Genomic DNA, 139573 nt, shown 5'->3' with positions numbered 1-139573 from the left:
CATACTGGCCTCTGAGGGCCCCAAAGGTGTCCAAGGACCCTTGACAGCCCCTCGGGGCCAATTTCGACTTTGATGACCATCCTTACCGCAGGTCTATGTATGCCGGCCTACACGGATCTTTGGACACGGATCTTCAAAGATTTTTGAAAACCTTTGCTGACCTCAACAACCCAGCCGGGCTCTTGAGTCTTGAGTGTTCTTGAGTGTTCTCTTGAGGGCTCTTGAGGCAACGCAGGGTTCTTGCAGACCCAAAACCGGCATCTGAGGGGCCACGTGTGCCTCTGGGCAGGTCTGTGGGGTCGGGGTCGGAGTCGGTCGGAGTGGACAGCTCTGACCGGAGCCGGACTCGGTTTGGGAAGCCGGGGTCGAAGTCGAGTCGAAGACACCACAAAAATCCATCACAGAAACTTTGTATGCAACCTACGGATTTTCAAAAGGGCGAGCCGATTGCCTGGATCCTTTTTAACTTCTTCTGGATGAGGATGGGGAGCATGGCTATCGAGGGCTTAGCGTAGGCTTCTAAAAAGCCCCACTGAACTCCAAGAAGGGTTCCCACACTAGCTTCCGAGGAATCGGGTACAAGCCGACTTCTGAGGGTCCTCAGGCCGGCACTTGTGAACACCACTCTGGTCCCACATTGTGATTCTGAATGCTCAGGCGCAGGTCTGCATCTGCACAGTACCTACACAGACAGGGGCCCATCTGAGAGAGGGGATCCGGGTTCTTTCCAGCTGTATCCTCCGCATTAAAATAGTCTGCCCTGCTAAAACTGACGTAACGGGCAATGGGTAAAGCATTGATTTTACCGAAGTCGTCCTCTCTAAAAAAAACCTTATGCATATCATAGCTAGAAAAAAGGCATTGTAACCACTACATTTCTCGCGCTAGGGCGCGTCGAATGACAAATAAAACGTGAGAGTAATGCATGTAGAAAGGCATGATTAGGGAAACACCAAATTGGAAATTAGGTACCTCTCTGACCGACCATTTTCCGAATCAATTTCGTTTTATCGGACGACCGAAAGTTCAGTCTCAAGTAGAAATCATTGCAAAAGCATTTCACAAAAACGCATTTTATCAAGATCGTCTCTCCCGTCCTCAGCTCTCAGTTCGGCCGTCCTTACACCGTCAGGTAGCGCCGTTGTACGGCCAGTTTTCAGCGCCATCTGTACCGGCTGACTCCGGACTGGACGAGGAGTGAGCTCTGAGTTCTCACACAAGCTAGCCTGGACAACCTACATGTATTTTACTGAGTCGTTTCGTCACGTAACCTTAGAAGAAAAACTAGAAATTAGCTAGTGTCTTTATCATCAGTGACTAGGTATCTTAGGATACGCTAAACCAAAATGGGGAAGTAGAATAAGCCAGATAAAGATAAAGCGTGGGTTAACATTAATAATTTAAGTATGGCCGTCTATGTGTGCATCATTGCTAACATTTCTTGAGCAAACAGCTTCTTCCGTCAGATACCTAGGAACTGAATGATCCGTACCCATACCACGAACTCACATGGTCCGTCTCTCTTCCAGCTCCCATATTCTCCGTCCAGCAGAGGGCGCCACCTCTGCCGGTCCGGCGCCGCCGCCCCCGGCCGGAGCGGCTGCCCCGCCCTACACCACTCGCCCGCCAGACCCGGACCGAGCCAGACCTCCGCTGTTCGCCGCGCGACCGCCACCCACCGTCCGTCGCCATGTCCAACAACCGTGCCACCAAGTCCGGCTTCGCCGCCGAGGCCCAGAAGAAGGTGAGTGACCTGCGGTGGTGGAGGGAGGGTGGGGTAGTGGGCAATCAAACTCGGGAGGGGTGCGTTGGGTTACGGCGCATAACACCACATGAAATGCCGTGATGAATGTAGAGCATTGATGCTGATTCTAATGGAGGAATGTAGCCGAGTGTCCGCGATGTCTGGTCGTTCACACGGCTGACTGTGTGGGTTACGGCCGTGCCATCGGTGTCGGTTCCGGTGGGTGGGGAGACCACGGTGGTCCGGTCCGATCAGAGGCCGGACCATACCGGTTAGGTCCCTATCAGCCACAGCCGCCATGCTGCAAGTGCACACAGTTGAATCCGCATGAATGACTTGGCAAACATTGCACAGGACGGCAGAGCGTGATGGCTCAGCACGGCACGGCACTTTGCCAATCGGTAACCCAGAGATAGGAGGTGAAGACTGGTGAAGGATCGTCGGAAAGTTTGCCGACCGTTTATCTGATACGTTCTCTAGGTCTAGGGTCGCGCGTACTCGTGCGCTCAAGCCTGTTCGCCCCAGTAACTTTCTAGCTTCCAGAGTTCAATGAGAGTGCATTTCAGATGAACTATATAAAAAGAAATATAATATCAAAAAGAAATTTAAAAAGCAACGCGTACTTATTCCACATTCAACCTACGTGCTGAAACTTAGTTAACTCGTTCAAAAGGCTTTTCTGTCCCGTCATAGCCGACCTAAACTCCGCTGCGCGATGACACGTCCACGGTAGACGGCGAAAATGTCAAAGCTATCACGTTATTTTATCGCCATCTATCCTATTCGGCTCCAAGCGCTACCGCCTCTGAAAGCTTCACGATAACTAAGAACACGTATTTGATTGGTGACGGCACGCTAAGCCCGGGATAGAGCGGGATTAGCCCGAGGGTGTTAGCGTTGTGAGAAAATGATATCGCGGTAAGTTCGCCTCTCGAGATTGAGCTCACCGGTAGCCAAAAGATAGACGCCGTTCAGATAGCAGTGCTACTGTCTAAAGTCATGGTGGTACGGCGAGTGTCACTCCGCTCTCACACCGCCGCGCCGGTGACAGGGCTGACATATGACAGGCGACACGCGGCTGATGGACTGACGGACCCCTATACGGGACCGATGCCGGCACAAAAAGCCAGCCCGAGCGACTCGCATGTGTTACCACCATCCGGCACGGACGGCTGTGCAGTGTGCAGCGCTGGCGAGCCACTTGGGACGGACTGACACAGGGCTGCCACTTGTGCACCCGGCGGCTGTGAGCCGAGCGGGTTCGGCCTTGCAGGCTGCCGCAGCCACGAGACGCCGCTGAAGGGGAGAGGTCAGACGAGTCTGATAACGGCTGGTAATCCCTGGCCGGCGGCGACCACCTTCCTCTCCGCATGTAGTGCCAGGGCCTGTAAACTTCATTATAATTAAATATGTTCATTGTTCTGTCAGCATTTTCTTGATCATAGTCTTCTTTCTCCTTTTTCTTTTAAATATAAATCTCAACTCACGAACCACGCTCCTCATTTGCTCGAGAAATATGATCGTGACATGGAAAGGGTTTCCCTGGAAGCGTTGGACGAGCTGAGAATTTACCGGAGAACAGCCGTGTCTGGCCCGTCCACTCTGTCACACATCTGTGACTGTGACCGACTCATCTGTGACTGTCTCCGCGGGACTCACTCCGCCCCGGTGCGGCCGGCAGATGGGTGATGGCACCGTCCAGCCGTTCCCAGACTACACCGCAGACGTTTGTCTCCCGGTGTGACTGTCGTGGCGGTCTGAGACCGCGGACCGTCACCGTTTGACTCGGCTGGAGACCGCGGCTGTCTCAGACCACGGACCAATGTCCAGGACCGACCAGGGACCGCTCTGAGGGTCGGTGGTGGCGCCGTCAGTGGCAGTTTCTGTGAACGGACCGCGACGCCGCCACCGGTCACTGCCACTCGACTATTCACTAGCTCCCGACCAATCCCCGGTGTCAGCTCGTTGACCGTCCCATCCAGCTGCCGTCGCTCGGAGCGGTCCAGCGCGGCCCTAATCTGGTGTAAAGCCGGCCTATTAGTGGCCAGTGGGCGGTCGGCGGCGCTTTCAGACGCCGTCAGCCGCTCGGGTCGGCCCGTGACACGCCCCAGACAGCGGCATCTGGCTGCGGAATGTGCCCGGGCAGATATCCGGCCGCGCGCGCCCCGATAGACAGGCTCGGCTCCGCGGTGGGCCGCCGGCTAATCGGCACGCGTGAATGGAATTGCGTGACGCGCCACCGCCACGCGCTACCCACTAATTATCGCCGTGGTCAGTCCACGCGACACGGCCGTTCCCGCGGTAACTGGGGTGAATTTACCGGCGGTAGCCAATTAGTTTCCAGTTTTAGCAGATGTAAAGGGCCGTTTGACGTGGAAGGGCTCCGCCCGGACAGTGGGGCCGCCGTCGTGATATCACAATCATGGACCTCAGTTTTGTCTGGCTCCAGTCGCTCCGGGCCGACGCTCCGGACTGCGGTTCCGGCTGGCTGGCGCAGCCCTCAGCTCCGACAGCCTCCTCCATCTGCCGCCGGCGGGCCCGCGCGGCCTTGGCCGGCCGGCGCACCCAGCGGGTGCCGCTCGGGGTGCCGGCGGGTGCGGCGGACGCACCCAGCGCCCACCGCCCGCCGACCCAGCACCCAGCGCCAGCCCGCCGCTCGCTGCCCGTCGCTGCTATCGCCATATAAGGCGTCCGTCCGTCCGTTCGAACAGCCAAGGCCGCTCAGGCGCCGTCGAGCTGACTGGGAGCTCGGCTGACGAGCGCGCCGGCGCGAGCGGCATGGCTGGGAGCTGAGCTCAGAGTGGAGCTAAGAGCTGAGCTAAGAACTGAGCTGTAGGCTATAGGCGGTCAGCTGCACTGGAAGCTGAGTTTGGGGCTGGTCTAGTATGGCAAAAAAAGGATATCCACAAATTCGATCATGCGTAAATATATGGAAGTTGGACAGCTCGTCGATGGGAGGTGTCCGAGGGGCGGAGGCAGCCCCACCTCTCAGTTGGTCCCATAACAAAAGGCCAACCAATCCATAAATCCAACGGCGGCAGACTACCACGAGCTGTCGACACCGAGTATTCAGTATTTACATCCTAAGGGCCGAGATCAGTGGCGCCGGCCGGTCAGCCGGGCACCCCATCCATACATCCTTCCCCTGCGACATTAATCAGACAGAGAGGCAGCAATGTTTGTAAACCACACCGTCATTGGCGCCATCCACGGAATGCACAAGCGCACCAAAGAGGTGAAGTCAGTGCTAGAGTCGAGGCTCTTCGGGCCGGGTCCGGAAAGGTCCACAAGCCGCCATGGTCACTGGGCAACCATTTCCCTATACGCCCTACAGCGCACTCGTTTGGCGCTTCACTCGTCTTTCCACGCTCGGGTAATTCTCCCCACACTCCAACTATCGCCTCCCTCCCTCCAGTTATCGCTCTGTGGTTCGGCACTGCATCCCTTTCCTCTTGCAGTAAAAACAATACCAACGTCCCCGCCTCCACTTCCGTCTTTCTTTCCTCCTTTATCTCCACCTCTGCACACTCCTTCCGACACAGGCCTCCCGCCGCCCACACCGTCCACCGTCCACCATCCGCCGTCTGCCGCCAAACCTCCGCCGTCTGCCGTCTACACTTTGCTCTTCCGCCACCCACCGCGGTTCCACCGCCCGCCGTGGGACAAACCCACCGGTGGGGTGCGCTGACCGCTCTCGGCGTATGCAAATGTCCACCGGTCGGCGCACCTTCGACCGACAGATGGTCCCAGGTCCGGCCACGGGCCGCTCGAGGGTCATACTCAGCCAGCAGTCATGAGTTCGAACGCCTCACACAGCCGGCGCGGCGGTCGGTTATACGGGTGGAACAGGCCCGGTGAGCAGCTGAGCTGAGCTGACAGTGTGAGCGGATGTCAGCCGTCAGCAGCCGTTCGTCAGCGATCAGCGGGCAGTGATCGGTCTAGGCGTGCCTGATATGTTACAATGTGCAATGTCAGCAGTTCCATGGCTGCTGAAGCGCTGAATCGCCAACCGTCTCATCTGCCGCTACATGAACCGCTGCACTGGCCCTCCTCTGGCCAGACTGAGGCCAGTAGGGTGGAGCCGTCTCGCACCCGGGGCTAACCGCCTGGGGAGCAGACACAAGGGACAAAGACGGCTACGCCTCGCCTCAGCTGCATGTCCTTGCACAGGCGCGCTCATTTACGTGTTGTGGCAATTTCGAACGCCTGGGTGCGCTCAGTCGGTGACTGTTGTTCCGGCGGTTTCGGTGACTCATCTCCAGCCTCAGGCGGCAACGGCGGCACCAGAGCTGAGGCGTCGGCAGTGAGGGCGAGGGCGAGCGGAGAGGGTGCGCCGGCGCGCGCGCTCACTCCTCCAACCGACCCTCCAACGGCCGCCGCCGTCCCGCCGGCCGCCCGAAAGGTGTGCCGCGTTTGAATGTTTGGCGCGGCAGCGCTGTCAGCCGCAGGAGATCCGGTCTCGCTCGCGCAGAGCCCACCTGGCGGGCCCGCAGCAGCGGAGCTGGTCCGCGCGGAACCCGCTGTTGCTGGGAGGGGTCACACGGGACGCTGAGGGCGACGAGGTACCGCTTGGTGACAAAGTGCCCTGCCGGCTGTCCTGTGACACTTGTCAGGCGCGTTGGTCGTCCGGCGCCGCGGTAAGCCAATGATGGACGGTCGTGCCGCGGCGTAACTCGTACACAGATGACGTCAGTCTGCGGTGACTGGGACGTCAGTGACGTGGGTGCGGTGCGCGGAACCGCCGGTGGTCCAGCGCCGTCAGCCCGGCCCGGCTGCCATTTAGGGTGCGGGGAGCCGACAGCTCTGCCCGAATACCATTCAGGGTGTGGGACACCGACAGCCGGACTGGCGGCTGAATCACTAGTCAGGCGACCACTTCGCCGGTGTGAAGGCCCGACTTGAAATGAGCGAGGCAGTGCCCGGCCGCGGTCCTCACACGCGGAACGGGCGTGAAACGATCACGGAGCGGGACCACCTGTCTTGGTGATTGGGCTGCGATCCTGTCCTGCTGCAGCCAGCCGGCCTATAGTACCGCCAGGTGCAGATGACATTAGACAAGTTTGTGGAGGGCTGCGGGAGCCCGGGAGGCCTATTCATGAGACTGCCTACCAATGTAGGTAAAGATATGTCAACGCCGCACAGCTGTTGTGTAGTGATTTATAACAGGATAGCGCTGGGGTTATTTGACTTGCCAGTAGTTAGCTGCGGGCCCCAGCGATGCATTTAATTGCTTGATTTCTGGACACAGCGATTTGGAAACCGACTGCTCCTAGCAGGCATCCCGTTCAGAAAAACTGTCGAAAAGCGTTGGCATGACACATTTAGTTTTCAGCTTCCCAAGTAGCCTTCCCTGATTTCCGTTGCAAGATATCATGATCATCATTCACTGAGCCCGCGGCCACGTCTATCGGTTGTATATTTTCGCTCAGCGGCGCACGGAGTCGTACACGCCCGGGGAATGCGAGGAGCACTGGCGGCGGAGCGGCGCCACAGCTCGAGCAGGACGACAGACACGGTCTGGACCTGTGCACCGAGAGCGTATTTACAAATTGCAACCGAGCTCCGCCGTGGGGTAAGGTGGGCAGGGGTTTTCGCACTACGGCTGCGGTTGAACTACCGTCTGTGGTAGAAACTTCAGTACGATGGCGCGTTTCATACGAAATGTGGCGCAATGTTTGTTTGCTTGTGAACTTGTACTGTTATTGCTGTGAATTCTTGAAGTGGGAGTGTTTCAATAACAATTTGTGGATTATTTGAGTTTCTTTATATAAACATAGAATGGTATTATGAAACATTGTGTGGAAACTGCAAATACTGATATGATCAATTACTTAGTTTGGGAATTGGTACACATTTTGTAGAGGTTTGTCTGGCAAATGGTGTAACAAACCTCAAGCCTATCATGATCTGAAGCTGTTGTAACAATTCAAAATTGCTTTGATGTTACATAGTACCTTGTTGGAAAGACTGGAGCATGGTTCAAGATGATGTGTAAAATTTCAAGATTTGTGGGAAAGCTTGTGACTGAAGAACGAAAACATTTCTATATGATGGCTCAATCAAACATGGAAATGGACAACAAAAGTAGAGTTTCAACATTCCAGCATGTGAGAATAACTTCAGAAATTCATAATTCTTGTAGTATTGCATTCTTCTTATGTACAGTTATAGGTTTTGTTAGGGTATTTGAAATTCATTGTGTCAGTTGGGATATAGATGGATTGCGGACAAATTTTAGAATTATTGCATGGTAGCTAGGTATAAGGTACTTGTTTGGTTAAAAGGTATGTGATGAATGCCATGAGAAGGTTTTTTATGATTTAATATATGGTCGTTGTTGTACCTACAAAAATGCAAGCTTACTAGCAACTAGTTTCTGAATCAAATTGAAAGTATTTGCCATGAATGTAAATATGTACCTGCAAAGTATGTCAATAAATTTGTGTGATGTTACCAGGGAGCTTTATCATCTGGGCATTTATGTCGCTTCTTACATTAGGTGTTCAGCATAGTAATTACAGATGAACTTTGTGCCAATATCTTCAATGAACAATGTATGTAGCATGTCTACGACCCTCACTGATCCTACTATAGCTATAGGCATTTGGCACCAGCAAGACCAAGGGCATGAACTTCACAGTTGCTCAACCTTTTGTCATGTACCACCAGTCACTTTTTTACTTAAGGTGCACATAGCAGTGCACACAACAATGTGCAGAGGGCCTACACAAAAACAACATGATTAGTGTGCACTATGCACATGATTGTACCCTGATTATTTGAATATTTTTATCACTCAACAGTCAACAGTCAGGAGATAATTATTAAATATCACATTTATTTATTATACATCACTTGTCAAACAAGATGAAGAGCATGATGACACACATTTTGACAAGCAATCATGCAGGGCTGCGCCTGCGGAGTCGATGGATTTTCGGCGACTCCGACTCCGACTCCGACTCCGGCTTTCAAAAACCAGCTCCGACTCCGACTCCGACTGCGGGCAGAATTGTCGACTCCGACCGACTCCAACTCCCGACTCCGACTCCGCAGACCTAGCAGGGCTGCGGAGTCGACAGATTTTCGGTGACTCCTACTCCGACTCCGGCTCGGGTTTCTAAAATCGACTCCGACTCCGACTCCGGTCACAACTGTCGACTCCGACCGACTCCGACTCCGACTCCGACTCCGCAGCCCTGATCATGGTAGTATTCCAATAAGTTGGACAGTCATCTCCCTGGGCGTCATTTTTCCAGGAAGGTACCTCTGCAGGTGTTGTGGTAGGCTAGGTTGAATTGGGTCAAGTTAGGCGAAGTAAGCTGGTTAGGACCCGGTCAGACCGTAAGGCCTGGTCAGGTTGATTTTAATCTTTCATTCTAATTTGACATAGATACCTATTACCTATGTTTTTGCTCCAGCCTGAATTTCATTAGGTAATGAGTTAATTTTGCTTTGTTTTTATCTGTCTTGTTTTGTGTTTTTGTCCCTTATTCTTGTCCCTTATGTTTTGCCCCATAGGCAAGGGTGGAGCTTTTCCAAGGAAGGTGGTGGAGCATGATTGGAGGCGCTCAACCACACGGCATAGGAGGGCACGGTTTCTGAACGCGCACTGATGCCTGATTCAAGCCACGCTGTCTTCATGCGTGGCGGCGCGCTACTTAAAAGTCCCTAAAAGAACGGGAAGTGATGCCGATAGAACCTTCAATCATTCTGGGCTAACGCTTATGACTTGGAAAAAGTCGCGATCCCAATTCAATCGAAAACCTGTGGGCTCTTACTTTAGCAGGAGGTGTATGAAGAGCCACCCGCCATAAGCACTGCTCAACCGCAGGCACAGGTTTAGACGGCGTTGGTCCGCATCAAAGCCAGTGTGCTGGAGAATCCATTGGCTGAAATGCTCCAGAACATTCGCCACTGTGTGGGTTCCTCATTTCCTCTCTGACTGTCCTTTGAAACCACTCCAAAGATATGCAGAAACCAACGAGGTGAGTATACGAGGTGAGTAAACTGTGTTTTTTATGAAAGGTGGCTACAAGCTCAGTTAAAAGAAAAAGTACCAAATTGTTTTGCTTTTACAGCGGGAACAAAGGTGTCCGGATAAGTTTGTTACACCCCCTGTGATGTTCGAATGGTTGCTAAATTCGAAATCAGCTCCAAAAACTAGCCTAGAAACATGTAAAACTCGAAAAAGTGAACCGAGGTCATCAAAGGTCATTGAGCTGACCTGACCTTCAGGTGACCTTGACACCCACCCTAATGCATGGGACCAGCATCATATGACATGTTTCAACGCTTGAAACCACGTGAAGACTGCAACCGCGCGGCTAATGCGAGTCGACATACGCCGAATCGCGATTCGGGCCAAACATGGTCTCGAGTAATAGGTCACAGGTCAAAGGTCATTTGGGTCAGGGTCATGAAATTTTCAGGGTAGGTGTAAAATTGATAAAATCGGGGGTATTGAAAGTTTCGTCGCGATCGGACGGATTTTACGCGAGTTACTCACGAAAAACCGATAAAGCGCACCCAAAAAGGCAGAAATATGCACATGCGATATCCTATACTGCGAAAAAAGGTGCATCATTTTTGAACGTCGCCGACAAATTGTAATTACCCTAAGCTCAGGCAGATGTATGGTAGAAAATCCCCCAAGTGAAATACACTACGGCGGAAATAAAATACCCTACGGCGGAGCTCGGTTGCAATTTGTAAATACGCGCACCGAGACGGCAGCTGCGATACACATCTAAACACACACGTTGCGCTCCACGGGGGCTTGTCGACATCGCTCACCGCTCACGATTAATCCATTTTTGAAAAGCAAGGATTAGCTGTGTTGACGGGATTCCGGGATAGCTGATCCAGACTTGGGCTGATAAAAACTATCTTCGGCTGTCCGCCTTTGCTGAATTCATTCATGCAATCCAGTTTTTGAAGACTGTCGTTAGGTAGTTGGACTACTTGTCAGCACTGAAACCTAGCCTAAGCATTGTACGTGTGTACGTACTTTCTTGTGCGCCCGTTTCGTACATTTTGACACCAAGTGGCCGACTGAAACGCTGAGGTCTCACCCCGTCTCAATTGAAAGCCTCGTTTATAGCCCCGCCGTTCTTGCGGTGTGGGCCTCGGCTCCCTCTCCCTCTGTCCGCTGCTCGAGGGTGCGGAGAGAGGGAGAGAGGGGGAGAGGCGGCTTCGAAAGTGCAGCGCCGGTCGGTCAAGGCCTCTCTCCCCTCCCCGTGGCCCTGGGCGGCGGTAAACAGCGTGCCCCCGGCCCCGGCCGGCCGACTGTCGCCGACACCGACCCAGTCGGTACACGGTTACACAGTCGGTACGCACCTGAAGGGTCGTCGGGGTGGCGACAGATGTCACCCTACCCCTTCCTCCCACCCCTGAACACACCTGTATGAGTGGCGTGTGCCGCGTGATATACCGACTTGCGCTCATTGGGTCGGGCGACAACGGTGCATAACGATAAAACATGCGGCGTATGTCGCTCAGGGAAGCGCTTATGCAACATGCATTCACTGAGACCATTGTCTTGGCTCTCACGCCACTTGTTAATCTAAACGACGACACTCAAGTATGCCACTTAATATTCCTGTATCTCTGCCCCCGCTCGAGCTCCGCCCCCGGCGGCGGGCCCCAGAGCACCCGGTGCGCCCCGCCCACGCGGGTCGCTGTGGCGGGTGACGGTACGTCAGAGCTATGTGCTGCGGTCACTGAGGCCGTCTGTGGCGGCTCGGATCGACTGAGTCGGACGGACCGGTCGCCGGGTCATCTCGGGCGCCACGTCTCGCCGCCTTGCGCCATATATGGTCAAAGCTGACCGGGCCGCCCCGCGGCGGACGCGTCTCGGCCAAACTGGGACAAGGCGGCGGCGGCGGCGCGGCGGCTGAAAAACCGACCGCCCCGCCCCTCCCGACCGGACGCCGGGCCGCGCATGATAAACGCCGCCATAGCATGACAGTGTGTTGCATTCGGACGTGCAGGCTGGGGCTGAAAAGCAACACACAACTTATCAGGGCTTTGAACAATAAATAACCGCTTTGTTTTGTAAACCGTAGCGATTGGCGACTCTCGTGAATTTTAAGGTGTTGTTTAGAGACATTTTAACGCCGCTGTTTTGGCGAATCGGAGATAAGTTTTTCGCAGACCAGCGGCTCAGACGTATTTCCATTATAAGCTGTAGCTTAATTTATATCTAGTCACTAGCACCTAGCCTTTTATCATTTTATGTATCAGGAATGAATCAAAAAAAGGTTGCAAGGTCACAATCCTAGAGCATTTGTGTAATGGACTTAATAGCGTAGGTACTCCACGATCCGCTTATTAAAAATCGTACTTGGGGACGTTTAGAGCACAGTTCTTGAACGATAAACCTGGGATAATGCTGCACGAGTTGAGATTACGAGCTGATGCGACCCGAGTACAAAAATACGAGCATTCCAGCCGAAACACGTGATAGAAAGGAGGCTTAGAACTATTTGTGCACAGTCATGTAGTACAATGCGCAGCTACGAATTCCGATATCAGTGCATGCAGTATTCACCCTCGAAATTTTTACATATCGATCTCACTCCTTGAAAAGATATTGGCCGAGCCCGTCTTTCTTTTAGTTAATTTGTTGCAAAACTAACAGATTGGATGGCTGCAAAGTTAAAATGTGGAAATAATATCGGTTGCCACTTGCCAGTGCATTTACAACCGACGACAGTGAGCAGTGTTTTCCCATCGGGTAGACAGAGAGGAGTTTTTGAGTCGCGGCAGCCTAATGGCACTTTGTCGTCCGTGGGAACCGCTATCCGAGCGCGTCCGACCTCGATTTTGGCCGATTAAACGGGCCCGTCATCCATCTGTTGTGCTCGCGTGTGACGACGTTCGGATCGGACCATCAGTCACCGGACTGGAACGGGTGTAAAATCCGGCCCGGCAGGTGGACCGGGCCGGCGGACGGGTTAAAATTCCTACAGACAGTTGAACTTTCTACATTCCTTGATCCACCGAGTATCCTGCCTACCTAATCACTGCACGTTCAGCAGAATTACATCAATTTGCATGCACCTGGCATTCGCATTCGCCAGGCACGGGCAGCAGACATGCCTGCGAGATTGGCTGCGCTTCCCGCCGGTACCGCGGGCGGTGCAAGCCGGCTCGCCAGTAGACCGGCCGGTCGCCGCTGCTGCCATGGCGCTGCGTCCGCCTCCAGCCCGTGGCCACCGCGAGCGGCCGAGTCCACCGCCCTCCACCGGCCGCTGGCCACATCCGGGACCGGTGATATCAGCCGCCCGGATGACGTCACACTCGGATGACATCATCACTGCCCTCGGGTGAACGGCGATCACGCGCCACCGAACCACCGCGAGATGATAGTTAGTCTGACCGCGGCCCGAAAATGCTGACTGGATAGTGGATAGCGCGCCCGGTACAAAGTCTGAGATGCCGCCTGGCAGCGTGAGACAGGGTCTGTCATTGGGTTCACGCTTTTCGATATGTTGATCTTTGATACCAATCGAATGTTGAAAGACAGGCATCTAGTGACAATCCTTTCGCTAATCTCTGATGATAGTTTCAAGGAGATGAGTCACACAGTAGCGTCTAAGCCGAGCTTGCTCCTATCAAACATCGCTATGCTGTGCCATATTGCGCCTGATGCTTGATATCCGTCTCTTTGGTCCCTTGGGTTCAGCTGTTGCCACTGTTTCTGCTGCTGCTTTCACTGCTGCTTCTGGTACACACTTCTCCATCTCTGGCACCGCTCTCCTGGGGCTGCTACCCGTCTCTCTCGCTCCCCTGGGGCCGGTACTACCCAGCCGCTGCAGCTCGTGCACTCGGCAGCGCTGTCCGCGGCCCGCAGCTGCAGCACTGGTCTGTCGACAGGCGTGCTCCCCTTCTCAGACGGTATGCAGACCGTCAGTCGCCTCTGCGGACTGTCGGACCAGACGATGCACACACACACACACACACACACACGAAGTTTATTGTTCTAGTACATCAGGTACATCAGATTTGCATCACGGAGAGTTGGCGCAAAAGCCATAGGCTTATTTCTTGGCGCCAAATCTCAATTGCTCTACATAGCAACATTCAACATTCACATGTCTGCAATAACATGTGACCAGAATGCCGTCAGAATGAGTCTGCCGTCGCGCCGCCGGCGCCGCTCGGTCCGTGGAGAGACGGCCTTCCATCAGCCCGCCGAGGAGGCCGCCTCCTCTATTGGCGGTGGCTCTGCAGCCGCCTGTTTACGGCACCGCGGCTGGGAACTGAGTCAGCGAATTAGGCCGAGGGTGTGCGAGCGGTGCACGATGACGTCAGCCCCTCGACTAGTCTCCGGGCCGGCTGAGGTCACCCTTTGACCCGAGGTCTTCACGCAGGTCGTCAGAGTTCTGCCAAAGGTGATTTGTGCCACATAGTTCGCACTTCGCAGTGCACTATTCTCAGCTTGGAGATCTAGTCTGCGCTGATCTCGTGATAGCCACGATTAAAAAGCATCACCAAGAATCAGATGTCGAGTACCGTGACAAGTCACGGTGAACCTTCAGTGGCCGCGGCCTGACATCATGAGTCCATGACCCTCTGCTTCACCCGCGATAGGCGGCCTGGTGCGCGGCGTCCGTGTGTATCCTGTATCCCTGGCCCGTTTCCGGACTGGTATCCGATACGGTGATGTCATCGCTGAGACTGCCATCACCGCCGGAAACCGCGGTCTGGCCTGCGGCGTGGCCCGGGGCGTATAGAGCCCAAAACGTGGCCGCGGAACCCGGGGCAGAGTGCTCAGACGTGGTGGCGGTCTCGTCCTCAGATAGTCCGGGGTCGGCCGGAGCGGCAACTCGCGAGAAAAACTCGCCGGGTCAGGCGAAGTGCAAGGTTGACGGCTGTGCGCCAGGCCGGCTTGACGGGTCGCGGATGTGGCACAAGGCCATGGAGTATGACACACTGACTTTGAACGGTTTTTGTTGCCAGTGCAGATGCCACGATACGAATTCATTAGACACACCGTATACTGGCGTATACAGTGCTATCACAGCTCGGTCTATTCATAGGCTGACTCACCGTATGCGCCGAGGACACACATCACATTGCATTGCAAATGACGCATTTTCGAGAAGTGGTGGAAGGATCGTACAACCATATTTGGGAGGGCTGGTTGAGTAATACTCCGAATTGGGTCTTTATCACCGAATCGGCTCGAATCAACGCTGACCGGCTTACGCAATCCGAAACACCGTACGGCCGATTTCGGACTTTTGAGACAACAGCCAGTCTACACCGGATTAAGTGATTCATTTTATCTAAGGAATCTCTTGAGACTTTGCGATGAACGAGTAGCAGGCCATGTTTGCCATAGAAATATTTGTGGGTGCCCCGTGCCTTTTCTGCAACCATTTCTATATTTCTAATTCAACTTGAAATATGCATTGAAAATTTATTATCAGCCTTTCTATGGGGCGGATTGTTTCACGCAGATAAGCAGCGACATTTTTAGCGAATACATTTTGTCCAGGGAGCAGGTATGCAAAGTTCCGCTCTCTAAACAGTCTCCCGGCATCGTCACTTCCCAGGCGTTTGCCTGGATGTCGTAACACACAGACACGTTGTGGCCGCGCCATCGCTGCCGAGCGGTTAGGGTCGGAGGCTAGCCGGCCTCAGGTCCAGAGGCCGCATGAAGGTCGGCTGTGGTGCGCCGGAGATGTCGGGACGGGCCTGCACTCGCCCACCCAGGCACCTTTCACCGGGCCGGCGCGGGGCGGGCCGTCTCAGCGACGGAGGGTGCTGCTCCACGGTGGAGGGAGAGGGCGCCGGAAGACCGAAGGGAAGGGATCAGAGTAGAAGTTCGTGACTGAAAGATTTGGAGCTGAGCCATGACGTGATGACTGAAAGAGAATCCAAATGGGATTACGAAAGGCGCGAACTGAATGGAGTCAATTAGAGCTTCGGCGAAAACCGAGGGGAATCATAGAGCATTTTCGTTAGAAGTAAAGCTCTGGGCAGTAAAAAAGCAAAAGTACAACACCGGAACGCATTGCTCGAACTTGACTTACCAAAAGGAGAAGATAAACACCCTGGCAAGTGGACCGGAAGAGGATTCAGACAGAAGTCCCGAAGGGTCGAAGGTGACTGATGACGCCTGACGGGAAGACGACACACAATCGGCTGACGATGGGCCGAGAAAGCAGGAGGTCACGACTCGTCCGTGACCTGACCTCGGGCGGAGCGCCACTTATTGGTTAACGTGCAGCTAATGGGACCGCTAAACCAGAGTCTTCACTTAGCGTCGGACAGAAATGAATGACCGTTTGCTGCGGAGACAGATGCAAGGTTTTAGACGGAAACCTGACACAAATAGACTGTAGACATGAGTTTGGTAGACATCTCGCAGGGGAGGTGTAGTGCATAACCTTTTACCTTAGCTATCAAAAAGTTGACAAGATAGGTTACATTCCATTTTACTTGGGAAAAATAAAACATCTGACGTCTGATACGACCTCATCATAGGATTAACAGTAGTAATCAACCAGTACCTAACCATGAGGCTATTGGCTGACTATCGTTTCACTTTCTTTTCCCAACGTCAAGGTGAACAGCTTAGTCAAGCCACAAATTAAATGTCTATCATTGTGTTCAAACTACAAATGAAACGACTCCATTCACTCTCAGCAGGTATAATGAACATTTTGTTTGTCGGATCCAGTAACAGCCTCACAGCTAAGCCGTCGACATGAACGCGTCGTTCGTGAGGCCGATGTTTAGGCTTGATATCTCGCTTGCTGTTGTGGATAAGAACTAATTGTGGGTGGAACACGGCTAAGAATTGGTTGTAGACGGTCAAATTGATCAAAGTATTTATCTCGAAACCATCAAACCAAACCATGGCTGTCTTAACAACAGTCAAAACTCCAAGAAGGCTTTGAGAATTGAACTGCTACTTAGCAGGCTCATTTTTTTTTCTTTAGCCACTGTGGAACCAGCTGCATTACCGAACCTCCGCCAATAACGTTGGCCTTCCTCCACGCGGGGTTTGTTTTCCGTCCCACCCCGAGACGCCCCATATGGGGAGCGGCGGCTCCTCGGCGAGTGTGTCACCTCCGTGTCTGAGACCACTGTCAGTCGAGAGCGGCGCCACAAGAAACAAAGGCCCTCGGCTGAATGGCTGATGAACGTGCCGCGGCCGGGACGGCGGCGGCGGCGCGCGCGCGCTCTCCAAATAAGGCCTTCATCCCCGCGCGGTTGGGCAATCGCGGTCAGAGCCGATGGCGTCCGGTGTCGACCAAAGGTGTGAGCAGACAGACTATCGGGTGGCATCGGCCCCAGCCCGGCCCGGCTCGGGACGATGGAGTGGCCGTCGCTCCCCCGGGCTATCCGACAGACGGCTCGGAGAGCCGGACGTGGCAACAGTGAGGCTGGGGGGATCCATGTGATCGCAAGGCACCTCGCAGTTGCGATCAAACGTAAGTTGAATCGGAACAGATATTGGAGGGATCCATCACATCGTAGGCTAAGTAGATACGCAAGTTGTATCGCAAATGGTGAAGATACGAACTAACTTTACGAATCTTCTCGGTCGATCGGAAGGCCGATCGTAGCGAAGCTTTACTTCTTTCTCAAGAGAAAAATATAAGAAATTTTCAAAATTTTCACAAAACCGAAATATATGTTAAACAAATATGGTTGATGAACACGTGTGCAAAATTTGAAGTCGATTTCTTCAAAAATGGCTGCGCTAGAGCGTTTTAAATTTACACGTTGAAAACGGTCACTTTCACGTCCTTTTTGTAATTATTTTTTTTTCCAATTTTGAAATTTAAAAAGTGTTTTGGGCAATTTTTCGCGTTAATTGCGAAAATCTGACCAAAACATGTATCGCACCATCAATGATCCTATACGCCATCAGAGGCCGCGCCGCGGACAGGTGGGCGCGGCGATACCTAGGCCGCGTGGGGGTTACACTGGTGTTCGGGAAGGGCTATGTCAACGCGAGGCAGGCCGCGGGGGAGCCGGTTGCGGCGCCGGTCCGTATTTGTCGGCGCCTAGCAGAGCAGCGGTGCGTTTATGGCGGAGGGAGGGAAGCGGTGTAGTGTCGGCAAGGCCGCACACAGGAGAGGGCACACGGGCCTCGCCCCATTCGAGTTGGGGCCCCTAATCTTTAGACCGCCGAAGACCATGTAAAATGAACTGAAATGATGATTAAAAAGACCGGGAGGGCCCATCTCGTTCCCCAGCAGGCCCATACGAGTCCATAAATGCCCAGTAGCGCAGCCAGGGGTATTGTGGTGAAATTTCAATGGCCCTCAAAAGACCTCAAAGGGCCCACAGATGGGGTCACCGGGTCCTCAGATGGTCTCGAAGGGCCCTCGGTTAGCGTCAAATGGCCCTCATCTGGTGTCAAAGGGCCCTCAGATGGCCAAATAAAGGGCCACAAGATGGCCTCAAAGGGCCCTCAGATGGGTTCAAAGGGCTCTCAGCCAACGTTAAACCTACCTCAGAAGACCTTAAAGGGCGTCAAAGGGCCCTAAACCTGCGTCAGAGGGCCCTGAGCTCGCGTCAAACGACCCTCCGAAGGCCTTAAAGAGTCCTTAGCTTGTGTCAGAGGGCCCCCAGCTGGTGTCAGTGAGCCCTCCTCAGCTGGCGCCAAAAGTCCATCTGAAGGTCTCAAACGGTCGTCAGCTGGAGTACAACGGTCTTCAGATGCCGTCACGCGGCCCTCAAAAGCCTCAAGGAGCCCTTATAAGGTCTCAAAGGGCCCTCATTTGGCCTCAAAAGGCCCTCCGCTAGCGTTAACCGGACTTCAGAAGGCCTTAAAGGGCCCTTATCTGGTGTCAGAGGGCCCCCAGCTAGTGTCAGAGGGCCCCCCGGCCCTCAGTTGGCGCAAAATGGCCATCAGAAGGCCTCAAACGGTCCGTAACTGGAGTCAAACCGCAACGGTCCTCAGGTGGCGTCAAGCGGCCCTCAAAAAGCCTCAAAGGCCGCTTAAAAGGCAGCAAAGGGCCCTAATATGACCCCAAAGGGTCCTCTGCTGGCGTCAAACGGACCTCAGAAGGTCTCAAAGGGCGTCAAAGGGCCCTGAGCTCGTGTCAAATATAAAAGCGCCCTTAGCTGGTGTCAGGAGGCCCCCAGTTGGTGTCAGCGTGCCCTCAGCTGGTGTCAGAGAGCCCTCAGTTGGCATCTACTGGCCATCAGAAGGCCCCAAACGGTCCTCAGATGGCGTCCAACGGTCCTCAGCTGACGTTAAGAGGCCCTCAAAAAAGCCTCAAAGACCCCTCGGCTGCTGAAGAGGCCCTTAGCCTCAAAGGAAACTCAAGAGACGTTAAACGGCCCTAAAAAAGGCTTGAAAGGGCCTTCTGCTGGTGGCAAAGGGCTCGCATATGACATCAATAACAGCTTTGTCAAAAACGGACCTGAGAGACCTTGCCGGTCCCTGGTTATAAGGGACTCCTGTCTCTTGCAGTAACCTGAGTGGCCCACGTTTACTGAGGGGCCCCTGGTTATTGAAGGAGTCCATGGTTACTGGAAGGAACCCTGGTTATCAGAGGGTTCCCTGGTCACCTGGTGGGTCCCTGATCAATTGAAACCTCCCGATCATCTGAGCGCCCCCTGATTGCCTTGGTCTTGGCGTTGGCGTACAATTTAAAGTCGTCGGCACACTGCGGCCTCCTCTTTCTCAACAAGTCCCTCTATTTCTTCTGCAGCGAGGGCGATTTCGTCAAAATACTCCTACATCGCGAAGCCTCGTGCGCAGACGCAGTCTTCGGGGCGCTCGCTGCGCCAACTCTTGACGCCAACTGACGGGCTCCAAATGGAACAGATGGACTCCGAAACGAACGTGGGAATGCCGACACATCATCCCTCCAAATTTACAGAGGAGGAGATGTCCCTGACAGCCCATTTGCAATAGGGGTCACTTTTACACTATAGACGTATGGGGAATTCGACCTTATCGACATGGTACTACGAGGTCAGCTGATCTGCTTGGCATTTAAATCGTAGTAAAACTGGCATTTAAACGCTGCGAAACAACTTACGTACAACGTAGCTCCGATTTGCCGCTCTTTCTTTTTCATCCCTCCGATTTTCTTCCGATCAAGAGAAGTTTCGTACCGAGAGAAGTTTCGCAGCCACGTCCGATATAACTTACGATAGCACGGATCCCCCCAGCCTGAGATACGTTGGATATCGGCGAGAACGTTCGTAAGGACGTGTGAACGTGACGATATTTGATAGAACGTCGTTTATGACGTCGTTCATCGTTATCAAAGGTACGAAATTCTCAGAAAAAAATTGTATTAGAGGCTTAAACTATCACCCAACTGGAAAAGCATTCAGTCAAGTTCACTATCACACGGGAGATAGGCGAGCTTTCAATTATCGGAACCAGGCTCCCCAGTCACGCCTCCCACTGCGACAGATCTCTATGAAATAACTGTCGGAGCTTTACAAGTCGAATCCCTTCCCCGGCGATGAAATACGGCATTGTTACATGGCTGACTGTCTATTGGACTGTCTCCACCGGCCCGCCTCCTCCGTCCGCCTTCTGTCCCGGAACCGGCCATGAGATGTGCTGCCCAGTGCCCATTGAGATAGCACTATCAGGGCATAGGAAAGGCCAATAAATCCCAGATGAGACGCACTCCACCCACGCTCCTCCGTCGCTACTGCGAGATAAACTGATACGGGGCTTAAGGCGTCATCTGAGGTGACAGATCCGTGGAAAGATACCATAAAACGCTGTGTGATACCTCACTGCGTTTCATGATTTTGTAAGAAAAATAAGTTTTACGGATCAAAACATCGTTATGGGAGAGAAACAGCGTTATGTTTAACGGTTCAAATAAAACCTCGACCGCGCCGAGATCCGAGTTTCGTTTCGGTCCAGCAGCTGCTGAGGCCTCTCTCAGCCGAGCTGAAGTCTGGGCAGTGCCGACTCAGCATCACTGAGCGCTGGGCGTCCCCGCCCCGGCCAGGTCCGGAGCTCCGGCACGCTGCTGCACAATGGCCGCCCGACCAGCGCCGCCGCCTCCCACCGTCAGAGGTCATGCAGCGGTCAGCCGGGCCGGACCGAGCCGGTTGGACGGACCACGGACCGCGGACCACGGCAGGGACCGGGGACCACGGACCACGGGCCAGAGACTGGAGAGTCGTGGATGGGGCACGGATTAGAGATCAGATCCCGATGATCATGATGATGATCAGGGGTATGTGGCGGACTGAAGGGGCAGATTTTTAGAGGATCGAGGAGGAAGCGAAATGAGAAAGGAGAGGACGCGGCGGTCCGGCGCTGCGGCTCCGGCGGACGGGCCGCACCGGCAGGCCGGCTGCAGCACCCCATCAATCAGGCGCTCCGCATGCAGCCGGCGTTTACGAGTCACGATCCCCGGTAGAGACGGCCGGTGCATACTGCCGGCGTCCGCCGTCCGCAGCGGCACCCCTTTATCGAAATCAGCCGCCGGCGAACGCCGCGCATGCCAATGAAACCAGACCGAGACCGCAAAAAAGGCGCGCAAACAGCACGCACAGAACAGGGGCGAGAGACGGAGCGTGGTGGTACTTTGATTAGTGGGGCACGACGGCTGTGATGTATGACAATGTGACGTGACCGGACGCGGCATGTTCGTGTGACGTGCCCTGATCCATTGCGTGGTGGCGTCCTGTGACGTGCCATTTCGTGATGAGTTCGCTCGCTGTGAGGCTGTGCCCAGCCGTGAGAGTGACTAGAATCCGTCTGACGTACCATTATTGTTTGCTCCGACAGATTCTGAGCAAGTACAGTCCGGAGCTGGCCTCTGAGACGCTGGAGTGGATCGCCCAGCTGACTGGCGAGAGCATCAACACCTCCGGCGACACGGCCAACTTCTGGGAGACGCTCAAGGATGGCATCCTCCTCTGCAAGTGAGTGAGCTGGGCGCGCTCGGGAGTAGGAGACGGCGACAACAAAGCAGAGCAGGGGTGGGACGAATACGAATACGGATCACCGGAAACCATAGCGTCAATCGGTATACAGTAGCAGCACCATATCGTGCACAAGGCATATACCTAAGATATCAATCTTTCGGTCAATACATCTTAATCCTTTTATCTATGACAGTCAATATAGGCTAGTCGCCCGATGAAGTCATTGCTGTGGGACCGTCCCACCGGGCGTCAGGTCCGTGCAGCAGCGGCGGCGCTGGCTGCACCGTTAGGCCGTCCAGCAGGTGATCGACCTGACGGTATCAGTGCCGACATCTGCCCCTATTTACCCTGATTAAGTGACGGCCACATTGCCGCCATGGCCGGCCGCTGTTCAAATAAACCCTCCTCGCCGCATCCCGTCCATCCGGCGCTGGCGGCACCGCGTCCTCCGACGGCGACCGGCCCTCACTGGACATTGCATGCTGCTCCTGTCATCATCACCCCGAGAGGACGCCTCAGTCGCTGACGGACTGACGACCCCGGCGGCGTCAGTGACGGATGGACATCCCGGCGCGCCGACCAACTGACAATCACAGTCGGTATAAACAGAGCCCTCGTCCTGCTCTGAGTGTGTCTCTGTGCGAGCGGCAACTCTGTGAGCTCTCGGAGACGGACTGACCGGCCTCCGCGGCCTCTGTGACCTCTCCACCGGCGGCACGTGGCCACGGCGTGACCGTGCCGAGCGGAGCGCTGACGAGCGCACCACCCCCGCGCCGTGGCGAGCCGCCCGCCTCGGCTGCGGACGGAGCACCCCAGGGCGCGGTCCGAGTGAACCCAGTGGGAACCGCTGCCACCCGACCGTGGCCAACGAGCCACGACCGCCGCCGACCGAAACACGACCGGGAAACGATGACAGCGCTGCCCTTCTCAGAGCTCGCGTCTGAAATATTTATCACATCGGGGTTGATTCATTTCAGAGAGCTTTCTAAGTGACCCATGACGACATTCGTTCTGCACGAGTCGTTGACCATTATGGAGATTCGACTGAAGCTAACGGACCGATGATAATTAAGAGGTTTTGCATTAATCTTATCCGCTGTCTCGATTGCACTGACGCTAACTTTCTCTGTATCATTTCAGCCTGGTTAACCAGATCCAGGCTGGCTCCGTCAAGAAGGTCCAGCAGAGCAAGATGGCCTTCAAGTGCATGGAGAACATCAACAGCTTCCTGGCTGCGGCCAAGAACCTGGGCGTCACCTCTGACGAGCTCTTCCAGACGGTGGACCTCTGGGAGCAGCAGAACCTCCACTCTGTGGTCATCTGCCTCCAGGCCCTCGGCCGGAAGGTCAGTATTCGACATTTGAAGTGAACAGAGCGACGAGGAGTGAGCTTCTCTCACGTGGAACGATTTGTCGGGTGCGTTGCTCTTAGCTCATAGTTACATAAGTCGCAACGTGCATTAGGCGTGAATACTGGATGATATCCTGTCTTTTAGTTAAAAAGCCAGCTTCTTCTATATCTGACATACGAATGATGTCCCGAACTGAGTATATTTATCTTTGTAGCGTTTACATTATGGGTCATGCTTTTCGAAGCGTGTTGTTCTTCGTTTGCACGGGCCTCGGATCCCTATAACATCGTTGAGTTGCAAACATCATGGCACCGTCACTGACCGAGCTCGCCGTGTGTTGTTACAGGCGCCCAACTACGGAAAGCCCGGCCTGGGCCCCAAGGAGGCCGAGAAGAACACCCGCCAGTTCACCGAGGAGCAGCTCAACGCCGGCAAGAACACCATCGGCCTGCAGATGGGCAGCAACAAGGGCGCCACCCAGTCCGGCATCAACTTCGGCAACACCCGGCACATGTAGGCCGGCCCGCCGCGCGCGCGTGTGTGTATTTATCAGCATTCCGTGGGGACGACCAGGGCCGATCCGCTTATTTAAAAGGCGCGCCGGGGTGCGGAGGGAGGGGAGGCGACGCCCGGCTGACCGGAGAACAATCAGTGTGGGGAGATGGCCGGTGGGGAGGGGGAGAGCGAGAGACAAAATGCATTTACCGTGCGTGTTACGTGGTGAGCGTGTGTCGCGCCGGGCGCCGCCGGTGTCAGGTATGTGTGATCGAACCGGGACCAGCGCATCGGCGGAGCGCCCTCTTCTTGTGACCGGCTACCCTGTCCTTACCGTGCCTTCCTCTGTGGTGTTGAAATTGTTTTTACAATAAACGTCTAATTGTACACTCGTGACTTTAGGGAGATCGTGTTGCTACTGACGTAATCAACGAAACTGGAAACAAACACCGAATTCCAACGCGAACACGTCCACATTCTGACGCGTTGCAACATATGCAATACGAGTCCTTGAACCAGAAACGGGTCTCCAATTCGTACACCCAAGGTGACGGAAGCAGGTTGGTAAAGGTGGGACCTGCACGTGCAGTAAACACATCGGAACGTGCGGCTTTGTCGGAAATTTCGACGGAAAACACACAGGTGCGATACTCAACCGCAGTTTCACGTCCCACCAGAAACAAGCTTCCCCACGGAGTCGAAGTAAATTGTAAATATCCGACTGCTAACGCATTGTTGTGCAGTCTGTGTGCACACTGCGCAGAGATGAATTTTGAGAAGGGTAACACGATATCGCACCAGACGCACAATAAAATGTTGTGAGTTGCAGAAAAAGTCAAGAATGAGGACGCATGACGTATGAGGTGAGAGTATTCACGAGGTTTTCACTTGGCAAATTTCTTGGAAATAATATAACCTCCAGCTTCAGCTTCCAGCTTCCTTTCGAACAGAGGGTGTTTTAATTTAAACAATGTAATGGTATTCAATTGCAAGGAAGTTTTGTCAACACCATTGGGACCGCAGTCAGTGCCGGCACAAGGGACTAATCAAAATAAGGAATCGTTCCTGGAAGTGTACCCACAGATCTAAAAGGATTTAATGAGGGAACATACATATTGGGTAAACGAAGAGGAATATACCTTTATAAAAAAGCCCTGTCCAACTATGGACAAAAGCCCTGAACTCCGAATATAAACATTCCAGCGGACGGTCTGAAGTCTGCCGACAAGTCATCAGGCCAGCTGCTCTTGTCAAATGTCCGCCAACGTACCGAGCAGTAACTAGGAATGACGTATGTGCCAGGCGTGTACCAGGAAAACCAGTCAGCCAGATATATACTGCGCTGTGACCAATCGGCCCCTGGCCCGGCAGCCGACCATAAAAGGACGCGCATTCCTTCCAATGAATGGATGGCGTGCGCCGTGGCCCACGCTCGCGGCGGCCGCCGGCAAGGCGGTCCGAAAGGCTGCAACAGCCAGTGCGGTCGTACGAAAGGCTGCGGTCACCAGCTGGGAAGGGAATGGAGGGTGCGGATTGATGATACCGGAGCCACTGAACTGCTCTGGAGGTGCTGTGCCGCCCCAATAAGCCATCAGCGCTGATCATGTAGGTGTTGTGCCTCCCGCCGGTGCCCCTGAGGTGCTCCGCTGCCCGGTCGGTACAGCTCCAGAGGTGCTGTGCCGACCCTTGCTCACCAGCGCTGCCCATGGGAACGCCGTGCCTCCCACCGGTGCCCCCAGAGGTACTGCGCTGCTTGGTGGTCGCCGGCCCCACACGGACGGGAACCGGTTGGCCTATCCAGCAGCACGCCACGGTGGCCACCAACCAGCCTTATCGGAGAAGTCGGAGTGGCCACCGGTGATGCTATCTCAGTACACGAACCTGGAGACCAAGAGCCAGATCCGGCGGACCCGGCGCTGAGCGACTCTGGAGCTGACGGGTAGAGGCGATGACACATGATGGCATAGGATTCGAGAGTCAGCAACGTTAGCAGAACTTAGGAAAGAGATGCATGCCGAAAATGACGACGATGGTGGTAGCATTTGAAGACCGAAAATCGTGTACAACTGGAATTCGAAGGCCTTTACTTCTTACAAGAAGTAGCAGCTACCCACATTGCGCAAGGGCGCTCACTGAGAAGGGCATTGAGTAGGTGCGTGATACGAAGACCACCAAAACAGTGTGGAATCAGCAGCAGGCGCAGCGCCTGTCAGGGTCGGTAATGCCTGTGGCTGTTTGACTCAGTTGCCGCGCGCCGTTGAATCACACGCGACACTCATCTACCCGGTGGGCAGAATGACGTCAGGCGTTTGCTTGATGTTCAGCGGCATTAGGTGCCGCAACGGACGTCATACGACTCAGACTCGTAAAAAGCCGGTATCGAGTCCAGTTCAGTGCAGAGTCACGCCTTTCAAAGCCATATGAATCAATGCAACAGTGACTACCGATTAAAGTTCAGACATCATCCCGGTATCGATTGATCCCGTAGTGACAGCCACTGTAGTAATCTAAGCTGACACGACGCTGCAACCTACCTAGAAGCAGGCACTATGACATCAAAGATAGCACACAATCATGCTTAACAGGTGATAGCTTAGCTTGCAAAGTATACAGGAAGGAATCGGTAGTTGATATACAAAATAAACATGCATGCCGAAGAAAATGCGATTACCGCTCAGACAAACTCGGACGGGAAGTTATACAACAAGAGTAACCGCCGTTTCCGCCCAAAACGCCCGGTACCGACAGTCGGGCGGTAGTGTCTGTGGCGGCGGCGGCGGCGGCGGCTGTGGTGTATGACAGGCTGCAGCACACCCCACTACAGTAACAGACGGCTCGGGACACGCAGTCAGCAGTCGACCGCTGTAAAAACCGCACAAACCCACCGAGTCCAGATGGCCAAATAAGTCGGCTGGGACGGCGGCCGGTCCGCTCCTGAGATGGCTGTCCGATCGGAGGGTGGTGAGTCACACCGGCCGGCCCGCCCCGGCCCCTCGGAGGCAGCAGAGGCCGCCCGCGCCACCAGCCACCCCTCCACAGCACCACGGGCCGCCTACCCCCAGCGGCCTCCCTCAGAGGCACCGCAGGTCACCACGGCCCGCTCTCCGCCGGCTCCGATCCCTGTCACGATCCTGAGCCCCACGCCGGTCTGCTATCCCTGATCTTCGTCACGCCAGTCCCGACAGACGTGCAGAGGTTCTGATAGCGGTCTGCGGGCTGCGACTGACGACCAGCCAGCTTTAATGTCAGCTATGATTTCAAACAGAACGACGAGCATGGATAATGGAAATCCATGGACAGTGATACTGCACGGCAGGCTTTTCAATGCCTCGGCACATGTATTGGGAGCCGGAGCTCTCTCTTCCATGGTTTGCCTGCTCAGTTACGGAGCAGACTCAGTCGACCACGTGCCCTGAATAAAAATGTTGTTTCGATTTCGAAACAATGGCGCGACCCAACGCCAACCCAACCCAATCTGAGACGTAAGCAATGGTACTGTGTGGCCAAAGGTGGTACGGCAGCTTCGTTACGGCAACGCTAGATGTCACGCTGAGGACCTAACAAGGCCGGTTCACAACCGTGTATCTATAAAATATGTGCAAAATTAGCGCTTTGTAGTAGATAGCAGACAATGTAAAAGTGTGGTCCGTCATTACAGTATATTTTATCAAAACCTACACAGCAAAGCTTTATAACTACACAATAGTTCTGACCAAGTTCATCGCAAGCATACTCATATAAAACAAAACAGAGCACATTCCCGACTAGGAGAGGAGTTAAAGACCCGTGAACACCATAGTCGCTACCGCTGGAAAGGATAAAAGTCGAGCTTGGTGTTGGGCTTGAACTTCTTTTGGCGCTGCTCCTTCTTTTCGACGGCCGCCAACATTTGTTTGACCTCGGCCCTGGAGGGAGAAGTTGAGAATAATCAGGGGACTTTCACAGCCTATACACCCTGCGACCTCTCTTACCCAATATACAAGAGAGGTATATTGGGTGAACCTCTCTAAAAGGTTCACCCAATATACCTCAACTGGTTTGTAAACCAGTTCTACATTGGGCATCGCCCTGCATGCCCAATGTAGAAGTTCAGCATTGGGCATGCAGGGCGGAAGTTGAATATCTATCCGATAAAATGTCTAGCATTGTTGAGTACGAACTTGGTGATCAATTTGCATATAGCGTTTATATTGCGTGCACCAAGTCATCGTTCAAGAATCGAGCAATATATCAATATGTTCACTATTACATAAAGCACGGCCTGCTGAGCGTCCTTTGGAAGAATGAAGACGGACAAAATCGATATAGATCGCATAAGTTTGACAAGAAATCCGATAGTCAAACCACGTACTTATTCACAGTTATGTAAGACCTGTACAAACCAGTTGTAATTCAACTGCATGAAGATTGACTTCACTTTCTTATGATGAGTTGGAAATTTGTATGTTATGCACACATTAAAATGATAGATTGTAAGACTCTTTCCGCAATCAAGAAATCGCATGCGAAAGCTTATTCAAATACATGGAAGCACGCTCGCATCAATCGCACGCACCTCCCGCATGCGATTGATGCGGGCAGAATTATAATGCATTTGAATAGGCTCTCGCATGTGATTTCCCGAATGCGGAAAGAGCCTGTTTCAGCCTAAGTCCTTAGTGGACAGCTGTGTACCGAGCAGCCTGACCTCTCGTCAGGGACTCGGGAGTCGGGACTGACCTGTAGGGCGGCGGCATGGTCTCCTCGTGGAAGGTACACTGCTGCGGTTCCGGCTCCTCCACCTTGAACACACCGTAGCGGACGACGTCCACGTCGCGGCCGGCAAAGTCCATCACGTCAAATACTCGCGCCGGCGGTATGTCAAACTCCACACGGAAGTAGCTGGAACAGACCGCCAGCCGCTTGTTACAGGAAGAAGGGGAGGACGTGAGGGACACCTGTGACTTATTCGGCATCATACACCGGTGAGTAGTACGAGAATGAGCACGCAATAGCCACGCATGTCTTGGTAATTTGATCTCCAGAGGTAGAGCCCCATAACACTCGATCCTCATATCACTCTTTAGTCTTTATCTGTTCCCACTGCCGTGAATGTTGGTCTCTCCAGCAAATCGTCCCCGTTACTACCGTAATTGCCGCTCCAGCCTCCATCTCGCTAGCAGTTAATCTCAGTCTGTCTGGTCTCTCACTGTCGGCCCATCTCGCTCTGACCAAAAATGCGTTCCGCGTATGTTTTATAATTCAGCATAAACGCACCGTGAACATCTGTACTTGATGCCGCCGGAAGACAGTAAACGAGAATGGAGGGGGCGGCCACCAAACAGCTCGCCCACCGATCTCAGTTTGGCCTTCACCCGAATAAGACTCAAATTGCGACTCTCCAGCTCGCGGTCTAAGGTGCGGCACGTCACTACGCCTAGATGGTAGATGGCGCCACAGACCAGGAACTGTCAACACTTACTAAGTCACTGGACATTGCTACACAAATCTCCCACTGCCATTTCCACCCTTTTTAGACCCCCAGTAGGCCAGTACCCCTCCCCTCCCCACACACACTGTCCGCCAATCCGCTCCCCCAGTCCCCCCTCCCAGCCCCACACCCCTTCTCACCTGCCCTCGGAGTGCCGCAGACCGTGAGCGGCCATCCTGCTGGGTAGTGCTCGCGTGCCCAGGCTCTCCACCTTCCGTATGTAGCCGCCCCTGTCCATCACCAGTTCGGCCGTCCGCTTCACCGTCTGCACCAATGCCGGCTGGCGGTCACAGGGCCGGTGCACGGTTATGGTCAATGGGTGCGGGTACAGAGCAGCACGCTGCTATTACACGTGTCAAATTGGGTTTCCATGGAAACATCAACAAACCATGCCGTCGTCAATCTGTGTGATGTTATCAAATATTGCTGCTAACATCTTCACGGCCGTGCAATCAAACAAATGTATCAAACGCATTCAACGAGACAGCAACTCTGTTCCAAACGTAGCTATGAAAAAACTCACGGATTACACGAAACATCATTAGTGTGATGTCATCACATTATGTTAGCAGTCGCGCAATTTGATAGCAGCATGCTGCTATCACCGGTGAAACAGGCCCCCATGCGCCAGCGCCGGTGCAAGGCAGCGATTAATGGGTCCAGTCAGGGCACATTCTCGGGTCATTCTCAGTGAACATGTCTGGAGCTGAGCACAGTCTCAGCTCACAGGTTCAGTTAAAGCACAGCCACATGAAAGGGGTCCTCACATAGCACAGTCATAGGTCAGAGCACAATCACAGGTCAGCTCAGGGATAATCACAGGTCTACTCAGGACAGTTACATAACCATTCAAGACAGCCACATATTTGTTCAGGGCACAGTCACAGGTTTTGCAAAGGTCACAGTTCTGATCAAGAGCATAGTCATTGATAAATTAAACAATTGTAGCTTATAAAATAGTATGGAATAATAACCTTATGCTCATTCTTCAAAAAAAAAAAATTGTTGATAATGAAGTAGCTTACTAAAGGCTAGGCACTCTGTCCATGAAACTGACTACAAAAGCACAATCTATGTGCATGTTAGAAAAACTTATTCTGAAAATTAAAATGTTAATAAAATCAAAATAATACCAAGAGTGTGGGAGACATGATGTTCATCATTTGTTTTTGAAACATACCTTTTGCATTTTTCTAAGAAGAAGAGAAATCTCATATGTTGGCATTGTTGCTTTTATCTGAAAATAAAAGTAAGAAGTTAACTTCCCAGATACAACACACTTGGCCATTCACAGTGACACAAAAACATTCAACAGTCAACAGCCCAAATGGTCATATTCACAACATGCCAATGAATTTAACATCAGGTGGTATTTGAAAGACTGCAAAGTGCAAAAAAAGAGGCTATCAATGCAAAAAAGAAATGTTTGCTGAGTGTAAAGTATGAGAATTGTGATAAACTGAATTGGTTCCTCTACTACAACAATTAACTTGAGCAATATTTTTCCTGAGCAGTTAAGCTCTGTGCTCAGTGCTGTGATGTCTGCTAAACAGCTAAAGTCATCTACTTTGTGCAGTTCTACTGGAATCGTGGTAAGATTACGGTTAATTAGTTCACTGAAAATTGTTGATCAGATTAACTGACACATTTTTCGGTATTAGTATATATTAGGTCCGAGTGGACAATTGTGACGCTGTTGATACAAATTTGTAACAGCAAAAAATTTAGGTTTTAGGTTAGGTTAGGTTGTAGGTTTGTAGGTTTTAGGTTTTAGGTTGTAGGTTTGTAGGTTAGGTTAGGTTAGGTTGTAGGTTTGTAGGTTGTAGGTTGGTAGGTTGTAGGTAAATAGGTAAGGTTAGGTCAGGTTTGATTATGTTTTTCTTTTATTTCCAGGACATATAAGTATCATTTTTGGATTCAGGATGTCAAATAATGTAAGAATATGAAAACTTTATCTTTTAACAGTCACTCGGACTTAATGTATACTTTTACCCATTTTTCTTCCTAAACATGAGTTTCTTTATAGAATGATGTCTATATTATAGGAATTAACCAATATCTGAACTGGGACAAAATGAGATGGAAAACATGACCTGGTTTAAAGCCAGCCTAGCTGAAAACATGCTCAAACATCATAGCCAGTTACTACCCATTCAAAATAATTAAATCATCAATCGGAAGCACTGGTGGGTCGAATCTGAAAACAGGGTGCTGGAGGGCATATAAGTCAGTGAAGTCACATAATTACCATGAAATTATGTATCTTAAAAACCCTTGAAAATTTAGGTTGTCACGTGACAATTTCAGGAGCCTTGATCGAATCGCCCCAGGCACCCTGTTTTTATATTCCACCCACTGGTGCACTGATGAAAGGTGCACTTATTGTCAAACTTCAAAGTACAGGTTTGTGTACTTTCACTGTTTACATTCTGATTCTGCTCAAATTGTGCTTTTGCTTTGATAAAGGTGGAAAGAGTTCAGTTACAATAAACACAGATAAGCAGAAACATAGGTACTACCTTGCTATATGTGATAAGCAATCACTGCCGTTTCTATGCAGTTGCAGTATGTGCGAAGAATTGCCCTTTTGCTCCAATACTATATCAAATATCAATATTTCAAAATGAAATTTGTCTATTGAAGTCACTTTTCAGCTTTTCAGTATATATGGCCTTGCTTTTCAGGAATAAAATGTTCTAAGGGTGGATGAGTCCAGTTCACCGTTGACTGGAACAACACTTGTCAATGTACATTTTTTCGCTTTCTCATGCAAAAAAAAAGCTCAAAGCTGTTTTTTGTTTTTAGTTTACTTCAAAAATAACCTTTGTAACAAATTATATTAAATTTAAAAGCAATTTCAAAAAGAAATTTGTCTGAAACACTTTCCTAATTCGTCTGAATTTGTTTACGGTAATAGGTAAGAACACTATAGTGCTGTTTCAAAAATGCCTTTGCTGCGCCACTGATGTCTTTCAGAAGCGATGCCATATGGTGCCCATATCGAACTTGGGGGAAAGAGTGGAGTAGTAATTTTTACTAGAGTAAGCACGTTTGTTTTGTTGGGTTAGGCCCTTTCGGTCTGACCGCTGACGAGACCATCTCGCATGTCTTTCGGTCTGACGAGACCGGGACAGAAATCGCATTGAAACGGCGGCCAGGAAGAGTGGCCACTTGGTTAATAATAGCCGTTTTCACGACGGCCATCTGGAACACATTTGGTGCACATCTGGTGCAGATTAGGTGCAGATTTGGTCAAATTAGGTTCAGTGAGTCTCTTTCTTAGTAGCTATCAGCTAGGGTTGCACTTATTGCTTATATGCCTACTTTGTCATATTATCAGAGAGCATCATCGATTAAAGCACTGAAATAAATACATGAAATGAACAAATTTGCTGTAAAAGAGATTAGGTGCAGATTTGGTCAAATTAGGTGCACTCGCCGGATAGCCCGTCGTAAAAAACAGCTAATTTGGCCAAGCTACTTACGCTCAAGGACTATCTCATCCCCAGACAGGACCATGAGACACTACATATTAGAAGAGTTCGCTGAGGCTCATTACCAACAAAAGCCTCCAGCGGCTCAGTTCTGAGTCGACGCATGGCCTCGACGGTCGATGGCAGGTCAACATGACATTTCATGCAGGACGGCGCGCCAGCTCATTGCTCTACCAAGGGCCAGGTGGTTGTGCGAATCGAGCCTGCCAGATTTCTGAAGAAATTAACCGGCTACCATCCGGACCCTAATCCTGAGCGAGGATCTTTGGGCTACCTTCCAGCAGGACATAGACAAATGGAATCCGGCGGCCAACCTCGGCGCCTTGCAGTTACAGCCAAACGGGCATAGTCGAAATTCAAGCTGTCTGTGCAGTGTGCTATATAAGCTGGTTGCCATCACGACAAATTATGTTCGTGCGTAAATCCCTGTTCATATTAATAACAAAAAAGTTAATGTTCGGCCTTAGCGTCGATGGAAATGGTGAAAATAATTCTGAAAAATTACCCGGCTGTGAGAAAAAGCACGGATGAAAGATAGAAGATATCCCAGAAGATATGTTGGCCCCCCTTTCAGAGCCAAAAGGGGGGCATGGCCCTAATGGCCCCCCTGGATCCGCCATTGGAGCTCAAATCAACGCATCCAAAGTGTTTTTTATCGCTCTAGCATATAGGTAGGTATAGAAATTATTGGCGTAAGCTGTTAAAAAAGAGACCTTTCATGAACTATGTGATGAATCCAGATGTTTATTTAGGTATGGGTGCAGTTTCCCAATCCAGCATTAAATATCGACAAGTAACGCAATGTAAGTGACTAGTGTCAATAATGACTCTCGTTCAAAAATTCGCAGTTCACTTCCCCCCCCCCCCCCTTTGAAAGATCTCAAAATTGACCACACCCGTTAGCCTAGGTCACGCGGATGTTGAAAGTCCGAGACACACGTTTTATACATCCCCACTATTCTATCGTTAAGAGATGTGAAACATCGGTCAGCCGGTTTAACTCTGATGAACATAAAGTGTTTCTTTTTTAAACCACTTGTCTCACGCTTCATCACAGTTTCGCCGCATGGTTTATTCGTCAGCTCTCGGATTCCTAATCACATCCCCTTCAATAATCACTCCGCCTCTATCGCCATCGAAAGGTGGGCACATCTGTCTCAATCGCGCAACTGTTTTTACTTGTTTTTCCCACAGTGTGACTGACACGACCTAAGCGCTCATCCCTCTGGGCTGTCTGACGCTGAAGACACGTCACCCTGACCAGCTGCACCGGCGCGGCGGTCGATGCAGATCTCGCGCTGCGCTCCCATCAGCTAGCCCCGCCACCGTCTGCTCCTGCTATCCAATAAGACCACGGCGAATTTAGCCACCTCACACTGTTATTAATGGTACTTATCAGCATGTGAATGCGTTTAGTTCACGGGCTTCTGGCTGCCGATCTAGCAGCGGCGTGGCCTCCAGATCGGTCCGCCAAACTGCATGGCCGCGCTAAAGGCAGAAACTTTGGACACGAAAACCGTCTCTGTGACGGCAAAAACTGGGAACGAACCAATGTCGTGTGATCGAACAACATAGAGTCGACCAGGTCTCAACCGGGTGCTACGGGTGTGATCAGAGGCCTACATCGAATTCACCGGCCACGGTGAAAAAATTAGACGACGAGGTAGTTTTTGACCAACGCGAGAAAGCGTTACGAACAACTGCTAAGGCATGTGTTAAAAAAAAAAACTGAAAGACAACTTTGCATCGCATGTAACAATGACAAGCGATTATCGGTGTATGTACATAAGTGGGACTCGTGAGTCCATGTTGAAGTAAAATATTTTGTTATAAGTGTTATAAGTAAATTATTGGATAAGACGTGTAGTAATCTTGGATGGAGCCCTTCTTCCCTCGGCTTCTTTGGTATACTCTTACCAAAGATACCGCCTGAAACTTAATAAAAAACGTTTAAAAGAAAAAATGATATATGTACCTAAATGTTAGATAGCATTGCGCAAAAAGCCTCCGTCGTCTCCCTTTAGGTCTCGAATAAGAAGTTTTTCAGTAGCAAATCCAATCAAACCAAATTAACGGTATAGGTATGTGCTATGAAAAAGTATCATTCTGCAATTAGTTCTTTTCCATGCATTATTATTAGCTCTTTCCTTCCTTACCCCTTCCCTCTCTCTCTCTCTCTCTCTCTCTCTCTCTCTCTCTCTCTCTCTCTCTCTCTCTCTCTCTCTCTCTCTCTCTCTCTCTCTCTCTCTCGCTCTCTATCTCTGCCTCTTCTCTCTCGCCCCTTCTCCCATCATCCCCTAATCCCGCGGGGAGAGAGCCGCATCATTTTCCTGGACCTCGGCTCTCCTACCTCGTTTTCCTAGTGATCCCATTGTTTGGGAATTTGCCTCTGGTCATTATCGGCCGAGAGGAGGGTTAGCGTCTGTGCGCAGCGGGACTCCGGCCCGGTAATCTCGGATCAAACACACGCCAAGGCATGATTATCTGTTGGACAGGACAGTAACCATTGTTACATACTCGGACAGCTAAAGAGTACCTACAGATGTTGCAGCCGTATGGCTACCTTTCGTACAGCGGGCGTTTCTCCGAAAACATCATTGACTCCATGTCATTAGAGATGCTATAGATCACGCCTGGTTTCCGGCGTCTGCGTTCTGGTAACGCATGCTTACTGTGGTCAGAAACGTGCGTTGGTTGGGGTCCTTGCGATTGTCAGCAAGTTTGTAACGTTAGGAGTTCCCAAGTGCAAAGGTAAGAAGGTAGGTAAGTTATGTTGCAAGTATGTACCTAGTTTTTACTTCTAAAGAAGTTGGAGCTGCGAAAAACGCACAGGAAACCTTGCTTTTAGCATTGTGTTGTGCTGTCCAAACTGTATCTGCCTTCTTCATTAGATAAGGGATTTCAGATTATTGTCTCGAATCTCAGGAAGTGAGGAGTGATTTGGAGCAAACAAACAGTGTCCGTTTCATGCACGCTAACGCTACTCCTCGTTAAAAAGTACTTACATGACTGAAGGCGTCGTCTTTGCTAATAATGCGTCGTATTGCTTTGCAGTTACTGCACGGCAACGGTTCTGTGATACCGAACGGGTTGAAGCCGTTGCGAAACAGCTGGAGACGATAAATGTACCTAAGCACAATGTCAGATTACTTGACACGAGTTTGGCTGGAGGTCGCCCAAAATGGTTGATGGCGGCACGTGCTGGACTGTGGCTGTACCGAGTGCAGGGCTGACGGCGGTCCGTTGTGACCAGTAGCGGGCTGATAAATTTACCGGGCGTGCCATACCGACTGATGAGGCGCTGTCAACGTACGGCGCGTGACGGGCCGTCGATGGGCGCCTCTCTCCGACAGATGCCGTGCCGACACCGCGCCGACAGCGGGCGCGTCGATACCGGCGCCGGGCGCGCGCCGCCGCCCGTGTGGCCGCGGCTATTTTGTCACGCCCGCCGGCCGGTGGCGGAATATCACGGACCCGCCTGTTGGAACGGAGGCAGACCGGACCGGCGGCCGCAGAAAAAGGCAAAGAAGAGCCAAGGAGGCGGCCAACGTCCGCCCACCGATGGCTGTACCTGACGTCCGATGAATGGAATTTTATCAAATGTGATTACCTAACGGCCCGTTTCAAATAAATGTCATAACAGTTACAGCCTTAACCCTCGCATGTGTGCGGCGTTTGCCAGCTTCTAATGTGTAGGGGGGGGGGGGGTCGGTTGGACCCCCCCTTGCCGTTTGGCCCCTGATCGAGCTAGAGCTTCGCGGAAAAAACGAGCGTGTTGCCCGTGACGAGAGGAAGCCGATGATACCCAATTTTAAGGTCCTAGGTCATTGGTTGACCTTCCAGATCAGGTCAATGACCCAAAGTCGGGAAAATCGGGACCTGTTAGAAAGTCGTAAAGTGTGGCTGCTAAGGGGTTTTTCGGGGTGCTGATCACGAATATCGTGTTAGTTTTGATCACAGATGATGTCTTGAAGCATTTAGACCAGGTCGGGTCAGGTCAGGTCAGGTCAACCAGTAGGCGTCGTGACGGGTATTCGTAGTACGTGTCAACCGCCTCTGACAGCTTCGTAACATGTTACGAAGTCACCAAAACTACTTCGTAAATGTTCAAATGGTTGCTAAATTCGAATTCAGCTCCAAAAACTAGCCTAGAAACATGTAAAACTCGAAAAAGTGACCCGAGGTCACCCGAGGTCACCAAAGGTCAATGACCTGACCTGACCTTCAGGTGACCTTGACACACACGGGAGTAGGGTAAGGTGCCTAATTAGCGACCCCCTTAATTTGAACCGTCATTGCTGACGCTCTGTGGGTGCCACTGTATTACTGGCTTGATTTTCGGATAGATCGTTCATTTTTCTATTAAAATATAGTCATTTTCTGCCCCAATATTCACTAACTTATTTGAAGTGAGCATTTTGGCAAACCATTGCAAAAAACGCTAATAGGGAACTCTTCCCGATTAGCGACCGGGGAGGGTCGCTAATAAGTCTATGGGTTTCCCCATATTAAAAATGGCAAAAAATGCGACGCCTGAAAAGATGAAATATGATCTCAAAAAGGTAACCTATACGCAAAGCACTCAACCACTCGAACAGGAACGTTTGTTTATCCAACACATTTACGTAAGTAAGAACTGATCACGTGATGCACCGAAGGCGAAAAGAAGGCGGAAACCCAAATTTTGCGGGCTATCTCGTATGATATTCGAGGTCCGCGCTGAATTCGGCACCCCTGCAGTCGGTGATGACATTTGACATCCCCTGCCAAACATTGCAAGCTTCACCAACACCTCATTTTCATTTCTCTCTTTTCCCCTTTCTTTCCCTTTTTGAGCTATTTGCGACCATGTCAGGCGCAAATAGGAAATATGAGTTACGACACATTTTTAACCGCCATGCTGTGCACAGTTAAAGGAAATAGTTCACTTTTTAACATGGGTTTTGAACTGGAATAGCAGTTCCGTAGCTTGGGCTGAGACGAGCATAAATCAGGAGCTTTTACAGCCCAACGATCACCCTAGGCAAAGATATTCTATTTCTCGTCCCGAAAAAGGTGTCTTGCGTTGAGGATGTGTGCCTTGCATATATTTCCATCCAGTATGAAAAGAGCATGGGTCCCGAAAATTCTTCAGAAACTAGAGAAATTATCTACGAGAACTCTAGAGAAATTCTCGTACTGATCAATTAGGACATTCAGGGGAACATATTTATCAGATCGAGCAGATCGCCCAAATGCCGGTGGCTGCGATAATTTCTCTGTTTCTGAAGAATTTTCGGGACCCATGCTCTTTTCATACTGGATTGCGTGTGCCTTACAGAAACTGAAAAGTTCTTCCTATATCAAAATATAGAAAATAATATTTTGTTATAAAAAGGTTTTATTTTCTTTGCTGATTATTTTGAACATAAAAAATCATAAATCCGTTGCAAAAAAAATAATTTCGTGAAAGTGAACTATTTCCTTTAAGCGATTCACTATGGGAAAACGGCAATCAATTGAAAAAGGAATGTCGATTCAGAATAAAAAAGGCGCATCATCCTAATATGCATCGCTTTTCATCAGAGAGGTCCCAAACGCGCACGTTTTGGATAAGAAACTCGTCATTTTTATTTAAACTCACCTGGAACGTCCCACCAGAAACATCGACAACCGTAAAACAATGTAATTTGATAACCAAAGTATGGCTGACCTTTTGACGATGTTTTTACCCCGTTTTCTTCTGTCAGTTTTTCTGTAGGGAGGCAGGTCGCAAATCGGAAAGGGTCGCTAATTAGGCACCTTACCCTAACATCTAATCACATGTTTGAACGTTTGAAACCACGAAAAGCTTGCAAACACGCGGCTAGTGCGAGCCGACATACGCGAAATCGCGATTCCGGCCAAACATGGTCTCGGAAAAGAGGTCACAGGTCAAAGGTCATTTGGGTCAGGGTCATGAAATTTTCAGGGTAGGTGTAAAATTGATCAATGCGAGGGTACTGAAAGTTTCGTCGCGATCGGCCGCTTTTTACGCGAGTTATTCGCGAAAAACCATGGGGGGGGTCCATCCGACCCCCCCCCCTACACATGCGAGGGTTAATTAGGTTCAGCTAATAATTTGTGACTTTTTTGCCTGATATTTAATAGTACCTAGTAACCTAGTGTTACTTGAAATGATGATGAATGATGATTTAATAATTGAACAATTTAATAATTCCATACTATACCACCGGATTTTGGAGTAGGGTATTTCTGGGGCGGCCCGTACTGAAGATTCATTGTGTCCTCAGCCGTCGAGCACAAAGCACTCCATTTTACACCGCACAAAGCGCTCATTACAAGTGGCCTCAACCTGACCAGCGCGCTAACTCACTGGCATTGATCCCGGGAACGCCGGCTCCGAGCTCTTTTTGAAGGTAGACCATTTGTAAAACGAAGAACGCCTTCACTCATTACATTATAGTGTTTGTCAGTCCGCTTTGAACACGGAAGTTATTTATTGCCTCGCTGTGGGCCAGCAACAATATCCTTTCAAACACTATATTCTAGGGGTGCTAAGACGAAGAGGCATTTGAAAGGTGCAGTGAAATGAAGAAATGAGACCACTTATGAATGATCATCGGTGTGTAGGATCATGGTGCGACAGATTAGGTATGCTGCCTAGTTACTTGTAACTCTTAGATGAAAAGCTGGCAGGTAGCTGATAATTATGCCTCTCCCGAACGTCTTTTTTTTTTGCCAGGTTGTGATAAAAAACAGCACATCCCTTTGCTATAGATTTAGATAAAAACTCAACACCTATTTATCAGTTTCTCTTTTTATAAACATCAAGACCATCAGCCTGCGAAGGACAGGGAGACGGACAAAAAGCCAAAGCATGTAAGAGATCCACTGACTTTTTTCTTTTTTTTCTGACAAACCACCTAGGCGTTATATCTCCTGAGCCATCTGTCCGGCGTTTCATATATCAGTCCGTCCATACCTATATTTTCGGCCTGGGCCGTGCATCTGATCCCGGCCGTTCTCCGGCGGCCCGGTCTGATTCCTCGGGCCGCTTGGGATGTCGTTGGGCCCCGGCTATGGTCGTTCGAGGGCGGGGGAGGTGGTGAGCCGGCCGGTCCTAGATTAGAGGTCGGGGAGGAGCAGGGAGGAAAGAGGAACTGGGAGGAGGAGGACGAGCTGGAGAGAAGAGAGAGGAAGAGGATATGCAGCGCCAGAGAGGAGAGAGAGTGAGAGAGAGAGAGAGAGAGAGAGAGAGAGAGAGAGAGAGAGAGAGAGAGAGAGAGAGAGAGAGAGAGAGAGAGAGAGAGAGAGAGAGAGAGAGGTGCAGAGCGCAGCGACGTGCACTGGACCGACTGCCATGGGTGAGACCAGGCTTTCTGCACCGATGGACGCTGCAGTACGCAGCAGCAAAAGCACGGGGACATAGAGAAACATTCAGGGAAAAGATATCATCGCAACTGTGCGGCCTGTTCCTGATCGGAGCGCCGTCACATGTCCTAACTCTGAGCTCCCAACCATAAACCAGGCCATTACAGGCCGACCAGAGCGTCACGCCGCCACTTCGACCAGCTCTAACTGGCGCTGATAGGGGATTACCGATAGACGACTCCGAGCTCATTGGCCGCTCATTTCCGACTCATTCGCGGCCGTAGTTAGCCACTTTGGTCTCAGTCGCGCCGCGGTGGATTAGTTATCTTGCTGAAATCGATGGTGTGGGACGGGCTACATGGCAGGCTGAGATCGGCACTGTGACAGGTCGATAGCTGAAATGTAACTGGATTTGAATCGACCCTATAGGACTGGAAAGGATCGCTACTTTAGGGTGAATTGGGAGCAATGCGATAGGACGGGGTTACTGGATTCACTGGGTCTGAGTCGGTGGTACTGAGACTGGTCGGTCGAACTGGACTAATTTTGGCCGTAGTCTGGACAGTACTATACGGGCCAGACTGGGTCGCTCGGACTGAACCATTTCTGGCCGTGATCCGATCGGCGCCGCCGGGCCCGGCCGACCGAGCCGTCGCTCCGCCGAGCGTCGCCGGCTGCCCAGTTCTCACAGCTGCTGATGGCGCCGGCAGAGCCGGTACATCGTCAATCGCTAATGGCAGCGGCCCGGATACCGGTTCAAACTCCCCGATAACGTATTGCTCTTTATTTGGCTTGGCTTGGATGAGATCGCAATTGAGTTATGATGATCATGCGTAATGCGTTTCACAATCACTTGCTCATAACAATAGACAGGACAACGATTCTCAGCAGTTGTGGAATGAAACGGCTACTGAAGTTATTGATTTTGGTGATAAATTACTTTGGTAAATAAACGAACATGACAGTGTCACCGTAACATCTGCCGTTCTGAATGCTGAATAGCAATCAAAGCACACGAGCGCCTGAGCGGAATATTATTTCAGTAGTTTCATCAACCTTTCTATAGACTACATAGATCCGACATCATTAACAGCATTACCCATTTCATCTACTATGAGTACGAGCATTTTAAACTGAGTTGAGTATACCCATCACTAGACCCACTGCTGTCCCTGTAGCTGCGAGCACGGCGACCCGCTGTACTCCGGGTCACTGGTACTGTCTGCCGCGCGCCGGGAGCGGGCCCGCTCCAGAGAGGCCGCCGAGCAGGAGTCGCACTCCCTCTGAGCCACACCCGCGAACGCCGTCTTCCTGTGGCTGTGACCTGCGCTCTGACCGGCCGCCGGGTCCCGGTCGCCGCCACTGTCCCCGGCCTGTCCCGCGGCTGCTCGCGCCGGCCGCTGCCGCCGGTCCGTCACACATTTCACAGTTACCAGCAGCAGCACTGAGCCCACGGCGGCCGCCGCCACCGCGCCGCCCACCAGCAGCAGGTCGTGTCTGAACGACACTCCGGTCGGCGGACCCCGGCCGCGCCCCAGCACTGAGTTCACGCCGGGCGCGGAGCCCGCCTGCGCGAGGCTGGCCGCGCTGACCAACAGCACCGGCAGCCGCAGTCTGGCCGGCTGCACGCGCGGTGCGCTCAGCTCCAACTCGATACCGCCGTCCAGCGTGTCGTTGGCGCCCAGAGGAACGTCCACAGACACAAACACCACGGCACCCTGGGCTACCTCGGCGTGCGTGAAGGAGGTTAGGTTCCAGACGGGCTGAGACCCGGCCCCACTGCCCCTGTCACCACCCTCACCACCGTCCCCGCCACCACCGCTGCCCATTCGCTGAGAAACAAAGCCCAGTCGAGATCCACGCACGATCCGGAAGACTGGGTTACTCTTTGTGGCAGCGGCTAGCTGCGAAGCGTCTAGAACTGCAGGCCCGATGACCGTTTGGCTCGCCGGCACCGCCCGCAGCACTGAGACTGTTACCAGCGGCCGCACGTGTACGGGTATCGCCACCGACGTCACCACGTTCAGCTCGTCGTAGACACAGACCTCAAATGAGTCGTTACTAGCCTGCATGTCTACCTGACGGTAGGTCACACTGCTGGAGTCTACAGCGGCCAGAGAAAAGCGCGTCGCTGGGTCGGAGGTCACCAGGAGCTCACCGTACCGCGGCTCACGGGTCACGTTGAAGAAGACGCGTTCCCTGAGGCCGTTGGTTGTGACGGAGAGCAGATCGGCGCCAAGCACAGTATTGCTCTCTCCCTGGGTGATCTCCACAGGGTTGGTCACTCGTACCTCTAACGTCAGCGGTTCGATGGTGATGACGAACCCCAGCACCAAAGGCTGGTGGTGTCCGTCACTGACGCTGAAGTGGAACTGGTCGCTGCCTAGCGAGCCGTCCTGCCGGTACTGCAGCCTGCCCAGGTTCACGTCCTCTTGACTGAAGGTGATCACCCGCTTTCCGGGGGCCTCGGCACGCTCCAGCACGCCGCGGCTCGGCCCGTTGATGATGCGGAATACGATGTCGGCCGGCGGGTTATCGGCGTCGATGACGTGCAGGTGCGTGTGCTCGATGACGACCGTCTGTTTCTGGACGACGCGCACGCCCGGCGCCGGCGTCTCCAGGCGGAACGGCTGGTCGTTGACGGCCGTGATCGTCACCTCCACGGAGCCGTTGTAGAGGAGCACGGTACCAGCCGGCGTCACCAGCAGCAGGCTGTAGCCGAAGCTGTCCTCGCTGCTGTCCGAGTGATCGTGCTGGTAGACCAGCCGGCCATCGGCGATGTCGCTCGCAGTCAGTCGACTGTCGAGCGGTACCGAGAGCGCCCCGTGCCGCGGAGGTGTCGTGAGCCGGACCCGCAGCTCGGGAGCCCTCCCGGCGGCCGCGTGGCTCCGAAGGAACGCCGCCACGCCCTCCACGTCCAGCTGGCGGGGTGTGACGGTGCCGCGGCCGCCCTCTGTCACCGCAAGCGGCACGGCGGCCGTGTACCCCCGCAGACCTCCTCGTGTCATGGCGGTCACCGAGACACGCACCGCCAGCCGGACGGGGGTCAGAGGGCGGGCGTGCGGCGTCTCCACCCTCAGCAGCACGGCGTCGCGACCGGAGAGCGCGTCCAGCGGCGCCTCCTGCTCGTACAGCACCCGGCTGGCGTTGATGTCCGCCTGGGTGAAGGAGCTCACCTCACGAGTCCGGCCGTCCGGGCCCTCCCTATGGCACAGAGTGGACAGGTTATACGGGCGTCGGTCACAGGTTATACGTGTTCAAGGATAAAATGAAACCAGTGTGTATATGGTTGGATTTTTTAATGCCACTCAAATTAAGCAAACATAAGCTAGGGTAAACATACCTGCAATTTTATCTGTAATCATTATTTGTCGCATCGAAACGATCATGACGAAAATCCATTTCGCTGGTATAACAATCATGCTCGAGTCTGGTGTTACGCATGGCCGCAATTTGCAGTTACCTGGTGATTTTGCCGAGCTTGGGCTTCTGAAGCACCGTGTAGGTAATGTGTCGCGGCGTCGAGCCGGGGTCGTTGGTGCGCGCCAGAAGGTGTCCCCGGGTGATGGTTTGCTGCATTGTCGGGAACACGTGCAGCCGACTGTTGGTGGCCATTCGTAGCTGGAGCTCCTCGACAGAGAGCACCAGTGGCTCCGGTGGACTCTGGTGAACGCCGTCACTGACGCTGATTTGGAGAGTGCAAGAGTCGCTGTCTGGAACGAATACATCCTGCAGCTTTAGTCGCTACGACATTGCGTGGGAGCTCTGGAAAGTTCATCCACCCCCATCAGCTCATCAACCTATTCTAATCATAACTCAATAGTTGGAACTCATACAAAATCCTGAACAATGCTTCAGAACTGCTCTTTACGCGTCGCCGCCTTGAAAACTGTCGATTTAGCGCGTTTGAGGCCGTAAATAATAACCAGCAGGCGTCTGATGGACATTGCGGCACAGTATAACCAGCAGGCGTCTGACGGACACTGCGGTACAGTATAACTCACAGGCGTCTAATGGACACTGCGGCACAGTATAACCCACAGGCGTCTAATGGACACTGCGGCACAGTATAACAGCAGGCGTCTGACGGACACTGCGGCACAGTCTAGCCAACAGGCGTTTTACATGCGCTGCGGCACAGTATAACCCACAGGCGTCTAATGGACACTGCGGCACAGTATAACCAGCAGGCGTCTGACGGACACTGCGGTACAGTATAACCAGCAGGCGTCTGACGGACACTGCGGTACAGTATAACTCACAGGCATGTAATGGACACTGCGGCACAGTATAACCCACAGGCGTCTAATGGACACTGCGGCACAGTATAACAGCAGGCGTCTGACGGACACTGCGGCACAGTATAACCAGCAGGCGTCTTACGGACACTGCGGCACAGTCTAGCCAACAGGCGTTTTACATGCGCTGCGGCACAGTATAACCCACAGGCGTCTAATGGACACTGCGGCACAGTATAACCAGCAGGCGTCTGACGGACATTGCGGTACAGTATAACTCACAGGCGTCTAATGGACACTGCGGCACAGTATAACCCACAGGCGTCTAATGGACACTGCGGCACAGTATAACCAGCAGGCGTCTGACGGACACTGCGGCACAGTATAACCAGCAGGCGTCTGACGGACACTGCGGCACAGTATAACCCACAGGCGTCTAATGGACACTGCGGCACAGTATAACCCACAGGCGTCTAGTGGACACTGCGGCACAGTATAACCAGCAGGCGTTTTAGGAACACTGCGGCACAGTACAGCCAACAGGCGTCCAACGGGTACTGCGGCATAGTATAACCAGCAGGCGTCTGACCGACACTGCGGCACAGTACATATAACCAACAGGCGTTTTGCGATCACAGCGGCACAGTATAACCTGCAGCACAGTGTAACTGCTACGTCTATTATCAGTGAGACGGGCAGCGAACACTGAAGTACATGAAGGGGTCTTAATGGAAATATTGCGAAGTGTCGACTGTCGACCCCATCTTCATTAGAGTTGCACCATCTCATATTAATTAAAGCCAAATTTGGCATTCAAAGCTGGTAAAGAGGCGTCACTAAGGCGTCCCTAGACCGTCATTGTGGATTAATTGGAGTGCAGGCCAAACACTAAGAAAAAAAAACTCCTCTCCTAGCTTCAGTCGACTCGTCGACAGCCGCCCGACGTTTTACGTCGTTTCGCCGAGTCGCGTCCGAGTCGACCTGAGCTCTGACATTTCCGTGACAGATATGCGGGCCTGAGGTGAGACCGCGCGCGGCCGTGAACGATCGCCCGCCGTTTGTCTCTGCCCCTAAAGCCGGACCTCCCGCCGGCTAATTTACGGCCAGCTTCTGAGTGGCCTGCTCTGCTTAAATGCCGACAGAGGGCAGACGCTTTATTACCGGGATTTAATGCGTGATGCATGATGGGCTGTGCCGGCTTCAGCGGCACCGGCATATCCTGTGTGTATCTTACAGTGATACAAGTGCAGATTTGGTGCCTGTTTGGGCGTTGCCGTTTCAGTTTATTTTGAACACTTGAAAGTAATGTTGCTAATAATGACCTTGATTTTGTCGCAGAGCATTCCAACAGGTCCACTCAAGAACAGAATTGTCTTTTGACTGGATCGTCTTTTAACTGAAACGCTCCAAATGTCAAACTTCGCTGTTATGTTGAGTGTTGCACACACCAATTAGAAACACCCCACGGTCCAATTCCAACTGGAGATTGCTTCTCTAACCGGATTTGAGTCCCGTGTCTGCCTCGTTTCTGCTGGTACCCTCAGCCTGCAGTCAACTCACCGGAGTTTACGCTGCCGACGGCCACCTGGCCGGCCACCAGCTGATCACGCGTGAATGCTGTCACTGGCGACCCCGGGTCAGAGGTCAGGGTCACCTGGGCGCACTCGGCGGCGGCCGACACCAGGAACCGCAGCCGGTCCGGCGGCCGGTCGGCGTCCGCAGCGTCTGCGAACGGAACACGGGGACGGTGGGCGTGAGGCGCGGTCAGAGAAGTTCACTAATGTCCCAGCCGGGACCAACTTCGGACACAACGACGCTCCAACGCCGGAAACCTGTCACTGGGCGTGAGCTGCCCAAAGAAAACAGTCCTCCATTCGGTCCGCGGCGGTCGGCGCCCGGTCTCGAGGGGCCCGCCGGGACAGCCGCCGGGAGGTTTCAAAAGCCGACCACAGCGGCGCGCTGATGCACTGTCAACAGAGTCGCACGATAAAGCTCGGTCGCTGTTGATTTGACACCGTCCCAACTCCACAGGCTTTGGTGTGGTTGATCAATGAAGACAGTTTTCGAGTGCAGTGTGTCGCAGTCTTCCTGTAATAGCTTCCGGTTCTTATGCCCTCAATAGTCGAGACTCAAGGCTTTGTACCGGAGCTGTCCGCGAGTCCTAACGTTTAATCTCAAGCACTAGTAGCACCGCCAAACAACATGTGGATATGTCGAAATGATGTGCATTCTTTCAAACTGCTTTTTTTAGCTACTTTATGTGGCTTATGAGTCAGTTGTTCTCAATTACTCTCAGTAAGCAGACATTTCATATTGGTGTGCGTGTTTGATCTCGCAGATTTATTGATTAAATAGCTATTAAATCAAAACATGAAACCTTGGATTGCTTAGTGATCGTTCCCCGACGGACGTTTTCAGCATTTTATCACCTCAGTTCCTTTACATGATATCATTAGATCGACCCTATCTCGGCGTGTTGAAGGTCCCATCCAGCTCCGCCCTTTCCATGTCTAATCACTCCCGTTCCGCCCACCCACGCGACTCTGCCACACCCACACCTCCCAGACGGACGGGCGGGGGGGGGGACGTGACCGGCGACCGCCCCTAACGAGCAGGTCGGACGCGCCGGTTTGTTTAGTGGCCTCCTCAGGATGGCCCGGCTCGTCCCTGGTCGCCGCTTATGAGGCCTCACAGGCGCCATTACCGACTGATGAGTGCCGTCCCGTGACCCGCTGGTCGCCGCGGGCACGCCACGCGCCATCGCTCCGGAACAGCCGGCCGGGCCGCGGATACGGTCAGAGGATGGAGCAGGGTGACAGCAGCTGGAGTGATGACTCTGGAGTGTCTGGTCGCCAACTGTCACACAGCTGTAGGCATGGCCTTTGTTGTGGTCGCCTCTCGGCGACCTCTTAGAGTAGAAAGCTGAATGCAATTCAGTCCTATTTCTCTAGTTGTAGTTATATGTTATTTTATAACCAGATCATTAGTATTCAATAGAAACTGATATCTACATCACAAAATGTCGTTACCGAGACTACCGAAGCTAACTTGCAGCCAACCACGGCCGGGTAAAGCATGTTTACCGAGCTCAACCATTTAGTGTCCATTTGCGAAGGTGTTAAGTGGGCTGATGCTAGCGTAGGATAAATGTGAGAACTCCAGCACAGTTACGCCCAGCCATGGGATGTAGATGCCTCGATTTGCAAATGGCTACAACCGCTCGACCTGAATTATGACCTCACTATCCCTGTCATATTAGAAATGATTGTGCAGACACAAGCGTACAACATAAATTCACATCTTCTACTCACTTTACATAATAGTCCAAATTTATTTGCCAAGTCTGGAAAATGAGCTACGAAATGCTGCACAATGAGGCCCTTATTACAAATTATGTCCTGTCGCAAATTTACAACAACGCGAAGCCGGAAGATCTCTTCCGGTGTCGCGTCTCTGCTAGGCCTAGTGACCGAGTTCTGATGACAAGCAAAGCTGTGTTAAAGCTTATCAGTTTGAAGATTTACAGCAGTGATGATTAGATCGCTTTGTTGAAATTGAAACCAAACGCAAATGTTAAGTAAATGTAATAGGGGAGAGTGGGGATAACTGGGACGCGGGAGAAGTGGGACACCTTCAATATCTTAGTGACCGATTGGACAAACAATTTTGTTTTTGCATATTTTCTCGTGAATTTAGTCGGGGCATGTCACATCCAAGCGGTTTCCTTTTCCGATTGCCTGTCTCTGAGATATTGAGTTAGGGTCTAAAATGTGATTTTTTGGCATTTTACTCTAATTCAATTTGCCGCTTATTCAGCGATGTGAAATGTTCAGGCCGTTCACCTTTGGATATCAGTTAGGTCATCTTAATTATGCAGAAACATTTTTTTATGTATCTATTATACTTTTTGTGTGGGAGAGCAGCTGAAATAAAAATGACGACTTGGGGAGAACTGGGACAACGTGCCTAAACCCTGTCCCAGTTCTCCCGCATGCAAATGCATGGGAAAATTTTCCAGGAATACTCAGTGCTGTCAGTGTAATTCAAAAAAGATGATCGAGGTGATTTCTTTAAGTGTCAATTTTAAAAACTCCTTCGTGATACTGATGGGTCATCAAATTTTAATTGTATTCCATTTAAATCACATTTCTCGACCAGTCCCAGTTCTCCCCATCATCTGTCCCACTTCTCCTGGACGCGTCCCAGTTCACCCCATTGTCAACCTTTCCTAAAATTTAAATTTTAGAAGTAACACGTGAGCAAACACGCATAAAAACAGTAAAGAATGAAGTAGAAATAAACCGTTTACCAGTAAATGCAATCAATTTATTTAAATATTAAATATTCTATTTTTTTACGATTTTTCAAAGTTGACGTCAAAATAATGTCCCACTTCTCCCCAGTCTCCCCTAGTGTTACAAAAGGTAGGAGTTTAAAGCACCGTGAAAAAAAACATTTTTAAGCCTTCCCGAAAATTGGTTATACTTTTCATCAAAAAATACATTTTCATACTTTCAAAGCGCCAGAGAAGCATTTGGCTTTAATCGTACCTGATTACCACTCCAACATTCAGCAGATATGCCAGTCAAACATTCAAATTGATAGGTATGCCATTGCTCGTCAAAAGAGGAGAAGACATCCGCACCGAGTCGGGTCGATGGGATCGACTCATCCCGGCTGTGACGGGGACAATCCACAATCTTCGACGGGCTTAACCGACCGTTCGATGCACTGGAATGCGGCGCAATATCCCTTCGAACGTTCTCGCGAGTGCAATTCTGAATATATTGAGGTCACGGGTTTTAAACAGGAACCACTAAGCTGCATTCTTTTTCGTTCTTTGTTTTCCGATTTTAACTTCATAAACCAAGTGATTTTAGATGTTAACCCCTTCGTCAGGTGTTAATTATTCTTAACTATCCTTTTTGGTGAATTTATTTTTGCTTCTGGTAATACATCGGCAAACAGACAACCACTGAGCAATATCTGATGCATGAAGTAATACCAAGGACCTGTCATTTTTACATCGTTTTCGCCCCAGTCGTAGCTAATCCGAATCCATTTCGAATTTCGGATTCGAAACTCATTTATAATTTAGCTTTACGAATACCGCAAAAAACACCTTTTTGCTTCTATGTATGCTTCATTTTTAGAGGAAATCAAACCAATAAGGCACAACAACCAGCACGATGTTGATATTGTATGTGTCACCAAATATAATCCCTTTGGCTTGTCTACGGGCAGAAGATACCTACAGTACCAATGTAAAGCAGCTAATGCATTCATACTAGCACAGTATGCGACAGACGTTCTTTGTGAGATTTCAATAGACTGGTCTTCGACGACACTCTTGGGAAAACCATTTGACGTCAGTCCAAAACTTTGAATTGGCTTTGGCACTGCCGTGTCTAGATGATACATTTCCCAAACTCTGCCTCAAACACAAAGATCCGGACCTTCCGCACACACTGCCTTTATTGTCGGCAGTGCACTCGCCATTGAGGAGCCAAGCTAGCGCGTGGCTGTAGTTTATCACCAATACAGTGGCGATTTTCCGCACCGTAAGCCGGCAGCTGAGCGGCGCAGTGCGCCACTCCGTCACTTGACGCGGCCACCGAGCGGCCGTTCCGGCGGCGCGTCCCTGCCGGGGAGCGGGGACGCGCCGCCAGCAGTGCCCCACCCGGGCGGGTGCCGAATGGGCCCACCACTCATCGCTGGCGACGCTTCAGACACCGAGCGGCCGGCATTGATCCGCCCCGTGTCAGCGGCGCCGGCAGAGACACGCCACACGACACTTTACTCCTCACCGCAACACAGAGAACGACAGTACGACACTTCACTGCTTACCGCAACACATGGAGGAAACACACCACACGACACTTCACCGCTCACCGCAACACAGGGCAGAGATACGCCACACTTCACTTCACTGCTCACCGCAACACAAAATAGAAACACACCACACAGCACTTCATTGATACTGATAACCCACAACACATGAAGGAAACAAGCCACACGACACTTCAGACTCCTCCCCGCAACACATGAGGGATACACACCACACGACAAAACACTATACTGCTCAGTGTTCACTGTTCACCACCACACAGGGCAGCAACGCACCACACGACACTTAACCCGCGCGGGGCTGGGGTCTCCAGCCGAACGCGCGGGGCTGGGGGGGGGGGGTAAATTTTACCCCCCTGTTATCTCCCGAACTAATGGTCCGATTTGGAAAATTCAAACGCCAATCGAAAGCTCTCATCACGAACTACTAAAAACATGTACTTAATTTAAAGTTTGAGGTCAAGGTCAAGGTCAGGTCAAGGGTAAAAATTGCAAGTTTCTACAGTATCGGCCTTGCACCGTAGTTGCCGAAGAATGGAGTCATGGACTGAGACTGATCGCCCAAAACGTGTTCTTAGGCTACCAAGACAATATTCGTTGCATACAATATCATTCAGAGGTCAAGGTCAAGGTCAGGTCAGGTCAGGTCAGGTCACCAAAAAACAAAATATAGAAAAGGGCATGTGCGACACATGTTTTATGGGTCATTTTACTCATAGAATTCAATAGGCACACTCAATAAGTGATATGGACCACCTCTGGATGAATTTCAGGTCGAGGTCAGGTCAAGGTCAGGTCAAGTGAGGTCAAATTTTGAAGTTGGTTGTTAAGGCCTAAAAAGGTGTCTATCTGATGCAGTTTTTCACGGCGAATCGAATGGTGCTATTTTTGTTTCCGTACGAGGTCTAGAACTTCAAAAAAGTCATTTTTCAAAAAAAATTGTGTGTCGTGACGTCATAAAATTTTGAATAACTCCCACATTTTTGAACCGATTCTTCTAAAATTTGGTATGTAGGTGCACATAGACCACTTCTCTGACATATATTCCGGTTTTTTCGATAGACTCAAAATTTTGGATTTTATAATGATTTTCCCAAAAAAGTCAGTTTTTTGAAAAAATTTAGGCCAAAATCCAAAATTTTCAAAAAACCGAGATAGCCATTTGATAGACAAAGTAAAAGTACGTATAACCTTTTTTGTTACGTCTTGATTCCTTTAAAAATGAAGATGTTAGCGGCGTTTGAACTTTTGCCGTTTTTGAGGCGAAAATGGCGAACATGACGTCACTAAAACGTCAATTTCTCAAAAATTTTCCGACGGATTTCGCTCAAATTTTCAGGGAACGTGTCAAATTGATGTAAGAAAAGGTACTAAAAGTTTGGCGGCGCTGCGCGCCGCCGTTTTTGAGATATCGCAAAAATTCGCGAGGGGGGGTAAAATTTACCCCCCCCCCCCCAGCCCCGCGCGGGTTAACTGCTCGCCACAAGTCCACAACACAGCGCGAAAAAATAACACAACGAAACCTCACTGCTCACCACAACGCATGGAGGAAATACGTCACAAGACTCTGCACTGCTTCGCGGTTCGCGTGGATACCTAATTCACTGTTGCATCCACTGTTGAATGTCAGTTGTACGAATAAACGACGAGACGACAATTGGAAAGTGCTAACACGTTAATGGTTATCGACATTGCATTTTGCATAAAATGTGAAATGTGACAATCTCCATTCTTCACAATCTACCCTTATGAAACCTGTTTTGACGGACTGTTGAAAATGCAGATGTTGAGCTGGGTTAAATGCAAGTGGTTTTCTAATGTCCTTTAGAATGTATACGTCCTTTCACATGTCATTAAAGTTATGAGAAGGATTTTCTTATGAAGCAGATCCGACTACATCCTGCTAGAGTCCAGTTAATTAGTATCAAACATAAATGGATTCAACAGAAAACCTTGTATACCTTGACATTAGAAGCAGATGAGTTGCTTCCTAGACAAAAGCCTATGAATATTCGAGCCTTTCACCGTATTCTTGAAAGCCGTGCATCAACAAAAAATGGACGGGATGGTCACAATATGAATTAAGACCAAGGTCAAACGCGAGAGCTCAATCGGGACGTGCTAAGCAAAGGGGTCATATTGTAATGAAATGCGGCATGCAACGTATCAAACACTTATAACGAAGCGAACTATTTTGTCATAAATTATCTAAGTTTTATAACGTGTCAAGCTGTAAATTTTGTAATGTTTGTGACGTACCCAGCTGTGTAGTTGTGACGACGGCCGCTCCGCCGGCGAACACCGTGACGCCGGTGTTGTTCACCAGGCGCGGGGTGCGGTCGTTGACGCCGCCGATCTCGAAGCAGAGAGTGCCCGGCTCGGAGCTCTCTGTCTCAGTGTGCATGGCGCCCGTCAGACAATCCTCTCTGATCTCGTCGCCCGCGTGGGCGTACTGCCGGCGGAGGGCGGCGCGGGTCAGAAAACAGCCGACACGGCCGTCCGTCCGGCGGCGGCGGGTCGATCGGGACACGGCGAGACACGACGCCAGAGATGGGCCGCCGGGCTCAGCGTGGATGAGAGACGAGACTGTAGCCGGTACTGCCACAGGGAGTGCGCTCCGCATCGGATAGTGGCGGGATTATTGCAAACACACGGCGCATAAAAGTACTTCACGTTGAAGGGATTAAATCATTACTAGCAGAATTACGTTGGTTACAACGGATTTTTGTGTTAGCGTGATGAAGTGACAGGCGGCAGGATTACCGAGCATTCTACCCACGCGGTGACTGGGCTGCACTTTGGCTGGGCCCACCCACCTGCACTCTGCCGGCTCGCAGGTCGGCGATGCTGACGGTGTCCAGAGGCTCGCCGGGTCTGTCCCGCAGCTGGAGCCGGCCGTGCCGTGGCCGCTGCTGCACCTGGAAGTGGCTGAGCCGGCGCCGGTGGTAGGCGCTGGCCACCCCGAGCGCCGTGGCCGGCACCGTCACCGTGCCGCCCTCCAGCGCGCTGACGTTACGCGTCACCAGCCGGAGGCGGCTCGGGGCCACCTCAAACACGAACCGCAGCCCGGCCGTGCTCACGATCCCGTTCGTCACGGAGAACTCGAACGAGTCCTCGGTGGCGTTGGCTGCCGTCTGCACGTAGGAGAGATTCCCAGCGTCGACGTCCGCCTGACTGAAGGTGATGTGCTCGGGCCGGGTGGCGCGTCCCAGCAGCAGGAGGTATCCGGAGAGCGGCCCGGCCGTCACCGTGTACCGCACGTGCGCCGGGTCGACGCTGGTGTGCATCAGCTGCAGGTGGTCGGCAGAGACGGTGACTGAGCTGGCCTCAGCCACCAGCGCTGTTCGGTTGTGCACGACTCGCAGCGGCTCCCAATAGCTCTCCGGCAGCACGTGAAACTCCAGCGAGGCGTTGGAGGATAGCCGACCGGCGCGCACCTCCAGATGCAGTGAGTCACGCGCTGCCGCGCTGCCGTCGTTCTCGTACTCGGTGGCGTTCTGCATCACGTCACTGAAGGAGAACTCGGCCGCCGGTGATCCGCGCATACGCAGCGACCCGTGCGCCGGCGTTCCGGTCACCACGAACCTGATGTTCTCGTCGCTCACCTCGATGTTGGTTTCGGGCCACAGCTGGGCCGCGGTCAGAGTCTGAATATCGCCTCGCGGCACCGCCAGCGATGGTGCCGGGCGCACTCGCACGAAAGGCTCTGAGGCGACGATCTCCAGCTCCGCAGTAGCGTAGTGGACCCCGTCCGAGACCCAGAGCAGCGCGCGCGACCGGTCCTCGCCAGTGTGCTGCAGCACCAGCCGGTCGGCGTCGATGTCCGCCTGCGAGAAGCGCACCACCTCCGTCTGGTAGTCGGGGTGCAGGTAGAGAGCGCCGGCCGGCAGCGAGCGCCGACGGTACTGGATGTCCGCCGCCGTGGTGCCGAGGTCCGCGTCAGCAAACGCCAACTGCGCGCGGCGCACAGCACGCCGACCGCCGCGCGCGACAAACAGCGGCGCACTGGAGACCCGCCGCGGCGGCTCGTCGTTCTTGAGCGTCACGCTGACGGAGACGGAGCCGCGGTAGCGCAGCGCGGCGCCCGGCGTCAGCGAGCGCGCCACGAACGAGAACCGGTCCCGGCGAGTCTCCGAGTCGTCGTGTTCGTAGCGCAGACGGCCGGCGTCCAGATCGCCGGAGGTGAAGTGGCGCACGTCACCGCCGCCGCTCAGCCGCAGCCGGCCGTGCACCGGCTGATCCGTCACATTAAACAGGAGCGCCTCAACGCGAGGGATGTCGATCTTGATGACGTCGGAAGTCAGCGTCACAGAGCCTCCTTCGCCCACCTCGAGTTTACCGATGGCAATCATTCCAGCCGTTCGCGCCGGTACGTGGCGAACTTGAAACGTTTGCACGGCGGACTGGACTTTCTTGGCTGCACCGGTTACAGCTCTGCCACCCAGATCATGCTCAGAAGTGTCGACGCCAAGTCGGAAGCGGAACTCGTCTGAGAAGGCCGACAGTGACCGCCGGTGGAGTCGGAAGATGATTCGGGTGCTGTTCACATCCTCCTGTGAGAACACTGAGCCAACGATGAGCAGGGTCCGGCGCCCCGACCTCGGCTCCACGTAAAACAGGTCTCCGAACTGCGGCGTGGACACGATGAGGAAGGTGACGGCTGCGTGGCCGTCGGTGACCGGCTCGCACACCGCTAGCAGGTGGTCGCCGCCAACTGCCGCCTCCTGGGCGCGGTTGATGACCAGCTCGCGGTTGTAGACCAGTCGAGGGCTGACTGATACTGCGCTGATGTGGAAGGTGACCTCTGACGGCCAAGACAGGCCGCGGTAGGAGAGCCGTAGTCTCAGAGTGTCCCGGCCGGGTTTGCTACCCGTGTGACGGTACCGGACCGCATCTCGCTGCAGGTGCAGCAGTGTGAAGCTGTCGGTCGGTTCCCAGCGCTTGTTTCCCCTGAGCCTCTCCAGCTGACCGGCGGCAGGTGGTGAGATCGCCGTAAGCAGCAGCTCCAGGTCGCCGCCCGGGTCGTTGGTCCGAAACTGCAGCTTCTCGGTGGTGATGACGGCAGCGGAGCCGAGCGACACCACCAGCTCTGAGTTCCGCACCTCGGTCACCTGCAGAGGGAACATGTCCACGTGCAGCTGCGCCGGCGCTGACCTGCTCCGGCCGTCGAAGGCCCGCAATGTGAGCTGAGCGGTGGCGGCCGAACTCAGCACTACCTCCACCTCTCCTGAGTCCAACTGCGCCTGGGTAAACTCCCCCACAGTCTGTCCGGGCCTGTCGGTCAGCTCCACATGGGCTCCATCGGCAGTCACCGTCACCACTACCCGATCAGGGTCGGTGTCCGGGTCTGAGAGCCGCACCAGGTCACCGTCCAGCGGCAGCCGCGCGCCGGCCGGCATCGTCAGGATGTCAGAGGTCAGCATCAGCCGCGGCGGGTCGTCCACCGGGCTCACCAGCACGTCCAGAACTAGTGGACCGGCGGACGGCAGGCTCGGCTGCAGCTCCAGCCGGTCCCGATCCGATTCCGAGCCGCTGTGGACGTATCGCACCGACCCCTGCAGGAGCTCGTGCAGCGTGAACCGCCTCACCAGGCCTCCGTCGCCACCGACGAACAGGAGCTCGCCTTCCGCCGGAGCGACACGCACCGTGAATGTGAGATCCGACGCACTCATATTGTACTGGGTAAGGTTGAAATTGGTCCTGATGTTGCGAGAAGTAAGCAGAGATTCACCTCCTTCTGTCACTTCTAGCGCTGATGATGTAAATAGTTTATTTGAAAATGTTATGTCACTATTCGCTGGACTGTCCGCTGGCGCGCTTACTGCACCCCTATCACAATCGTCACCGCAGTGGCACACTTTGCCCGCAGTTCGCTCGCATTGTTCATCTTGACCACATTTCCCGTCTTCACACCGACGCACCGTTTCGCAACTGGTCTCTACCGCATCACTTTCTGTCACCTGAGGGAACCCCACAGGAAGACCACCGACCCGCAGGCCTCGCACGCAGCCTATGAAGCCCTCAGAGCTCTCAGCGGCTGATGTCCGACCCACAGATGACCCCAAGATTAATCTTTGTAGCGATCCCAGCTCTGCAGAAGCCATTGCTACCTGCACAACGTCACCGCCGTCCATAGAGAGTGATGCACTGGTCGCTGAGACGGACACCGCGATCTGGTGCCACTCATTGTCCGCCACTGTAGTGGTGCCATCCAGGTGTGCCTGCCAGCCACTGATAGTGGTGACAGTCAACCTCAGTCTGCCAGACCGGAGCAGGAGCTCCACTCGCGGCGGTGGCGACTGCGGCTGCGCCGACTGTCCCGGTCGCTCGGGTGTCTCCGACTCCAGGTGCACCACCGAGCCGTCCTCCACGGCAGTCCGCAGCTGCAGCTGTATGGTGGTGGCCAGTGACGGAGCGGGGAATGCTCCAGGCACCGTCCCCGATGGACTGACCGCTACTGTCTCCGGTCGCAGCACGGCGAACGCCGTCCTCTCGGTGAACACCATGGTAGCGCCGGTGGAGGCAGCGAACTGGTCACTGCAGCCCCCGGCGACGCGCCGGGTCGAGCCCCGCTCCCGCGCCACTCGCAGCAGGTGAACGCCGTTATACACAGCATCCGACAGACAGCCGCGAAACGGGCTGAGCAGGCCCAGAAAGATCTGGGAGAAGTCGCCCATGCCGCCCACAAACACGCCGTAGTGGATGTTCAGCTCGGACAACTTCCCAGGCAGCCGCACCCTGAGAAGTAGGAAGGGTAATATTTCACATTGGCGCATCGTTACAGGTGTTACACAACAAAAAAAAAATCAGCTGCAACAGATTAAAAGCATCCCTTCGCTTAGAAAATAAGCCTTCAGATTCAATAATGAGTTTGTTATAACGATCGATGTTTTTAAATTATGTGTACCTAGTATGATTCCCTAACTTACCAGGACTTGTGCTTTTTATCCACTACGAGTGTGACCTGAGCTCCGTTCCTTTCCAGGGAGATATCGTGCCAGGAGAGGTCATTCAAACGGTGGCCGACCGGGGAAGACACCTCGCCCTCGCCGTCCCCCAGGTTCAAACGGACCTGAAATCGTGAACAAACGTGATTGACTCGCGCTCGTAAAGGCCATTTGATACATCGAATGCAAATGGATGCATCAATCCCTTTACTTGTCATGTATGTCGTTATGTGGGAATGCAAAGGGAGTACAAAATATTTACAAAACTTTTGTGGTTTATATTAGTGGACCATCACCAGCCATCCACATTCGCAGCTTGACTGGGACCCCTCTCTCCCGTCCCTCTGTCTGCTCCTCGCCCGGGGCCGACCGGCTGGTCAAGGTCAGCTGACTAACTGCCCCCGAGAGGTAGACTGACCCGCCGTTGCTACGCGGCGGCCCGCAGACCTCGGGACCCGGCGTGAGGAGACTTGAACTCAATCCGTCTATACAGCTCTGTGGCCGTGCGTAGCAGCTTTAAAGAGTCCAATAGTCGCCCTCCATATTTTCTCCTTAAGAGTATCAATCTTTCCTTATCTTATTTGCTGGCATGTGCTTATCAAAATGTATTTTCAGGCATGCTTGTAAAGCCAGTTTGTTGCATCGACTGGCATGCCGGGCACTGGCAGAAACAGTCAACACATCAGGAAAGTCAAACGGTCCCACGCCGGAGAGTGGATTGGAAACGCATTCATCCGAGCAGAAATGAGCGGCTGATGAACGCGCTGGTGTGGGAATTATTCAAATGAGCACTCCGAAACCAAGCATCAGCGTAAACATGGACCACGCATAGATCACATCCGGCTTTGCTCGCAGCGATTTCAATGCGTTTCTCTCTTCCGCTGTCTGTCGAATGTGGGTCATCTGAAGCTCTAAATGCAGACTGAGTAATGAAGCCGTTTCGCCAAAATGCTCAGAGATGTTACATAATCTAAGCAACCGAGCTGTGGGCTAGAGCGGGAAATTGTGAAGTGGGAAATTGTGATTTATGTCGCAGCAATAGGTAGGCCCTGTCCGCATCGAGTGCGTTAACGTCCAATGGTGCAACTAAGGCTAAAAACATGGCGGTACCTACAAATCAGGCATGTTAGAATCATATGCGGAATGAGAAACGTTCGTAGTTATGTATAGGTAGGCAAAACTAAAGGAAATCAACGCATGAAAAAGCTATCAAATGGATTATGGCCTTCAAAATTTGCACACCATGCATGCGTTAAATTTGAAGCGATGTGTAGTAAGCGGTTGTATCATAATCAATAAGTCCTCAATGCTAATGACGTGTGTTTGCAATCTGTTGTGACAACTGCTCCAGCCATCTTAGCATCAATTATTCAGCGAACTCCTGTCGTCTCATAAGCCGCCTAAACCACCTCATACACGCTGCGCAATGCTCGTATTCCGACCGGAGAACAGCGCCCCATCCACTCGGCGCCCCGCCGCGCTGCCGGGCGCTGTCGTCCCCTCAGTCCCCTCCCGCTGCGGTCGTTTGCCAGTTGTCCGACCACCGTGCGAGAGAGACATCTCGTTCATTAGCCGCGGCCGCCGCGATATTGCGCTTTTTGCCGGGAACGGTGGCCGCCCCGGGCTAGTCGCGGGTCTGCGGAGGGGGGGGGGGGCAGTGATAGCGGCGGTACGCCCGCGGCGGCGTCAGCCAAGAGGCAATAACGATACCGCGCCTCTCTTCATGTGACCCCTCTTTCTCTCTCCCTCTCTCTCTCTCTATCCCCTCTCTGAGACATGGTAGTGGCCGATGGACCAGCGGCTATTCCTCGGGCCTCATCTCTATTAGCAGTCTGAGTAAGATAGGAACCATCGAGAATGGGAACCGGGAATGGTGCAAAAGAGTGCGGGATGTCGAAGAGATCGCGCAGACAGATATGTGTGTGTAGGCAGTGCAGATACCTAACCCAAGCCAGGAATAGGTGACACGATAGGTACCGAGATGTGTGTTCCAGGCATGTACCATGTTCAAAAATGAATGCGCGTATTCTATAAACGAAACCAATTATAAACGAACCTTACTGAGCAGGTTTTTACTGTAACCACCCGATCGAGAAATGCCAGAAGTCGAAATCGAAAAAAACATGTGTAAAAGATGAATTTATTTACCTCATCACTGTTCCTTCAAATGTAATACGTGCTAATGAATAGGCGAGTTCTGAAAGCTTCCTTCACTGTGCACAACACTTACGAATGGAATTTATCTAAGGTCAAGGGTCAACGGGCAGCTCTGTTTTGCCGGGATCAACTTTTCCCGCAGGTGTAGTTAGCCACTTAGGAACTTAGTGTACGACAACTTGTCTAATTTGGCCTCATATTGGCTCTTGTTTCGAAACGCCTAAATTCTTGGATATCGACTTTTACCCCTTCTCTTCTGTCTTACAGCAGCTTTCATGTTCTTTTGACTTTTGAGGGTGCGGAGCCGGATCCGGAGCTGGAGCCGGAGCCGGAGCCGCCGGAGCCGTGAAACAATATAGCCCGGAGGCGAGTTACCTAAGTGTGGAACTACCCAGCGCCGAGCCGGCCGGATGACGTCACACCACGGCCAGTGCCGGCGCAGCGGCAGACTGGCCGAGATTGGCATGGTCTTAACTTGGCGAAGAGGCATCGAACGCCAAACTTCTGCTGCAGCTATAAATCACATTTCATGTGTTTCTTCCATGTGTATGAGCTGTTTGTCCTTCGAATACCCAATGTGTAAGTGAGCGTACCTGCATTTAGCAGTGTGTGCCATGCTATGTGGATTGAAAATTGGGGGCACATCCGACACACTGCGCAATGGATTCCGATATTGCTTGGCTGATTCTGGCTTTGTGTCTTCGCACGAACCATTGAAAGGGAGGACGTCATTTTTAAAGGTTGTCAGGTGCACTCAAACGTTTTAATAAGCAACTGCTGATTGAATTTCTGGCGAGGGGTGGTGGAACGTTCTGTTCACAAATGAGTATCTACCTACCTAGTGCCTACCTGCATTGGCTGGCAAATAACTTGGTCGCGGTCAATTAGGCATGATTCACGAAGTCCCTTATCTTTTATTAGACTTATTAAGCCCAATGTGCAACATTTGCGTCTTTTCGCGTTGCATCGGGTAGCAAATGAGAAAATCTGCCTCTTCTCCACAGCCCTCAATTCAAGAAACCGTCCTTTTCCTTATCACACCATTCCATAGCATAATTTTCAAACATGGGTATCCTCCCCACAAAAAAACTGAAACAGTTTCCTTCGGCTCCAATGCGCCGCTCGCCCAGGGAGACGGAAGTGTTATATTCTCGGCGGTCCAGTCTGCATTCTGCAGCACAATTAAACTTGGCGGACCCCCAGCGCACGACTGAACGATTCGTATTGTTGTGAGTGACTGTGACGACAGCAAATGAATTCACTGGTGGTTTCGGAATAATTAACAGGCGGCGCAGCCCAGTGCCTCTTACAATGAATTACAGTGGCGAATGCACTATTGCAGAGAAGAAATGGACTGAGCAGATGCCCAACCTCGCTGTATTATCAACTAAACATTAGATACGCTTTACATTTTAATCAGGCAATCATGGAAACAAACGACTTGCGAGTTGCGACCCTTCCGCCTTATTACATAACTCGGCAGAATGCCCCTGAGTCGGCTAAACTACACTGCATCTCTTCAAACCCTAAGTATTTTACAATTTACCACTCAGCTATGCAACAGGCTTATAATTCACTGCTAAAGTCTCAACTCCTTTTCCCCTATCATCTTTTTGGCACCGTCAATCGCCATCTGCGCTGCCCACTGTCCAGCAAATAATCCGGCCGTCTCCAGTCCTCTGGCAGGGGCTTCCAAACTCAAGCGAACTCGCCGAAGTTTCGCCATTCAATGCGCAGGATCTGTACAATTGAGTTTGAGAGCCTCTGGGTTGGCTCGGCGCGCCTGCGCTGCGCCGTTGGTCCGGCCAAGTACGCGAGTGACGTCATGCTATAAGCGTCATCCCCCGACCAAAGTCACCAATCAGAGCCCTAGAATCGACTTGTAGTTCCACACTTAGGTAACTCGCAGCCCGGAGCCGGAGCCGGAGCCGGAGCCGTCAAAAAAGGGGCGACTCCGGCTCCTGTTTTTTTTAAGAGGAAAAAATGATTGACCTAGTTCGGTATGACAATACAAGGCAGTGACAGTACATGTGGTATTCAAAATAGCCTTGTTATGAAAATGCAGAAGCAACGTGTACCAATCCCATCGTCTTTTTTGTTCCACCCGTATTTAATTACATAGGGGAGCCGGAGCCGGACCATGTTACTCGGAGCCGGAGCCGGAGCCGGAGCCGACGCCGCCATGACATTTCATCCGGAGCCGGAGCCGGAGCCGGAGCCGATTTTTTTTCTCCGGAGCCAGAACCGGAGCCGGAGCTGTCTGAAATTTCCACAGCTCTGCAACCCTGCTTTTGAGGTATTATTCTGGACAAAAAGTAGCATAACTCATGGTCAGCCTGGCGTGCGCTGATCAGATATTTACTGAGGTCACGCGAAAAATATATGAGACGGACAACAAAACTTTACTGTCGACAACGCAATATGGATGCAATTATTTCTGTATTGAACAGCGTGTAAATTTAATTCATTCAATCTTATTTAACAATGACAAGGATAATTAGAAATTATAAAAAAAAAATATTATAGTATTTTTATAACATCCTTCATGTATTCACCACGGTATGCTGTAAACACCGAAAAGCCCACACAGTGACACAGCAGAACTCATCGAAAATGCCCAACACGTGGGTATCACATGCTGCGATAACCCGCGCACCGACGGGGGTCTGCGCCAACTTAGAACCGACGGGGGGCGGATGACCGCCACCCCCCCCCCCTGAGATCTCGAGAACGAAGCAAGATAGCGACAAGCGGTAAACGGCATGGGATACGCACGGACAAGGTCTACAATTTTTACAGAGGTTATTTTCAGGTCAGGTCAAAGATGACGTCACAGGGGTCAAAAAGTCAAAATGGCGGCGCTGGATATGGAGAGTTTTTTCTCAAATAACTTTCAAAAAAGTCAAGATAGGAACAAACTAAGCGCATCATCGTGATCCTCTTGTCAATCCGCATCGAATGATATATATATATATTGACCTCGAAAGGTCAAGGTCAAAGGTTGACCTCAGGTCACGTGACCTCGAGGTCATCATGTATATCATTCGATGCGCCTTGACGAGCTGAACATAATGAGACCATCCGCGCGGCTGTATCTTGTTCCTGTACGGAGTTATGGGTAAAAAACCGCTGGTAACCTTTGATGACGTCACATGACATTACAGCTGCCCAACAGCAAAATAGACCTCAAGGTAGTGAAGTTTGATCGTATATGAAGTCATGTATGGTTTATGGGGCCATTCCGACCCGTTTTAGTGGTAAAAACAGGGAGTTGATTTTTCCCACATTGACTTATAATGGGGAGGTCGAGAAATTCACCTGACCTTAGGTCATCGATATTAAAATTCCGAAATAAACAAATTGTAGCTGCTGATGACCTTAAAACATCCTGTGACTTTCAAAGGCCTCCGACATCTACTGTAGCTCTGGCACGGTGACAAAGTTGCAAAAAAGTCACTTGAGGTTGGGTCATTCAAAGTAACCTGGTGACCTGACCTTAAAAGTTAGGAGGTTCAAACTTGCACACCATGTGTACAATTGACAAGAGAATAGTCGTACCAAATTTCGCGGCGCTACGCACCGCAATTTTCCCGCTATCTACGAAAAACCTCAGGGGGGGGGGCGGATATCCGCCCCCCGTCGGTGCGCGGGTTGGAAAGGATTTTAGAACGTCTCTATTACCCACTTCAGCACACGTCCTCAAACGAACACTGTTTGTTTGTGTGCGTGTTTTTGTCATAAATTCTATGGGTGTCATTCGATAGCCCTGGATGATATCGAGAGGCACCTGTGTACTCAGTGTAGTACGCGCGTCCACAATTCAGCAGAAACTAGAAAGTTAATTAGGTATCAAACGAACAGATTAATCAATACAAGGCCCTATAATAATAAGTACTGTGCCTTCGGCGTTGCAATGTGTTCTGCATCCTAATGATCAATTGGTTGTAAGCACATAACACAAAACAAAGACCTCACCAACTTGACTACCCATACAAGCTCCCCAACAAGTCGAAGGTGTAAAAACGGCGGAGAACCATCGCCACAAACGACCCTGAACGGCGGGACAGACGATGCAGCGGTGCCGGAGAAAGTGGCGTAGAAAAGGCAGCCGAGTGAAACGCTAAGCGACTCCGCTCTGTTGCTCGATGGCCCATTCGAGCGAGGCAGCGCTAAATGTGGCAACGAAAGACGACAGGCGATAATTTGGTGAAACAATGTAAAGAAAAAAGTGTCTGGTATCTTGCAGGTTGCTGCTCCAGAAGAAAAATAATAATAAATAAATCACGAATCGTACACGTCATGATATCGATAGAAAATGCAGGATTTTTATGTCTACCGAAGCTGATCTGCACAAAGATGTTAGCATGGTACATAACAATTATTAGCCACCACCGAAAGCCAAACATGGTGCACCTGGCGCCTCCGTGGCCCACATCTACAGCTCTGACCGTGCTGGGCGTGCTCACCTTGAGGCGCCCGCCTTCGAGCAGCATGAGGAGGTAGTCGGTCGGTCCGGCTGCCACCAGCAGCAGACAGTCGGTCTGGCCGGTCAGCAGCCGCAGCCGCACAGAGTTGGTCCGACCGGCGTCCTTCAGCGCCACACGCGCGTGACTGGCGCCGTAAAAGGACGCTGCAAAGTGACGGAATGTTAGACGGAGTCACTGGTGAATGGAGCACTGCTGACAGACATCATGTCATGTCAGAAGAGGACGGAGAAAGACGTTACAGCAAAAGGTTAGGTCAACAAGTCAGACAATGGCAGAGGTGGACGGGGTCGGAGAGGGCTGAAGTCAGGTCACAATCTAGCGGGGAAGCACAAATGATTGGATGATCTCAGTGACGACGTCAGTTGTCAGATAGAAATCGATAAGCGAATCTACATTCATAGCCAGCAGACTGGGATAATTAGTACTGAAATCAAATAGAATAATGTTCCACAGAAACAGAGGTTTATCGTACAGAAAGCTAAAAAGTGAGTAGGGTGTACAATTTAAATGTCCTATGATGTTATTTAAAATGTTATTTAGTCAAAGGAATATCAACTATGCTGCCCTAATTGAGGTGTTCGTTTGATCGATTTTCTTGTTTCTGGCCGTTGGATATTCAGCCGTAAGCGTTTCCAAGGATCCCTTTCGGGTGACTGAACGCTAGATTTCACCCTGGGTCGGCTTTCGCTAGCGTTGGAAATGGCCACCGACTACAATTCCGAACAAAAATAGGACCTAGATGGGTGATAGACGGGATGTAGATGAGAACAGACGGGCTCTGGGCGGCTAAAGGACGAACCATAGACGGAAGGAAGTAGGGAGGGAGCAGGATTTCACGGACATATATTACATGCATGTCGCACACAGATCACATATATGACGAAGGAGGTGACAGGCCATATGGGTGCAGAGCTAAGGCAGATGGGGAAGGGAAGGGGGCGGACAGCAGAAGGGGTAGGAGACCGTGTGGAAGGCGAGGGAGTCAAGACAAGGGAGACGTGAAGTGTCCGGTAAGACGGATGCGCCTTCTCTCTCGCTCGACAACAGCTGTCCTGCGGCCTGCGCCGGTGCTAAAGTTTGACCCCCCCCCCCCCTTCGCCGCCCGCTCGTGCTGAGTAGATGTTGAGGACAGACGGTCACCACTTGTGCTAGACGTAGGAAACGCCCTGAAGGTCAACGCGAGCAAAACGCAACTCATGATATTCGGCAGCCGTCAAAATCTAAAACACTTGCCCCCAGTCGTCGTATCGTTTCGTGACACGGAGCTGGAACCATGTGCGCAGGCAGGAAACCTCGGCGTGGTGTTTGACAGCTGTCTGACCTGGGAAGCCCATATATCTGAGCTCAGCCGGAGGTGTATGGGTCTGCTCATTGGCCTCTCCCATGTGCGGCACTGTCTTCCCGATGGGGTCATCAAAACCATTGTCACATCTCTAGTCATCTCCCGAGTAAATTACTGCCTCTCAGTTTACGGAAATGGTACAAAAAAGAACCTGAATCGACTCCAAAAGATCTTGAACTTCGCTACTCGAGTTATTTTTGGCCGTCGCAAATTCGACCACGTCACTGACCTGCGCGAGAAACTCAACTGGATGCCGCCCGAATTTATGTACAAACTTCAAACCATGGCCACTGCACGTAAGGCGATACACTACGGCGAACCGGTAGCACTTGCCTCTATGTTTGCCAAAAACCGGGACTCCTCAACCAGGAATAGAAATACACGTCAGGATAACCTTCTCCAGCTCCAGCGTCCCAGACTAGAAACCGGTAAGCGGCGTTTCAGTTACCGTGCCGCCGAGCTCCTAAACGACCTACCTCCCGACCTCTCACAGCTGCCACCCTCTAAATTCGCACGCGCTGTCAAGTCTCTGTGGAAAAACGATAGACCTTCGTGATGGCCTGAATTAGGCACTCGTCTTGTATATAAGTACACGGTATGTTAGAAATCGTAGCATATAGAGTCTTCCTGTGTGTGCGTGTATGTGTGTGTGTGTGTGTTGTTGTTCGACTGGTCTCTGTTCCTGCATGCTTATACCCGACTCAGACTCTGGGCAGTAATCGCCACGCCATGTGTGGATCGCCCATGATCGTAAATACAATACAATACTAGCTTCGGGATGACCATGAAGTGTCCTTGCAGCTACTGACATGGTGGGACATTGTGAGAGCGCTTCTCAACGTTCCAACTGTGCACCTGAGCTTTCGGTATCTGTAGATAAAGCTCTGGTGTAGGTAACCATATATGTGTAGTTTGTATAACAATAGCTAATCAAACTCAGGCAACGTATACACTATGCATGTGCGTGGGGATATTACTATCCACAGTTTCCCAGAAATGTGCGAAACATCGTACCAAAAACTTTTATTTTAAATCCTGAATTAGGTACTTACATTTAATGTGAAGCTACCAACAGGCAGCATATAAGCAAGCATATTAACAAGCACATTGGAAGAAGTCAAGAGATGTAATGCTACACTGGCAAATCAGACCATCTGTAGGCCACTTATCGGGGGCAGAGGCCAGCACAAGATTGGTATAAAACCAAGGCTTTGATGCTATTTTAATGTTTATCTTAACACGGGCATCAGCGGTGGCACTTTGATTATTTTGCTGGCCGACTGCAATATCTTTTTGTGCCGGTCTTAAGTCCTCATCTCCGTCTTGTCTTCGGCGGAACTAATGTATCTGTGTCGCGGCCAGACATCGCTCACGGGGAGATTTACCGCCAGCCGGTCTCCGGCGACTTTTTTGCTCCATTTGATGCGTGGCGTGATGCATGCGACGGAAATACGCCAAGTTTGTCGGCCAAAGAGAACTTTCTGCCGACGTATAGGTAAGTAATTCTCGAAGCTTGTTATTATTTCACAAATTGACTAATGGATAAACTTTCGACAGGATTCTTGCTTTAAAGTAATGTTCATAAAGTTACGTCTTTCGTCTTGCAAGTCTTTCGCTTTTCATACTGGTGATGGCAGGCGCAAGGGCTGCTTGACAAACGGGTCTCAAAGAAGGGCGCTGTGATGCATTTTCTACGCATTTTATTACGGTCCCTTTCAGATCCTATTTTTAGCGTGAACTACATATTTAACCCATTTCGGGCGGCTATGAGTGGCTCGTGATTTGCGCAATTGATTTTAAGTCGTAAGGCGTAACCACTGGAATCGTAACCACTTAAATCGTATGGCGCATAAGCCACTGGAAACGCCATTAAATAATCAGTTTGGCGTTCGTTTGCGGACTATCTTATATATCATTTTAAACCCTAATGACAGAATCTACAAAGCCTTACAATGGAAAATAGACAACGGTCGCTCAGCACGGAGAGCCGATTATGCTGCAGACACCCGGGCGGCCTTTGAGACGTCCAGTTCCGTTTGACTCGACCCGCACCTGTCTCGTCTCACAGCCTGGCGCCGCCCGCGGCCGGCCGCGGTCAAAGGTCACCCGTGTCGCTCCGGGGCGGAGCCGGCCGTTGTCCGGCCCGCTGCAGCAGCCTTGTTCCAAAGGGCCTCTCCAGCGGCTCCGGCGGAACTACCTTTTCGGCAGCGACTCCCCCGCGCGTCTGCGGGAGCCCCGGGGGCACGTCTCTGACTGAACCGACTGGCGTCGGACCGGGCCCAGCTCAGATTAGTCGGCTATTCCCGATTGGACAGTCGGCCCAGAAATGGGAGCCGACTCCCGCAATAAACGGGTGATAAAGGCAGATTAATATCCCGGCAGCCGCGAGCCTGGGCCTGGCACCGCTATCACGCCAAATGGCCGCCGGCTTTTACAGCAAATTCCTTCCCAGAAAAAGCGTGTCAGAACGTTTCTGACAAGTTGCTCAGTTTAGATAGCACATGTTCCGTGCCGCCGAAGCTGTTTGTCGAGGGGATTTTTCCGCCTCTCGGCAATCTGACCCGCAGCCGGGGTGGCGCGACGGCCGTTTGGTCTGGTCGACAAATTAGCTGTCACGGTCTGACGATCAGAGGGCTGCTCTGGCCGTGAGGTGGGATTACTGTTCGTTACTCGGTGACCTCGACAGGCGACCTCCTGAACCGAGCAGAGCCCAACTGCCACCTTTTTCTTCTCGGTCGACTGGCGAGCAATTTCGGCTTTGTATAGCGTTACGTGGTGATGGCAGATTGTCATTAATTATTTCGAACGCCGCTTGTCGCTTGTCGCCATACACGGCACAGCAAGGCCCTACATATATATCTACCGGCACAGGATTTAGGAATAGCCAAATGAGGAAGGGGTCTCAAAGCCTTCTACCCCCCACGCCCCCCCCCCCCAATCAATGTGCTACACTGCACTGTCACAGCGCAGACCAACTTTTATTCCATCCATTGTCATTAGTTTGTCCTTATTAGTCATGATCCAGCCCAACTTGAGCCGCCATCACTGATGTGCGCCATTATACCACTACGTCATTATTTACACCATGGCTGATTCTGAAGTAGTTAATACCTACCACAGGTAACACCTCGTACCGACTGCAAAGTCGATACGTCTTATGCTATTAGGACGATCTGTCGGCGCCCGATGTCCAAATTATCGGTCGCTGACTGCGGCAGTCGGCTGTCAGCGCGGCGGTGCCGAGGACCGGGCCTGGGCAGACGGAGAGGCGCCCCAACTCTCCGGGTGACGTCCCATTGCCGAGTAAGCAGCCACGCAAGCAGGCCGATAAAATTAGACCGCCCGCAAACGGTGCAGGCCCACTCCGATGACTATGGGGCGGCAAACGGCGCCCCGCGTCAGCAGCGTCGCTCTCCGATATGCTGGTGAGGTGGGGAAATAGCCGTGGGGGAGCTCTAACGGATGATGATGATGAGCAATTATCAGCTAAGGTAACTGCATATGTAGCAGGAGTATGACTGAATAGGTTTTGTTTAGTACATTCAGCCTACGAGTTTATTAAGTAGCTGCTGGCAAATATCCTCCAAGTCATTTTCGGCTAAACACCCAAGTTTACACCAAATATTGCTTTATGACCAAAGAGTACAAGTTAAAAAAAAAAAAAACATTTTTAAAGCTTACTGGTAGTTAACTCTTTATTGCCCTCCCCCCCCCCCCCCCCAGGTATGATAAGTCAAATGAGCAAAAGCAAATTTGTATAGGGACCCAGAAATGTACTTGCAAAATAGGAGCTTTGATTTGTAATGTATTTTAGCACTATTCTTAGATATATAGAAATAATCTTTTTAAACGTTTATTGATAATGAGAGCAGGGTTATAATTCTATCAGCTTTGATTTTCATCAGATTTTCTCACAATTTTCGTTAGTCGATAAGAACACACTACCATTGAACCCCCGCTCTGCTATTGTTTTCATTTATCGACAAATCTATAGATCCCCGCCACTCGTTTCCTAGCCAATAAATCAGCGTTAAACGTTAGATGGGACATAAACGTCTTGTCAACCCTAAATGCTGCAACGATTAAGCATAAATCACAGTCAAGCTCCTGATAAAATAAAGGCATTCTTCAATTTTCAGGAAAACAACTCGATGGCAAGAAGCACAAGTAATATCATATCGACTTTCATTTGTAACGTTTTTTTTTCTGCGGGGAGTGGCATCAATGAGCGCGTGGAGTTGTGGACTATAGAGCAATCTATATCAAACAAATTAAATACCAAAACCCATACTACAACATAAAACATGATAGGCAAGTGTCAAAGCTACAAATCACCTAACAAACAGCTTAAAAGTGTCCTAAATGTCTCATGTAAGACGAGACACACCGAGTTCCCTCCATGCCTTTTATCGCGTTGCAGTCAAGTCGGCTTTACCGGGTACTTTGGGTTCACTGAGTGTACAGCGCAGAGCAAAGAGCGGTGGGGAGTCGCGTCGGTGCGACCCGGCGCTCCTTGGTCAGTAACGTAAGCACGCGGGGGCCGGATGACACTTCCGCAGAGTCACCGCGAGCAAACAGCCATTTCTGGCGGGGGTCGGCACCGGAAGGCTCTGGAAATGGGTCACCCAGTGTATGAAGATGGACGAGCGACATGGCTCACCCGGCGTGCTGGACCGAGGGCGCTCTCAGCACCCCTTGGCGGACATCACAGCACTGAGAGCCGTCCACGCAGCGTGCATTTGTTATGCGGCCATTGACTGTGCCGGAATGACCACATCCGTTCCATGGCGTGTCCCCGCCGCAGCCGCAGATAAGTGCCGGCTCCAGGCGCGGAGTGGCGCAGCCTGGTGGCTGTGGTTCTGTGCACTTGGGGAGTATGAATGGTGCTGAACGATGTCCTTTACTCATGTTATAAGAGTGTACATTTGTACGTGCATAAGAGTGTATCTGTTAATTCTGTTTTGCAAACATTACCAAATGCGCTGTCCGTGACCACTTTTTACAGCCTTCATCACCGTTTTCAAGTTATTAAGCGCAGAAACAGCGCCTTTGATTTCAGCTATAAATAGAAGACATTAATCACCACAGATATGGGCACTTAAAGGGACCCTCCCACCTTCAAAAAAGTTTATGAATTGGCATGAAAGTGATGTCGCTCGGTTCAGAAAGAGCGAAAACGAATATCTACCAAATTTCACCGAAAAATATTCACCGGTTTTCAAGATATTAGACTTTTACTTTTGTTTACTTTTTTGGGATCTCCGCTGTTTCTAGCGACTTTATTTTAGAAGTGCGGCGTTTGCGGCAGATGTTGCGCGCAAATAGCATATACCACCGCGTGCTACAAAACGTTTTAGTCAAACATTTAAAAATCGTTAGATATTTGCGCTGACGTCACACATTCAGAGGGGTATTCTTAAGCATTAGCCCCTCTGAATCAAAATGCTGCAATTTTGAAATTCAATTTTTCCGATTTACGGCATTTCTCGACGTTGTGAGTGCCGAAACCGGTAATTGTGAGCCAGGGACCCCATTTTGGCTATCTCAACTCAAATCTAATGTTAAGGTGGGAGGGTCCCTTTAAAATGAGCGCTAAGAGGTAAATTAATGAAGTACACATATGTAGCTGCGTTTACAAAACACTGGTTGTTAGCTGGTAGTCCGTGAACATGCGAAGAGATTTAGGTGCCTTTCTAATGTTTAGGTCTTAAATAGTAGATTCCTCCAGAGGGAAAGAGACTGTAAGTCTAGGAGATAATAAATTATTCATTTTCTGCCTCAAATAATGCATGATCCTGGCCCGGGACAATAATGCACGCCTGGTTAGTCAATGTTTCATGTTGGCATGCTCAGTTTCTCAGCATAAAAGGCCCCGTCTACAGCCCAATATCATGATTAAATGGTGCGGAATGGAGAGATCTTGGCCAGACATTTATGTCACCACAGAAGAACAGGATATCACTTCTTATCTTGACAGCTGGATAATTGGGGGGCATGATTGTATTCGGTAACGCAGTAATAGTACGAATTATTGAATCCAGCCAGTCCAATAAATCAATGCAAATGTAACTATAGCGGCGACTAATGCGCCCTAATATGGAAGTCGTAGGTGCTATCGATGATATGCTGTGGATCATTCATTAAAGTGCAGTTTAGAATTCGTCAGTATTTTATCAAACAGTTCACTCGTGAAATGGAAGCGACATGTGTCGGTTGATGATGCAGTTATGGGAGATCGATTAACGTTCACAGCTCACCACTGGTCTCTCTCTCTCTCTCTCTCTCTCTCTCTCTCTCTCTCTCTCTCTCTCTCTCTCTCTCTCTCTCTCTCGCTCTCGCTCTCTCTCTCTCTCTCTCTCTCTCTCTCTCTCTCTCTCTCTCTCTCTCTCTCTCTCTCTCTCTCTCTCTCTCTCTCTCTCTCTCTCTCTCTCTCTCTCTCTCTCTCTCTCTCTCTCTCTCTCTCTCTCTCTCTCTCTCTCTCTCTCTCTCTCTTATATCATTTGATTCAACGTTTTCATCAAACATTAAACACAAAATACTTACTAATACTAGAGCGCAAAGAGTAGCTTCGGCACGATAATGTACTTCTTCGTATAAATAAATATCATATGACAATCCAGTTGCAACGGCCGAAACAAGTACTCTTATACCTATTGCTGATGTGATAGCAGTGCACCTCTTTATTCAGTAAGCGGGGAGTTAAAACAGGTAATGCTTAAATGCATAGTTGATGCGTTGTATGTCTCGTATGGACCAAACAAGCTGGGAAGGAGTTTTACGCTAGCAGGGTCATCGGCAGATTGGCTTTGCCTGTCAGCCGTTATCCGCTGTTGCGACTCATATCTGCTTCCAATAGCTCCTCGAAATGGTCGCCGTCGCCGAGCCGGGTCATAAAGCGGCTGATGTCTGTGGCGTTTAGTTTCGGCCGGACCGGAGCGCGGGACGTGACCCCGTGTGACAGAGTGACCCGGCCGGGGCCCGAGCTGCACAGACGCAGCGCTCTGGCCATGACAGCGACTGCATAAAATACATCTGTCGCGGGCACTGCTTTATGATGATGAATGCCAGAGATTATACCTTCTATTCGCTACTGTTACAAAGGAACACTCAGCTCTGATTCTCTCAAAAGATAAGTCATTCTTGGCTTCCACGACGTGGAAAAAGGAGTTATTATAGTCACCGTGGAGTTATTTTTGTAGATTTGAAATATGATAAAGCTGGCGTAGGTAACGTTATAATAGAAACACATCTATACCTCACCGCTCATCACGGTGCCCAGTGGCTCACATGACAAACATAGCGTCCGTTTCAAGACAGTTCCAGGTGATTCTGTGTGGACCACAGATATCGCGTTGCGTCAGACGTCGTACCGCGAACGGGAGCAAACAGTTCCCGTGGACGGAGTATGTGTGGCCGGTAAGCGGAGAGCCCGGTGCCATTACCTCCGACCTCCCACATCGAGAGTGCGGCAGCCCAGAACCGTGGCACACAGATCGGTTTCTGAGCGGTCCCCAGCAGGACAACTGCTGTCCCATGCTGTTCACTGTTCGCCGTGGTTAGAGCATTCCATGGATATCGAGCGACTGCCAGCGCCTTTCGTTCATCCACTTTTCAGCCATTTCTGACAGCCCCAAATTCGGGCTTGAATCGTGCCACCCCAATCCTGCAATATGGCACTTCAGCTGGGTGCAAATATCAAATAATGCTTCTGTGTATTCTTAGGGTGTGAAAATGGTACTGGCAAATCGATTGCATTACAATTAGCGTCTTGCTTTATAAATTATTGTTTAAAATACTCAACTAAAACTATCTATTCTGAGAAAAGGAAAAAATATTAAATGCCTACAATTTTCTGAACATCATATAAATACAATTGGGAGGGGGGAATGTTAAAAACAGGTTGCCGTGTCACGTCTTCCCTGACTTGCATGTGCATGTTAATGACCTAAGTTTTCCCTACGTGACCTGCATTCACATATCCAGAGTCATTTGACGCCAAGAGGCGCGATGTATGTTTGTCTTAAGTCTTCACTACCATCACGAGAAAAGTTGAACATTTCATAGCACACCTCTATTGAAAACAATACAGGGAAGAGGCGCTCGAAGCATTTAGCAGCGAAACGTCTTAGTTTGGATCGAAACATTTCCGAAATCTTTCCTACAACTGTAATTTATCAACAGCAATCAAAGCCCATACGTGACTGAAATTTTTAAAGTCATAGGAGTTCGTCGCATAACAGGTCACTATAAAATGTAATTATTACCACAATAGCTTCATTTCAGCACAGTATCGGAGGCGGCAACTAATCAGCTACTATATAGTAACGAGCATCATTCAGTGAGCTCCATGAAATGTTTCTTTATGGCTAGTTTCTTTGTAGCAAACAGTTTAATCCACGATAAATCACATAACCTTCCATAGTTAACAGCCCCAAGCAATACAATCAGCTTAGACAGCAGATTTTCAGACACAACGACGTTACACAAGTTATCTTTAGTGATGTTGTATGTTTGGCGCAATAAAGAAATAGCAAATTAACATGATACGCAGCGCATAGGTGGCTGTCATTAATGGCGGTTAAACCATTTTTCAGCTAATACTTTGCATTGAGTGAGAAAAGTTGAAAGACAGACTATTGTCAGCACTTTTTCAAAATCAAGAGAGAAAAAGAGAGAAAGAGAGAGAGAGAGAGAGAGAGAGAGAGAGAGAGAGAGAGAGAGAGAGAGAGAGAGAGAGAGAGAGAGAGAGAGAGAGACCCGCCGCGGCCGGTCGACCGGCCCTCGTCTACTGCCGACTCTGCACGGTCTAGACCGGCGCGCTCAGCACTAGTGAGAGGAGTTGAGCAACAGCCAAGGATGAAACTTCGTATCGCCGGTGACGTACTACGCGTCATAATCAGGGCAGCCATCAAACGCCATTCTCTGTCCAGAGCTGAACCATCCATCGCATTTATGACTCAGTAGCCACCTTCGCAATTAAGGGGGGGGGGGGGCACTGCCGACTTTTGGTCCCATTCTTTCCATGCAACGCCCATCGGGCTAATGCCAAAATCAAGGGAGGCACGGTGTCCCGGTGCCCCCCCCCCCCCCGTTCCGCCGCCTTTGTTATAACTAAATGCCACAACTGAAGGAAATCATCTGAGGAAATCATCTGCGTTGCTTTTTATTTTGCTCGAAGGTTACTGACACTTATAAGATGTCAGTCCTATAGCGTAAGTGCCAGTTAAGGATCTGAGTGTCAATGCTTAGAATCAGCCACGGCACCATTTAAATGCAAGTTAAGTTAACCAGTAGTCTGAGCTGTAAATGAGCTAACGTCAGCGAACGTGAAGTAGTTTACACTTTACGTGGTAATGAAAAATTGAAACATGAACCACGTGCGGGACGTGCTGCAAGTTGCGGCCGCCTGAGACAAACCAGGCGGACAGCTGCCGCTGGTTCCACCCGACAGCCGTGAGCCGAGAACCCCCTCCCCCGTGATGGTATCAGCAGAAGAGCTGGCTAGCGGAATAATACCGCGGACTGCGGAGTATCCGGCTAGCGCGGCGACGACTCGAGCGGCCGCCGGACCTGGAGGGTAGACTGACCCGCAACGCTTCTCAGCACTGCGGCACAGCATACCCATTCCTAGCATCTGACAAACGTGTGTCGTCTTTGAGACGCCGAAAATCCCAACAACATTTGATGATAAATGGCTAACCGCCAAAATCTCAATGCATTGACGACACCTATAAATCGTCGAATAGTACAGTTTTTTTTCCTGAACACATCTAAACGATGCGTCGTAAGTGTTGTAGGGAACATTACAGTCATCATACTATGCTATAGTCCTTATCGATAAACAGCTTTGCATTGGACTCACCTTGCATTGGGCCCAATCTCACCAAGTGCGGTAAACTCAATTTGGGGTAAAATACCAAACTACCCCACTCCGTAACTACAAAAATACTACCCCGAAATTAGTTAACCCTAGAACGCCTAGGGGGGGGGGGGGTTGTATCAACCCCCCCCCTGAGGTTTTTTCGAAGTGCACGCTAAACGGCTTGTCGTAGCGGGCTGAAATTTTCAATACCCTCTGAGGCAACCTTTGCGCATCTTTTGCCGAAAAAAATTGATCGGGTCATGTCAGGTCACGGAGTTATGACGTCATAAGAGGTACAGCCTCCGGCCGACAGTTACCAAACGTGTGCGCCGAATCCCTAGGTTTTCTGCCGGTGATACCCACATTGTTTGATGGATCATGATGAAACTTCCCATGCATGTTGGGGCAAGCATTGGCTATCGTGTGGTGCAAGAAAATTGACCAGGTCAGGTCAGGTCACGGAGCTATGACGTCACAAGAGGAACAGCGTCCGGTACTATTTTTGAAAAGCGCCCGAACCACTATTTTGCTAATTCTTGTCACCTCAATGGGAATATGCAGCAATATTAGCTTCTATAGGGAGCAAATGGACCTCCCAAATCCAAAAATACAATCATATTTCAAAAATTTAAATTTTGATTTTTCGAATTTCTGCCGCCGACTGTGACCTTGCCGACTTCCGGCGCTCCCAACGCGCCATTTTTAGAGCTAGGGAAACGAAATACATACCAAACGATAGAGAATTGATCAAGGAATACGATAGTGAAGGTTTCAAGTCGATATCTCCCACCGTTTTGCCGCAATCGCCGCGGAAAGTTGAAAAAGTTTGATTTTTTCGGAAAATTTGACCTTTGACCGGTCATAAGTAGGTCAAATGTTGACCTAGGACCAAAAGATATACCACCAATCGCGAGATCTCGTTGAGAGCAACCCGTTGGTTTTTTTTCCGCTAAGCTCTACGACCTTCCGTTTCAAAACGCCAGGGGGGGGGGTCGTAACAACCCCCCCCCCCCTGATCGTTCGTGTTATGAGAAATGGCCTGGTCGTGCGAGGGTTAAACTACCTTGGTGAGGTTGGGCACTTGGCCCAATCTCACCAAGTTATGCGAACTTAATTTTGGGACAACCTGGGCCCAATCTCACCAAGTGCGGTTGGTGAGATTGCTGATGGCCAGCTGATGACCTCAGTCCGGCCTCAATATCTGCGCTGGATTCTCACCTGTATCCAGAGCGAGGACCAAGCCCACAAGAAGCAGGGTCGCCAGAGCCCCCACTCCCTGCCTCATGGTGGCCGGCGGCGCCGCAGTCACATGGTCTCGGCACCGGCGGCCGACGGGAGGTGACCTCTCTGACCGCCGCGCGGGTCCGGTCCGGCCCCGGTCCGACCCATCACTGCGCCGAGGGGAGGAGCGGCCGCGGCGACACCGACACCGGCACGGACGGGCGGCAACTGACGGCGGTCGGCGGCCGCCCGCAGCCACAGCCCCCGGCGGTCCGCGGCAACACCGGCGAGCCAGAGAGCAACGGCAGGGTGCAGTCCACACCGGGCAGGGGGATTGGTCATTGGTCATGGTCATTGGTCAGGATGTGCACTCTGCACGTGCAGAGAATGGTGTATTTTGGGATTAGTGCCTTACCAAAATGTAAAAATTACTTATTTACAGGATTATGTAAATAATGAATAAGGAGCGCCATGCACGAAATAATGTATCCAACATATCAACATAACAATTTTGAGATACCTCAACCTGACAACGTGTAACGACCTAACCGGCAATCGCATCTGCTCTATTCCTATGGATTAAATGTGCAATGAGAGCGTACCTGAAGTGAAACCTATCGACAGAGAATAAAAGAAATGCCGTTGCCCTAGACGGAAAAGGTTTCGAAGGACTATGTATTGTTTAATTTCTTCCGAAGTAGCCTGTGAAGTCGGAAAGATCAAAGTCTCTAAGCGCAATCAAAGCCATCGACCATCCAAAGGCTTTGGGCGCTTTGTAATTGGTGCTAACGGCAGCTCGGTCACAGTGGGGACCTGCGTTGAAATAGCTCAAAAGCCACATTTCAGCAAAATTAAATGTCCACAAAACGTCTCTCCTATTTGTTGAAGCATAGGCCACTATATATCTATGTATATAGTGGTACGGTTGAAGGATAACCAATATAAGGTATTAAGCGTTTTAAGTTTAAAGAATCACCACTGAGCATGCAAACATAATTACCTACTACGTGGACAATCGCTCCTCAAAATATTAGGACGAGTCATTTGATTATAAAAAAGATAACACAGCCTCATATTTGAATCGAGTTCAGGGTATGAAACTTTTCTTTCGCATTAGCATAACCCGTCTCCAGTACTAGCCACCTACAAAATAGATCCACATCAGTGAGCAGCCGCCCACGTGTGACCCGCGCCGAGGATGCGCCGGTGATTTTCAGCTCTCAGCTGAGTTTTGGCGACCCGGTGACCCGACCTCTTCAGCCCTGAGTGGTCATCGACTGCAGACGGCACAGCTGAACGCTCGCAATGCATACATGAATACCGTCTCAGCGTGCTGGGAAGACGCTTCCTTTCCTGACGGTTTAGCGCAGCGCGTGGGCGACCCACCCCTGGACGGTGGAGGTCGGCGGGCCTCCCCGATGCCCTCTGGGAGCCAGTTAGGAGGGCGGGCCTCATGAGACGTCAACGGACATACGTGTTCGGGAGTACCCACCGGATTGGAGCTTAAAAGGGTCTTAGCGGCGGGCAGGTGAACGTTTCTCACCGATACTGTGAAATTACTCAAATGTCATGATTCGAAGCGCTGCACTTAGGACCGGATGCTGCAGGATTGCTGAACCGAACCGTTTAATCCTGAGCTATTGGATAATAAAATTTATCAGATTCAGGTCGTAACGTTTATAATGTTAGAGACAAAATGGATAAAGCACATTTCAAGGTAGGTATGCGCTATTTTGTGATTTTACGTATATGCATTTGATTGTTTTCATGCATTGATGTGTAGGTCCGTCTCGTTGGTTCAGATCATTTTAGAGCCATAGCATTTGAGGATTAGGGGGAATTAGCAGGTTTTGGCCACAGACTGCTTCACAGACTACCGGACCAGTCGTAACCTGACCTATGACCTCACCAAGGAATTACCACGTTTTATGCTTTGCTATGAAGAACTTTGCTGCAGGTAGTGCTTGCAACTTAACCCTTGCCGGGCCAGGGGGTTGATGCAAGCCCCTCCTAAGTTTTTTTTTTATTAAAATAACGTAAAAACGGCGGCGCGTAGCGCCGCCAAATCTGGCATAGGTACGCTCTGGAGCAGCGCTTTAGCGCCTTCCCTGAAAATTTCGGTCTCAGTCATTTCAGGTCAGGTCACCAGGTCACGGAAACCAGTAAAAGGCCAGGCTCAACAATCGGACAAGACAAGTTAAGCGGCAACGGAATCACAGTGTTATTTCGTTAATAATCTAAGAACCGTGGCACGTAGCGCCACCAAATTTCATACACAAATTGCGACAATACAGGGTGGGCAAAAATCGCGTCATTTTTCAGCAGTGATTTCCCGAAAGTGGTAAAAGGTACGAAGAAGAAACTTTCACAGCTTAAAGAAAATTGCTTGATAAATTATATGATACCCATTAGGTGGACAAATTTTCAGTCGAACTGATGTTGCCATCATCATTTCAAAAATGGGATCTGTTTGTCTTTTTTTGCGTATGTGCTAGAAGTGGGCAAATCTACGCTCAAGGCACATCTAAACGCGCTCCAGGAAGCTGGCGCCCTCCCTCTCCGCGGTGTCTGCTGGCACTTCACGCGCGTATACTGCTCGACGCTGAGACGCAGCTCCTCCAGGCTACTGGGCTTGTTGCTAGACGCTGTCCTCGCAGGCTTCCAAAAACCAGTAGTCCAGCGGGTTGAGTTCAGGACTGTGATGTGCACACTGCTTTCCGCTTCTCTTGGAGATCACTTGGTGGCCGAATAGCTCTTGGAGCAGGTGTAATTTGACACGTGTTTTGGGTGTTTCGAGTTGCAGTGATATCAGGCCGTCACAAGGTTACAAAAACCGGTACATGGTCAAAATGACACTAAAAATACACTATTTTTTCATGAAATCTAGAGTTGTTTATCGAGTTGATTCAAACTGGCAGGATATGCTAAACTCACCGAGTGGGCGGACGCCTTCCTAAACACTTTCAAACACCGAATCAAAAGTAAACATGACACAATGAACCAAAAAATGGCACCCGTGCGTGACTCCTCATCATGTCCCCGAGGTCATCTTAGGTCACGAATAATATCTAACAGTTTTTCGCTAATAACTTTTGATAGCGGCACGCTAGAGCAACGAAAACGCCTTAGATATATATTCAGCTCGACGATACGGATCGACTGATATGCAATAGCTGTTTTCACGACGGCCATCTGGTACACATTTGGTGCACATCTGGTACATATTAGGTCCAGATTTGGTCAAATTAGGTGCATTCCCCGGATAGCTCGTCGTGAAAACGGCTAATATGGCCTTTTCCGGCCAGGTCATGACCTTGACCTTAGGTCAACTATTCAAGTTGACCTTTCGAGGTTAACTTACAGTTCATTCGATGCGTCTTGATGAGATAACCACGATGCTGCTAAAAGTAAGCACATGCAAGTTTTAAATCAAACGGTATTGCAGAAAAATTGTTCCCGCAAAAAACGTCTGTTTTGGCAGTTCTGCCCCCTGGCCCTGCAGACTAAAGCGTTGACCTTATGTTAAAGCTGAGAGAATTACGCCGAGAGAACGTTAAAAGAGCTATCGATTGCGCTTTTCCGCGGCGCTGTGGCCCTATCTGTTCCTGAGCTATGTGCCGGTTTTGTCGAAAATTATCCAAGTCTGACCTGGTAAGTGACCTTCGGTGACCTTTGGTGACATGAACTTTGAACTAATCAAAAAGTGACCGAGGTTTTTTCTTCATTATTCTCGACGCTCTTTCGATCGTCGTTTACCGCGTGTCGCTAGGTGGCCAAAGAGCCGAGTTAGAAGGGGGAGGGGTGCTCCTACCCCCCCCCCCCTCCCCCAGCAGGGCGTGGAAATCCAGGAGCCCAGAGGCAGTGGCGGATCCAGGGGAGGGCAAAATGGGCATTTGCCCTCACCAAAGCTAATTCGTGTGGGCAAGACTTTTTTACCCCTCCCAAAGATGAGAAAATCTAAGACGACGTCGATGCCTATCTGGACGAAAAGCAGGACTTTCCGTGACGGTCAATCTGAAGAAAGGAGCTGACCGCTCGCTAATGATGATTTGGATCGGTATGCTGATAAAAGATGGGACTCCCTCAACTGAATGTATGCTGGTGTAGTGTGGCGTTGTAAAGTCGCTTGGTCACCGGTACGGCAGTGGGTCGGGGTCGCCGTATAGGTCGGAGACTTTCGCCCTCCCGAAACGGATCGGCTGGATCCGCCCCTGCCCAGAGTTGCGTGGGCTAACGAAATGGGCTGCCCGGACTCCACAGTATTTGGATACAGACCTGGACTCAGATTCCGGGTCAAGTTATCGACCCCTAACCAGCGTATAACTTTGGACAGATATGGTGTTTGTTTCAGTTCACCTGGCTCAGTTGTTGCTGGTTTGATCAGGGGTAACATGGTTTGTTTCAGTTGTTCGACTGTCTAGAAAATATCGATTTTAAACCATATGTGCTTCTTTCTCACTTTGAAGAACCCCACCAAGGTGCGATATGTAATGCGGTACTGCCTAACTTCAGGCGCTCGTGCACAGTGCCATCTATTGAGCAGGCAATAAAGCTTCTATCATGCGGGCTGCACAACAGCAGGCAGTCACACAAGTGACATCATGGTATATATTTGTAATCACGTTGATGTAATGAGGAATGTTATGGTTTGAATTGAAATAATTTGAGATATTATGGCAGTAATATATATTTGAAGTGAAATAAAAAGCACTTTTAAAATAAAATAATTTTAATTACTAGAGTCTGACGTCAAAGAAATGTCATTGAACAAAGTTGTTATGTTTGGATGAGTTGCGCCATAAATGGCGAGAAAGAAGTGACAAAGTAGACAAATGATTAGCCGGCTTAAACTCAGACGGCCCATTTCCGCTCTTTCCGTTCCCAGTCTTGTCCGCGCGCGGTGGGATTTTTTCGCGTTCTTATCGTTTTTGGCCAGAAGGAAGAGTGCTCATCATGACTGAAAGAATTAACAATTTGATGAAGGATATTGATGTGAAATTGCATCAAAAGAACATGTTCACGGAGCACTTGGAAACTCTGGAAACCAAAACTGGTGTTCGCCGTCTGTACATCGTTGCAGGTAGGTACCTATATTACTATTTGGTAATTTGTAATGGCCCAAGTGCAGAACTTTTTGAATCATTATTTAATATTTTTAGCTTTATAATTTAATCTTACGTATGGAATGGGTTGGGTTGGGTCTGGATTCCACTCTTCGGAGACCTAGACAGAAGTGTTTCTTGTTGTGTAATGCCTTAAACCCACAACCCTGCCAATGGGCTTAAAATGATCTTGCAGTTGGCACCCTTAACTAACAAACAAACCCCCAACAAACAAACAAACACAACCCTGTCACATAAGTCCTCCCTCGCCCAGTTCAATGGTGAATTTTTTAGCCTGCTCACATGTACAGCCCACCCATTGGGTTTCCTTACCCTTGCTTACTCTTTGGAAGAGAATTGAGAAGGATAAAAATTCGGGCTGCCAAAAGATGTGCCAGAAATGTCAAGAGTGCAATGTTTTGTAGGCTGTAGGCACAGGACAACATGATTCTCTAGGTTTTTTTATATCATGGCTCTCAGCAGTTACCATCTAATTTGTATAGCAATGGATGTGAAATAACACCCTGCAGTCTGCACCATCTGAGTAGATGTAGACCTTTTAACCCATTAATGCTGGGTGGGTCATATATGACCCAAGGTCAATTCTTGAATATTAATTGTGGAGGTACCTATGCAATGTTTTACCACAGCACATGTGTTTTGTCAGCTTTATTCACTTGTATAGTGCCCCAAAACTGCAGCAAATATTTCTGAAGTTGTTCATTGAAGTTCCATGAGCTGGAATGCCGGCCAAAGGCTGGATGGTGGAATAAAATTATGGTAGTAATGGGATAAGCTTGCTGCTATCAAGATGGGAGCCCAGCATGTTGTCCACTAGGCTGTGTATTGTATTGTATTGTATTGTATTTAACATCTGGGGGGCATCCACAGGTAGTTGTGGCTATTACGCTCCCGCGTCATATGAGAATGGAACAAAAAGACATCACACTCAACATATCACACAAAACTCACCAAAACGCATGGCTATGCATGAATAGATTTCAGCTGACATACATGCAACCCATATGCATAAGCCTAAATCAGTGTTGAAAGCGACGTTTGAGCGATGATTTGAACTTGTTTGTTGACATGTCCGGAAAATCACTGGGCAGAGCGTTGTACTGCATGGCTGCACGGTAGCTGAACCTTCGACGCCCCGCCTCTGTGTGGATGCCAGGTAGCCACAGCCTGCTATCCCGTCTAGTCGCTCGCTCGCGCATCTCCTCATTTCGGCGAAACATAGCGGCAATGTCAGCTGGCTCGCCCGTTCGGATAACCTTGTGCAGTAGCACCAGCGTATCGTACGACGATAGGTCACCAGCCGAGAGCCACCCCAGCGCGTCCCTTACATCAGCCACGTGGTCATATTTGCGACGGCCAGACACAACCCTTGCGGCAAAATTAATGACCTTATCAAGTCGTGCGAGGTTCCCTTTCGAGCAGTTCCCGTAAACGGGCAGGCAGTACCGCACATGTGAGAGAACAAGGGCAGTCACAAGCGTCACAATCGTTTCCTCTGGTATGTAGTGGCGCACCTGGCTCAATCCTATCAGCGCTCCGAAACATTTACCAACAATGGCAGCAACATGGTCATCCCAGGTGAGGTAAGAATCGAAGGTCACGCCCAGATTCTTGACCTTTTGACACGGTTTCAAGACGGCGTCTCTAAATCTTACATTTATGTCAGGCAGGTTGCGCATGCTCTGCCGGCTGCCAAACGCAATCAATTCAGTCTTGGTGGCATTGACTTTCAACCCATTGGCCGCAAACCAGTCACTGAGGGCTGCCAGGGTCGTCTCCATTCTAGTCACTGTGTCGCTCATCGCTGTCCTACGGCCACTGACGAGCACCTGCGTATCGTCAGCGTACTGAACGATACGCGCATCAAGGGCATGCAGGCTCATGTCGTTCGCAAAGCAAGTGAACAACAAAGGCCCGAGGGCCGAGCCTTGGAACACACCAACATGGTTTGGCAGTGACTTGGAGAGTACGCGGTGACCCCTACCATCACTGATGCATACACTCTGTGTGTGGCCCTCAAGATATGAGCGGAACCATCCAGCGTCAATCCCAAGTAGTTGGAGCTTGTCAAGTAATTTAGAATGGTTGATGATATCAAAGCATTTACTTAGGTCAATGAGACACAGGAGAGAAATTTCGCTGTTGTCCATGGCTGAGAGTATACTATCGGAGACGTTAATAAGAGCGGAAGCAGTCGAATGGTTGGGCCGAAATCCATGTTGACTGTCCGAGAGAAGAAAGTTGCTAGAGAGGTAATAATGGAGCTGACGCTGGACGATCCGCTCAGTGATCTTGGCGATGACGGGCACAAGCGATATCGGCCTATAATTGGCCGGCAAAGTCGGGTCACCTGACTTGAAAATGGGTCGCACCACAGAATGCTTCCAAGAGCCAGGGAAGTCGTTTCGGGTCAGACAGTTGTTAATAACATGTTGTAAGATCGGACCAATCACATCAAAACACAGCTTAACTATCTTGATCGACACCCCGTCGAGTCCACACGCAGAGGTGCCTCGCATGGAGAACACCACCCTGCGCAGCATATCGATGTCCACAGGCCGGACTGTGAACCCGCACGAGCCCACACGCGGCAGCCGGCACGGTACTACGCGGTCACCGTCTCGCTCCCGCACCTCACGCGCCACCCGCGTGAGGTGCGGGAGCGAGAGGATGCATATTTGTGTAATGGCATGATTGTAGTACATGCCACTTTGATTTGCACAAATATTGATTTGGCATAATGGCGGCAAAGAAGTGCACCAGTGTCTGATAATGTTGATATATAAATAGATATGCACTGTGGCTTGTGATTGACATCATGCTAAAGTTACCTACCTATTTAACCATGTGACAATACTTTTTTAGTTAGTTTAACACATGGTATCTAGCTTCTATTTTATGGTTACTTGGTGAGGTCAAAAGAGAAGCAAAATCAAATATGTAGGTACCTACTTCTGATGACTATTCCACTTGCTAAATGCCAAATGTATTCACAATCTACATAAAATATATGTAACTTAGATCAGGATTAAAGAAGGGCCACATCATATCAGCTTCAGTCTTGTTCAACAGCTTTTTGGCAACTTCTGTTATATAGAGCATTGGGTTAATAGTTTAGTCACTTGCACCTAAACTTGTCTATGCCTCCTGACTTTTAACAAGAGGATTCAGTGAATACCTTGCTTAATCACTTATTTTAATCCAGGGAAATGTTAAGGCACTAGTAAGCTAATAAAATATTACACTAGTGGTGTTTTTAGCTTATAATTGCGCATTGTAAGTGTAATTTTTTTTAATAAAAAGAACTATTTATGTTTCCTTTCATCGAAAATTCAATAGGTTTCTGAAATTGTTGAAATTGTTGGATGTCTATGCTATGAGAAAAGCATTACATGATTGTTTGAGTGCCAAAGGTAAATTCCAGAAAGTATGATTCATGATAAGTTCTGTTAATATTCACCGTCGTTTTTTCGGCTGTCAGTGGGAGCTTTGAGGAAGAGGCGCTTTCGTCCGGTTTTCCCAGTCCCGCAACTTTCCTCAAACCGGCGCCAAGAACAGCACCGTAGCGCGACTGTTGGACTCAGTTGGTCGGACCGGTGATTCGGTGCACAATACCCGGCGCTGAGAGTGCCGTGGGTATCTGGCCGAACACTCCGTCTCTGCCACGGGCCGTCGAGTGGCTATATCTACCCCTCTGTGAGCCTGTCATCAGTCGGCGGCCCCGCAAGTGTCGACCACCTGAGCGGCCGAGTGGCGACACAGGTGCTCTCTGTTCACCTCACCCCGGGCGGCGAGCTGTGCGTCAGTTGCGACGGGACCGACCGACGGGCACGCCACCACCATGGCTGAGAGCGCCGCGCACCAGGAGACAGACGACAGACCTGAGGTGGACTCTGGCCCGGCCATGGACGCCGCCGGCTCGGCTGGGGACGCCGCCAAACCAACTGTGGACGCAGCAGACTCAACTGTGGACGCAGCAGACTCAACTGTGGACGCAGCAGACTCAACTGTGGACGCTGTAGACTCAACTGCAGACGCTGCCAAATCGGCTGTGGACGCCGCCAAATCAGCTGTGAATGCCGCCGGCTCGGCAGCCGGCGGACGGCTGGAAGCCGCCTTTGACTGGCTCCAGCGTACGGTGGACGCCCGCCTACCGGCCCTCAGCGACCCGGTCGCCAAGGCGCGGCCGTTCGTGCTCAAACATCGCGAGAGGATCGCAGGTAATGTCCTCTGTGGCCGCTGGTGCCGTTGCCTGCACGAGGCCGCTGTCAGTGGGATGGGCAGCTCGTGTGACTCGGCAGAAGCGCATCAGCTGTAGACTACAGCAGTGACGCAAACGTGAACTTTGACAGCTCGATAGTGATACTGGGAGCGTCAGCACTTGTCTGGTGCTATAGGTATTAGCGGTGGTGAGAGATGCTTCTTCCATGAACTGTGTGGGCAAGAGGGAATTGCCTGTTTGCCATTGGCAGCACTGTCATAGCTCAGATCGTCCGATATGTTAGCATTGCTACAGCGTTCTAAAGTTCTTGCCAGCTGCTGCTACTTTAATTTCTATTGATGCCGGCTGTTTGTAGAATACGGCATTGCATCCGATCATACCTGCAGTGGCCGCTAGTTCCACTGTCGATTCGCGGCACCTCCCCTGCTTCGGTCACGACAGTGCCCCGCCCGGCTCCCACGCCGGCCACGTGGCCCGGTGCGGCTTCCGTCCGTCTGCGGACTGCCGGCGGCGTGGCTGGCCGTGACGGAACCACCGCAAATCCGGCCGGCGGCGGTACCTGGCCGGGCCGCGCCGCCAGTCGCCGCCGACGCGCCGTCTCCGCCGCACGCCATGGCCGTTCCTCTGTGGCTCGATGAGCATGACTTCAGCCCGGCTCAGCCGGCCAACCTGGCTGCGTACGGTAGGTCAGAGGGGTCGGGTCACGGCGCCGTGTGTGTCATCTGCTCCAGCTGTGCGTACAGTTGTGGCAGACACAGGTGCCAGTGCAATGCATCACCGCCGCTGCCACAGGTGGCAGTGTCTGGGTGAGACACCTGTTTTGGGCGCTCATTATCCGTGCGTCACCGCCACCTGATCACAGCGGCTGAGAGCTGACCGGCACTGAGACTACCACTCAAGGTCCCGATGAGTCATCCGAACTCTGATCTAGCCAGCACATAGAGACGTGTCCGATGTTGGGATTGGCGACGTGTCGTCCTGGCGGCGGCAAACTGTCGACGTGGCACAGACGTGGCGGGGGCCCGGCCGGCCGCAGCAGTTGTTTGTTAGTTGTTGCCGAGGGTTTTTGTCGGCTCGGCCATCTGCGCGCTCCAGATGTTCAATCACAGCTCTGACGTCATCCTGTGAACTAGTCGCGCTACGTGACGGTACAAGTAAGGGCCTCTCTGAGTTGTCGGTGCGCTGTGAGGAACTAACGGTATTGCTAATCACACGGAAACTTTTATAAGGGCGCATGCACCAGCCTCTACGTCGTTCACCTGTTTTAACGGGATGTGTTGTCAGTTAGAAATGTTTCGCAATCGCCTTGGACAGGAAGCGCGTTACGACGGGGAACGGTGACGTGGCGCTGAAAGGTTCACGGAGACGCGGCACGGAGGTCCGCTGGTACGGAGGAAAAGGGCCGAGAATGAGTATTGTCCGTGTCCGGAGACTGGTTCTGCGGCTTGCGTAACGAGGAATCTGGACCGGTTTGTTTATAGAGACTCTGTCATCAGTCCGAATCAGCGCTCGTTTCTGAGTTCAGTTCGCCCGGCGCCGGCGGTCGTATGAAATAGCTTCTCGGAAGATGATTTCGAAGAGTGAATCGTTACCAGTTACAGATGAAATGATGTGCTAAAATCATAGCGATAGTCACCGTGGGAACAAAGTTATCGAACGGTAGTTGCAGCAGGGACTGCGGCTGCGGCGCCGAACCTACCAGATCAATACCTATTGGGAAAGGTTATCAGATGAATTCTTATTAGGAATGCTTACTAGCAGTGTTGATATATTTTTTCGGACGTAGCTGTTTAATATTGAATGTGTTATGTGTATTTATGTTCGTTACTGTACTTCCGCACGTTTAGTCTGACTTCCGGATCCAGTCCGTCCCAGCTAGCTGTTCTACGGCCACAGGCTCCGTTCGCCATCCACTTCATATCTGCCCTCAGAAGTATTCTGTCTATGCTGCCGTCCCTAATATTACTACCCTCTGTAGTCTGCTCCGCTCCTGCGCCGTCGTCTTTGTTCAATGCACGGGTCACATGCTAATTGTTGCGTCGCAGTTCCCACATTCCGGCTGTCCATTGTCTCACGCCCCATGACCTTTGACCCTTGACCCCCGCGGCCGGCCGGCTGTCGGGTGGTCCAACCGGAAGCTAATGAGAACCGGGCGGCCCGATTACGCTCTGCCATTTCGGGAATATTCGCCAAATATTGCAAGCATGTTCTCAGGTGCTCGCTGCTCAATGATTTACTGCAATTGTTTTGAATAAAGACGATCCGCTGATAGTTTTGTTTCCGTAATTGAGTCAACAGACAATTGCTTGATGTGTTCTATCAGCTATATTTAAACAGGTACGCCCACGCTCAATGCTATGTGCGATTATTTCAACGACAAGTAACCATCGTCTCCTCTCCTCCGCAGGCGCCATCGCGTTCGTTCTGCTCTACCTGGCCTTCGGCTACGGCGCCGGCCTACTCTGTAACCTGATCGCGTTCGTCTACCCGGCGTACGCGTCCATCAAGGCGCTCGAGTCGACCCGCAAGGAGGACGACACCCAGTGGCTGACCTACTGGGTGGTGTACGCCGTGTTCGGCACCGTCGAGTTCTTCTCCGACATCCTGCTCAGCTGGTTCCCGTTCTACTGGCTGTTCAAGTGTCTGTTCCTGGCCTGGTGCGCGGCGCCCGCCTCCTGGAACGGCAGCCTGGTCGTGTACCGCCAGCTCATCCGACCCTACTTCCTCAAGTACGAGTCGCAGGTGGACGATATCGCCAACGAGGTGGCCGAAAAGGCCAAGAAGTACGTCGATCTCTCTGCTGAGAAAGGTACGTGATAGCGCCGAAAGCTCCGGGCTGAACGTTTGTAGACGTTTCTGAGTTGGTTCGGATGAGACGCGATAGGTGTCCGGTGCTGTGCTGGCCCTTGATTTTCTGTGACTTGCGGTCATTGTAAAAAATATCGGTTCTCTGGATTCATTCCCCACACAGCTAAACGCTCTGTCGGTCCATTCCCACTGTTTTCCCCAACTGTATTGCTGTTTCCACCAGGCTTCCACTTCAAGTATCGTGATTTGCTGCTTCCACTTTAAGTAACGTGCTTTTTGGTTCGTAACGCCATGGATCTGGTGTGCGTCTTTGCTGCTACGCATGTTTTTTTTTTTTTTGCTGGCATATTCCATTCCCTATCCGAATGCCTCGACTTCTGATCTGCCGTCCGACTGATTGGTGACACCACGCTCTCGTCTATTCCAGCTCGGGAGATGGCCGCCGACCACGTCACCAAGCAGGACTAAGGTCGGATAGGCGCGGTGCACCGCCGTAAAGACATCTCGCTGTGAGAACGATGCCAATTACTTGCCGGTCGGGTGGCGGCGGCACTCCGCCCATCCAGAGCCAGCTCGTTTGAGGACATGTTATTGGGCCCCGCTTCGCCCCAGTATTTTAGGCAATCGATAGTTGGTGAATAGGCGTATGGTGCGGTCTTGTTCGTTGGTTGGCTGGCTGTGCGTCTCAGCAGTCTTTCGGATATGGTTCCAGCTAGGTATTCACAATCGGCATGCATGCAGATGATGTATATATTACGAATTCCAGTATTGTGTGACACATACCCTAGCATATGCATGGTACGGCTTATCTGATGAGCGTATACCACCAGCATTTAAACACCTTGATTGCTCATACTTCGCGGAGGGGCGCCGAACCGACGCCGTGTCGGCCGGACCGCGGTGTGCCTCGGACAGCGTTCAGCCGGCCGCCGGTCTAGCCGACTGTCCGGCGGGTGACGGGCGGTGGCGGCAGCCGGACGGTGAGAGGGCGGAGCCGATAAATACATTGAAGCCGTGGTACTTGTTAGTTGGTGTCATTGAATACCATCCGGCGAAAGCACTCGACTTGGAGGGTAGGGAGTGACGCAAGCAGCGCTATCTTGTCGGTCAACAGCCGAGTGTCAACTGAGTCTGAGACGGTGACAATAGGCAGAAAAAAATGCTGCTTATCTGCCAGCGGGGGCCGATGTCCGGTTCTATTGGAACTTTCGGGAACAAACTCGGTAAAAGACAAAAATAGTCCAGATGTATTACGTTCATATTAGCATTTTGTCGTGTTGTTTGATGACACGACGCAACATTGTGCTGTACACTGTACAGCATCAAGAAACAAATCCGAATCTACACCACTTAACATCCAAACAATATCACAGCTTCTTTCATCGCTTAATGCCATTACTCTCAGCTCTACGCACCGTGTCTAACCGCCTTTAGACGCACAGTTCGGTCCCGCGCGAGCGATCCGGTCCGGGGCGATAAATAACCGGCGTCCGGCAGCGCGCCCGTAGCTCATTCGGGCCTGTCGCGATAGCACGACCTTCGACTGGCAAAAACGCCCTTATCGCGGCCGTCCGCAGTAATCCGTGTGTGCAGATTAGAGCGGAGCTGCGGGGGCAGTATCGGGCGGCGAGGGGCGCCGGTCAGCTGCCCCGGCCCACCCACTCCCATCGACCAATGGGAGACCGTACAAAGGTCGCGGAATCACTTCAGTTGCGGGTATCCGCCGGAACCGGTACTGCGGGTCGGAGAACCCCGCGCTGTCTACGACACCGAGAAGTGCGGAAAATGATGGGTGTGAATGAATAACCTCCAGGCACCAACCCATCCCGATGAGAGATCACGGGGACTGCCGAGCGACCACTCAACACAGACTCAAAAAAGGGACCGCTGCTACTGAAGTCTCCCTCCATCACTAGACAGCAGGACGGCCACCGCCACTCATCCACTTCATACTGAGGAGTCCGCTGAACCTTGCCAACTCACACACATCGAGTCAGACACGTAGGTGCCAGTCACGTGTCCGATAAATCCGTCTCTGACTTAACGGCCGGTCGCACTAACGCTGAGCAGGGATGACACGCGACTGGGCACAGTCTAGATACAGTCGGCATGGCTCATGTGGTTTGCAGTCAGCGCCACGGCCACTCCCGCCATTCAGAACGTCCGTGATGCAATCACTCGCGGGACACGGCCAGCTGTCGCACGGTCTGTCACGTGCCATGGCTCCATCGTTCCGCACAGAGTCACGTGACACGGTCGGTTGTTACGGCAGCCGGTCACGTGATGTAGAGCGAGCCGTCAGCGGGACTGAGGTAGCCGATGGCGATGAGCACCACGTCGATCAGTGTCCACACGCCCAGACCGCCGAAACTGAAGAACTTTCCGATCGCCTCCTGCCAGTGGCCCAGGTAGAACCTACCGGGGAGAAGACGTGTGAATAGAGAACGGTGGGTCTATAGAGGCTCGTGTACGACACGAGTCGTTGAAAAGGGTCGTGCACACTGCACAAATGACACACCACAATGACGAGAACAACCCTTTTGTTAACATGTCACTGGATGTCCAATACAAGCGATTGTAAAACACGATAAATACCAAACTCAGATGATCGGTCATTGATGGTCAGTTTCGCTTCAAATATGTGTAAAGATTCTAAAATTCGTAAATTGAAGTATGAACGTTTTTGATCTACATATGATAGTGTACCCACCCACCCGTCCCATCTCTCGCCTACCTACCCACCCGTCCCACTACTCACCCATCACTGATGGGTGAATAGTGCGTTGTTGGAAATGTTGTTGTTGGCCATCAGTCCCTCCCACCGCTCACCTATCGACGCCGAAGCCTCCCAGTATGATGCTGAGCGTGAGCGCGGTGCTCCACCGGTCGCCCTTGGTCCACTTGCACACCAGACGCTTGTAGAACGTCCGGTTGCCCATGCACAGAACGTTTTCGTCCACCGTGCAGTTGGCCCTGGGGTCGGAGAAGTGAGGACACTGTGGTGAAGAGAGTAGCACGACAGGGTACAACGGTTGCCGCGAACGGATACGCTGCATTAGTATTACAATTTCAGCTGTCGCCCATTACATGTAATATATTGGCATTCACTGTCTTGACGCTCAGGGAAACAGCAATACGGTACACTATTGACTCCGAGAGACCATATTTCGACTGCATTTTTAACGAGTCAACATGGGCTTCAAAGACCATTCAGACCACATTGGCTGGAGCGCGGAGAAGGTTTAGAGATCCACGGACGCGTGTCATAGGTGGCGCTGTCGTAGTAACCGAGGCGCATACCGCATCGACAGCCGGAGACCACTACCTGGTCATCGGCCAACTCACCTGTAGAACTTGCGTCCGGGCGTTTTGTGCACCACCGAAGCGTCGCACATGCTGCAGCTGTGCTGCCAGACGGGCGTCTGGTAACAATAGGCGCACACCATCGTCCGGTCGAACGAGTCATTTCGACCCTGAAACGAACAGACAATCAGGCCGATGAGTGATCATAGTGACGTGGTATAACCCAAGCCATAGCTTGTTTGCCATTACCGGTGGCAAGACCTCGGCCAGAGTCTTTAGCTGGTAGGTAATAGGTATATCGGTTCTCACGTTCACGGGCCACACGACTACGACGACCGACGACGGGGAACGTGATTTTACAATGCCAGCCCGATTGGCCCCATGTTTCGCAAGAATATGAAGTAACACGATGTTATTACTTTTCAGATCATATAAGGTAGCGTAAGCGACGGATAAAGGATGAATGAGCATCCCATTTGTAATTTCGCTTATGGGCTGCTTCGGTACAAAATTACTGCAGTTGGCATTTCATCAACTTTTTATGTAAGAAGTCAATCGGCAGTAGCAATTTAGTCACTCATGTAAGCAGGAAGCCTTGAGTAGCAAGCATATTAGGGTAACATTTGGTCACTCGTTTCACGTTCAGTCGCTCGTTTCGACCAGAGACGTCCACACGTCACCGCGTATTCAGCGTCACCGGCGGGCTCACCGTGCAGCTGACGCCCTCCGCCGGTCGGCAGCGCACCGTCACGTTGGCTCCGTACACGCACGAGCTGTTGAACCGGCAGCTGAGACAGGGCGGCGGCAGGCGGCGACACGACCCGGAGCACTGGCGGTCGGCCGCGGACGGCGGCTCCGACCACTCTGCCTCCGCCGGTGCCGGGTCAGCGGGCTGAAACACACAGACAGGTGCTGATGCCCAGGTACTGACCGTAGTTACACACCAGTCTGGTCTGAAGTTCCTAAAACATCCTGTAGCTAAAGCACTTGCCATTCAGGTGGAAGACATACTCCAATGAGGCAAGTGCATAGTCAAGTGTATACATATAAGTATTCCTTCCATTCCATGTCACCAAGGCAAGTTCATTGTATTGGTATTGTATAGAGAAAAAGCAAATGTAGGGTAGGTACCATACCTATTAATCATTCAAACCTACTATTTCAATCTCAAGAATGCTTATCACTTAACACATTGACATGCATGCCCAAGAGCTTTATTTTACTAATTGAATAGGTAGTTAGCTTATAAAATAGTTTGCAAATAAGTAAACCATCTCTATGTAGATAACCCAGCCCCATTTGCATGAAAATACCTAAGATCCTAAAAAAATCCAAATAAAGCCATGAACATCTACCAGTACACAGATAAGCACAATCCCTTTTAATTCTCAGCACACACAGCCAACATAAATGGTCATGTCATGTGGAGGGGTATGTGGATACAGCATGGGCAAATTTGTACACCCATACTACTTCAATCTTATTCTGGGATATATGGTTGAGCCCATATCGGATTGGCAAATTTACCAATCTATCTATTCATTGTTATTTAATATTGTTGTTGTTTTTCATGAATAAAATGAAATATCTAGGATCTACTGGTTCATGGATTGTGGAAGTGTATTCCTTGTTTTTTTTTTAGTCCAAATGCCCCAGGCTTATCATTTGCTAGTAGTCAGCTAAGGCTTACACTTTTCAGCTGAGTGCCACTGAAGGAAGTTGATGCACGAGTATTGCCTGAGTCAGACTCCATCTGTCTTGGTATGCAGCTTTCAGCATCTGAAAAAAGGAAAATTATAAAAATACAGCTATCAATATGTTTAGTGCAAGCAATAATATTTCAATAAAAAATCAAAACATGCTTGATATTTTGTTCCGATTAAGTTAACCATTAAGCAATATAAAATCAGTAATGACTGTGACATGCACAAAAATGAAGGATCAAATGCCTTGGTCAATGCTATCTATAATGGAATTTGAAGGCAGCAATCACTGATAGGATGTAGGTAACAAATAATAATAACAGTCGGGCGCACTGTGGTATCTCCGATTCATCTATGGAGACGTTTCTATTATTGGAAACGTTACCAATTTTGACTACTCTTCTGTTCCAAAAATGGAAACGCTCGTTCCATAAATAGAAACGCTAACATCTCCGCACATATTTTCTTGCCGAGGGTGGCTGGATTCGATGTATAACAACTGTTTCGCGTAAAACAAGCTCAGATACACCAAAAGCACTTGTCTTCTTGCATGGAAAGCTGTGGTATGCATTAAAATTCACGTCTTTAAAATGCTCCTGAATCGTATCCATTTATGGAGACTTAGTTTCCAAAAATGGAAACGCCGATGTTCCAAAAATAGAAACGCTGAAGTCAAATGTGTGCAAACTTAGCTTAAATGTGTTTTTAAAATTCACATGCAACTAAAAATTTGATGTTTTGGGACTGGTTTAGCATCTCGGCTCTCGGCAGTTACCTTGGACGTCGGGTTCGATAATAATACCTTACGCGCAGCAACTTGAGCACATTCAAAAGTCAACTAAAACTAAGATTTCCCAGAAACTACTGGACAGATGTGGTCCAAAGTGGGCAATACATAAAGCGTAGATATCATTTCAATATATAAAATTAATATCAATGTTACACATGAGCTAAAATGAATAAATTCATCGTCAGAACACAACGGTATTTGGTGTGACGACGGTGCAGACCTTATTTCCATCCTGCTTTTTACGTATTTGCACGGAGATTTACGTTGAACCGAGCCTACGATCATATTCAGCACATTTGAAATATCATATAATGCCCACTTAAGTCTCCAAATAGGGCTTTGCAACAACATTCATGCGATTTAATCAAAGATTGACGACGACCAGGCCGCTGGTACACCGGAAAACGCAGCGTGAAAATGAATGAAAAACTGAAGTTCCCGGTGATGTGGTTGTTCCAATCAATGGGTCAGTCTTTCAGTAGTCTGTTAAAAACGTTAATTTTTGTTCAAAACATTCATAAATGTTATTATTTTCGATTAGAAAAACGTGTGAATTTTTTATCACGTCAACATGTTATAAGCATCGCCTCGTTCGTCAACTTTCGGTTTTCTGATCGGAAAGTCGAAGAACAGGAACATAAACTAGAATGCTGGCTGTCGATTGGTGGCATCCCGCGCATGCCAAATTGCACCAATCAATGCCCAGTTTGCTTTAAAGGTAGCGATGCACACAGCGTCTCCATTTATGGAACAGATTGTTTCTATTTTTGGAAACGGCGTATCCATTTTTGGAACATTGTTCCAAAAATGGAAACGTTTCCATAAATGGATCGGAAATACCACAGTGTGCCCGACTGCTAAAGAGCAGTGACATAGGTACCTTCACTTGACCCTTGGAGACAGGCCTGACCATCATTATTAGCCTGAAGTTCACTTCCAACAAAAGCAACAAGTCCCAGAAAAATATGAGCAGAAGCAATGAAGAAAATCCACTTTTTAAGCAAATTCATCATTATAAAAGATAGATCAACAATTGGTGCTGGTTGATATTGAAATGAAATTGAATTATAACTAGACACCACACGAGTCCACTCTCACTCCATGTTTATCATTATTGAGTTGCAGCCAGTTGCAGCTTATCAAAACACTGCATTTGCCATGCCACTTCAGTGACATTCAAAATCAATAAATGCTTTTGATCCACGTCTTCTTTACGCACGTCCCCTTTCGCAAATTGTTACAAAATAAAACGCAAAGCCCAATGTATCCACAAGTTGAAGTATTCACAACGTCCACAATATAAACATAAACAAAAGGTAAGGTGAGTTCACAAGACAAACTGCAGAAAATATTTTGAAGCCGATATATTAGTTGCAAGCTCTTATTCTTGAAAACACGTTACTAGAATGTTTCTTTTCTTTTTCAAAACAGTCATTACATAAATAGGAGTAGTTTCATCCATATATCTCGACAAAAAAAGTTAAGAAAATACAGACAAAAATCATGAAATCGGAGCCCTGATCGGCGGCCGGCTAGTACTCTTGCCCGCGCTCACATACGTGCACGTTACCCCGGCAACGGGCTATTGACCAATGAGAAGCGAGAAAAGTGTTACGTCACTGCGATTTTTCATATACCTGTGCCCCCGGACGTGACGTAGTGTGCTCGCGCGCGTGCAGGGTCTCTGCGATCGAAAAAGAGCGCTAGCAGCGCGCCACTCGACGCCGCAATTGTCAAAAGCGGCGTGTTAGTATGCTTTATTATGAATGATGTGTGTAAAAGTGAGTTTTTATGTTGTTTATTTGGAGGAAATGGTTGGAATAAATTAAGTTATTTTTATTTCTGTTGGTTGGAGTTTTTATTTAAAAGATTTCGGTCTATACCATTGATATTTACTGAGAATACCTTGGCTTGAATAAATTGCAGATGTTTGGCAACTGAAGTGTTAGGTAAGCCTAAATGATATGTAAAAAGGTAAGGGACACCCTGATTATCATTTGAGAAACGAAAATATATGAATTTTCCTTATAAGACTCGCTCAATATGCTACTCCGCGGTTTATGCCCCGAGGGTGTCCGAGGGTTCCCGTTAGTTTGTCGTTGGCGCTCGGCTCGCGCGCGAGCCGACGTCACCGCCTGTGACGTCGGCTCGCGAAATACGTCATACCCTGCACACAAAATAGCCGGCTGCCGAACAGCGCTCGGGGCAGCATGAAAACACTTTACTTTTGAAATGTCGCACATGCGCCACTATCAGTAATTTTATTTTTCCTTCTCTCCGAGCGAAACAACAAATAAAATCTTGAGCAAAGCAACCAAGGCAACGACTAACTCTCTTATACGGCCTTGGACTAACTAAACATAGGCTATTACGATAAAACATATACGATCTGAATGGTGACTAGTATCGACCTACCTCTTAAAAACATCTGCACACTTAGGGAAAGGAAGGGCGCTGCCGCTGTCCTCCCTGCCGCAATGAGTCGAAAAGTCGAATCACTGAAAGCACTAGCCGATGCGATCCCTGAGCCTGACAAGTGACATGCGGTCGAAGTCCCGGACAAGGCCAGGGAAGGGAAGCCAGCGGGGCCTGGGAAGAGCTTACGGAGGAACGGGGGAGACGTTCGTTTAGGTAACCGTTCAATTGCGAAATCAATAAACGTGATGTCAACGGAAGCTGTCCGACTCGCAAACACGCTTACCTATCAATGTATTCAATTACAAACTGCGAAGAAAAACTGTCAACGGGACGAGGGTAATGCGATTACCCCAGAATTTTAACATGCCTACCAGACATGTAGGTACGTGGATCCGAGAAAATGGATCTGGGATCTGATCCCACGGATCCTGACCTCGCATGCGTCAGAATCCGAGATCCAGCTCTTCAATTTATCGAGATATCCGTAGGGATCATAGATCCTAACTAGGCTAATTTTTGCTTGAGATCCGGTGAGATCATAGATCCATGTTCTTTGGTTTATCGTCAGATCCTATGAGATCATAAGTCCAGATTAAATTTTTCACACCGGATCCGGTGGGGTCATAGATCCTAACCTACAGTTTGCTTCGAGATTCACTGAGATCATAGATCCATCACTCGGATCCATGCACATGTCTGATGCCTACCTACCTAGACCGAGGACCTGGCTGTGAAGGAATACGGACAGATCATTCATCATAATCAAGCGCACCAATCAAACTATAGGTAGTCTTAAATCGCAGTTGTTAACAAAACGCAGCCGTGATTACACCAAAAAAAAAAACGCTGATTTCGAAGCAACCTTTGGCTACGTAACCTGTAGGATGCTTCATAACAGCTCCGACATAGTATGGTCGAGCGTTACTTTACTCTTGTTCTTATCCTTTGCCTGTGGCGGAACGTTAAAAGCATTATAGGACAACATTCGCCACTTGACGGTCTACTTTAAAAAGCTAAGTGATATGTCCGGTGTCCCTCCCCCCACCCTCCCATGAAATGGTAACGTTAACCCAGATAGCCATCTTCGTTATGAATTCACACGTCCCTCGCACCGATTTGAAGGTGCTAAACGCCCATCAAGACAGACTTAAGAGTACGAAGTTGGTATAAGGCAAACAGCGCCGGAGTCCGCGCCTTGAGCAGGAGACGGGTCAAGGTAGAGGAATACGAGTACCTACATGACTTCTGACCGGCCTCCAACTGTTTCGGCCCAGTTGTCGGGCGCCGGTGTCTCCGTCGTAGGACACATTTACTTCTACCGTTAGCGTAGGCTTATACTACAGCGTTTACCTCATTACTCAGGTCATGAGCTGGGGCCCCAAACAAGACATTGATGGATTTTGTTAATATATTACTTCAATAGAGTAGGTACATTCACTCGCACAACAAAACTGCAAAGGAAAGAGCAGGTCTGCCAAACCTGCTTTGTATGTAAATAGTAGCCATGTGACCATTGTTCTGTTACATACTCTCATTTGTTATGATAAAAATAACAAATACATCACCAGACAGGTCATGTTGGTTTAAACTGTTGATGATTCAAGTCAGCCTCCTATTGACTATTCAGTAACTTCATATCACACTGATGACATGGTGTGGCCCACAAAAGGGTAAAGCTAGCAGCAAAGCTGTTCTGTGGAATGCCCACATTATGCGGGCTGTGCAGCTGCCAATTTGCTAGCTTTCCATGCCTGCAAGCAGAAAAGTAGGTAAGAAGACTAGAAGTACTAGCTTCAAACATATGCATCACATCACACCACAGGCAACAGCAGTGATCACTGATCAGTCACCCATAAACAGTTTACAGCTCTGTACTTCTGTCCTCAGAATTCAGCAATTCTGGTATGGTATGATATGGTATGGTATGGTAAGAAAGGATGTTGGTAAGCCATGAACACCCATTTTCTTATCCAAACTGTGGGGAACAAAAGTCAAGACAGTTTTAACCTATTGTTATTAATAACAGATACCTAGTAAGTGTATTCATTTTTTTCAGATTCAAGGCAAAAGATAACAGGTACCTACTTACTTTCGTGTGTGAATAATCAGCAGCAATAGATCCAAAACATATAATTGGAAAGATAACTGACACAAAGTTTCTCTTCACAAACACTCTCACACCAGTCAGTGTGCCTCCAGACATTGAGGTATCTATAAGAAGCCCTGAAAAGTGAAATATAATACAATTATCAACATGATATGCAATAAATCACCATTTGTCATAAGTTAATATAAATAAACTTAATAAACTTATCAATAAAATGAGGCAACTATAAAAACAGACCAGACCATGGTCTGAATAGACTGGCACATCAACTAGAGTAGATATTTTCAGGCACCCAGGTCTGACAATGAGATTGAGATAAGACATGGTATATTGATGTAGAGGAATAGACACAGCATGTGACATTACTGAGCTGAGGCCAGTTTTACCAACAGAAAAATACCTGCCTGCCAGTGCCAGAACTTTTCACCTAAGGGTTGTTTCACATACAGAGCGTAAACGAGATGGGCGCACAAGCAGATATGGCTACACCGTTAAGGTTAACACTCTGTGTGTGAAATTGCCATTTGGCAAAAAGTTCAGCCAGGCGGCTATTTTCCTGTTGGTAAAACTGGCCTCAGTCATTGTGCTACACCATGTGTGGATCGCTCATGATTGAAAATACAAATACGAATACACATATTTTCACTCCAAGCCAGACGAGTTGTCAATATTGTGAATTTCAACATGATTGCACCAAAAAGTACCGCAATAATATATAAGCGAGTTGCAGGTGCTAAGCCGACGGCCGAAAGCTGGACACGCCTAAGAGCTGGACTTTTTGATGACGTCTTCGGGTGACGTCATGTCGTGTGTGACGTTTCGTGAGCAGGTAAGGAAAAGTCACCACCGCTGGCGAACATTTGGTGCGGTAAATGGCAAACACAAATGCTGCGCAGAAAAGACAAATGTGTAACTTCAGACAACATTCGTTCGGACGACAATGTCAAGGCGAATCAAGAAGCTCTTCATGCGATTGTTAGTTATCTGTCGTGCTATTTTAGTATGATTGTTATTAGCAGTTTATTTGTGAAATGTATTATCAAAATCAATGTTTATTGAACGCAGATTCAGTTTATTTTCAGATGTACCTAGGTACCCTTACACTTCACTCATCTCAAGCTGTTCAAACACCCTTGACAAAGTCGATTAAGATGAAACGTTGGGTATAATTTATACTGTGTTTTCTCTGCATTATTAACATATTCATCATATATACAATATAAGGGCCACATGCTTTTTACAGGGAGACATGTCAGACAGCCCAGTAGGATGAGGCTTCGTCAAGCGTCATTTTTAGCAAAGCTTTTCTTGCTTAAAATCCAGTCTGCAAAACATGGCAGGGCTTACACTTTGGCTTACACTTGACTCCCAGCTGTTGTGTCTTTGCTATGCGATGTTAAACATATAAAACATCTTACTATTCATGTATGCGCCATGACTCATGTAATCTTTTCACAGCCAAGACGCTCCTAAGGTACCTACTGGGAATGTGGGGAGTGCAGCAGCATCAGTGCAGCACCAATGGTCGGATGCGACGGCTGCGATAAATGGTACCACTTCCGTTGTGCGGGACTGACTAAGGAGCCAGGTAAGCGCAAATGTTTTCTGTCTCAGTATTTTTGTTGCAGCTATAGTGATCAATGAAATATTTTCCGCACTGTTCAGCCAAACATGTATTTCAAACAATCTGCTTCCCAACCAAGGGCATCGCCACAGGGTGGGGGGACGGAGGGGATCTCGTCCCCTCCACTTTTTAAAATTTTAGCGTTACGCCTATGGCGTTGCATGGAAAGAATCGACTTGAAATGGTCCTCGTCCCCTCCAAAATGGTCAATGTCCCCTCCAGTCGTCGCAACGTGGCGTCGCCCCTGTTCCCAACTACACAAATTTAGTCAACCAATGTACCAATATGGAATTTTCAGGTTCATTTGAATGAAATAGGAACAATGATAATTGTAGATTACGTATACCTGCAAGAGAGGAAAACAGAATACATTGTATTGCTTGTCCTTCACCAATACTGTTATTTTTCCATTTCTAGAAACACCGACATGGCGATGCAGGTGGTACTGCCTGGTGAGGCCGCGGTCTCCGGAATCGCCTGCAGACGAAGTCACCTGGCGTCCATCTGCACATCACTTGCAGCAGTGAGGCCTGCTGACAGCATCTGGCAGTGTCGGCAACGTGCCAGCCAGCTATCTGGAGTCCTGCTCACCGCAGGTCGCCGACAGGAGGGGCGACGCATCGTCTCCGAGGTCGCCTCAGCAGCAGTGAGACCCCACTGGCCGTCTTCTTAGGCTTCAACTAGATTGCGAACAACCTATGCTGAGACAACGCCCATGACGTGTGATCCGGTACCGCTACCGCACTGCGTGCCTGTGCCCGCCGTGAGCCGCTAGTGCATGGGTTCGACCATGAGAATATGTGTTTATGTTGCTTTTACTATTGTTTATACGTTGAAGTGACGAATTGTTTATTTTTCGCAAGCCTCCGCTGTCCGGTTGCCTGCAGCTCCATGCAACGCCAGCTGTACTGTTGTTTTAATGTTGTCTCTCCGCTCAGCTGTACTGTTGCCTCTCCGCTCATATATGACACCCTCTATATGAATGGCACTACTGATTGTCACACCCACTGTCCGTATTGTCCGTAGTGGTGTCTACGCCCATGTTAATACAGCGTGCAGAATCCAGATTCTATTGAGGAGAGTTGAGCCAAGTCACCATAGGCTCGGGAAGAGAGCAACGTGGAGGCCCACTGCCCCTTCCCCGGCCCCCACTGGGGGCGCCAGCCGGCAGCCACTCCAACTTTTGACTGGATGTCAAGAGCGTCGCCACGAGGGGAACGAGTCGCCGGCCAGCCAAGGTAGCCAACGGCGTGTGAAGGTTGCCTGACCTCGAGGAAACTGAGATGGCATCAACGGAGGTTTTATTAAGTTGAGGCGACCAAAATTCGAGCGGCAGCAGCCTGGGCACCTTCACAGATAGCAGTGCCGCGTATCAGGGCGCTTTCGACGTTGAGCTGGGCGCCGATCATCAGGACGCCGGGGGAATATGACCCAATATCCCCCGTAAATATGTGCCTCGGAAGGGAGACCCAACCATAAAACTGAAAGCTCGCCGTACTTTATCCACTATTTTTCGAGCAGGTCCATAGATTTCCGTCCTCAAAAGTGCGGGGATATTCCCCAGTGTTTGAGCTGGATGGGACTATAGTGGCGTTTACACCGACAGGAGATTCCCATTGCCGGCTGTGGGAAACTACTGTCGGTGTAAACGCCATTCATATTTCCTGCGTCACTCCTGTGGGGACGCCCTTACTCCATGGTGCCGAGCTTATCAATTTGGATATCAATGGAATCAAAATCTCTTATCGATCGATGAAGAACTAAATTACCCCGACCCGGAGAGCGTCTTTGGAATCAAAGCAGTAGCACATGACGCAAGACTTTAAGCAAATAAATCCTTCTTGTCTAAAATAAAACATTTGTGTATTGATAAGAACGTTTTATAAGCAATGGTAGCAAGATTCTCCATGTATTTGGTTAAAGTGATAATTTAGTAGCAGATACTTACCGTCGCATTTCGTTTTTTTAATTAATAATTTATATTGTCAGAGCTAACAACATGTCTCTTCACTCAACAATAATTACAAAAGTGAAAAAGAAATGATAAATTGCTTATATTTTGGTGAAACTAAAAATTAATTCAGCACATATTTTTTTTACAGCGTTGAAGTCCAGCTCCAAAGGACAGCTGACGATCGTAGCCGAGCAGGCTGTTTGGTACTTCTTCACTAACTTCTTAGAAGTACCCGTTAGTACCGATCATGTCTCACATAATAAGCTATTGGAACAAAAATATCCATGTTCTTCTAATTATTCTCCTTTTACACTTCAAATTAATACTTTTGAAATGAATTTACTAATTAATTTCACAAAAACGGCTTGAAATTTTACAACGTGAAAATACTTATTCCAATTTCCACCATGAAACCACCACTATATTACTTGCTTACAGAACCGTGCGCACAGTGCGCGCAGTTTTATCGTGACGTCAGAGGGTGCTTCCTCAGTGGCGCCCCCTGGCGGGGAACGCGTGCAAAAAGTCCAGCTCTTAGGCATGTCCCGAAAGCTCTCCTCTAACTTGAAATCATCAGGCCTTGCCTTTGCTTGCAATGCTGATGCTATTCATGAGCGTTAGGTAAAATGTCAATTTCTTTACCATAAGTGAAAACAAGAGAAACTTACCACTATATCAAATTGAAATTTATGAATAAGAATCGTCCTAACGCTCCAATACCATTCGGCCACAACGCACGATTACATAAGAATTACAAACTACAATGCGTGAGATAGTCCCCGGCCCAAAAACATTTATGCTGTGTTCAAACATTCACTTTTTCAGCTGTCGAATAGATATGAGCACTTCTCTACCCAATGATAGTCCAGAATACCCTAACTGTTGATCATTGACATCAAAACAACTGCCAATTCTGAACAAAATCAGACAGAGCAGATCAGAAGACAAAACATACGCAGAAAATACATGCTTCATATTCATCAGTGAAACACTTATTACTGTTGCCTAGCAACTATCGTCTATTTCATAGATCTCCAGCATATTTACGTCTGGACAACGAGTTGCGGGGAAAAGTGCTGATTTTGCCGCAGTTTTAGGAGTCGGTTATTAGGCTGGATTTTTGGGTTACTTTTTCGTTCCGATTCCTGTATTTCATAGTGTTTGGCTCTTGAATATTTTAGTTCTTTCAGAAAAATATTAATTGCCATACAGATTTTGTAAAAATGTTTCATTTTTTATAAGCCGACCGCTAGAGTCCTAAAACAATACATCAGCACTACAATTATTGTAAACAAACAAATGGAGCAGCACCACCAAGGCCCTATATACCAGGTAGGGTCGTCCGGCGATTCTACCTTTTCGTGACGTCAGCTCGTGACGTCATTTGGAGTCAAGTCTCGAAGCCCCGTTCAATCCCCATGTAAACGAGCGATTTTCGAAGCACTGTAGAATGAAGTCTGCACAAGATATATCAAACCTAAGTATCTTATCTGAAAGAGCAGACAATTTTCTGCAAGTTATCTATTACGTGTTTTTCGCTAAATCTTTTGCTTTTTTCACAAAAGCGTAAAAGGTCCCCCATGTCTCCGCAGCCTCCCTGCCGCCGGCCGCCGCGCGGTCGCGGTAGTGTAGTGGTTAGCGTGCCCGCGCAGTATTCCAAAGGTCCCGAGTTCGAATCTATGCGGTGCGGAACTTTAATTGCAATTCCAAGCTGAATATACGCACATTCATAATAAATTATTATTCATATAGCTAAACTGTCACCAAGCTATCCATATAAATTGACTTCACCCAAAATATCGGCAAGATTCTATTAAAATATAAATTCAAATATGGCGGCTTGGACTGCCGCGTGCGTTAGGCTCCGCCCATAGCTCCGCCCACATGCGTGACGTCATTCGTGTTAGTGGACACACGCGGAGATAGGGGACGACATGGGCCTGAGCACCACTTGGCTCCGTTCTGCTCCGTTCCAAGGCATTTTTCAAGTTTATCTGGTGGTTTTCGAACTCTAGTATGTCGTTTTGTTGGAAGTTTTGAATCCCTTGTGACTGAATTATGTCATATTAAAGAAGCATGTTGACTGAAAACAATCCCAAGTTGAAGTATAGGTACAGGAGACTGAAGAGTCCTGAGTCCTGAGTAATATCAGGTTGAAGCTAGGAAATGTTGGTTGATAAACGCAAGTTGATCTGGCTCACTTATCAGCAAGAAAAAAAGTAAAATTAAAAGAGCTTATTGGCCGAAAACAAGCTATAATAGGTATTGCAGGAGATCAATACTGAAGAGCACGCGCAGTATGAAGCCAGTAAATGTTGGCTGATGAACGCGTATTGATGTATTGGTATGAATATTGAAATATAACTTACAGCAGCAAGATCAATGAGTGCTAACTATCAAGTGAAAAATTCTAGAATGAACGAACCCAGGCAGCTTTACTTTGCATATGCAGATGGTGATGTGCATTAGGTACTCAGTGTCTGGCAAATGAAACATGCGATCATTCTATTGCTACTGGAGAAGAAAGCTTGGATCACTAAATCAGCTTAATGTTTAATTTGATGTTCATCATTACTTTGCATTTCTTGAAAAAAGGATTTAAGTAAAATTGTCAATGTGAAAATCCATGCAACGATGTGATCATGTCATGTGTTCAGTCATTCGTGATGGTGATTATTGGTCTAATATACACAAGCAAAGCTGTCAGCATTTCTTTCTGTGGATGGCCAGAAGGGACTCAGAACTTAGAAGTATTAGGTTTTCACAGGGCTGGGATAAAAAGTACTGAGGGACTGAGGGTAATCTTCCAGAAAGGAACTTTATTTTGACTTGGTATGAGATTGTGACGAATGTGTCCTGTGCATGTTGTGACTGTGTGTTATCCTTCCCCGGCAGACCTGTATCTGGGCCGAATACATGCTTTGAACTGAACATTACACTGGTGGCAGCTGATTGATTCGGCCCAGATGGACCCACGCTTGATGGCCATGCATGATCTGGTTGCATGAAGTGAGCTTTGCATGCTGCATGTCCTGGGAGCTCGGACTGTGTGTACTATCTGAAGCCAAGAAGTATGGTGGAGACTAAGCCAGAGCTACTTGGGGCTGTTGGTGGTCATGCCAAAATTGATAAGTTTGATGGCCAGGGAAATGTTGAACGTTTCCTGGATCATTTTGATGTAGTGTCCAGGGCAAATGGTTGGAGCCCAGAAACTCAGGCTCTGCAGCTTCCTACTGCACTTTGTGGACCAGCTTTTGATTTTTTCCGCCGTCTACCCATTGAGGAGAAAACCACTGTAGGAGCACTGCAGGATGCCCTGCGAAAGGAATACTCTGCAACTGCCTTGGAGTCGGACTATGCTCTTCTGTTTGTATCTCGGAGGCGGTTGGCAGGGGAGCCCCTCCCAGAGTTTGGTGATGCTCTGAAGACGCTGGCGCGGAAGGCGTATCCATCTTTTACTGAGATTCAGCTCGAAAGTCTGTGCAAAACCCACTTCATCAATGGAGGGTTGGCTGACACTCTGCGAGCCCAGCTTCTCCTTGGTGGTGACCAATCAGAATCATACAGAGACCTCATCTCGAGGGCAAGACGGCTTGAGCAGGTGTTTGCCCCAGCGGCAGTCCGACGCGTGCCGTTGGAACAGGATGAGCTGAGGGGTGAAATCCAAAGACTGGCAGGTGTTGTGTCAGCACTGGAGCAGAAAGTTGATGCGCTGTCAATACCCAAGAGCAGATTTGGACAGAGAAGGCGGTTTGATCAGACGCAGCAAGTGACAGCTAAACCCTCAGAGCCTGGGGCTCAGAAGGAGAAGAGGAAGCCTGTTATCTGTTTTCGCTGCAAGCAGCCGGGACATATGGCCAGAGGCTGTGCAAATTTCGAGTAGCCGCGATTCGGCAGGGGCGCGTGGTCGCGGCGTCTGATGTACCCGTGAGGGGTGTGGCCCCGAGACAGTTAAACTGGGGAGTGGCGCGGCAGGACTGGTGGCCCATGGGGGCGCCGGCGCCGCACTGTTTCCGGTGGCCCAGTGGGCAGGTGGCGCCACCTTCAGCGTCGCAGCTGGGCTTGGCGGCGCCCTTTTCGGCGCCGTGGTTGGACGGCGCGCTGCAGCTGGGCCAGGCGGCGCCCTTTCCGGCGCCGTGCTCGACCGGCGTGCTGCAGCCTGGCCAGGCGGAGCCCTCTTCAGCGCCGTGGTCGGACGGCGCGCTGCAGCCGGGCCAAGCGGCGCCCTCTTCAGCGTCGTGGTCGGCCGGCGCGCCGCAGCTGGGCCGGGCGGCACCCTTTCCGGCGCCGTGGTCGGCCGGCGCGCTGCAGCTGGGCCAGGCGGCGCCCTTTCCGGCGCCGTGGTCGGACGGCGCGCTGCAGCCGGGCCAAGCGGCGCCCTCTTCAGCGTCGTGGTCGGCCGGCGCGCCGCAGCTGGGCCAGGCGGCGCCCTTTCCGGTGCCGTGGTCGGACGGCGCGCTGCAGCCGGGCCAAGCGGCGCCCTCTTCAGCGTCGTGGCCGGCCGGCGCGCTGCAGCTGGGCCAGGCGGCGCCCTTTCCGGCGCCGTGCTCGGCCGGCGTGCTGCAGCCTGGCCGGGCGGAGCCCTCTTCGGCGCCGTGGTCGGACGGCGCGCTGCAGCCGGGCCAAGCGGCGCCCTCTTCAGCGTCGTGGTCGGCCGGCGCGCCGCAGCTGGGCCAGGCGGCGCCCTCTTCAGCGCCGTGGTCGGACGGCGCGCTGCAGCCGGGCCAAGCGGCGCCCTCTTCAGCGTCGTGGTCGGCCGGCGCGCTGCAGCCGGGCCAAGCGGCGCCCTCTTCAGCGTCGTGGTCGGCCGGCGCGCCGCAGCTGGGCCAGGCGGCGCCCTTTCCGGCGCCGTGCTCGGACGGCGCGCTGCAGCCGGGCCAGGCGGAGCCCTCTTCGGCGTCGGGGGAGGTACCGTGTTCGGAGTCGAGTGTGACTGGGGTTTCTGCGGCGCGGCGCACGCCTCCCGGTGGAGGCCTTCCGTTGGAGGCCGGGTGTCGTGCCGCGCCGGAGTCGGGCGCGCAGGGTGAGTCGGTTTCGCCGGCTGTTGAGCTTGTGTGTGTTGACACTGACGATTCGGCCGGCTGTGTGTCCTCCCGGCCGGGCTCTGTGGATGTGGCAAGGTTCGCTGAATGTTTAGAGGCGGATGCTGTGATGAGTCCGTCAGCCGTCGAGCCCGATGCGATAGGCTTGTCTGACGTGGATGAGCGTTCTGGCCTACAGGGGGCCACCGCGGCGGGCGTTCGAGTGCCGAGCGCACCCACTGGTGAGGCACTGACGGCGGAGTCACCACGATCGAGTTGCAGTGGTAAGGACAAACCCGGTCCCGGAGTTCGGGGGGCTGGAGTGTTGCGTGCCACTGTGGCTGGGGGTGTGCTGGCTCGGGCAGGTCGGGTTGTGTGTGGACAGCGCAGTCATGTAGCAGCCGCCCGAGTGGGGGGTTATAATGATGCGGAAGTCTTTGTCTCGGGATACGTTCAGCATAAGAGAGTGGACTGGTTGCTAGATACTGGGGCACAATGTAGTGTTGTTTCGTCAGATGTCATTGGGGATATGGATGTCCAGAGGATCCCCGCTCTGAGGCAGCCCGTCACTGTTGATGGAAACGCATTAGATTTAGAATGCGTAGTTGTGTGTGATGTTAGTATCGGAGATAAGACACTGCGAGATCAGCCCCTGTTTGTGGTGCGTGGCCTGTCTCCCTCTTGCATACTGGGCACTGATTTGCTGAAAAAGATGGGATCGGCTGTTTCTATAGACTTTGCCGCCCACACAGTGAGTGTTCGGGGGTGTACTGTTACCGAGGCAGCAGACTGCGTGCGGTCCTCGGACACCGTTATCATCCCTCCGAAGCACCAAAGTATTGTGATGTGTTCTGTTCCAGATGATGTTTCGGGGGTGGTCGTTGTTGAGTCGAGTAGCCTTCTTTCTGATAAACATTCACTCTTGGCGGCTAGATCTGTGGCGACAGTGTCCAAGGGAGGTATGATACCCGTAAGAGTTTTGAACCCGTCAGGCCGGGGTGTCACTTTGCCCGCTCGCTCTGTGGTGGCCCGTCTGATGGATCACTCAAAGATTGCTGATGGTGACTCTGGGGATGAATGTGAGATTGATGATGCTTGGGTGAACGCTCTGGTCGAGGGTTCTGACCTCAGTGATGATGCACAGAAAACTGCCCTCTCCGATCTTTTGAGTAAGCACAAACAAGCATTCTCGTTAGATGGTGAGCTGGGACAGTGTGGTATCGTGAAACATTCGATCCCGCTCGTAGAGGGAGCCCGCCCCGTTTCTCAGCCTCCGCGAAGGATTAACGTAATTGACAGGGATGATGTTGACGCGGCTGTCCTGAAAATGCAGCGAGATGGTATCATTCGTCCCAGCTGCTCGCCGTGGAGCTCCCCGGTGGTGCCAGTTCGGAAACGAGATGGCTCGTTGCGACTCTGCATTGATTACCGTCGTCTTAACGACCTAACGCATGGTGATTCTCACCCCTTACCCAGGGTGGAGGACTGTTTGGATGCTCTTTCCGGGTCATCTTGGTTCAGCGTCTTGGATCTTCAGTCGGGATATTGGCAGCAGGAGGTAAAGGACTCAGATAAGGAAAAGACAGCCTTCTCTACCCACACGGGACTCTGGGAATTTTCGAGGATGCCGTTTGGACTGAAGGGAGCCCCGGCCTCATTCCAGCGTCTCATGATGGCTGTTCTTGCTGGGTTAACCTGGCGGGAGTGCCTGGTTTACCTAGATGATGTGATCGTATTCGGTAAGTCGTTTGATGAAGCTTTGAGTCACCTGGATCACGTTCTGTGTGCCGTAAAGGAGGCCAATCTGAAACTTAACCTGAGGAAATGTAGTTTTTTTAAGGAGGAGGTGAAGTTTTTAGGTCATGTCATTAGCGGTGAGGGCATTTCCGCGGATCCTTCGAAGGTCTCGGCGGTTGTCGACTACGAACGTCCTAAAAACGTCCATGATGTGCGTAGATTCATTGGTTTAGCTAGTTATTTCAGAAAGTTCATACCAAACTTTTCTACAGTGGCTAAGCCATTGCTTAAGCTGACCGAGGATCGTGCGAAATTTCTTTGGGATGACATGTGCGAGTCCGCCTTTCAAAGTTTGAAGCGTCTGCTGACGGAGGCGCCAGTTCTGGCTTTCCCCGATTTCGAGAAAGAGTTTATTCTCACTACCGATGCCAGCGGCATCGGTCTGGGTGCGATACTTACCCAGCGGGTTGACGGTTCTGAAAAAGTGGTGGCGTTTGCGAGCCGCTGTCTGTCCAAAATCGAGTCTCGATACAGCGCCACCGAGCGGGAGTGCTTGGCAGTGGTCTGGGCGGTTCGCCACTTTGCTGTATACCTGCAGGGTAAACCATTCGCACTCCAGACAGATCACTGCCCGTTGACGTACTTGCGTTCGTGCAAGGACCCGAGGGGACGGCTGGCTCGGTGGATCCTTGAGCTGGAACAATTTCCGTACATAATGCAGTACCGTCCAGGACGGTCCATCCCACATGCTGATGCGCTGTCAAGGGCGGTGTCGGGAGGTGTGGTTGGTCACATTGATCTCAAGTCTGATGAACACCGTATCCTTCTGGCCCAGCGCAGTGATCCAGATATATTGCTGGTTGTCGTCAGTCTTTTGCATGGTTTGCCAAATGTATCTAGTCAGTCGTCTGTCGTACGACACTATTTGTCAGTGAAAGAGGCTTTGGAAGTGGACAGCTCTTCGGGGTTGTTATACATTCACGCGGACAACCACAGGCGTCTTGTCGTTCCAGCTTCCATGGTCGATGAGATACTCTCAGAGTCCCACGACAGTCGCTGGGCGGGTCATTTGGGAATTTCAAAGACTACTGAGAAGCTGAAGTGCCGTTTCTATTGGCCCCGAATGACCATTGACGTAGCCAACTTCGTCAAATCTTGCTCTCCATGTTCCAAGAAGAAAAGCCCTTGCCATCCCCTCAGGGCGGAGTTCGGGAAGATGCCTCTTCCAGCCCGACCTTGGGAATGGGTCTCCACAGACATTACGGGACCCTTTCCGTTGACGGACTCTGGTAACCGATACATCCTGGTAGTGGTCTGCGGATTTTCGAAGTGGGCCGAGGCATTTCCCATTCCCAACCAGGAGGCGGAAACGGTTGCTAGGATCCTGGTTAGGGAGCTCTTCTGCAGGTATGGGTGTCCACGCGTTATCCACTCAGACCAGGGTCGCAATTTCGAGAGCCGATTGTTTAAGGAAGTCTGTCGACATCTGGATATCGACAAAACACGCACGACGGGTTACCATCCATCCGGAAACGGACAGGTGGAACGTTTCAACAAAACCCTGTGCTCCATGATGGCTGCTTTCGTTTCAGACAATCAAAGGGATTGGGACACGGTGGTCCCAAAAGTTGTTTTTGCTTACAACACGAGCAAGCATGAGACTACCGGTGTTTCTCCTTTCGAGATATTTCATGGTCGCCCGGCCAGACTCCCTCTCGACGTCACTTGTGGTGGTGGTGACTGTCCGGCAGACAGGATCTGTTCCCCTCGAGAGTTTGAGGAGGTCCGTCGGAAGGTGGCTGCTGCTATCGAGGAAGCAGCTGCCAAACGGCGTCAGCGTCAGGTTGTGAACCAGATGCAGTATCAGGTGGGTGACCGGGTGTGGCTGCACAGAGCGGTCGGGCGAAAGGGACTTCCCCCAAGCTGCAGAGTCCCTGGTCGGGCCCCTTTGATATCATTGAGGTGCTGTCGCCGCAGAACTATCGCTTGAGGTTAAAGAACGGTAGGAAGGTGGTAGTACATCATGATCACCTGAAACCGTATGTAGAACGTGAGGAGTATGCGCGCAAAGGTAGCCAGGATGAACAGGATGAGGATGATCATGGATCTCAGTCTGAGTCTGTTGATGCTGGTCAAGTGGTAGAGGAAGACGATGATGACTATGTGCCATATCTGTCTCAACATCGCGCACCCGATGTGTGTATCGATCACAGAGCGGACGTCCTAAGTGGTCTGGAGCATGCTAACGTAGAAGCACCGTTGCTATCCTCTAGTACAGTCGCAGATGCTACGGATCAGGAAGCTTCTGTTGGTGCCGAGGGGGATACGAGTGTGCTGCACAGCGCTGATGGAGGAACTGTGCCCGATGTAGACTCGAGGGACGGTGCTTGCGTTGTTGTCACGGATAGTGTGGCTGATGGTGATGACAGGCTGACGACAGGAGGTGATGGGGATACTGGGACTAACGCTGTCAGACGAAGTAAAAGAAAAAGATCCGCCCCAAAGCTTTATGGAGAATGGCTGTTTAGTTAACTTCATGTGTTCCTACGCACGATGTTACATGGCGGTGTATGGCGGGGAGGAATGTGACGAATGTGTCCTGTGCATGTTGTGACTGTGTGTTATCCTTCCCCGGCAGACCTGTATCTGGGCCGAATACATGCTTTGAACTGAACATTACAAGATGTAGGCACAATTTCGGTAGGTGCTCAGTAGTTTAGTAGTTATGTAGGCATAGTTGGGTTAGCTAAGATTAGGTCATGCTAGTTTTTTCTAATTTGCCAAGTGTCCATAAAAATGTGACCTGATCAATTCATACCTGACTAACCTGACCTAACCTCAATCATCACACTTATTTGCAACTTACCCAAGACCATAGCATTAGCACCCAGTTACAGGTACTAGGTACTCACCCTAACTCAATCTTACCTCCTAACCTTCAACTTGACAACAGTTAGCTCACCTTGCCAAACCACATCCAGGGTAACAGCAGCCAAATGAGGAACTGGCTCATTGGGTGGCTGGTGCGAGTCTGTGCATTTTAAGTGTTTCTTCTCTGAAGCTGCTCTGCACTGCTGTATGCCATGTTTGACGCTCAGAAAAATGTGGGAAATGATAACTAAGCTAGTTTAGTGCTTTGTTCCTGCTCGAGACATCAATAAGTACAAATCCTGCGGGGTACAGCTATGAGATGAGCTAGGTGAGTAAATTATTTGAATATGCTGTTTGACTGTAGTAAATATACAAACAATCACAGGGTCACAGTTAGGTATATTCAATTTCCGCATAAACATTCAACAAAACGCCCATAGCCTCACTCCGAGCACACAACAAATAACTTAAGCCTTTGCAGGCACAAAAAACTTTGATTTACAGGATGGGTATACAATATATCATCTGTCCTTGGGGATCTTGCTGCAAAGTTTGAGTTGAAGTAAGATGACTGAACTTCAGGACAAGGTATGATTAACTTTTTCTTCTTAGCCACTGCTTATGTACGAGAAAGACTAAATCCCTGGTTAATCAACGCCTTGAAAATTTAATGATCCATCTTCAATTCGACATGAAGCCGCAAAGAAAATAGTTCCCACTTCTCTCTCCTCTTGGAATACACAAACCAAAATATGTAATAACTTCTTCTTAGTGTGAGTGGAGGGACATGGACAAGAGCAATTATCATAGCTTCCCTTCAAGTTAACCTCTGGCAGTTGGCACTGATAACAAGGACACCTCTGATTGATCCAAGATAAAATTGAAATGTGTTAAACTGTCTAGTCAATCATGGAAGGAACGGATGAACTTGAGGTCAATATGATAATTTGCGATATACATCAACGTTACTTGGAACTTTTTTGCAGGTTCGCTTCATATTTTGTAACAAACGCGCAAAAACTGCAATAAAACAGCACTATATGCTTCTGGACAAAATACAGTGACAGTAAAAAATAAGCCCTGATGGTATTCATTCTCGGCCAAAATCCAATTACAAAATATTTTGTAGTAAGAACTAAATTTCGGCTAAAAACCGTGCACGTTTAAAAAAAGAATCACTCCAATGACGGTCCATTATTGCGGTCCTGAAATCGCCACTATTTCCGGCCTCTCCAACGCAACTCGTTGTCCAGACGTAAATATGCAGATCTCCATGGTTTTTAGCAGCAATTTGCTATGCAATTTGCGGTCACTAGGTTTTCTTTGCGGTCAACTATGTTTTTGAACACATCTCTTAAGAGCAATGGTTCCTTTTGTATTGCATGTATATGAATTTTTAGCAGATCTCTGTGTAGAACGAGGAAAGTGCCTGTATCAGTTGGGCAAACTAGACCTTTGGAATCAAAATATGGAGGCATCAAAAGATTGATTCCTTATGACCATATTTGGGCATAAATGCAGACCATTTCTAACTTACCAATCACGTAAAAATAAGAGAGTGTTTCAAGACGGAGCATGCCTGATCTTGAACAGAAATGCTGGAACTATCTCCTAAGCAAAATAATATTGCTCCTATCATAACAACTTGAATTATATAGGTAGTGAAAGGCAATCAAGGAATTGATTCACTTTAAACAGATAATCATAATATTGATTCCCCATCAGCTGGCTAATCATTATTTTGATTCACAGGTAATGTTAAGAGATAGGCAACAATGACTTGCAGGAATACATCATTTATCTTGCTACTATTCTCATTTAGTGGTATCCTCAGCACCACAACAGATACCTATGGCATTGTTGTAGTTAACCTTCACTACATTTGATAACAATTCACAATTTTTAAATGTCAAGAATACAAAAACTGAAGCAACCGGTAAAAACCATATAATAAATATAAAAGCACTACAACAATGATAATAAGGGGTTTGAAAATTACATTTTGCCATTTTACACAAATACTGATTGTTTAGTATGCCATTCATGATACAAAAATAACATACAGTGTGATTTCCTCAAAACAGCTTTTACGTGATGGACAGTGGCTCTGTCTTTTTCCCATTCACAAGGCCAAAGGGACAATTTCTTAGTTTTGAGGTAACACTTTTTGGAAAGCTACCACACTTTTCTACCTTTTTAAAGAAAAATCTCACCGTCATGGGCCTTTTTTCAACCGTAACGATACATTTGAAGTCAAAAGTGTACCCAAATGAATCAAAAAATTGATTCCATGCCCATATATGGTCATGGCTCCTCCCACCAGAATCAAATTATTGATGCCTCCATATTTTGATTCCTAAAGTCTAGTTTGCCCAACTGGTATCGTATTTTCGTATTTTCCTAGGTACTAGTTACATAATGGCCACTTTTATCCAATTTACATAAGCTTCTGTAGAAATTAAATGCTCTTACGTTAAACTATTATTTGTTGATCATTTTTGCTTCGTGTGTCGTGTGCCTTTCCTTGTCCTCGGGCATTCTAATTCTGTTCTGTCTAAAAGTAAAGCATTCAGAGTTGTTTTATATATATTTCTTTTTAATTTAGTCCGAATGGTTGAATGGATGGATTTGAGGAGTCAGAGCCCGCATTAAGCATAGCTTGTTGTGCTGACCCTGACCCCACCACCCGATCTCGCAATTCCAGTTGTATGGGAGAATTTTGTCCGAACGCTTAACATGCCCTCACGACTGGACAAGGTCCCCTCCGCCTACTCACGTTACCTGGCTTCTGTGCGGCCCCTGCCACAGACACGCACGCCATTACACATAATAGGAGCTATATATATTTTTTTTTTTTGATAACTTCAATTGCCTCTGGCTCCAGAGATCAAAGGCCTAAAGGGAATAGTTCTTTTCTGAAAATGAATTAGTTTTTATTGCAGTGGATTTATGTTTTCTCAAAATGATCAGAAAAGAAAATAATTTTTAGTAGATAATTTTCTATATTTTAATATAAGAACAACTATTTTTATCTTAAGCAGAGCCTATTTACTATTTGCAGTGGAAGGAAGCGATGCATGGAACAATGAAGTTATAGCTGCATAGAGCCATAGACTAACACAAAGCTGTATACAAAAAAGCGCATATGATACAACCTATCTGCAAGCTGATCACTGATGGGCTGAAAGTTTAGCCTCTGTGACAGGTGGCTGCATTCCTGGCATTCTTCTACAAGGGACAGATTTCTCTACAAGGGACACATTTCTCTACAAGGGACACATTTCTCTACAAGGGACACATCCCTCTACAGGGGACTCTTTTTGTTTTCAGAAGGAGAAATAGGATATATTTGCCTAGGGTGATCACTGGGGTGTAAAAGCTCCTGATTTGTGCTAGCCTGAGCTCAAGCTACAAAACTGCTATTCCAGCTCAAAACCCCATGTTTAAAGTGATATATTTCCTATAAGTTCTTCAGTCTAGACTTTACCACATTTGTCTAGGAGAACACCCGTCCTAGTGTGGCAAATAGTTCATAGGACTTTGATTCAAAGCTAAACAAACTACTGCTAATAACCTCACATATTTTCTGCAATGACCTTTACCTTCTTTGAGTTGTCTGGACTAAAGAGCTCTGCAATCATTGGCCTGTACAAAGTTTATCCTGGAATCTTGTTCACTAGAAGATAGGTAAGATAGGTAATAATATAAATATGTCTAACAAGGTGATGTACTTTTCTAGTTGCAGGACCTACACAAGATAGCATGTCATTCTTTGATGATGCAGAGTGGCTACAATCACATATTGTTAATTCATTCATCACCAGTGATGACACAGGTAAGTCAACACTCAACAGTTTATTCCCTAGGTGTATGCATTCAGGGCAAGGCTATATAAACCATTCAGGGTATGTTTGTGAATGTTTGGAAGCTCACTTAAAGGCTACATAGTTGAACATTTTTTTTCTTAAATTTTCCACCCCATGAATTATTTTAGATCTGTCTGGGTGCCAAATACATTCCGAGAATGACTGTTAATGCTTCTGGATAATCATGGTAAAAACTACACACATATGTAGAGTTACAATAATTTGTTTTGTGAAGGGACTGAAGGGAATTGTGAGTGGCATGTCTTGATATATTAATTATTTAAATCAACTGAAATTGTCTAATAATCTAAATGAAAGTGCTGGATTTATTCATTTATCCTATGAACTGGTGGTAAATTGCAGGTAGAGATAGTCCATGCTGCTGATAGCATAGAAAATATAAAAAACTCCTTCATGCGCCACTGAAAGTTTACATCTCATGAGACTCTAGGAAAGGTTTGGATAGCAGCTAGCAGGCTTGAAAGAAATTCATGTACCTGAAAATTTATCTACAGTCAGCTAACAGAATATACTGGGACCTTTCCCTGCTCACCAACTCGTGTGAGTAAATCACCGGCTCGGAATGTCCCGAGTCTCGATCTCTGAAAGCATGCGTGCTGGCTTTCCAATGGTACATATATAGGGCCTTGATGAAGCCGACCGCGATTCCCGACTGGGCACATACTTGCGCAAAACGCAAATAATCAGCAGCAACAAAATCAACGGCCTAAATAATCGGCGGCGTGCGTGCGGCCTTTGCTGCTGGCCCCCAAAGCAATCGGAATATTATCTTGCTATCTATTAGAAAATGATACATATGTTTCCAAATATCCGTAACGAATGGCCAGCTGTTTTCAAATAGCAATGATTTCACTTGTTATTGCCTGCCGGCGATCGCTAAGTCATGATGACTTTTGATAACATCCATTATTTTCACATGACCCATTGTGCAGATGGGGCATCATGCACAATACGCGAGATTGTGCTGTTTTTGCGCACAGGTCTGGGATAGCGCTGCTCCTACTACTTTTTACTAAAGCACTGTGACTTAGCCCACATTCCCTTCTTGTTTACTAGGTCTTTGTGAGATGGTGATGTCCAGTGAGTGTGCGTCCTCCGGCGCGGCCGCCGGTGACCCCTCCGAGCGGGATACCTACTTCGAGCCTCACTCGATCGACATCGTAATGGACATGGACATCGGCGGCCACCGGCGGCGCTCCAACACTTCACAGCGGCTCGACAAACTGAAGAAGGAGCGCAAAAACGCGGCACGCATCAAACACATCATCTGGCAGCCCAACGCCGACCCCTTGCCAGGTGAGTCAAATTTCTGCTGTGAAGCATGTCATTGCCCTTTTCTCGCTTTGTTACCGATGCCTTTAGACTAGAGTGCCTGTGCATGACAGGGGGTCAGGGTGTATGAGGATGTTGGTTTTATTACGTTCCCTAATGGCAGTGTGATCTCCGAGTTATACCCTACGGAATACGGATATAACTCAGAGATCACTGGCCATTCTGTATAATGGCTTTTCTTCTTTCTTTTTTTCTTCGGCAGATGCTGACCGGGATTTTGTGTTCGAGAAGAAGCCCATCGTTATTGCTGAGCGGCCAAAGACGTCACTGCTGACAGAGCAGCTCAACTCGCTCGACCTCTCCGACAATCCGTTCACCGAGTACTCCAAGTTTGACGGCAGAGTGAGTGTATGAGACGCTTCCAGAGCAAGGCGCGGTATAAAACAGGTATATTATTCATTGATTTTAGATCAGTTTTATTTTTTTTTCTGTTTCATAGATTATTTGTGTCGCCCCCGTCCCAACTATCAGCGAAACTTCCGCAAGCCATGCCTGTAGTTACATTTTCGATGATGTAGGTGGTGGCTGTCTCTCCCCTCTCCCTCTCTATTTCTTTATTTCGCCTCCCGCTCCATCTCCCACTGACCTCTCCCCCTGGGCCACCTGTCACCCGCGCTCTCAGGCGCACGCCGGGGTGCCGACGCGGCGCATCAACATCTTTCTGACGATGGCGCCGCCCGAGGAGCAGGCGTTCCCGATGTCGGTGACGGTGGTGGCCAGCGCGCGCGTCTCGGAGCTGATCGGACTCATCTGCTGGCAGTACACCAGCGAGGACAGAGAGCCGCCGCTACGGTAAGACCGCCGACACAAGGCTGACAGAGCTGTCATAGTGACAGTGACGTGTAGAGGAAAGACGTGGGCTGGTCGGACTGTTCGACGGTGTCTTTGTAGGAACGTGGCTAAACTTTTTACGGGTTTGGTAAAATTAGTTAACATGGTTTTATTCTTGTCCGTTCTGATTAATTAAAGTTGATATATCGCTAGAGCTCAGTCGCGTCATCGCTCAGTCGCAGCATCATTACGGAATAGCCACTCATTGAACATATGTTCTTACATTTCCACTCTGCTAGTCACTGGCCCAGCTGTCTGTATGTCCGAGTTTCCCTAACCGGTTCGGTACGTCGGCAGCCACTCGCCGGAGCTGTACAGCCTCCATATCGCTGAGGACGATGGGGAGGTGGACTGGGACTTTCCGCCGCTCGACGACCGAGAAACGGTGGCCAAGTTCGGCTTCAGCGTGCTGGCCCTGGTCGAGACCGAGCAGACCGAGGTCACTGTGTGAGTAGACGGGGTCACATGGAGACGGGGTCAATGGAGAGGTAACATAGGGACGTGGGTCATTAGCGAGGGGCAATGTCAGGGAAGAAGGTCACTGGCGGGTGGTGGGCTCAAATAGGAGTCTGCGTTTGGTAGTGAGTGGCGCTGTCAAATAAAGACAGAATCGCTTTGATGCATTACATCAGTGTGAACGGCTGCCATTTGCGGCTCCGGTTGGCTGTCCGTGGCACCAGCGATCCGGTTTGAACGATGGAAGACTCATCCCGGCTAAATTCTACGTACTCTGAATCCTCTGCTCCTCTCAAGATCGTAACGGGCGACATTGGGCTGATTCCATGTGATATCGAGTGCTGCATCTATTGAATTATGTCGTCCGTTATAGCCCGCTCAGTTACTGTCCCAGTGGCTGTTTGCCGCTTTTTGTGCACCTCTCCGTTACAATTAACTGTGAGTGTGAGGTAGTGTAACCGCCCTCCCCCTCCCGTCACCTGTGTGTGCTCAGGTGACTTGAGTCGTCCTTACGTTGCCGTCACCTGTGTGTATCTGTGACGGTTTGGCGTCCCGTGACCATTCTCTTTGTGCCCCAGGAACGTGGACGGCCGGGACGGTCAGGACCAGGTGACTCTGTCGCTGAAGAAACGCAACGCCACGGTGGCTGAGATTCTGAACGCGGTGGTGTCGCAGCGGCCTGACCTTGCTCCAGATAATGGTGAGTGCGACTGGTGGTGTGACACGGTGTCAATCTGTAGCACTGCGGTGTCATAAGGGCCTGTGACCTGGGGTTAGAGGGGTCTGGGAGGTGGATACGGTGCCTAGGCTAGTGGACCGTATCGGGGGATTGTAGCGGAAAATGACTAAAGCATCGTTATTTGTTCTTAGTAGGAAATATGAGTAGTCTATCGGTGATCATCATTATGGTGTGTTAAGTATATCTGACCATCATGTTCATGGCGGATACTTTCATTAAGCTAGTTATTTAAATGATTAAGCAGCTTGAATGATTTTAAATGATTTGCATTAAATGATTTGTGATCGTACTATCCCCTTGGTGTGTTTCTCACCCGAGTGCCTCCACTGTACGCCGACGCGGCTCTGTCTCTGAACTCCGCTGTCTGCCCGGGCCTCCCCACAGAGGTGGAGCTGGCGCTGGAGCGAGCCGACAACAGCAGCACGGCGGCGTCTCCACTAAGCGCCGACACGCGTCTTTCACAGCTTGCCTGTCAGCACTTCAACCTCATCAAGACTAGTACGGACGGTGGGGTGGCGGGCCGGGGGTTTCAGTTGACCACTTTCCCTCACGGGCCGATATTTCGGGGCACTGCAATTAGTGCAGTCGTTATCGTAATGAAATACTAAATTTACACTTAAGTAACGTTTCTGATTTATTATTTCCGTCTCACGAGTCTGAAAACTATTTCGTCATTTTTATTTTACTTTCATCTTAGTGAGGAGCTATGTTAAGCAGCTGTTCCAACTCCCAGTATTCTTGCGATAAATCTCGTGTACCTTCATGATATATACAGGGTTACTTTTACAGGAAAAGTTGAGAGGGGGAATAAAGTTCGGGGCAAAGGCGGATCCAGGGGCATCTGAAAGGGGGGTGGGCGGCAATACCATTAGGTTTTTCGTTAGGATGGAGCCCGCAGAACCTTACCTACCCCCAAATCCTATTCTTTCCTCGGGTTTCAGCCACTTTATTTTGGAAGGTTGCCAAAAAATAATTTTGCTAAAAAAAATATACGCACCTACCTTGGCTGTAAGGGGCGGGGGAGGTCCCAACTTGACTGCGCCCTTGCAAATGCCAATCAGTAGTATCAACCTATCAGTGGTATCAATAACTAGTAGGTATACCCCGGCCAAACATTAAGTAACGCCTTTCTAAAGAGAGAGGTTAATCCGCGCCCTGATTGGAGGTCATTTTGGCCCCCATGTGGGTTTTCTTGAAAAGCGAAAAACGGCGGCGCTTTTTAGTACCTTACCGGGCATCAATTTGAAACCTTCGCACAAAATTTCAAGTCTTAGGTCACCTTAGGTCAGGAGTAATTGATGTCAAACTGTTCGAGCAAAAATGAGCAAAAAACATGAAATTCTTAAACGCTCACAAAAGCTACAGTTAACGAGCAATTCCAAAGTTCTTTGTGTGGTCGTGTATGTAGAGAAACGACGGCGCTACAAAACTGCAACCTCTACAACTACAAGGTGGGCAGTGATATCCGAACAAAAACTAATGAAGCACAAAACTTGAATTATTACTATTAGTATTAGTGAGCAGTGAAAGTTCCATTGGGAAAGCCGGCTGTGATGAGGTACTTTTTTTGCGCCCTGCTCTGCATGCAAAGCAGATGAACGTGAATGCTGCATAAAGAGAAAAGTCATTTATTACTCAAAGCTTTGATGCCTATGGGACAAAAATAACGTTGTTTTTCCTTCAATGATTCCGGTTTGGAGGATGGTTAAACACGGCCATTGTCATATTGGGACAAAAATTTTAGATATCTGGCCTTGGCGTCGATGAAAAAGTGAAAATAATCGTGAATAAATGGGTCGTTTCTGAGAAAGAACACAGAATATAAAAGGGGGTCCAAAAAGGGGTCACCTTCTTTTTGCGTCAAAGGAGGGGCCATGGCCCATTGCCCCCCTCCCCCTGTATCCACCCTTGGTTCGGAGAGGTAATCCCGTCCCCCGCCGGTTTCTACGCCGACGCCTGTACCGATATGTCAGTGATTGCGAAAAGACGGAAGAGACAAGACAAGAGACGGTCCCACCGACTATCCGATCGGTATCGGGTCAAATCTGGAGTTCCTGCTGCACTGAACGTAAAATGGTTGGATGGAACCGAAAATTGAAAATTAATAATTATCTTAACGCCAGCAACGTTGATTGATGACGAGAATCTGATTAACGATGACTATAGAATCTGAATAGCGAATTGATTGAAAATGGGCTCCAAAATAAATTTGAAAGGGGGAAATTCCCCCTTCCCTCCCTAGCCGTTCAGACACGATTTGAAAGGGGGAGCGGAATTTTCGAAGGGGGGAAATTCCCCTCTTCCCCCCCCCCCTTTAAAAGTAACCCTGGATATATATTGACTGTCGATGGGTCGTTCTGTTCCGTAGCGTCCGCCCGAAAACACAAGGACACGGCTGTGGTGGAGGAGCCTAATTTCAGCGGCCAGATGTCCGCCATGGAAGCCACCGTCTATCAGACCTTCAAGGTCAACATGCTCTCCAGCCTGGTCATCAAGGCGCCCATCCAGCTCGGTAGGTAACGCGACGGAGTTTTGCTGGAGAGCTTGATGAATGCGCAATTGCCATTTTTACGATAAAGTGGAGCTATCCTTCATCGACTTAGTATGACTGCCTAGTGCATGATGTCCCTTCGCTTTATATAAGAGATTGGTGAGCGATTCTTGATCTGTCCCCTTTTCTCAGGTATTTCGGGTGACCGTGTTGAGATCGACCCGGTCCAGATGCGCTCCTCCCTGAACGTGTCTAAATTTCTGAGCAAGCCGCGCGCCGTGACGTATCAGATTGACTGCATCATGGAGTGTCGCCTACTGGACGTCAAGTACGGAGGTACGCCACCAAAATGGGCTCGGGGGCACGTGCCTCAGATTATGGAGGAGACACTGGTATCTCATGTTATTGATTTTTTCGTCATTAATCGGTTGTCCGTACTCATGCTAGCCTTTTCGTTGAACTTGATGGATGATCCTCTCGTTACATGCGCAAATATTCATTTTTTTCGTGAAACAGGCGTAGCTGGTTGATTTAATTAAATATGCGGGCCCCTCGATCCTTGTCCAGCCTGGCTGCAAACCCGCACCGGCCTGAGCCATCATTACGCTGACATTGCAGGGCGTGCGGTGCTGCGCCTGGTGTACATGCTGCCCTCTGACGGCGGCTACAAGCACCACGACCTGGAGGCCGACCTGGGCACGGCCAAGGAGATCGTCCGCAAGCTCGAGTACATCCTCGACTTCCGCTCCAGTATGAACCGCAAGACATACCTGCAGCAGAAGGAGAAGCGTACTCTTCTCGGCACGCTGTCCTCGGGAAAGTGAGGACGGGGTGCCGGGGATGGGAGAAGTGGGGTGCCTGTACCTGCCCGGCGGCCGCCTGGTGAGCGTCCGCGCGGGGTGAATCACCAATGCAACTGTCGTGTTTTTTACTGTTCCTAAGTCGTTTACCTATACTGGAAGCGTTTTAATTAGTGTCGGTGGCCGGTGTTTTCGGAATGTCGTGTAAGAAGTAAGAACCACTGGCGGGTTTCGAGCCTGCCTCTCCGCTGGTCGGAGTGTGGCTCGACTTATTGAAGTGCTGTGACTGTCATGTGTTCATGTAAACTGTATCATATATACATTGTAATCTCGATTCGGTGTCTATCGGTAGGCTCCACGAGACGGTCACAGACGGAGAGCACGGATCACCCAAAGCCGTTAGCTGAGCACAGTGGTCGTAGCGGCGAGCATTCATTTTGTACTCGATTTCGTCAATTACTCAGACAAAATAGTGTATGACTCCGCGCCGTCATTTCAGTGGCAGCGAGATACCAGAGGGGTGTTCACGGGCACCGCACACTGCTGCGTGCGCTGTGTGCGGTGCGTCCAGCAGGCGTGGGGGTAGGGGATGGGTAGGCGGCTCTGACGTCACGGCTGCGTGCGGTGGACGGTCCGCTGTGGCCAGTCCCGACCGGCCACAGCGGTCGCTGTGTGCGGTGACGCAAGGCTGACGTAGGGACGCAGTGGGCGGAGCTTGGAGGCTGTGTGCGGTCCGACCGCACACAGGGTCCGTGAACAGCCCTCAGATACACCATTACGATTACACCTACGGACCACTTCGATGGAAATATGTTTTAATTCTTCTGACACGGTTAATCTTTGCAGCAGCCTTGCTGGACGCTTGGGACTGGGAGTCTCTGTTGGCCTGTTCGTGCCTCATAGGGCCGCCCGGCCTTGCTTGAGGTAGGTATTGTGTGTCTCTCAAGGCAAAGCTCAAGAAGTCTAGAAAAGGCCGCTGTCAAGACCCCGTGGCCCGTGAGGGCTGGTTTTGGTTTTGGTCAGGAAACCAGGTCTGGATTTGGTCCACGCGCTTTGGTGAATCCGTGCTAAATTTCGTAACATTTGGTCCTTTGGTGAAGAGGTTGCGGGGAAAAAACTTCATGCAGAGGAAAATATTTTGTTCCGTAAGTGGCGCACTTGTGACATTTGTGAGATGTTTACATTTTGAAGTTGTGTTCCAGAAACCTGCTTGCGTAAGACTATTGGAAGCATGATTGGTCAAAGTCTGTGAACCGTTTATCATTCACCAATCAACATCTCGAATAGATAAATATGGGAACCGCTGAACACATTTTTATTATCTTGTTATTGCAGCCCTTGTTGCCGCCTTTCCATCCATTGTGTGCGGGCGAAACGTTTATTTTCACCAGTTAGTTCATAGGGCCTTGGTTGGTTCTGTATATACCGTGATTTTTACGCTGATGGTAAGAGGCTTTGGACATTTTCACGGAGTGGCTAAAGTTTTTTTTTTAATAAAAGAAAAGGAATTTCGTGAGCTATTTTGTAGCATTTTTAAAATTGAAATGGCTTTCAACAGCCTCACAAAATCCTGGTATCAGTATTGGCGTATTGCCACTTGCTAGTGTGGCAGTATTTATATAGCCTTGGGCAGTGTCTAGCACGCGGCACTGGCCGAGTTGGATGATCATAGTTTCCCTAATATAGATTCCTGATCAGTCTCAGTAAGAAGATAGCATACTGACATTATCAAGCGTTATATTAATGATTTGTTCAGTGAAATTTAATGAAATGAAATTTAATGTTATATTAATGATTTGTTCAGTGAAATTTAAGTTTAATGCTTATCAGTCACCAGAATAGCAATCCTTCAGTATCGGTGAGTTAGGGCGCAAATGAAATAGCAATTGCCCATCGAGCACCAATTTTACTCACTTAATTTACTATCATTTTTCAGGATATGTGTCTCTGATTCTTGGCATCTGATACAGTAAGCTTCTCTTGCTTGAGATCCAGAGAAGCAAAATGGAGGTTGAAGATGGAGAAATCATTGAGTCTGAGGAAGAACTCCTGAAGGAAGCACCTGATACATTAGAGGTTTGTATGCATTCATGGTTTATATTCATGAACAATGCAATACTGTAAAACGGGGTGTTAAGAGACAGTTTTGAGGTGTTTTGTTACATAACTCAAGAAGGGTTGGAGATAGAAGCATCAAATTGTCAGCATTTTATGTGGAATTTGGTGCTTTACATGCCTGCCACATTAAAGTTTTTAAGATTTATACCTGTATAAATCCCGGTTAAGCCGGTCCCGTAAGCTCAGTTGGTAGAGCGTTGGACTCCGCGTGGTGAGAGCACGCGTTCCCGGTTACAACAGTCCGGGTTCGAAGCGCGACGGGCGCTTGACATTTATGGGCCTCCTGACAGGTATGATTGCGGTTGGTGGCAGGCCGTAGCCAGGCGAAGTCAGTGAGGGGACCGGCCGTGCGCGGCTATGTGCGCACGTTAAACTTTGGACTCTAAATTCTGCCATAGAACTGGAATTGCGCGATCGGAGGGTAGAGGGCATGGTCACCGCAACAAGCTTCGCTTAGCGGTGGCTCTGTCCTTGTGAATCCTTCCCATCAAAAGGTTCGGACTAAATTTATAAAAAAAAAAAGTATATTATTTTTTATTACTTTTCATCACTGTCCCTTAGCACCCCAATGTGGGGTGTTAAGGGACACCTATATTATTCCAAGAAATGGTCATCAAATGCCCACAATTAGGGTGTGGAAGGGCACACAATTTATTTATTGAAATGTTTTGCATATTCTGTCACAAAACAAGTCAGGTTCATTCACCACTAATGACCTTTTTAGCCAATTACGTGTAATGCAGTTTACACTTGTGGAAAATGTGCTAATTATAAGGCAAACAGAACCAAAAAGTAATCTTCTGTCATCAATAAAAACCCATGTTGAAGCTAGTCACTTGTCATTATGTTGCCCTCTTTGTTTTAGCCTTTTTATGATGACATCACATTTACCTACATCAGCCTCCATTGACCCATCATTGTAAAAGAGAGTGTGAGATGTTTTGTTACATAACTTAAGATATGTTAGAGATAAAAGCATGAACTTGCCAGCATTTTATGTGGAATTTGGTGTTTTCCATGCCTACTGAAAGAAAACTTAATGAAATTATATTTATATATTATTTTTATTTTTTCTTCTCTGTCCCTATCCACCTCAAAATATGCATGTACCCAGAAAAGAGGAAGAGGATGATGAATGAATGGGTGGATTTGCACAAGTTTTTCAGGAAACATGTGTAATACATGTGACAATACACCTATGCATTCATTTTCCCTGTACACCCACTAGTTTATGTGGTACACACAGAGTTTTGGAGATGTTTCAATTTTGTGAAAATGTAGCATGATTTTCAAATCCATTTTTGAACCAAATCACTTGCATGAAAAACCATACCATTTTGTCCTATGGTTAAGGGCAAAACAGTGTCAACTACCACACTGAAGTTTTTATTGAACCTTCTCAAATAAGGAAGTTAATATGACTCAAAGTTTTTCCCATGCAACTGTCCCTTAACACCCCACTGTCCCTTAACACCCCATTTTACGGTATGCTTAGTGCACTTACAATATAAATTGCACTAGAAATCTAGTTTCTCTAGCCGAATTTTCCATCTAAATTTCATCATAAAGCATGTTTGTCAAACCATGAAATGCATTGTTTGTCTGGTAATGTGAGGAGTTCTTGCATCACATGACAGTATGATAGTTAAACTGTTAAACTTAAAAGCATGACAAGTTAAACTGTTAAACTTAAAAGCATGACAGTACACATGACACTTGACATGGAAGCTCCTATTTTTCATGACCATCATCCTTTAGGATATGACCATCTGTGACTGTTTCCTTCCAAATACAGGTTTACACATGCTTGGAGCGTCCCGTGGCGCCACGGCCGCCGCCGATCCAGCCGCCACCTCTCGTCAGTGACGACTCAGACTCACCGGCGGCCGCTGACTCGTCCGACTCTGACTCTGACTCTGGTGGCGGCCGGAAACGGGCGCGCCCGACTCCCGCCGCCGCCGCCGCCGGCGGTGACTCAATGGACACGGGCCATAACGCCGAGTTTGCGGAGGCGGCGCGGAAGTTCCAGGCGCGGCGCGCGCGTCTGGCTGTCTGGAGCTCCGTGCTAGCCGAGGACGGCATCACGGAGGACCTGGCCGGCGGGCTCGGTCAGCTGCGCTCCGGGAAGCGCGTCGAGCGGGACGTGGAGTCGTACCAGCTGCCCGAGCTGCCGCCGCGGCCCGAGCGGCCATCCGCCGACAACCCGCGCAAGAGGGGCTTCCAACAGGCGAGCCAGGGCTGGCGGAAGAAGAAGGTCGAGTCGGTGGTGCTGGAGCCGCTGGCCGTCACCGAGGACAGTCCCACGGAGCAGGTGGCTGCCGACATCGCACTCAAGCTGCGTGAGGAGAAACCGGAGATAATCGGTGAGCTGCGGTTGTTCTCCGCTCTGGCATGGATTAGGTATTCCGCTCTGGATAGGGGAGCTTTGAGTAGGATCATGTTACTTTTTGAGTTAGTTTTGTTTGGTTGTTCGTTTTTTTTTTTAAGTTAAATACGCTGATCAAGCATTTAGATGGAATGGATTTTGTAAATGAAGTTTTTTTAAGATATAATTTTATGAAGAACATTTCTTGCTCCGAGCAAGTTACGGATACGCGTGTTTTGTCCTTTCGTTTTAGAGCAGATATAGATATTGCTACGCTGGGTATGACGTTTTTCGTTCAACTGCCTTTTGGTCTGTCTGTTCTCACACCGATTTCTGTCTTTTCAGCAAATGTAGTGAAGATCATCGGTACAAAGAAATCAATCGAATTGTTTGAAGAAACCAAGTCTGTTGAAGAGGGCGGTGGAATGCTAGTCAATGTAAGTATCTATTCATTACGTCAACTACGAGGAGTCCATGTCTATGTTGAGGGTACCTGTTTCGTTGGGTTGCGATAAATCCAAAACGCGCACCGCTCCAATTACACTAGGTCCGTTTTCGCTGGTTTTCAGGTCTGTGTTTAAAGCTAGTGGTTATCTCCAACTGTGATTCCGGTTTTGCACAAGGACGCGGTAGTCAACATTCCTTGCACAGGCCAAGCCCTGTTTGTCGTAGTGTCCTGCTCAGTGCTCACTGCTCAGAGTAATGTTGTCAGCGTGCGATCGTCACCCGTCAGCTCACCATCTCACTCGGCCCCTGTCCGTCTCACAGAACTGGTCTCGGCGGCGCACGCCGGGCGGAGTGTTCATCCAGCTGCTCAAGACGGACCCGGAGGTCACAGAGGAACAGGTACGGGACGTGTTCCGGGAGGACCGCCGGCAGCGCGACCGAGAGCGGAAGGTGGCCAAGCGGCGCCGGCAGCGCGCGCGGCTGGCCGCCGTGGCCGCCGCCGCCGGCGCCGACGGCTCGGGCCGCGAGTCAGGAGAGGCGAGCAGCGAGTCTGGCGACGAGGACTCTGACGCCGACTCGGAGGCGGCCCAGTCGGCCGGCAGTCGGTCCGAGCGGCTGGCCGCGGACGGAGCCGACGATGAGCCACCGGCCGCCGAAATGACGGAACTGGGAGACGGAGATGAACTGGAGGTGCCCAATGAGATCATTTTCGAGTGACGCCGGCCAGTGCGGCTGTGAGGGACGGGTGTGGCGATCGGCCGCTGCAGTGTTGACGTGCCGATCGCGTTATGATCATTGCTCTTCTACAGGCAAGCTAGGTTGCATTCAAGTGTAAATCAGTGTCTACCTCGTCATTGCATTGTCCTTGCGTGCCAGGCATGCGTTTCAAATGCCACTTAGTGGTGTAACGTACGATACGATTGGCCATTATATTATGACCGATGTCACCACAGAATACATCTCATGACGTCAAGCAAAGAAGTGATGGCGATATGCATCAAGTACCGAAAAACATTCATGCTTAATTTTCTCCAGCATTCATAACAGAACGCGCAGCACCATCACTCAAGCTCTAATTCACTGATGTATTACCGATGTCACAATATCGTGCGATACACTAAAACAAGTAGAAACACTCCGTCACCGATGGGGGTGACCCAGCCCTCCACCGTGGCTAGTGAGACTCTGTACGCGAGATTGCCGATGCGACAGCGGCGCCAATCCGCCCACTACCGGAAGACGTTGGCCCACGGCCGGGCGGGCCGCGGAGCGCGCCGTCAGGCACTTCGGGCCGGGGGAGGCGGTCCGGGCGGCGCGGCGGCTGGCACAACCATAGAGAGCTGCGAGAGAGCAGACGGCGCAGCCGAACGGGCGCGCCTGCCGACGCAGTGTCTAGCTAGACCTGACCAACAAAGCTCTAAAAGACTGCAGCTGAGACTGTGAGTAAAACGACTAGATCGTGCGCGTGGTCTGACCAACACATGTTTGATTGCAACATTACAGATCTATGGAGTAGGAGGTTCGCAGTTTGCACGTAACAACTGAAAGCCAGAGAGGCGCTCCTGGGCGCAGGAACACAGGGCACGCTCCGCGGCGGCGGAGGGCCCGGGGGCGCCGGCCCGGTGCAGGCCGGCTGAACACACTGACGTGAAGGCGGCGGCCGCGGCGGCCGGTGTCACTGGCCGCCGTCGCCGGGCCGCGGCGGGTACCGGTCGCTGTAGAAGGTCGACCGGCTCAGATACAGCGTCGGATCCGGCTGGCCGAGCCGCGGCACCAGCGGCATGGTGCGCGTGCGCGCGTACTCGGCCGGGTCCGGGCCGGCGTAGAACGTGGAGCGGCCGACACCGTGCGCGCGCCCCAGCTCGGGCCGCGCGCCCGGCGCCGAGCCGCAGCCGCACTCCCGCCGCGACCGCTCCAGCTCGGCGAAGCGCGCGCGCGCCGACGCCAGGTAGTTTTTGATCATGTCCGAGTGGTACTCGTACTGTCGGCTGGTGTCCAGCCGGGCTGCCAGCAGGCAGTGGCAGCGCGTACCGACGGCGGCGGAGCCGGCGGCGGCCGGCCGCGGCGGCTCCTCGCCCGTCGAGCCGCGCCGCCGGCCGGGCGCCGCGCCCACACGCTGCGTCAGACTGCCCAGGTTCTCCCGGATCTTCTTTCCCATCGACTTGCCGATGCTGCCCATGTGTTTGACGACCGTCTGCAGCTGCAGGTTGGCGTTGTCGGGCCGGCGGCTGCCCGGCGCCGTCAGCTCGGCTGCCGAGGAGGGCCGCTCGGGCCGCGGGGGCACCGGCGGCGGCGAGCGGCGCAGCGGCAGCTCCGCCACGTCCAGGTACTCGCGCAGCAGGCTCAGCTTGTGCTGCGGCTGCAGCGTGAGCCGCGCCTGCGTCACCGGGTCCGTCTCGTCGCTGCCCCAGGCCACGTCGGGGCCCGGGTCGACCACGAACTGGATGGGCAGCAGCACGCCGTCGGGGTCTGTCACCGGCACCACGGCTGCCGGGCACGGAACACGGGCGGCGGTCACACAGGTCAGTCAGGGCACAGTGACGGGATAGGCTGGGGCGACCCCACTGAAATGGCACAAGGCAATGGCATTGTTCACATCGAGGATTCAGGCCAACTGCACGATCAGCCGTTCACGCATCTGACTCGAACAATTAGCCCACCGGCGCTAATACGATCTCCCCGCAAGAATCGTCAGAATATCACTCACTTCCACCTTCATGAATAAGCTCCGGTCGCTGCGATTCCGAAATTGTGAATCACATTCACGAGCAAAATATTTGGCTCACCGTTGGTATCCTCCGTTCCCGCCGCTCCGGGCGCCGCCGCGTCCCCGGCAGCGCCGTCCGCCGCCGCACCGGTTGCCTTGGAGACGGGCGTCGACTCTGTTGCCATGGCGACCAGCGCCGAGAAGTGTCCGGCGTCGAAGGCGAGCGCCAGCGGCGAGCGGTGGCACTCGGCCGGCGGGATCTCCAGCGGCAGGTAGATGCCGCCGAACGGGATGGGCGCCAGCGGCTGCCCGTTCACATCCTGGAGGGGACAGCGATAGAAACTGTTCAGTGTTCACGTCTTTGTGCGAGTCTAGGGCACTGTTCAGTGTGTAAGTCCCTGCGAGGGTAAACAGAGACGCTTCACACTTCGGTGGGGCACGATCAGAGGGATCTTGTTTTTAAATCCTAGTGGAGTATCGGCCGCCGCTCAGTACCTACCCGCCAGATGTAACGCCCAGTCCCACCAGCCGCGGTCCCTCACCTTTAGCGTTGTATCGGCGACGACGACGATCGGCCGCCGGAGGATGTGCGCTAACACCAGCACGTGGATCTCCTCCAGCGACTCGTACACGGAGAGCGGCGGCGGCCCGCCGTTCAGGGTCTCCTCACTGTACGGGGTGGGAGGGGCGCCGGACCGTCAGAGGGAGGGGAAGGGCAGGCGTGACTGCGGCGTACACAATGAATAATAGATAGCTCACGTCACGGAAACCGGTGGCGGGGTATTACGGAACACACACGCCCACGGACCGATAAAGGACCGCTGACGGAGTGAGAACAAAGAGGTTCGAGCCTGTTCATCAACTACATAAAGACATTGAGGTTAAAAATGCCGCTGACATTTAAGTGCAATGTAACACTGAGCTCCAATGAGCTGCACAGCTGTTCCCCCCAACATGCACGTCGTCCGTCATGTACTGACCGGCACTGAGCGCTGTCTCCGTTTTGTCGCGGGTCGCTGGAGGATATCGTGATGACGTTTTTCCACTCGCGCTCCCATTCCTCTTCAGAGTACACCAGACCTGCCACCAAACGGATGGATACTCAACAGGCGTTATAAGGGAAGGGTCAGGGTACAACTCACGAGCAGCGCAGCCATAACCCTTCGCTCAGCCATGAAATAATGCGATTATGTATATTGGTCGGACGCAGTGCTGAATGCTGATCATATGGACACACGCCAACTCCCAACCACACACCACAAAAAAAGAAATTTCCGAGACGGTCAGCCCGGAGGGGGATCATCCTGTCCCACTGTCCCGTCGAGTTCATCGCTCACCGGCCTCAGTGTTTTGCTGCGCCACCTGCCAGCGCCAGCGGCGCCGGAAGGCGGCCACGTGCGGTCCGTCCGTCATGTAGGGGCGCAGCGCCTTCCGCAGAGTCAGTAGACGGTCGTGGAAGCCCCACATGCCCAGACTGGCCGCGTGCAGCAAACAGTTGCCGTCGCCTGATCGGCACAAAGACACGCGAATGTTAATACTGCACAAATAAAGTAAAAGCGCGCATTGAGGCCACTCGTCAGGCCCGTCAGGGGTTTATCGATGGTTTTGATTTCGAGCCTGCATGGAGCCAAATAAAATGCTAGGGGCGGGGGCGGATAAACGTCCGCTCCGGCCATTCATACAACGTCGCTCCGACTCCGGAACGAACGTGACATTCACTGCACGATTCAGACAACGGCGATTCAATGCTACCATTGTTTTAGCGAACTGGTGGCGAACCCTTCATTTCAGAAAGGCTACCCTGTTCCCCGACTCCTGGCTTCGGGATATTAACGCCCATAGATGTTTTGGCTTCTCTGAATTACCGCAATATTATCCATTAAGCAAGTTAACCTCACAGCGCAAACACTTTACTGCTGCATCGTTAACCATGGATGAGCCCAACAGCGTGCCTTCTGACATATACTTCAGGTGGCATACAAACAATGACTCAACTCATATCAAACAACTGCTCCACAGAAAGGAAAGCTTTAGTTATGAAACGTCGCGTATAGGGAGAAGCTTATGCTAAGCCTGTGAGGCGCGACCCAGTTCCGTGAACGAGGACCCATAGCTGGCAATAATAAGTGAAAACATTTGTCTCAAGAAAAGCGCCTGTTAGTCAGTCATAACCGACTACTCCGTACCTGTGTACCGACTTTGAATGGTGACCTGTGACCTGTGACCTGCGCCGTGACCTGTGACGTCACCCACCTGAGGTGGCCAGCGGCCAGAGCCGGGGGCACACGCCGGCGTCCGCCCACCAGTTGAGCCGGCCGGCCTGTTCCAGCGACACCAGGGTGCCGCGGTCCAGCAGGTCCTCCTCCAGGAACCGGCGGAACCCGTCTGGAAGCGATCGCCCCGGGCGGTTAGAGCGGCGGAGCAGCGGGGAGAGGGCTTAGAACCACAGAGGGAGGGCGAAGGAGCAGATCGCCGAGAACAGGTTGACGGATAGACGGGGTTGAGGTGCTGGGGATAAGAACAATCGCTGTACTGGACGTTATTCTGCCACCATACACCATTCATGACCTGGACAACTGTACAGTGTAAATTGGCACATTAGCCAGTAACATAATAATCGACGTTCGATCATTAATTGCTAAAATGGCGGTGAATATGCATTATGCAATTGCATATTCAACACAAAGAACCGAGCCTTGCACTAAAGTTGCATCAAGTTCGCAGCCTGTCTCAGTACGCAGCAAATTATGCAAGCGAAACTTCGGTCGTGACGGCGCCGAGTGACAGCCATCGATCGGATTGGGCGCAGTGGCCCACGGAAGCCGTACCGAAACCTCGACAGACCCGGCCCCATATTGGTTTAGTTTGACAGCGCCGGACGCTACAAACGCAGGTTTCCCGGACGAACGGTCAAACAGAGTTTCTCTGGAGATTGACTCTCAACACCAGGCGCGTCGTCGGTTGTACATATGTGAAAAAATAACATCTTATTAACGTAATTTTCCAGAATCAATACCAAGACGTCAAATCAAAATAACATTGTTGCGAAAAGCACACAAATATTTCCAATACAAAATAATCGGAGAATATACGGTTTAAACCAAACGTAACTAAAAGACGGCGAGTTCCAAGGCCGTCCTACTCCGCCGCCCGTCCACGCCCATCCGCCGGACGCGCGCCGCGGACCTCACCTTCGAAGTTGGTCATATCCGGCAGCAGGAAGGTGTGGTCGGGGGCGTCCAGCGGCGCGCCCGGGCGGCTGCCATGACCGCCGCCGCCGCCGTCCAGCACGTCATGGCGCGCCAGCTGCGAGCGGGCCTCGGACACCAGACGCACGTTGTCGGTGGCGCGAGAGATGCCCCTGCCCAGCTTATGTTCTGAGGGCGTCAGGGTGGGGTAACGGTCAGCGCATACTGAGTACTTCAACACGGGAATGGCAATGCGCGTCCCGCTGGACTATTCACTTTTCAGCCTTATGCGCCCAGCTGGAGGGCTAACTTCCGAACCGATAGTCGTAGAAAGACGGGGAAAACGGCAATCGAAAGCTCTCAACAAGGCGGATCTTAAGAGCCGATTTTTTTTGCTTAAGTAGGTCAGAGGTGAGGTCAAGGTCAGGTCAAGGGTACAAAATGCAAATTTCTACAGTATCGGCCTTGCACCGTAGTTGCCGAAGAATGGACTGAGACTGGTTGCCCAAAACGTGTTCTTAGGCTACCAAGACAATATTCGTTGCATACAATATCATGCTAGGTCAAGGTCAAGGTCAGGTCAGGTCACCAAAAACGAAATATAAAAAGGGGCAAGTGCGACGCATGTTTTATGGGTCATTTTATTCATAGAATTCAAAAGGCACACTCAATAAGTGCTATGGACCACATCTGGATCAATTTCATGTCGGGGTCAGGTCAAGGTCCGGTCAAGTGAGGTCAAATCTTGAAATTGGTTGTTAAGACCTAAAAAGATGTCTATCTGATGCAGTTTTTCACGGCGAATCGAATGGTGCTATTGTTGTTTCTGTACGAGGTCTAGAACGTCCAAAAAATCTTTTTTTTCAAAAAATTTACGACATCATAAAATCCCACATTTTTAAACCTATTCTCCTAAAAAATTGGTATGTAGGTGCACATAGACCACTTCTCTGACATATGTTCCGGTTTTTCGATACTCAAAATTTTGGATGTTATAATTATTTTCCCAAAAGTCAGTTTAAAAGAAAAAAAAATCGGGCCAAAATCCAAAATTTTCAAAAAACGGAGAAAGCCATTTGATAGACAAAGTAGAATCACGTAGAACCTTTTTGTTACGCCTTGATTCCTTTAAAAATGAAGATGTTAGCGGCGTTTGAAGTTTTGCCGTTTTTGAGGCGAAAATGGCGCGACATGACGTCACTTAAACGTCATTTTCTTAAAAAAAACGAAGGATTTCGCTCAAATTTTCAGAGAACGTGTTAAATTGATGTATGATAAGGTACTGAAAGTTTGACGTCGCTGGCGTAACGCGTTTAGAAGTTATAGGCGAAAAACAGGAGGGGGCAGATTCTGCTCCCCTCCCCCCCCCCCCCCCCAGCGAGGCACGGGGTAACATTGCCTCACTTCGATGCAGAACGATGAGTAACTTCCTTAAATACCATGAGACAGCTGTCTGGCTGTGGGCAGTGTAGGCAGCAAACTGAGCTCATATTAAAATAAAACCATTCCCGGAACTCGGAATTCACGTAAATGATTGAAAAAAAAAAAATGTTCCGGATGAATGGATGGGTGGCTTTGAGCCTCCATGCCTCGCAGGGCTAAGCGGTGCTTGTTGTGAATGACTCCACGGACTCACCGGCCACCGCCCGATGTTGACCTCGCCCGGTTCACCGCTGATAATTTTGATCTAAATTTTAACGCATCGCTGACGGCCCTCCCAGGTCTAGCGCAGCAGACTGATTGAAAGACAAGACAATGCATGAGGCTTCCCAGTCTCTCCATGCCCATCCAGTTCAGGTGTCCTCGTTGGCTGCCTGGCAGGACGTGATGCATTCCACTGGATCAGCTCACCTGAAGGCAGTATCTCCACAGCCTCGGCTCGCTGCAGTTTGCCCGCGTGGTCACCCTCCGGCGCCGATACAGGCAGAGGAGCCGGCATCAGGCCCTTGAGATAGTAGAATGCCTGGGTGGCTGCCTTTAGGTCCCAGTGCTGGTCTGAAAGGGGAAGACCAATTACAGTGATCGACACACCACGACATAAAGTATAGCTCAGCTTCAGAATTCACATTTAACAGATCAGAAAACACTAATGCTACAGTTGCATGCAATTGACATTACACTACAACATGTTTGATTGTGATGTTTGATCTTAAAAACTTGTTGTTTGTGGTTATTTTAACAAATGTAGGTACCTACCTACTTTAGACTAATAGAATGCGCTAACAATTAACATGCTATCAAACTAGAAGCTTGATGTTATGGGTGAGTAAGATTCTGTACAGCAGAAAACTTTCACTATTTTACAGTGGACACCACACAATACTGAAATCAATCTGACCTCAGGACATAATAAACAGCTTTGAGAATATCTGCTTGCAGGTTATCGCCCTGAGTTTGAAGTAAGTTTGGATGACACCCAGCTAATTATTTGTGCTGAGGCTGAGTGGCACCCACCTTCCAGGAGGTCTCTGGCCAGTCCTGGCTCAGCCCCAGTTGAGTTGACAAACTCGGACAGCAGCAGTGACTCCATTGTCTGACAAAACAATGGCCTCAGTCCTCATTGGATACGCTGGCTACTTCACTGTTGTAGAAAACCTGAAACACAAAAACATTGTTAGCAGTCTTGTTCAGCCCTGGCGCCTGTCCCTATCTATAGCTCCAGATATCTGATGAGTTTTAATTTAGTTCTGAGTTCTGAACAAGTAGCATATCTACCCTTTACAATGGTCTCTATAAAAGATCAGAGTTCTACCTAAGTTCAAACCTGCAATTTCATCTCAGAATATTGATTTGTACTGAAGCTGGATGATTTCATTGACCTTGGAAAAGCACCATATCCACTACCTATGGATTATGCATGAGTTAATCATACTGGGTCTGTTTCCAGTGCACCCCCAGCCTCTTTTCAGTTTCTCTGAGCTCCTCTCAATCAGATTTTTCATCACTGCTAATCTCCTCCTCCCTCATCCCAAACAAAAATTGGTTTTCTGAAGGAGGCTAAAAAAGACATACACCTTACCTATTGGTGGAGATAATACAGATGAGTTGTTAATAAGAACAGCGCAGCAGTGTGGAAACTTAAAGGGACCCTCCCACCTTCAAAAAAGTTAATGAATTGGCATGAAAGTGATGTCCCTTGGTTCAGAAAGAGCGAAAACGAATATCTACCAAATTTCACCGAAAAATATTCACTGGTTTTCAAGATATTAGGCTTTTACTTTTGTTTACTTTTTGGGATCTCCCGTTACTAGCGACTTTATTTGGAAGCAATAATTTGGCAGCCCTAAAGTGCGGCAGACGTTGCGCGCAAAGCAGCGTATACCACCACGTGTTAACGATGGTTTTAGTCTAAGATTTAAAAAACGTTAGATCTCCGCTGACGTCACAAATTCTAAGGGGGCATTCCAATGCATTAGCCCCTTAGAATCCGAAAACTGCAAGTTTGAAATTCCATATCTTCGAATTAAAGCATTTTTCGATGTTGTGAGTGTCCAAACCGGTATTTGCAGGTCATGGCCACCAATTTGGCTATCTCAACTCAAAACTAATGTTAAGGTGGGAGGGTCCCTTTAAGAGATGACTGAGGAGGCTAGGGTATTTGTGATATGTGAATATCAAACTATTCCCATTGTTTTTGTCTGTTTTTTAATGAAAAATGTTGTCTATCAATCAATATCAAGATGCTCTGTAACTCACCAAACTGTACAACCAGCAAACATCTCAGAGCTCAGACTCATACCAAGTTCCTCTCAAAAGCATTCAAGCCACAGTTGAAAAATGATGTTTCTACCAACTTACCCACACATGCTTTTTTATTTCTTTAGTGGAGTCTGAAAGCAGGGGGCCTGGGGCAATTGGATCAAGGCTCTTGAAATTCACTTTCACAAATCAGTACCTAATCACATGACACTTGTGGTGTTTATGTGTTTGCTTGAGCTGTGCAACACTGCTTTGTAAATGCTTGAGAGTTGAGATGCATGCTTTTTGATGCAGGTATGGTGCTTGCCTTTTTGTTGAATAAAGCCAAAGTTATGGAGCAGCGCACGTGAATGGTCTGAGTCTTTAAATTACTGCATGGCTAGAAGGCTTGGCTCGCTGCACAACACTTACCCAGTGGTAGGCAGCAAGAGGGGGAGAAGTTCTATAAAGTCATGTGACCTAATGTGCCCTCCGAGTCTGGCACCCTGTTTTCAGATTCCACCATTTTTTAAGGGAGCAACAGTAACAAAATAATGCAAAACTCAAAATTCAAATGTCAAACAAATGACAACTAACTGAAACTGAAGTTTTACCCTTATTAACCTCTAAGACCTTCAAAATAATACCCACCAAATCCCCAATGAACCACCTTGACCTGAAAATGAAACATCTATCTCAATCTTGATTTTGATCTACTTTTCGAATTTCTGATATAAAAAAAAACTGAAACAGGCAACAGCCCACACAGAAAAATACTTCATACCTTTATCCACACACCATTTTATAGCACACTTCCATCTATACGCCATCAAATCACTTGCACAACACGAAAAATGAGATTTTACGTCCAATGTACCAATCCGTCATTCATTCATTCATTCGATTCATTCATCACGCACCCACCCCATATCCCTGTGAACACAAATGAACGGACGGATGCTGTTCGATGAGCTTTGGGCGCACGAATAACCGGAGACGATTCTTAATCTACACCCATTGATTCTGGATTGTTTCATGGTAAAAAAACATTTTTATTTAACTTTTCTTGCTTAAAAACAAACCTAAATGAAAAATGGGCGTTTATAATGTAATATTTCACCAAAGGTTACGACTAAAATGCCCTAAAATTACTAAATTCGCTCCATCACCTTCTTATATCGAACAGGACACATTTCCTAGGATTTGGTGCGCTGTTTTCGTATGAGCTTCCATATTAAGTTATTCATAGAGTAATCCCTTTATATTGAGCAATGAGTTTTCAAGGAAAAAGTTAAGCACTTACAACTTTTGCTTAACACATGCTTACTGCAAAGAAAAAGCAGCTTTGCTTTCATAAAAAATGGACAGGTTAAAGCCCTCACACAGGTAATAAATAAATACTTTATTGCAATACGTTTTCGTTTTCAAATTTCTTTCTGAACATTCTGCATTCTTCAGGAAAAAACTTTATATGGTAGCTGATAGCGCATTCATTATGGTTAACCGCTAAGGTAAACAAACTCCAAGACGGGGAGTCGGGGGGCCTTGGCTGACGTTGTTCTTAGCGTTAATTGCGTTAATTTTTGCTAATTGGGTGTGACTGCGAAAGTCACATAGATCTAGTTGCACGCTTTACAAGTAACTACGTCATTAAGGTATGTGGAAGGCATATGATGTTAATTGAAATGGGTTGCAAAGAGTTGTCCCAAAGCTAGGCCAATTAAATGGATTTTTATTGTTATTTTTGAACTTCTATTAAGAAACACCTTTCTAGTTCTTTTTTTTTTGCTTAAATTACCCACTACCCAGTCTGCAAAGTGCAAAGTATGGCAACTTTGACCTGATTTCTCATCGGGGCAGGTTCAGTCGGTGACACTACAGGGAAATAAGCTAAAATTAGAGCGCTCTATTTATTGCTCCCGCTACTTCACCGTCTCCCATAGGGTCCTGTGTTGAGCTGGTGTCGAGGCTCTAAAAATGACGCCGATTTTTGCACCCTTCTCACGAAAACCGCTCGGACCGCCTGGAAACTAATTGTTCCGCTCTAAAAATTTCATGATCGACGGGAAAATGAACGAGGAAAAGATTGGTCCTGAAATAATTCTGAACTCCCTGTAGAACATATCGAAATATGGCTGCAAACTAGGAGCATGTCAAAATCGACAAAACAATACAAATAAATTTCCCGGGATTTTTTTATTTTCCATGCATCTGTGTATGAAATCAGTCGGTTTTTCGGAAAGATCGTCTTCTGTTTAATAAATAATTCCATAATTGCAATCGAGAATAAAAAACATTTCTGCTGTGACAGCAGTTTTGGCATTGTGCCAGTAGTGTGGCGTGCGCGGTGCTGCGTGGTCGTCGGGACGGAGTTGTGAGTATTTTCGGTGTTTTAAATGGTTGATGGCCATTTGAACCAGCTTTATATTATTTCCTACCAATTTTTGCATCAAATTATTGCTTTGAAAGACCATTGAAACCCCTCATCTCTTCATGAAATACGATCATATTAATCGTCGACGAAAATGGCGCGTGACTCCATGTGGGTTTCGATGGAAATAAATCGTAAATTAAATAATATTCGATGATAAGTATCATATTCTAGTGACACGTTTTCATAAAATAAGGCATAAACTTTGCAAGGAAGTCAACACTGGATAATTGGATTCTTATTTTGCTCACATATCCTTGTGGTAGTCAAATGGCTCAATTGTTAGATAAATGTAAATATATGTTTTGGCTTGATGTTTGCTGTGAAACCACCCAGCCACTTGCTGGTTGAGTGGTTTTCTGATAATTACCTGATAATCATTTCTCCTTTTCCTTAAAAGAAACTAAAATTATTTTCAAAGTAACCCATTTTTAGGAAAGGCGGCCTGCTCATTGACATTTCATGTTCTTGTTTTGTTATTGCTGGCAGTATTTTGATACAATAATGCAATATGATTTTTTTTT

At 49.9% G+C, this 139573-nt stretch overlaps 9 protein-coding genes and 1 long non-coding RNA gene across 30 annotated transcripts; 5 read left to right on the top strand and 5 right to left on the bottom strand.

Moving 5' to 3' along the window:
* Positions 1–1573: 1573 nt before the first annotated feature.
* LOC122391079 (myophilin-like) lies at positions 1574–23869 on the top strand. The gene is made up of 4 exons (XM_043384641.1): positions 1574–1744; positions 21495–21631; positions 22775–22979; positions 23332–23869. Exons 1-4 carry the CDS (start codon positions 1691–1693, stop codon positions 23500–23502), a joined length of 567 nt encoding a protein of 188 aa, XP_043240576.1. The 5' UTR covers positions 1574–1690; the 3' UTR covers positions 23503–23869.
* Positions 23870–27125: 3256 nt separating this feature from the next.
* Positions 27126–31883, bottom strand: LOC122391078 (probable 28S ribosomal protein S6, mitochondrial). 2 transcript variants are annotated; one of them, XM_043384640.1, is made up of 5 exons: positions 31470–31883; positions 30131–30187; positions 29091–29230; positions 28200–28361; positions 27126–27385 (listed from the first exon to the last, which is right to left on the bottom strand). In XM_043384640.1, the coding sequence occupies exons 2-5, from the start codon at positions 30173–30175 to the stop codon at positions 27283–27285; spliced, it is 450 nt and encodes a 149-aa protein (XP_043240575.1). In that variant the 5' UTR covers positions 30176–30187; positions 31470–31883; the 3' UTR covers positions 27126–27282. The 2 variants fall into 2 exon arrangements, with proteins under 2 accessions (XP_043240575.1, XP_043240574.1); XM_043384639.1 differs by lacking the exon at positions 31470–31883 and adding an exon at positions 30518–30534.
* An 8683-nt stretch (positions 31884–40566) lies between these two features.
* LOC122391107 (chondroitin sulfate proteoglycan 4-like) lies at positions 40567–76039 on the bottom strand. The gene is made up of 8 exons (XM_043384771.1): positions 75896–76039; positions 63453–63616; positions 56812–56954; positions 52699–56620; positions 52142–52334; positions 45596–45760; positions 43261–43510; positions 40567–43001 (listed from the first exon to the last, which is right to left on the bottom strand). The coding sequence occupies exons 1-8, from the start codon at positions 75960–75962 to the stop codon at positions 40952–40954; spliced, it is 6954 nt and encodes a 2317-aa protein (XP_043240706.1). The 5' UTR covers positions 75963–76039; the 3' UTR covers positions 40567–40951.
* Positions 76040–80696: 4657 nt separating this feature from the next.
* Positions 80697–89071, top strand: LOC122391103 (receptor expression-enhancing protein 5-like). 3 transcript variants are annotated; one of them, XM_043384757.1, is made up of 3 exons: positions 80697–80978; positions 87651–88052; positions 88479–89071. In XM_043384757.1, the coding sequence occupies exons 1-3, from the start codon at positions 80852–80854 to the stop codon at positions 88517–88519; spliced, it is 570 nt and encodes a 189-aa protein (XP_043240692.1). In that variant the 5' UTR covers positions 80697–80851; the 3' UTR covers positions 88520–89071. The 3 variants fall into 3 exon arrangements, with proteins under 3 accessions (XP_043240692.1, XP_043240690.1, XP_043240691.1); XM_043384755.1 differs by lacking the exon at positions 80697–80978 and adding an exon at positions 84385–85241; XM_043384756.1 differs by lacking the exon at positions 80697–80978 and adding an exon at positions 85508–85925.
* A 204-nt stretch (positions 89072–89275) lies between these two features.
* LOC122391104 (TM2 domain-containing protein almondex-like) lies at positions 89276–95916 on the bottom strand. 6 transcript variants are annotated; one of them, XM_043384761.1, is made up of 7 exons: positions 95286–95343; positions 94728–94886; positions 93045–93133; positions 92064–92246; positions 91397–91524; positions 90881–91024; positions 89276–90466 (listed from the first exon to the last, which is right to left on the bottom strand). In XM_043384761.1, exons 2-7 carry the CDS (start codon positions 94858–94860, stop codon positions 90328–90330), a joined length of 816 nt encoding a protein of 271 aa, XP_043240696.1. In that variant the 5' UTR covers positions 94861–94886; positions 95286–95343; the 3' UTR covers positions 89276–90327. The 6 variants fall into 6 exon arrangements, with proteins under 6 accessions (XP_043240696.1, XP_043240699.1, XP_043240698.1 ...); XM_043384764.1 differs by lacking the exons at positions 94728–94886; positions 95286–95343 and adding an exon at positions 95898–95916; XM_043384763.1 differs by lacking the exons at positions 94728–94886; positions 95286–95343 and adding an exon at positions 95344–95399.
* Positions 95917–97659: 1743 nt separating this feature from the next.
* LOC122391102 lies at positions 97660–102900 on the bottom strand. Its single transcript, XR_006258274.1, has 3 exons — positions 102619–102900; positions 98355–98488; positions 97660–98016 (listed from the first exon to the last, which is right to left on the bottom strand). It is a non-coding gene; the product is annotated as an uncharacterized LOC122391102 (long non-coding RNA).
* Positions 102901–106759: 3859 nt separating this feature from the next.
* On the top strand, positions 106760–111382 carry LOC122391100. Its single transcript, XM_043384743.1, has 2 exons — positions 106760–109181; positions 110301–111382. The coding sequence occupies exons 1-2, from the start codon at positions 107102–107104 to the stop codon at positions 110696–110698; spliced, it is 2478 nt and encodes an 825-aa protein (XP_043240678.1). The 5' UTR covers positions 106760–107101; the 3' UTR covers positions 110699–111382.
* On the top strand, positions 109421–122449 carry LOC122391101 (target of rapamycin complex 2 subunit MAPKAP1-like). Of its 10 annotated transcripts, none has more exons than XM_043384744.1 (11): positions 109421–111408; positions 115319–115414; positions 116523–116762; positions 117001–117140; positions 117421–117590; positions 117927–118076; positions 118664–118785; positions 119209–119322; positions 121193–121336; positions 121508–121651; positions 121934–122449. In XM_043384744.1, exons 1-11 carry the CDS (start codon positions 111279–111281, stop codon positions 122137–122139), a joined length of 1656 nt encoding a protein of 551 aa, XP_043240679.1. In that variant the 5' UTR covers positions 109421–111278; the 3' UTR covers positions 122140–122449. The 10 variants fall into 10 exon arrangements, with proteins under 10 accessions (XP_043240679.1, XP_043240680.1, XP_043240685.1 ...); XM_043384745.1 differs by lacking the exon at positions 109421–111408 and adding an exon at positions 112801–112834; XM_043384750.1 differs by lacking the exon at positions 109421–111408 and adding an exon at positions 112833–112855.
* A 935-nt stretch (positions 122450–123384) lies between these two features.
* LOC122391106 (phosphorylated adapter RNA export protein-like) lies at positions 123385–128018 on the top strand. Of its 2 annotated transcripts, none has more exons than XM_043384770.1 (5): positions 123385–123560; positions 124052–124191; positions 126029–126596; positions 126944–127035; positions 127367–128018. In XM_043384770.1, exons 2-5 carry the CDS (start codon positions 124120–124122, stop codon positions 127760–127762), a joined length of 1128 nt encoding a protein of 375 aa, XP_043240705.1. In that variant the 5' UTR covers positions 123385–123560; positions 124052–124119; the 3' UTR covers positions 127763–128018. The 2 variants fall into 2 exon arrangements, with proteins under 2 accessions (XP_043240705.1, XP_043240704.1); XM_043384769.1 differs by lacking the exon at positions 123385–123560 and adding an exon at positions 123721–123818.
* A 98-nt stretch (positions 128019–128116) lies between these two features.
* LOC122391105 (OTU domain-containing protein 7B-like) lies at positions 128117–137529 on the bottom strand. Of its 3 annotated transcripts, none has more exons than XM_043384765.1 (10): positions 137403–137529; positions 135395–135535; positions 134792–134935; positions 132944–133129; positions 132006–132137; positions 131090–131257; positions 130733–130832; positions 130295–130421; positions 129832–130072; positions 128117–129532 (listed from the first exon to the last, which is right to left on the bottom strand). In XM_043384765.1, the coding sequence occupies exons 2-10, from the start codon at positions 135468–135470 to the stop codon at positions 128721–128723; spliced, it is 1986 nt and encodes a 661-aa protein (XP_043240700.1). In that variant the 5' UTR covers positions 135471–135535; positions 137403–137529; the 3' UTR covers positions 128117–128720. The 3 variants fall into 3 exon arrangements, with proteins under 3 accessions (XP_043240700.1, XP_043240701.1, XP_043240702.1); XM_043384766.1 differs by having other exon boundaries at positions 137417–137501; XM_043384767.1 differs by lacking the exon at positions 137403–137529 and adding an exon at positions 137270–137345.
* Positions 137530–139573: the final 2044 nt, after the last annotated feature.

This window comes from Amphibalanus amphitrite, unplaced genomic scaffold (genome assembly GCF_019059575.1).
Source record: "Amphibalanus amphitrite isolate SeventyFive unplaced genomic scaffold, NRLGWU_Aamphi_draft 000421F_arrow, whole genome shotgun sequence".
Lineage (NCBI taxonomy): Eukaryota > Metazoa > Arthropoda > Thecostraca > Balanomorpha > Balanidae > Amphibalanus > Amphibalanus amphitrite.
The sequence above is the reverse complement of the archived record's forward strand: the minus strand, read 5'-3'. Positions and strand labels throughout refer to the sequence as shown.

Bases quoted from the DNA above. Each gene is read 5' to 3' on its own strand.
- LOC122391104 (XM_043384761.1), bottom strand. From the start codon at position 94,860: ATGATGAATTTGCTTAAAAAGTGGATTTTCTTCATTGCTTCTGCTCAT. The intron at 91,525-92,063 runs GTGAGCCCGCCG...TGTTCGTTTCAG, and splicing joins CGGAGGGCGTCAGCTGCACG to GGTCGAAATGACTCGTTCGA. The intron at 90,467-90,880 runs GTGAGCGGTGGG...TCTCCCCGGTAG, and splicing joins GGAGGCTTCGGCGTCGATAG to GTTCTACCTGGGCCACTGGC.
- LOC122391100 (XM_043384743.1), top strand. From the start codon at position 107,102: ATGAGTCCGTCAGCCGTCGAGCCCGATGCGATAGGCTTGTCTGACGTG. The intron at 109,182-110,300 runs GTTCTGAAAAAG...CTTTCGTTTCAG, and splicing joins ACTTACCCAGCGGGTTGACG to ACAATCAAAGGGATTGGGAC.
- LOC122391106 (XM_043384770.1), top strand. From the start codon at position 124,120: ATGGAGGTTGAAGATGGAGAAATCATTGAGTCTGAGGAAGAACTCCTG. The intron at 126,597-126,943 runs GTGAGCTGCGGT...CTGTCTTTTCAG, and splicing joins GGAGAAACCGGAGATAATCG to CAAATGTAGTGAAGATCATC. The intron at 127,036-127,366 runs GTAAGTATCTAT...TCCGTCTCACAG, and splicing joins GCGGTGGAATGCTAGTCAAT to AACTGGTCTCGGCGGCGCAC.
- LOC122391078 (XM_043384640.1), bottom strand. From the start codon at position 30,175: ATGCCAACATATGAGATTTCTCTTCTTCTTAGAAAAATGCAAAAG. The intron at 29,231-30,130 runs GTATGTTTCAAA...TGTGACCGCCAG, and splicing joins TTCTTAGAAAAATGCAAAAG to CCGGCATTGGTGCAGACGGT. The intron at 28,362-29,090 runs GTGAGAAGGGGT...GGTCTGTTCCAG, and splicing joins CTGCGGCACTCCGAGGGCAG to CTACTTCCGTGTGGAGTTTG.
- LOC122391101 (XM_043384744.1), top strand. From the start codon at position 111,279: ATGGCGGGGAGGAATGTGACGAATGTGTCCTGTGCATGTTGTGACTGT. The intron at 116,763-117,000 runs GTGAGTCAAATT...TTTCTTCGGCAG, and splicing joins CAACGCCGACCCCTTGCCAG to ATGCTGACCGGGATTTTGTG. The intron at 117,141-117,420 runs GTGAGTGTATGA...CCGCGCTCTCAG, and splicing joins ACTCCAAGTTTGACGGCAGA to GCGCACGCCGGGGTGCCGAC.
- LOC122391103 (XM_043384755.1), top strand. From the start codon at position 84,863: ATGGCTGAGAGCGCCGCGCACCAGGAGACAGACGACAGACCTGAGGTG. The intron at 85,242-87,650 runs GTAATGTCCTCT...TCTCCTCCGCAG, and splicing joins ACATCGCGAGAGGATCGCAG to GCGCCATCGCGTTCGTTCTG. The intron at 88,053-88,478 runs GTACGTGATAGC...CGTCTATTCCAG, and splicing joins CGATCTCTCTGCTGAGAAAG to CTCGGGAGATGGCCGCCGAC.
- LOC122391105 (XM_043384765.1), bottom strand. From the start codon at position 135,470: ATGGAGTCACTGCTGCTGTCCGAGTTTGTCAACTCAACTGGGGCTGAG. The intron at 134,936-135,394 runs GTGGGTGCCACT...TTCCCCTTTCAG, and splicing joins GGCCAGAGACCTCCTGGAAG to ACCAGCACTGGGACCTAAAG. The intron at 132,138-132,943 runs GTGAGGTCCGCG...GATCGCTTCCAG, and splicing joins GGATATGACCAACTTCGAAG to ACGGGTTCCGCCGGTTCCTG.
- LOC122391079 (XM_043384641.1), top strand. From the start codon at position 1,691: ATGTCCAACAACCGTGCCACCAAGTCCGGCTTCGCCGCCGAGGCCCAG. The intron at 1,745-21,494 runs GTGAGTGACCTG...TTGCTCCGACAG, and splicing joins CCGCCGAGGCCCAGAAGAAG to ATTCTGAGCAAGTACAGTCC. The intron at 21,632-22,774 runs GTGAGTGAGCTG...GTATCATTTCAG, and splicing joins GATGGCATCCTCCTCTGCAA to CCTGGTTAACCAGATCCAGG.
- LOC122391107 (XM_043384771.1), bottom strand. From the start codon at position 75,962: ATGAGGCAGGGAGTGGGGGCTCTGGCGACCCTGCTTCTTGTGGGCTTG. The intron at 52,335-52,698 runs GTGGGTGGGCCC...CTCCGCCGGCAG, and splicing joins TGCGAGCCGGCAGAGTGCAG to TACGCCCACGCGGGCGACGA. The intron at 45,761-52,141 runs GTACGTCACAAA...TTCCGTTCGCAG, and splicing joins CGTCACAACTACACAGCTGG to ACGCTGCGGACGCCGACCGG.